General features: G+C 42.7%; 2 protein-coding genes across 2 annotated transcripts; one reads left to right on the forward strand and one right to left on the reverse strand.

The window, feature by feature from the left end:
- The first annotated feature begins 509 nt into the window (after nt 1-509).
- Nucleotides 510-56068, forward strand: FLACC1 (flagellum associated containing coiled-coil domains 1). Its single transcript, XM_075831214.1, has 15 exons — nt 510-604; nt 2008-2085; nt 3412-3469; nt 5595-5728; nt 6095-6154; nt 20669-20762; nt 27869-27930; nt 29313-29410; nt 37448-37500; nt 38834-38933; nt 46344-46447; nt 47024-47086; nt 50111-50200; nt 52932-53041; nt 55637-56068. Exons 1-15 carry the CDS (start codon nt 510-512, stop codon nt 55701-55703), a joined length of 1266 nt encoding a protein of 421 aa, XP_075687329.1. The 3' UTR covers nt 55704-56068.
- Nucleotides 56069-62118: 6050 nt separating this feature from the next.
- LOC142656585 (caspase-8-like) lies at nt 62119-106666 on the reverse strand. Its single transcript, XM_075831516.1, has 8 exons — nt 106595-106666; nt 93239-93565; nt 80394-80499; nt 78879-79017; nt 77971-78041; nt 76018-76156; nt 67939-68431; nt 62119-64148 (listed from the first exon to the last, which is right to left on the reverse strand). Exons 2-8 carry the CDS (start codon nt 93541-93543, stop codon nt 64007-64009), a joined length of 1395 nt encoding a protein of 464 aa, XP_075687631.1. The 5' UTR covers nt 93544-93565; nt 106595-106666; the 3' UTR covers nt 62119-64006.
- Between the last annotated feature and the right edge of the window lie 7806 nt (nt 106667-114472).

Here is a 114472-nt window from a genome sequence, read left to right on the forward strand (position 1 = left end):
AAAACTGTGCTTTTCTTTCAAAAATAAGGAAATTTCTAAGTGACCCTAAACTTTTGAACGGTAGTGTATATTGCTGGGAATCCTGTGAGTCAGACCCCCATGATACATAAGTGATGGTATATGATAGTGATATGCCATCATTTCCTATAGGGGAAAACCCCTAGTAGAGATGGATTTTAATGCTTGGAACACCTCATTACTATTTATGATGCAAATAATGAATAACGGTATTACTTGTTCTCTGTAAAGAGCTTCAGAATACATTGGCACTATATAGTAAGTGGATGATAGTAAAAAATAAAAAAAGATTAAGATAAAAGATAAATACAATAGTACTTTGCTCCTAAATAAACACATACAAAAAATCTGTACTACCAAAAGATAAGGAGATTTGTATCAAAACAAGAATAATACATTAACAATCAGATCTCGTGTTTGCAAGATCTCGTTATGCCCACTTTTACTATATATCTTATTCATTACGCAGGTAGAGATAAAAACATCCCACCATGGCCACCTCTTTTTCTTTCAATTATGTGAGTTCAGGATCTAGAAATGGAAGCCTTCCCAAGGAAACGTACAGTGGAAACAGACACAGACCACGGTAATGACTTTTAAGGTAGATTTAATTGTCGAGGTTTCCACAAATCCAGTGTGTGTACATGGCTTTGAGAAGTCTTGGTTTTCCTAAGATCCATGAGAGCGCTACAGAGGTATTATTGCTAGCACTGAAATGTCTACTAATAACTTTTTATGCTCCACACACCTTTGGCAATGGAGAGCTGCTGCGCATGGAAATCTTCTTCCAAAAAGAGCGGCACACCTGACAATTGGTTGTTTTCTGGTATTGCAGCTCAACTCCTTTGAAGCGAATGAGACTGAGCTGCAATACTACAGACAACTTGTGGACAGGTGTGGAATTATTTTTGGATGAAAGAAGCCATCATTTTCTAAGGGTGTTTTCACATCAGTGATCGGGTTCCATTCATCGGTTCCGTTCAACTTTCCGTCAGAGGAGTGCAGTCGACAGCACTATTGTTTCTGTGGAAAAAAACTGAAACTTTGCGTAATGGAAACAAACCGATACCAACCGAAACGGAAGCATTACCATTGAAAGCAATAGTTTCCGTTCGGCTTTCTCTTCGTCGGTTTCTCTGATGGAAAGTTTGAACGGAACCCGATCACTGATGTGAACAGGCCCTAATTCTGTATATCCCCACTAATTAGGAGATATTGGGGGAGATTTACTAAGTAAAATGCGCCAGAATAACATGCTGAAGCTTTATCTAATACTAGCAGTCTCCTTATAATACAAAAACTAAGTGCAGCACTATAGCTGTCACCTCTCTATATGCACAATATAGTAATCTTTATGCCTTACCCGAGGGTAAATCCTTTATTATTACACACTATCCTCACCTAAAATTCTGGATTAGAGCAATTATTATTTCTTGTGGATAATTTAGGTATACAAGGCAGGCCAAGAATAATTATAGAGTTATCGAATGCCTTGAAACTTATGGCTTGTGTCAGTATTACTATTAAGAGGAAGTATGTATATGCTTTCATTGAGTACCACCTTACGTAATAATAGCTTATATACTAGACTAGAGTTTATTATATTCATATAAAAGCGTTATTTTACCAAAAATGGAATGGAAACAGATCACTACAGTAAGGAGAAGGAAAACTTTCCCCTGGAAAAATATTTTCTTCGTCCCCTTGTTGGGATCAATGCACATGCAATGATAAATGTATTTGTAAAAAACATAGTGGAGGGCCCTACGGATCTATAAATTGCTTGTGTGATCCAGGACTTCTTACATTAGTTATATGACTATTATCCATATGGGACAGACATACACTGTAAGTATATATTTGGAATGCGTCATGACAGCAATACAGACATAGCAACATTTGGTATGAGAATCAAATGAGGTAGAAGAAATTCATATCATGTTTTCAAAAACGTTGGTGGCGTGATTCTATAATGTTCTCTTTCTGAAGGACATCTCCCCCCGTATTTACTACTTTAAGAGACCCTGGAAGAGATCTGTTGTCTGCCAAATCATCATCTCATGCCAAGTAGGTCCATTAGTTTACTTCTTACTGCATTATGTGATTGCAATTGTTTTTTGTATGTCTTTGTTAAAGAGGCTCTGTCACCAGATTTTGCAGCCCCTATCTGCTATTGCAGCAGATAGGCGCTGCAATGTAGATTACAGTAACGTTTTTATTTTTAAAAAACGAGCATTTTTGGCCAAGTTATGACCATTTTCGTATTTATGCAAATGAGGCTTGCAAAAGTACAACTGGGCGTGTTGAAAAGTAAAAGTACAACTGGGCGTGTATTATGTGTGTACATCGGGGCGTTTTTACTACTTTTACTAGCTGGCCGTTCTGATGAGAAGTATCATCCACTTCTCTTCAGAACGCCCAGCTTCTGGCAGTGCAGATCTGTGACGTCACTCACAGGTCCTGCATCGTGTCGGCACCAGAGACTACAGATGATTCTGCAGCAGCATCAGCATTTGCAGGTAAGTCGATGTAGCTACTTACCTGCAAACGTCGATGCTGCTGCAGAATCATCTGTAGCCTCTGGTGCCGACACGATGCAGGACCTGTGAGTGACGTCACAGCGTGATCTCTGGAGAACACGGCTGTGTCTGCACTGTCAGAAGCTGGGCGTTGTGAAGAGAAGTGGATGACACTTCTATACACAACGCCCAGCTAGTAAAAGTAGTAAACACGCCCCGATGTACGCACATAATACACGCCCAGTTGTACTTTTACTTTTCAACACGCCCAGTTGTACTTTTGCAAGCCTCATTTGCATAAATACGAAAATGGTCATAACTTGGCCAAAAATGCTTGTTTTTTAAAAATAAAAACGTTACTGTAATCTACATTGCAGCGCCTATCTGCTGCAATAGCAGATAGGGGTTGCAAAATCTGGTGACAGAGCCTCTTTAAAGTCCCTTGTACTAGTGTTCATACAAACGCTGGTTACAAATAATTTCCCTGTGTAAATAGGGCAAAGATCTGCCAATGAACAAGCAAATGCTTGTTCATCGGCTGATCGCATCTTTTATGCGGGCAAAGAAATGGTCGCTAGTTACATAGTGAGATGTGCTACTGACATGATGCTTAATGCATGGGGATGAATGATCGTAGTAACGATTGTTCGTCCCCATACTATACGGTCATTGATTCGTTTGAAGAGCGCCGATCTGCAAACTGTATTGCCCATCAAAGCTCGTTTTAAAGGTGGCAAACATACGATATCTGCCCTTGTAAAATCAAATTTTATTTATAAAATGTTTCCTTCTTATTCAGCTGCTACTTCTTTTTCCTGTATTTCCGATATGTGTTTCATGTTATAAAGATACCTCTTATTGTTTCTTTTCACAGGAAGTGGACCTGCCCAAGACTTTCTGCCTCCAGAGCCAAAAGTCGAGGATCCGCTGAAGTTAGTTTAATTACTCCAACTCCTCAATACAGTATGATCATGCACCTGTTTCCCTACAGCTAACAAATTGTCTTATAGAAGCTGACAACGTATAGCAGATATAACTAAGGTGAAACTTAAAGGGAACCTGTCACCAGCATTTTAGCTATAAAGCCAGCAATACCTGGTGAAAGTGGGTGAAAAATCATTGTCATCTAAGCTATAAATATGTTCTAAGTAAGCTCTGTAGCTTTAGTATTCCGTTTTTCAGTGGTCCCACACCGTATGCAAATGAGCAGAAAAGAGTCAAATCTTCATCTGAAAAGAGTCAGGTTTTCATTCCTCCAGCATCTCAGAGTGGACTCCACCTCCTTCTTTTTGATTGACAGCTCCTTAGCCAGTCAGGGCCAGACAGGTGGCAATGGTGGGCGGGGTTAAGAAACTGCATCCCAGAGGGAAAAATAATTACCATAAAAGGCGGGAAGAGTTTAAACGACGATATTTACTGACAGAGGAGGACTTCAGGAAAGAAGAGAACAGGAACGCACTCTGGACAGCTACGGCCATTGAGGGGTCAGGCGAGCTTAACAGGTAAGATGTTGATGACAGGATCCCTTTAAGGCCCTTTTACACGGGCCATTGATTTTGTAAACAGGGCAACAATCAGCCGATGAACGAGCAAACGTGTAAACAGGGAGATGTGCTGTCGACATGATGGAAATGCATAAGGACGATCACTCATCCCCATACATTACTTATCATAGCTCCTCATGAAAGGCGCAAGCCAGCGCCGATCAACGAGCTGTCTCGTTGATTGGCACTCATTTTTACGGACCACATTGGCTGGAATAAAAGGACCATTACTGTCCTTTATGTGGTTGAAGGGCTTGACTTCTTTACAAAACCCATTTTCATATACCCTATTAGGAAATTCTAGTTTCTAAGTTAATAGAGAGAGTCCTCTGTTCAGGTTTTTTGGTTTAGAATAAAGAGCATAAAGGTATGCATTAATCTACTTATGGATTGTCCTATATACAGAATTTTCATAGCAGTCCTGATTTCTGAATTTTGGTGTGTCATTGAGATGCAATACCAGCCCATGGACAAGAGTGGTGCTGTTTCTGGAAGAAATGCAAACCTTTTTTTTAATCTCCCTTTAAAGGGAACCTGTCAGCAGTTTTAAGACCTCAAAACTGCTGACAGAGCGATATATGGGAGAGGGTGGGCACTTTAAACATACCTTTTTCCTTGGTCATGCAAGTTGCTTGAGCAATAATCCGACGTTTGAGTCCCCTGGCACGGTGTTCCCTGATCCGAGTGACAGCTCGAACGGGCAATCAAGAGACCGCTACAGCCGACACTGCTTGCATTGTGCAGTGCAGAAGTATTTGCACATCAAGTCCCGCCTTAGTGGCACTTGCGATCACGCGCCAGGAGAATTAAGCATAGTTTTAGACAAAAGCTATGTTTAAAATGTCCTCCCCATCCCCTTTATAGCTCTGTCAGCAAGTTTGAGATCTTAAAACTACTGACAGGTTTCCTTTATGCATGGCAGGTTTAATGGTAATCCTAATCTCTGAAACTGCTTTATTTTTTTTATATTTTCTTAAGAGAAAAGGAAACAAACTGAACTAGTAGTTTTAAGTGGAGTAACCCTTTAAATTATTTTAAGTGGGTACTAATTTGGACTTCTATGGACCAGATCTTTGTCAAAAGCTAATCCTTTTGTATACCTATACCTACAGACACATGATACCGTATATAACCAGGACTATTACTGATCAGGAGCCAAACATTTAATATTCTGCAGCCATGGTATTAATAGGAACGGTGCAGTATTTCACATAATAACTACATTTATGTGTACCCAAACCAGTGCCAACGAACTAAATGATGATGATGTTGCTCTGGTAACACATTATATAGCCAGTTATTCAACAGGCCATTACAATAATATATCCCGTTTGTTAATGTGGTTACTGTATTATACAATCTTGTATAAGTAATTTGCTTATTGTTTGCAAAATTGTCGCCATCGAAGTCCTAATAGTCTTGTGTTACTTATTAATTATACGTTTTTTCCAAACTGCTTACCGATGTTTTAAAGGCTTTTGCTAGAACTAACACAAGTCTCATCCATTTTTAGAATGATAAGTACCACGTCATATCACCTGGTTATAGTATCAAGCGCTCCAAGGACTATATTGAAGTCAGACTTGAAGAGCAGGTCTTTGGAAATGTCAAGGCAGGAGAAAATGCAGAGCTGCCCCCTAAGCCTCGGTAATGTGGAAAAATGGAAACAAAGGTTTAGCTTGAAGAACCAGAGCAAAATGTATATGAGGGCTACCACCTCAACTATAATTACATAATTATGTATAGGGTCTACATACTCTATATAAATACAGAATTATCTTGCATATTCCTAATTCCACCCAATTAATTACATTACCATTTAATTAACATGATATACTAATGTACCACCCGCTAATGCATGTCATTGCCATATAAACTTAACGGGTATTATTGGCAAAACTGTGCGGCCATTGGCCACCACAAGTGAGCAGGGTTTCCGTTTTTTTTAAAATCAGTTACTGAATATCATACGGTTTTTTTGTATGGTTAAAACGCTAATTGTGACTTCCATAGATATATCGAAAAAGCAAGTCTGCAGAAGCCGAATAAGAGAGAAAAATCATTCAAGGAAAGGTAGGACAGTTTATATAAAAGTGAACCTGCGCAATTGCGTTCACTTCCTTAGCTTCTATATGACAACGTATATATTCAAATATAGCGGGATCCTGTCCCATAGACAGGTTTTTTGAAAGAGTGTTTTTGATTTGCATTAAAAAAATCATATTTTCAGAAAAATATTTTTAAACATTTAGAGTATTTTTTTTCTAAGATATGTCATCTGACTGCTAGGGCGCCGTATGACCCTTAGGGAATGTTCACATAGAGTGTTTTCAGACGTTTTTTTAACCCCTCAATGGAAAGGCAAACGGAAACCTAAGCTTCTGTTTCCCTCACCATTGATATCAATGGTGATGGAAACATTGCTAAAGGTTTCCGTTCATCACCGTCGTGACAGGCTTCCGTTGTCTTGACCGAATCAATAGCGCAGTCGACCGCTATTGATTCCGTCAAGAACGACGGAACCCTGTCACAACGGTGACAAACGGAAACCATTAGCTAGGTTTCCGCCACTATTGAGTTTAATGGGGGGCAAAATGGACACCTCTGACGGAACCCCTCAACGAAAAGGAACGGTAATGTGAACACAGCCATAAAAAGCTCTTTATCATTAGACGGTTGACGAGTTAATGACAGCTCTGTTGTACTGCTAAGGCTTAGATAAGGAAAGATAGTGACAGTGTATACACAGATAAGACTCTGTAAGCATTTCCCCTGCCACTCCCTGGTCCCTGGTCTCTGGGCCGATGAACAAGCAAACACTCGTTCATCGCCTGATTGTGTAGTTTATGATGCCACACATCTCCCTGTGTAAATGCTTCCAACATGATGGTAATGCATGGGGACGAGCGATTGTAGTAACGAATGCTTGTCCCCATACTAGCTCTTTGTCAGGGGTGAACCTAGCCCCTCTGCTGCCTGATGCGAACTATAAAAAGATGCCCCCCCCCTAAATCTATCCGAGTTTTCTCATTACTAGCTTTACACAACAAACACGCAGTATATTCATTTTTTTAAATAGGAAAACATTTGTTGTTTATTTGTTAAAGTGGTGTTTGAAGTATAGAAAAGATTAAAAGAATTCTTCTTACTGTATTACTTTAGTATCATAGATGAGCAACGCAGCATTATCACTGAAAATGGTTTAACACATCTTCTATGCCTCCTTTTTATTACCTAGTTGACTTATAATTTTCAACTGAGTTCAGTGGCCCGACGTGTACAAGCAGTGACGTCATCGTGCCGGGCAGTTGACATCATCAGAGTGCTCCCAATCTCTTGTAGGCCTCAGGCCTAAACCAGGCTGTGGCCCTCAAGAGCAAACGGCAGAGCAGGGAGCCAATGGCCATGGGTTGGCTGGCAAATTTTAGTCTGGGGGGCAAGCAGACAGCACTGGCCCAAGAGCAGCGGCCCATTCTGGGGGCACTGGGCAATTGGCGTGTTTGCCCCCCTAACACCGTGCGGAAGAACTCTGCTACCTATCAACGGAAAAATCATCCGCCAGGAGGAAAAATATTTCCTGATGGCGGAGTACAAGAAAGCCCCACCTGGGAATTAGACTTTCTTGTACTCCGCCATGGGGAAGCATTTTCCCCTCTGGCGGATGACTTTTCAGTTGTTAGGTAGCAGAGTTACATGAAGGAGAATTATTTTTCTTTGACCTCTAGTTTCTATTGTGGCAAATTTAAGTTTTTTAAATTTATATACTGCTAACTTTTTTTTGATAGGTTCTGCCGGACCGTTTGGACTACGTCGTAGATTCATTGGACTACTTCGATGATCTTTTTGAAAAAAATAAAATGGTGAAATAGGGTTGCATGGGGAAGTTTTGATTTCAGTATAACATTTTTTTCTTATGTCTGTTTTTTAAATACTTTATTATGGCCTTAGTAATGGCTGCTGTCTGATTGACAGCGTTCAATTACTAAGGCTGGGGCTTAGCATTAGCCAGTAAAAGGGCTATCACTAACCCCTATTATTACCCCGGTTCCCTCTGCTGCCAGGGATCCCGAGAAGAGCCTAGTATGATCCAGTACCCGACCATCTGAAACGACAGTTAGGTAGCGGGGCGGCCACAGGCTGGTATTATCAGTGCTGGGATTGGCCAAAAACCGTGCCCCTTTCCACCCTGGTAATGCTGCAGCTGCTTTATTGTATCTGGCACGTCATTTAAAAAAAAAATAATAATTGAAAAAAAATTACGTGAGATCCCCTCCATTTTTCATAACCAGCTAGATACAATAAAGCAGCAGCAGTAGCCTAGCATTACCAGGGTGGGAAGGGCAATAGTTTTTGACCCTTCCCAGCCTGATAGTACCAGCCCGCGGCCACCCCAGTACCCGCCCTTCACTTCAGATGGTCATGTACTGGATCGTACCCGGCTCTTCACGGTACTCCTGGTGGCGGTGGGTACCGGGGTAATAATATGGGGTTAGTGCTAGCCTTTTTACTGCTTAACACTAAGCCCCTTCTTAGTAATGGCAGTTGTCTGATTGAGAGCGCCCATTACTAAGACGGTAATGAAGTATTAAAAAACAGAGACATAAAATTATTATTTTTTATTGAAACAACAACTCTTCCACACAATCCACTTTAACCATTTTATTGAAAAAAAAAAAGCTTGAATCAGCGAAGTAGTCCAACGAATCTACGACGTAGTCCAAATTGTAGTCCACAGTATGAAAAATAAAAATAAACATGGCTGCCCCCCACAAAAGTACAAACATATGAATAAATAGTTACTTTAGGGAAGATATTAAAATAATTAGAAAAAATAGGCCCACAAAGTAAAACATATCAAATTTTAAAAAATGATAACACCTTTCTTTAACCCCTTAACCCCTTCGCGCTCAGGTCAGTAATAGTACGTCCTGCTAAGTAGAACGTTCGCGCTCAGGTCAGTACTATTACTGACCTGAGTAAACACGGCGCCATTTAATCCCGGCGCGTGCTTGAGCTGTGATAACTGCTGTTTCTGACAGCAGGCTATCACAGCTTAGTGTGCAGGGACCGATCGTGGTGGTCCCCGCCGATTAACCCCTTAGAAGCCGCGTTCAATAGCGATCGCGGCTTCTTAGGGGTTAAGCTGCCATCGCCGGCCTGCTACACGATAGCGGGCCGTGATGGCTACTATGGCAACCAGAATCCTAACAATGGACTCTGGCTACGCCATCGACGGAAGCCTAGTGGGTCCCGACAAAGTCAGGACCCACTATGCTTGCTGTCAGCGAACAGCTGACAGCTCTAATACACTGCACTACGTATGTAGTGCAGTGTATTAGAATAGCGATCAGAGCCTCCTGCTCTCATGTCCCCTAGTGGGACAAAGTAAAAAAAAGTGTGAAAAAGTAAAAAAAAGTTGTGTAAAAATAAGAAAATAAAAGATTTAAAAGTAATAAAAGTAAAAGTCCCCCTTTTTCCCTTATCAGTTCTTTATTATTAATAAAAATATATAAATAAACAAATAAACTATACATAATTGGTATCGCCGCGTCCGTAACAGCCTGAACTACAAAACGATGTCATTATTTATCCCGCGCGGTGAACGCCGTAAGAGAAAATAATAATAAACCGTACCACAATCACAATTGTTTGGTCACTTCACCTCCCAAAAAATGGAATAAAAAGAGATCAAAAAGTCGCATGTACCTAAAAATGGTACTGATCGAAACTACAGTTCGTTACGCTAAAAATAAGTCCTCGCACGGCTTTATTGATGGAAAAATAAAACCGTTCTGGCTCTTAGAATAAGGTAACACAAAAAGTGAATGATTGTTTACAAAACGTATTTTGTTGTGCAAACGCCATAAAACATAAAATAAAACTATAAACATATGGTATCGCCGTAATTGTATCGCCCCGCAGAATAAAGTGAATATGTCATTTATAGCGCACGGTGAACGCTGTAAAAAAAATTGAATAAAAAACAATAGTAAAATTGCTGTTTTTTTAGTCACCACGCCACCTAAAAATAGAATAAAAACTGATCAAAAAGTCGCATGCACCCCAAGAAAACTACAATGGATTCCTCAAGGTCTCTAGTTTCCAAAAAGGGGTCACTTTTGGGGGGTTTCCACTGTTTTAGCACCACAAGACCTCTTCAAACCTGACATGGTGCCTAATAAATTAAATTAAATTAATTAAATGTCACCTCTACTTTGCTCTAAATTCCTGTGAAACACCTAAAGGGTTAATAAACTTTTTAAATGCTGTTGTGAATACTTTCAGGGGTCTAGTTTCTGAAATGGGGTGTTTGATAGGGGTGTCTAATATATGGGCCCCTCAAAGCAACTTCAGATCTGAGCTGGAAACTAAAGAATAAAATAAAAATGAGGCAATACTTAGCTTCTTACATTATACTCATAATGAGCCGTGCCCACCCCGAGATGACCCCAGTTTTGACCGTTTGTATAAACGGAGACCCCTATTAGACCATTTCAGTGCCCGGTTTTCCCAGCATTCACCCCCGAGAAGTGTATTTCTATAGATGAATCCCTGGTACATTTGAAAGCGAGGCTTCAATTCCGCCAGTACCTTCCGGGTAAGAGGGCAAGGTATGGCGTGAAGATGTATTAGCGGTGCGAGAGTGCATCAGGGTATACCTACAAATTTAGGATATATAAAGGGAAGGACACCAGTACTCAGCCCCCAGAATGCCCCCCCTTACTGGGAGTTAATACAAAAATTGTGTGGGATTTGGTGCACCCACTGCTGGACCAGGGTTACCACCTCTACCTGGATAATTTTTATACCAGCGTCCCACTCTTCAACTGCCTCGCTTCCAGAAGTCCTGCGGCATGCGACACTGCTAGAAGAAATCTGAGAGGCCTCCCTAAGACTCTGCAGGGCAAACGCTCAGAAGGGGTGAGAGCAGGGCACAATCTAGCAGCAACATATTGTGTGTCAAGTACAAGACCAGGGAGATGCCACACCAGTACCCATGTACCTGTACGAGGTACCAGTACAGAGACCCCCAAACCAGACTGCATCCTGGACTACAATAGGTACATGGGAGGGGTGGACTTGTCAGATCAAGTCCTGAAGCCTTACAGTACTTCTGGAAGCGGGGCCACAGGCATCGTACCAGGGCAACACTTTTTAGGAGAAGTTCCCCAAACTGGCAAGAAGGGAAAAAGTCAAAAGAGGTGCAGAGTCTGCTATAAGAGGGGGATAAGGAAGGACACAATATATCAATGTGACACGTGTCCCGAAAAACCAGAGCTCTGTATGAAAGAGTGTTTTAAAATTTATCATCCATCCCTTTATTTTTAATTTACCCCAGTTTTACTCGCTCTGATCCACTTTGCACAGCTTACCCCTCCTCATCTTTCCCCTCTGAGCCCTGCTGTGTGCCCAGGCAGCTGATAACAGCCACATGTAGGGTATTGCCGTACCCGGGAGAGCCAACATTACAGTTTATGAGGTGTATATTTCCGGTGGCGCATGCTGGGCACAATATATCGGACACTGAATTGGCATATATGTATAGAAAATTGCAAATTTCACTCTGCACCAACTGCTGCACATTATCTTTTACACAATACCTGTGGGGTCAAAATGCTCACTACACCTCTAGATGAATGCCTTAAGGGGTGTAGATTTTAAAACAGGGTCACTTCTTGGGGGTTTCAACTGTACTGGTACCTTAGGGGCTTCTGCATACAAGACTTAGCACCAGAAAAGCTCCAGTAGGCCAAATGGTGGTCCTTTCCTTCTGAGTCCTGCCGTGTGCCCAGGCAGCTAATAACAGCCACATGTAGGGTATTGCCGTATCCGGGAGAGCCCACATTACAGTTTATGGGGTGTATGTCTCCGGTGGCACATGCTGGGCACAATATATCGGACACTGACATGGCATATATATATAGAAAATTGCAAATCTCACTCTGCACCATCTGCTGCGCATTATCTTTTACACAATACCTGTGGGGTCAAAATGCTCACTACACCTCTAGATGAATTCCTTAAGGGGTGTCGTTTTTAAAACGGGGTCACTTCTCGGGGGTTTCAACTGTACTGATACCTCAGGGGCTTCTGCACACACGACTTAGCACCAGAAAATTCCCAGTAGGCCACATGGTGGTCCTTTCCTTCTGAGCCCTCCCATGGGCCCAAACGGCAGTTTATCACCACAAATAGGGTATTTCCACACTCAGGACAAATTGGGCAACAAAATGCGGTATTTTATTCCTTGTGAAAATAAGAAATTTTGAGCCAAAACTACCTCTTATTGGAAAAAATAATTTTTTTTTTAATTCACAGCCCAATTCAAATAAATTCTGTGAAAAAACTGTGGGGTCTAAATGGTCACAACACCCATAAATAAATTCTTTGAGGGGTGTAGTTTCCAAAATGGGGTGACTTCTTGTGGGTTTCCATTGCTTTGATACCTTTGGGGCTCTGCAAATGCGACATGGCACCCGAAAACCAATCCAGCAAAATCTGGGCTCCAAAGAACACATAGCGCTGCTTTCCTTCTGAGGCCTCCCATGGGCCCAAACGGCAGTTTATCACCACAAATGGGGTATTGCCGCACTCAGGACAAATTGGGCAACAAATTGGGGTATTTTATTCCTTGTGAAAATAAGAAATTTTGAGCCAAAACTACCTCTTATTTGAAAAAATTAAATTTTTTTGAATTCACAGCCCAATTCAAATAAATTCTGTGAAAAAACTGTGGAGTCTAAATTGTCACAACACCCATAAATGAATTCCTTGAGGGGTGTAGTTTCCAAAATGGGGTCACTTCTGGTGGGTTTCCATTGCTTTGATACCTTTGGGGCTCTGCAAATGCGACATGGCACCCGAAAACCAATCCAGCAAAATCTGGGCTCCAAAGAACACATAGCGCTCCTTTCCTTCTAATACCTCCCATGGGCCCAAACGGCAGTTTATGGCCACAAATAGGGTATTGCCGCACTCAGGACAAATTTGGCAACAAAATGGGGTATTTTATTCGTTGTGAAAATAAGACATTTTGAGCCAAAACTACATCTTATTGGAAAAAAGTTTTTTTTTTTAAATTCACAGCCCAATTCAAATAAGTTCTGTGAAAAAACTGTGGGGTCTAAATGGTCACAACACCCATAAATAAATTCCTTGAGGGGTTTTGTTTCCAAAATGGGGCCACTTTTGGTGGGTTTCCATTGCTTTGATACCTCTGGGGCTCTGCAAATGCGACATGGCACCCGAAAACCAATCCAGCAAAATCTGGACTCCTAAGAACACATAGCGCTCCTTTCCTTCTGAGCCCTCCCATGGGCCCAAACAGCAGTTTATCACCACAAATGGGGTATTGCCGCACTCAGGACAAATTGGGCAACAAAATGGGGCATTTTGTTCCCTGTGAAAATAAGAAATTCTGATCAAAAATGACATCTTATTGGAAAAATTGTCATTCTTTTAATTTCATAGCCCAATTCAAATACGCGTTGTGAAAAAACTACGGAGTCAAAATGGTAACAATAACCATAAATTAATTCCTTGAGGGGTGCAGTTTCCAAAATGGGGTCAGTTTTGTGGGATTCCTACTGTTTTGGCACCTCAACACCTCTCCAAACCTGGCATGCTGCCTAAAATATATACTAATAAAAAGCACCACCAAAATGCACTAGGTGCTTCTTTGCTTCTGGGGCTTGTGTTTTAGTCCACGAGCGCAGTAGAGCCACATGTGGGACATTTCTAAAAACTGCAGAATCTGGACAATACATATTTAGTTGTGTTTCTCTGGTAAAACCTTCTTTGTTACAGAAAAAAAATAGAATAAAATTGAAATTCAGAAAGAAAAACGAAATTTGCAAATTTCACCTCCACTTTGCTTTAATTCCTGTGAAATGCCTGAAGGGTTAAAAAACTTTCTAAATGCTGTTTTGAATACTTTGAGGGGTCTAGTTTTTAAAATGGGGTGCTTTATGGCGGTTTCTAATACATAGGCCCCTCAAAGCCACTTCAGAACTGAACAGGTACCTTAAAAAAAAGGCTTTTGAAATTTTCTTAAATATATTAGAAATTGCTGTTTTTGTTCTAAGCCTTGTAACGTCCAAGAAAAATAAAATAATGTTCAAAAAACGATGCCAATCTAAAGTAGACATATGGGAAATGTGAACTAGTAACTATTTTGGGTGTTTTTCAAGCAGATGCATTTAAATTCTGAAAAATGCTATTTTTTCGAAATTTTCTCTCAATTTTGCAATTTTTCTCAAATAAAGACTGAATATATCGACCAAATTTTACCACGAACATGAAGCCCAATGTGTCACGAGAAAACAATCTCAGGATCGCTTGGATAGGTTTAAGCATTCCGACGTTATTACCACATAAAGTGAAATATGTCAGATTTGAAAAATGGGCTCTGAGCCTTAAGGCCCAAACTAGGCTGCGTCCTTAAGGGGTTAAGGACGCAGCCTAGTTTTGGCCTTAAGGCTCAGAGCTCATTTTTCAAATCTGACTTATTTCACTTTATGTGGTAATAACGTCGGAATGCTTAAACCTATCCAAGCGATTCTGAGATTGTTTTCTCGTGACACATTGGGCTTCATGTTCTTGGTAAAATTTGGTCGATATATTCAGTGTTTATTGGTGAAAAATTGCAAAATTTCGAGAAAATTTAAACAAAATAGCATTTTTCAGAATTTAAATGCATCTGCTTGTAAAACAGACATTATACCACCCAAAATAGTTACTAGTTCACATTTCCCATATGTCTACTTTAGATTGGCATCGTTTTTTGAACATTCTTTTATTTTTCTTGGATGTTACAAGGCTTAGAACATAAACAGCAATTTCTCATATTTTTAAGAAAATTTCAAAAGCCTTTTTTTAAGGCACCTCTTCACTTCTGAAGTGGCTTTGAGGGGCCTATGTATTAGAAACCCTGATAAATCACCCCATTTTAAAAACTAGACCCCTCAAAATATTCAAAACATAATTTAGAAAGTTTTTTAACCCTTCAGGCATTTCACAAGAATTAAAGCAAAGTGGAGGTGAAATTTGTAAATGTCATTTTTCTTGCTGAATTTCAATTTTATTCAATTTTTTTTCTGTAACACAGAAGGTTTTACCAGAGAAACACTACTAAATATGTATTGTCCAGATTCTGCAGTTTTTAGAAATGTCCCACATGTGGCTCTACTGCGCTCGTGGAATAAAACACAAGCCCTAGAAGCAAAGAAGCACCTAGTGCATTTTGAGGCCTCTTTTTTATTAGAATATATTTTAGGCAGCATGCCAGGTTTGAAAAGGTTTTGAGGTGCCAAAACAGTAAGAATCCCCAAATAGTGACCCCATTTTGGAAACTACACCCCTCAAGGAATTCATTTATGGTTGTTGTTACCATTTTGACCGAACAGTTTTTTCACAGCACCTATTTGAATTGGGCTGTGAAATAAAAAAAATGTAATTTTTACCAATAAGATGTCATTTTTTATCAAAATTATAAATTTTCACAGGGAGCAAAATACCCCATTTTGTTGCCCAATTTCTCCTGAGTGCAGCAATACCCTATTTGTGGTGATAAACTGCCGTTTGGGCCCATGGGAGGCCTCAGAAGGGAAGGAGCGCTGTGTGTTCTTTGGAGTGCAGATTTTGCTGGTTTGGTTTTCGGGTGCCATGTCGCATTTGCAGAGCCCCAGAGGTATCAAAGCAATGGAAACCCACGAGAAGTGACCCCATTTTGGAAACTACACCCCTCAAGGAATTCATTTATGGGTAATGTGACCATTTAGACCCCATAGTTTCTTCACAGAACTTATTTGAATTGGGCTGGGAATTAAAAAAAAGATATTTTTTCCAATAATATGTCATTTTAGCTCAAAAATTCTTATTTTCACAAGAAATAAAATACTCCATTTTGTTGCCCAATTTGTCCTGAGTGCGGCAATACCCCATTTGTGGTGATAAACTGCCGTTTGGGACCATGGGAGGGCTCAGAAGGAAAGGAGCGCTATTTGTTCTTTGTAGTCCAGATTTTGCTGGATTGGTTTTCGGGTGCCATGTCGCATTTGCAGAGCCCCAGAGGTATCAAAGCAATAGAAACCAACCAGAAATGACCCCATTTTGGAAACTACACCCCTCAAGGAATTGATTTATGGGTGTTGTGGCCATTTTGATCCCATAGTTTTTTCACAGAACTTATTTGAATTGGGCTGGGAATTAAAACAAAATTAATTTTTTCCAATAATATGTCGTTTTGGCTGAAAATTTCTTATTTTCACAAGAAACAAAATACCCCATTCTGTTGCGCAATTTGTTATGAGTGCCGCAATACCTTATTTGTGGTGATAAACTGCGGTTTGGGCCCATGGGAGGGCTCAGAAGGAAAGGACCACCATTTGGCCTACTGGGGATTTTCTGGTGCAAAGTCATGTGCAGAAACACCTGAGGTACCAGTACGGTTGAAACCGCAAGAAGTGACCGCGTTTTAAAAACTACACCCTTAAGGCATTCATCTAGAGGTGTAGTGAGCATTTTGACCGGAGACATACACCCCATAAACTGTAATGTGGGTTCTCCTGGGTATGGTAATACCTTACATGTGGCTGTTATCAGCTGCCTGGGCACACAGCAGGGCCCAGAGGGGAAAGACGAGGGGGGATAAGCTGTACGGAGTACATCAGGGTAAGTAAAATTGGGGTATATTATAAACCAAGGGATGTATGATAAATTTTAAAACACTCTTTCATACAGAGCTCTGTTTTTTTCGGGACACGTGTCACATTGATATATTGTGTCCTCCCTTATCCCCCTCTTATAGCAGACTTTTCACCTCTTTTGACTTTTTCCCTTCTTGCCAGTTTGGGGAACTTCTCCTGGAAAGTGTTGCCCTGGTACGATGCGTGTGGCCTCGCTTCCAGAAGTACTGGGTCCCACCCCCTTCCTGGTCCCTAAAGATTAGGTTCTTGATAATCACCTCTTGAAATTCCAGGAAAGTTCCCCTCTGGCCTGCACATCGATGTAGCACGTACACATTGTACAAAGATATCGGTATGATGTGCACGGCCAACTTCTTATACCACACCGCATGGCGCTGTAGGGCTTCAGGACTTGATCTGACAAGTCCACCCCTCCCATGTACCTATTGTAGTCCAGGATGCAGTCTGGTTTGGGGGTCTCTGTACTGGTACCTCGTACAGGTATATGGGTACTGGTGTGGCATCTCTCTTGTCTTGTACTTGACACACAATATGTTGCTGCTAGATTGTGCCCTGCTCTCACCCCTTCTGAGTGTTTGCCCAAGCAGAGTCTTAGTGAGGCCTCTCAGATTTCTTCTAGCAGTGCCGCATGCCACAGGACTTCTGGAAGTGAGGCAGTTGAAGAGTGGGACGCTGGTATAAAAATTATCCAGGTAGAGGTGGTGACCCTGGTCCAGCAGTGGGTGCACCAAATCCCACACAATTAACTCCCAGTAAGGGGGGGCATTCTGGGGGCTGAATACTGCTGTCCTTTCCTTCATATATCCTAAATCTGTAGGTATACCCTGATGCACAGCTTATAAATCTTCACGCCATACCTTGCCCTCTTACCCGGCAGGTACTCGCGGAATTGAACCCTCCCTTTAAAATGTACCAAGGACTCATCAGTAGAAATACACTTCTCGGGGGTGTATGCTTGGGAAAACCGGGCACTGAAACAGTCTAATAGGGGTCTCTGTTTATACAAACGGTCAAAACTGGGGTCATCTCGGGGTGGGCATGGCTCATTATCAGTATAATGTAAGAAGCGAAGTATTGCCTAATTTATTTATTTTTTTAGGTTACAGTTCAGTTCTGAAGTTGCTTTGAGGGGCGAAACCCCTATCAAACACACCATTTTAGAAACTAGACCCCCTCAAAGTATTCACAACAGCATTTAGAAAGTTTATGAACCCTTTAGGTGTTTCACAGAAATTTAGAGCAAAGTAGAGGTGAAATTTACATTTTTTTTTTTGTCAGAAAATCCTCTTTATACCATTTTTTTTTATAACACAAAAAGTTTTATCAGAGAAACGCAACTTAATACTTATTGCCCAAATTCTGCAGTGTTGAGAAATATCCCACATGTGGCCCTAGTGCGGTAATGGACTGAAGCACCGGCCTCCGAAGCAAAGGCGCACCTAGTGGATTTTGAGGCCTCTTTTTTATTAGGCACCATGTCCGGTTTGAAGAGGTCTTGTGGTGCCAAAACAGTGGAAACCCCCCAAAAGTGACCCCATTTTGGAAACTAGACCCCTTGAGGAATTCATTGTAGTTTTCTTGGGGTGCATGCGGCTTTTTGATCAGTTTTTATTCTATTTTTAGGTGGCGTGGTGACGTAAAAACAGCAATTCTACTATTGTTTTTTTATTCTATTTTTTTTACAGTGTTCACCGTGCGCTATAAATGACATATTCACTTTATTTTGCAGGGCGATACGATTATGGCGATACCAGATGTTTATAGTTTTTTTTTTATGTCTTATGGCGTTTGCACAATAAAATACGTTTGGTAAAAAATCATTCACTTTTTGTGTTACCTTATTCTAAGAGCCAGAACTTTTTTATTTTTCCATCAATAAAGCCGTGCGAGGACTTATTTTTAGCGTAACGAACTGTAGTTTCGATCAGTACCATTTTTAGGTACATGCGACTTTTTGATCTCTTTTTATTCCATTTTTTGGGAGGTGAAGTGACCAAAAAATTGTGATTGTGGTACGGTTTATTATTATTTTTTTTACGGCGTTCACCGTGCGGAATAAATAACAAAATAATTTTGTAAACTTTATTGAAATATACATAACACATGTACCCCTTGAGAAAGCTGCGTCGGGGGCGGTCAGTGTGGAGTGTTCCTGCGTGCTTCCTATCATGCAGTCCATGGGTTTGTGCAATATCCTTTATTTATAAAGCATGGTCTTTGTTTTGGGTGTAACTTGGAGCTTTAGCTGTATACTCTTATATGCATGCACAATTGTGTGCTCTTCTGTCAGGTGCTAAATATATTTATGTGCTTCTGTTGTCCAAATACTTGATCTATATGATTATCTTTTCTATAGATATCTGCATTTGTTACCACATCACAGGATGTTTATAGTATGGTAGAATATATATTGGATTATTCACGCAGCTCCTCCATACTCTCCTTTTTAACTGTGTGCTATATTATTTTTATATTTTGATGGCCAATGTGTTATGTATATTTCAATAAAGTTTATTTTATATTGTCATGGTACATGACTTGTGCTATGTGTGTTTCATTTTCTGGATATACTAGTAGTCTTCACAGTCTGGTATAGGTATTGATATTTGCTTTATGATTTGTGTGGACGCATTATTGTTTGGCGCATGCCAATGGTCTATACTCGTATAGGTATTTAAAATAATTTTGTAGTTCAGGCTGTTACGGACACGGCGATACCAATTATGTATAGTTTATTTGTTTGTTTGTTTATATATTTTTATTAATAATAAAGGACTGATAAGGTAAAAAGGGGGATTTTTACTTTTAATACTTTTAAAACTTCTATTTTCTTATTTTTACACATCTTTTTTTTACTTTTTTTTTTACTTTATTACTTTGTCCCACTAGGGGACTTGAGGACAGGAGGCCCTGATCGCAATTCTAATACACTGCACTACATGCGTAGTGCAGTGTATTAGAACTGTCAGCTACTCACTGACAGCAAGCATAGTGGGTCCTAACTTTGTCAGGACCCACTAGGCTTCCGTCGATGGCATAGACGGACGCCATTGTTTGGTGTCCGGTTGCCATAGTCACCATCGCCGGCCGCTATCATGTAGCAGGCCGGTGATGGCAGCTTAACTCCTAAAAAGCCGCGATCTCTATTGAACGCGGCTTTTAAGGGGTTAATCAGCGGGGACACAGCGATCGGTCCCCGCTGTAGGAGCTGCGGCAGCTGCTGTACGAGACAGCAGCGTCACAGCTCCTGTATGTGTCGGGAGGACAGCCGAAACGACCGTTACTCCCGAGACGTACTATTAGGTCATGGAGCGCAAACGATACAGCTACCATGACCTAATAGTACGTCCAGGAGCGGGAAGGGGTTAAAGAGAACCTTTCACCTGCTCATACATGTGCAGCTGAGTGCAGCATGTAATGGGGAGGGCTGCACAAACTCTGGGGCGCTTTACATTTTTATCCTAGCCTCCTTCGTTATTTAGATATCAGTGCCGTAATATTTGGCGCCCGATATTTAAGTTTTGATTCATAGGTATTGCAGCTTTTTCTCCCATTCAGAAAAGAATGCAATACCTGTGAATCGCCGCTAAATGAGTGTCAAAGATTCACAGTGAGCAAGAAGAAATTAAGGGGAAGCAGCGCTTGTACGAGCACTGCAGCCCCTTCAAAACAGCTGATCGGCAGTGGTCCCGAGAGTCAGACCCCAACCCATTATCTATTGATGGCCTGTCATGAGGATAGGTCATCAATTTTTATTACTTGGAAAACTACTTTAACCTACTTTTGACCATGTAGTGTAGGTTTTAATTAATAAACCACAGATTATATTAACTTCAAATTTGGAGTTTTCATATTTTCAGTTTGATCCTTTGCCTTGCAGAGAACATATTGTAGAAGATTTACAAGAACAAATAGCTAAACTAACTGCACTGCTTGAGCAAGAGATAGCAGAACATGAGAGAACTCAGAAAAGAGTGAGTAAACTGTTCACCTTGTTTTAATGTCAACTACATGGATTATATATATATATATATATATATATATATATATATATATATATATATATATATGTATGTATATATATATATATATATATATATATATATATATATATGATAACCCCTACTGTAAATTATAAATCCCCCAGGAGTATCGGGACTATATGAATGCACAAGATTGAAGGATACGTGCCTTTACATAGGTCAGAAAAAACTCTGGGTTGACTTTTAAAATTTACCTTCTTTATCCTCAAATTGAGGTTCTCCAACACGGATGTGTGTATTTCAGGGTCAGCCACAGAGTTCCTTTCACAGTGCGTCCACAAATACCCCCATATAGTTTCTAAAAAGGTGCCAGCCACAGTGCTTTCCCACCTGTGGCAACTGCAATGTCCCCCAAAACTAAGCAGCTATGGTATACTTACCTCCTTCATATTCCCTGTGAACAGCCAGTCAGCATTTGCTCACGTCTAACTTCCTCTTCCTGTGGCAGAGGTTGGCAGAGGATGAAAAATGTCCAGAAGTCTTCTATAACAGATCGCTTCTTTAGAGAGGGATGAGCAATGCCATTTATTTCTGTATAATTGTTGTGTTCTGATGTCAGATTAAAATGGCAGAGCCGTGATCAGTGACTGACTGACTGACGCTCAACTGTGTTGTCTCATGGAAGTTTTACGTCTGAGGTCCACCTCTCCCTCATGCTTGTTACTGCTGGCTGCAGCTCTTCTTGTTCTGATTGGCTGCTACATGTAAGCACAAGCCCACCAAATACAAATTAGGTGGTTAGTTCATGGACAGTTGATTTCCATTTCAACTTGGATAGATTGATGACTGCCACACATGATAATTTCCACATACATACGGTATACTGTGGCAAATGAGCCTAAATAAGGGGTAACTTGGATTTATATTTAAAGTATGCTAGTATGTACGTGTTTTCATATTTATCTTGGATTGAACAATGTAAATATCTTAGACAAACTGTCAGATTATAAAGGGGTTATCCAGGGTTTTAAAACTGGCAGTCTATACATAGGATAGGCCATCAATGTGGATGGGGGTCCGACTTTCGGCACCCCCGCTGATCAAATGTTCGAAGGGGCCGCAACGCTTATGTGAGCACTGTAGCCTCTTTATTGTTTACAGTTGGTTTCAGTCTGGTTCGTACTTGCAAATGCCATTACTTTTGTAGCTGCTGTGCATGGTATTGCAACGTTGTCCCATTCAATTTTAAAATCCTGCATTACCCCTTTTAAGGGAAATTCCACGTATGTTCTGATAATTTAGAAGCGTCACAGAAATGGATATCAGATTTAGCACTCACGACCATATTCGCTGAATAAACACTGCTGACCAACAATGGACTGGCCGCCTAGAGGCTTTGCACCGCCACTTCACATATAGGGTAAGTTCTTACGTAGCGTAAATACTGCAGATTTTATGCAACAGATTTAGTTGCGGAAAATCCGCAGCATAATACAGTGGCAGAAAAGTGGATGAGATTCTCATCCACACGCTGCGTAAATGATGAGCGGAAAAAACGCTTAGAAATTGACCTGAGGCGAGGTTTTTTCCTCCGCAGCATGTCAATTGTATTTGCGTAATTACTGCTTTTGTGTTGCAGGTTTCCTCCATTGAATTCAATGGGAAGGTAAAATCCGCAACAAATAGCAGATGTTGCGTATTTTTCCGGTGAGTCCGCTACAAAAAAAGCAACTCAGAAAAATAAGCCTCTTATACTTACCCAGATTTCGGAGCTTCTTCATCCAGGCTGGACTCCTGGGATTGGCTGCAGTGGTCACTTGGGATAAAACATCATCCCAGGGGGCAGCGCTGCAGGATTTCAGAGGGTGAGTATGTGTTTTTTTGTTTTTTGTTTTTAAACATGCAGCTTTCCGCAGCAGATATTCTGTCCAAAAAAACTGCACCACAATTTGGTGGGGCTTTTCAGCAGGGATTCCCCGCGGCTACCAGGGTGGATACTCTGTGTCTACCTTTACGCAGCGTATCTGCTCGGTGTGAACGTAGCCATACTCTCCTGCATGGTGCTTCTTTCCTTAGTTTTTTTTTTTAATTCTTTTATTTTCCGTTCTCAAAAGAACATAATATAATGATGCAGACCAATACTGCACCAACATCGGCTCACAGGCCATCAACTGGAAATTACAAAGGTACAAATATCACGGAGAAATATAACACATGTCGCTTAGAGCAATGAGGTTAGAGAAGCTCTGGTATGCACCCTGAACCCGCAGCCATGCATATAAACCCATAAGGAAGAAAAGTAAAGCGTTACAGAGCAACGAAAGAGAAGGGAAGACAGAAAAGAGAGAGAAGGGGGAAAGAACTGACCTGACCCACGGGACCCACTGAGTAAGCTCAAGAGGCCATGACGGTCTTGTATTCCACGGAGGATTGAAATCGAATCCATTCACGCCATGTTTTGAGGAAGGTGGCGTGGGATCCTCTCATTGATGCCGTGAGGTCCTCCATTCTCATGATCTCCTGAATCTTACCAAACCACATGCCCACAGATGGGGGGCAGGATTGTCTCCACAGCGCGGGAACACACGCTCTGGCTGCATTCACTAGGTGGCGCACCACTGACCGTCGATAAGTGGATAAAGGCACCTCACACAGATGGAGCAGGAAGAGGCCCGGTGATCGCCGGAGGGGGAAATACGTAAATTTCGAGGAAATACGCCACACCTCAGACCAGAAGTCCGTCAGCAGGGGGCAATCCCAGAAAATGTGTAAGAGAGTACCCACATGGTCGCCACATCCCCAACACAACGGCGAAACCGCCGGTATCATCACATGCAATCTGGAAGGCATCCTATACCAACGAGACAAAATCTTATACCCTGCCTGCTGAATTCTTTCCTTAGTTGGCTGACATTTTGAGATGATAGTGGTTGGTGATCTGTATGCTGGGACCCCCAACTGTTCCCCAAACGAAGAGACCAAAATGCTCTGAAGATCAACAGAACTCTTTCAGCACAGCAAAGACAACTGTAGCTGGAATTCGCAGACATTAAACCCATGATAGACAAAAAAATAGACTATAAAATGTAATGTAGGCATTGTTAAGCTACACAGAAAAATTCTATACACTTTGTTACAAGAGCACAAAGGAAAACATACATAAGATGTTGTGATACGGTTTAAACAGTTTTTATTGTGTCAATAAAGATATATATTTTTATAAGTATGTTTTTCCTTACCCTGGTATTTTCATACGCTTCTCCCTGTTTGTAAAATGTGTCTGTGACATGCCTTTAAAGTTTATAGAACTATTAAGATCATGTGGCCTTAGTTTATTCATCCTTTGTAACCAAAGGTTAGGATTTTATTCCTTTTCACAAATTTTTTGTAAAGTCCAATTAACCTATAAAAAAACTCTGTGTAAAATAGTTGTGCATAGCAATAACACATACTATGTGTGTGTGTGTGTGTGTGTGTGTGTGTGTGTGTGTGTGTGTGTGTGTGTGTAGAGTCATATTTTTCTGAAGAGATTTTGCAATGAAAGCTTTTATTGGCAGTGGCATACATAGAACAGAGGGGACCCCAAAGATCAAAATGGCCCCCCTCCATGCCCTTTCCATGACTATTGGGCTAATTTACCACAACCTTGTTTGCAAGCAATGCAGTGCTTGTAGAATCCTGCATAGGTTCTTGCTGCCCATTAGCAAGTTGGATAAGGCCAATCAGGGCTGGGCCCCCTCTCTCCAAGGGCCCCATAGCAGCTGCATGGTCAGAATTTATGGTATGAACAACCTTGTTTTTTGGATATGTCTTAATATTACATTTTTAAGACATTGATGGGATCTTAAATTTCTTTCACACATCGATTTTTTTTTTTAGCTGGTTCTGTAAATGTCATTGAATGACTGCCACCACGCTGCAACAATGTCCGGGTTGCAATTGGGACACCACGAGGGAGGAGGGTTCTCTCCGTTACCTGATTGTCAGCCCTGGCAATGGTCGACCACTGTGGCTGGCAAGTTTTTTTCAGAAATCTCTGGGCCTAACTAGGGCCCCCAGGGCTGTATTTAGATATTCCCTGAGGTATGCCCCAACAGCTGCCTGTGCATTTTACATGCACGAGCAGTAATGTTTTGGAATACATAGGTATTCCAATGCATAACTTTAAAATATTGAAATAATTAAAAATAATAAAAAATAAAAATAATAAAACATAAAAAAAGACATACAGTTAGGTCCAGAATTATTTGGACAGTGACACAATCTTCAAGATTTGGGCTCTGCATGCCACCATATTGGATTTGAAATGAAACAACTGAGATGCAATTGAAGTGTAGACTTTCAGGTTTAATTCAAGGGGTTGAACAAAAATATTCAGTGAAACGTTTAGGAATTGCAACCATTTTCTACACAGCTTCTGCATTTCAGGGGCTCAAAAGTAATTGTACAAATTAACATTACCATAAATAAAATGTTTTTTTTTAATACTTTGTAGAGAATCCTTTGCAGGCAATGACTGCCTGAAGTCTGGAACCCATGGACATCACCAACGCTGGGTTTCCTTCTTTGTGATGGTTTGCCAGGACTTTACTGCCGCTGTCTTCAGTTGCTGCTTGTTTGTGGGTCTTTCTGCCTTAAGTTTTGTCTTAAGCAATTGAAATGTATGCTCGATCAGGTTGAGATCTAGTGATTGACTTGGCCATTGCAGAATATTCCACTTCTATGCCTTAAAAAACTCCTGAGTTGCTTTCGCAGTGCGTTTTGGGTCATTGTCCATCTGTACTGTGAAGCGACGTCCAATCGACCTTGCTGCATTTGGTTGAATCTGAGCAGAAAATAAATCCCTGAACACTTCAGAATTCATCCCGCTGCTTCTGTCTCCAGTCACATCATCAATAAACACTAGTGACCCGGTGCCTTTGGCAGCCATGCATGCTCATGCCGTCACACTGCCACCACCATGTTTTACAGAGGATGTGGTGTGCTTTGGATGATGAGCCGTTCCAAGCCTTCTCCATACTTTCTTTCTCCCATCATGCTGGTACAGGTTGATCTTAGTTTCATCTGTCCAAAGAATGCGATTCCAGAACTGGGCTGGCTTCTTTACATGTTGTTTGGCAAAGTCTAATCTGGCCTTTCTATTTTTGAGGCTGATTAATTTTTTTCACCTTGTGGTGAACCCTCTGAATTTGCTCTCATGAAGTCTTCTCTTTATGGTAGACTTAGATACTGATACACCTACTTCCAGGAGAGTGTTCTTCACTTGGGTAGATGTTGTGAAGGGGTTTTTCTTCACCATGGAAAGAATTCTGCAATCATCCACCACTGTTGTCTTTCGTGGACGTCCAGGCCTTTTGGTGTTCACAATATCACCTGTGCACTCTTTTTTTTTTTCAAGAATGTACCAAACTGTTGATTTGGCCACTTCTAACATTTGTACATTTGTGCTATCTCTCTGATGGATTTTTTTCATTTTTTTCAGCCCAACAATGGTCTGTTTCACTTGCATTGAGAGGTCCCTTGACCTCATGTTGTGGGTTCACAGCAACAGCTTCCCAATGCAAATGCCACACCTGGAATCAACTCCATACCTTTTACTTGCTTAATTGATGATGGATTAAAAAGGGAATAGCCTATGCAGCCAATTAAATAGCTTTTGAGATAATTGTCCAATTACTTTTGGTCCCTTGAAAAAGAGGCAGCTACATATTAAAGAGCTGTAATTCCTAAACCCTTCCTCAAATTAGTATGTGATTACCCTCAAATTAAAGCTCAGAGTCTGCACTTTAAGCCCATATTGACTATATAACTGTATATTCAATATGTTTTGGTAAACAGCTAAAATGCCAAAACTTTTGTCACTGTCCAAATTATTCTGAACCTAACTGTATATATCCTCAGATTTGTTACAGCCTATACAATACATTTAAAGGCTATGTAAACCTTTGAATGCCATTTATATTTTTTTTTATGGAAAGGTCAGTTAGTGTGATTAGTGCAACTTTAAATAGTTTGTATTCAAAATTATTTGTACTTTTTGAGATACAGCTGCTCTGTATTATATATATATAGAGCAGCTGTATCTTTCGCTATGACCTGAATTCTTCAGTCCCGCAGACCTGACGGGGGTTCAGTGTCAGCGGGTCCTGCGTGTCTCTGGCACACAGGATCCACCTGTAATCAATCATATCTAAGTTATGAACACAGGACACGCTGTCACTGAACCCATCAGTCCCGCGGACCTGACGGCAAAAGGATTTAGCTAAAGATACAGCTGCTCTGTATAGAGAATACAGAGCAGCTGTATCTCAAAAAGTAAAAATAATTTTTAATATAAACTTTTTATAAAGTTGCACTAATCACACTGGCTGACCTTTTTATTAAAAAAAACAAAAAAGCCATTCAAAGGTTTACATAGCCTTTGAAACATAATTTAAACAGGACTTGTCACCTGCCCAAAAAACTGCAGTAGACATCTCAGTTACATTGCAGGTGCCTCATAGATTCTGGTGTAAGTTCTTGTGTCCGATATGCAAATGAAGTCTTTGACTATCAAGTGGGCAGTTACCCTTATCAAGTAACAGGTGTTACCCACCCACTTGACGGACAAAGACCTTATTTGCTTATCGGACACCAGAACTAACGCAACCGATATCTCGGCAACAGTGGGGGCTATAAGAAAAAAATAAAAAGCGGCAGAATCTGTGAAGCGCCTGCAATCTAACTGAGATGTCAGCTGCAGTTTTTTTTGGGCGGGTGACAGGTTCTCTTTAAGGTGTTTGGAGAAAAACGATGACAGAATTAAATTTTTGTACACTGCTTAACAAATGTAATATAAAATAAACGCTATATTGTACAGTATGTACAAAAAAATATTAAACATTTTCATGCATTTACAGTTTTGGCACACAACTCTTTAAAGGGATGCCACATGGACCAATATAACTAAGTGCAATGACTTAATAAATACCCCAAATTAAGAGCTGATTTGTAATCCACAGTTACCCTCTTTGTTATAAAGGTTTATAAGTGTAGAAGCTGCATGTTGTCACTTGTCTTCTTTCTGTTATCATGCAGTTTTGTATGGTTTCTTTTAGCTGGCCAAGGAATTGGAGAGAAAAGTTATGGAGCTACAAATGGAAAAGGAAGTAGAGATCAGGTAGGATTCTGTCTGCTACATATGTGGTCCCTAATTTGTGTAGATCTATTATCAATAACTACATATGCTGGCATGTTAAATGTTATTTAATAATCTTACAGTAAATGGCTAAGAAGCTAAGAGTTACCAAAAATCCTTGGCGAATGAACATTAATTATTAATGTGATTCACAAAAAATTATATAGTGATATAGCAGAATGGAAGTTCTAGATCTGTTACACAACATTCATGAAAATTCGTGCTCATTAAAATAGTTGGTGAAAGACTAAATATGTGCGACCTGAGAGGACCAAATGCTCAATAACACAAACTATATGTTGACAAAAATGCCAATCAACTTCTTGTAGTAACTATAAATAACTAATGTTTTTTTTGTTTTTTTTCAATCACTGGAGAAAGCTACCGGTAACAGGGTCTGACACTGACAGCAGAGGGCCCCCTGTTTAAGAAAAGTATATGTGCCCCCATGCTTTCCAATAGTTTATCATGGCGCACCACCTTATGTATCCCCAACAATACACCAATAACTGTGAGCCACTGTGTCAGTCCATTATATGCAATGTAATAAACAGTAATAACCTGCTTTTAAGATGGCAGTGGGCACCCTTATGTGCTGGGCCCCTGTGCAGCTACACAGGTTGACCATATGGAAGATGGAAGAATTGGGAGAGGGCATCGGGGGACAGAGACAAGTGTTAAATGATTGTTTGGGGTTGTGGGACAGAGAACTTATGACAGTAGAGTACTGTTTAGTAGAAGTGAGTGCTGATCTGAAGGTGAGAAGTGCATCTTTGTATGTTGCAAAGTCTTCTTTGGAGTGGGGTTTCGTCTAACATCGCTCTGCAACCCTTAAAGTTTTCTTAATTTTTTTTCGTCTGATTGGTGTTCCAAGTAAATGGGGTTTTACAAAATATGTGCAGATTATAGGGTGTACTGCAGGTTTTCAAATTTTCAGCATGCTCTACATGTTGCGGATTTCTTTCTGATTTTTGCAGCAGATGTCACCTTTTATCTGATCATGGCTTAATTGAAAAGTTATGCAATTTTAGTATCTATTGCCTTACAAATATTGAAGTAACCTTGGATAGCACCATGGTGGATTTTACTTCCTTTGCGTTTTCCATAAAATTAACTTTTTTAAAGATAACAACAACTACTAGACTATTTATTAAGAAAAAGACTGTGCCTTCTAGTGTCTTTTATTAATTATCACCTTTATATTTGCCACTGTGCCTAGACATATCCATTCAGAATACAGCAAAACAGACTTTAGTCAGTGCGCAAATACAACAGGTCGCATGATTCACATGGCCTCGTTTTTTATTACGTACGTGTATATGTTTGTTACAGACGTATTACAATTAAACATGTTGCATGTATAGGATTCTGCAGGAGACACACACCGCTGGACTGCTTAGCCTTCAAAAGGAGGACAATGCAAAACTGGTACAGGAGAGAGAAGAAACTGAAAACAAATATGGTAATAAGGCGGAATCTTCAAAAATATAACATACCTGTAAAAGTTTCAGAAAACTTTACATAAAGATGGTAAACAGAAATTCTATTAAATTTGAACTAATGTGAATTTATGTGACTATAAGTTAAGAAGACAGAATATTATTTAAAAAACAGTTCTATTGTTTGCTTTGTGAAAGGGCTTGTCTGCTTGGACTATTCCTTTCTGAAAGAAGATGATTACAGGGTGCCCCACAGCCTGGATCCCCCAATGATCAGCTGTAATCTGCAGGCAAGTTGGCAGTCAGTGTCCAATTACCCTGCAGCGCCACCGTAGGCTTAATGAATCACTAATCCGTACCCATGCAATGCACAAAAGGTGCCAGGTACTCTAGAGAAATAAACACTTTATGTAGACGCTATCCCCTCTGACTAATTCATGGAGGTTCTGAATTAAGTACTTAGACTATTGACTAAGAATTCCCTAATAGGAATTATTGCTTTTCTAAATTGGTTGACAATTCCTGTCAGCATGGGTAAAGCAACATTAAAGTATATAGTAACTGTATACCTCCATTATAGGTTCTCAACCGAGCTCCTATGAAACTCGGTTACTGATCTCATAAATGAAAGATTTGCAAACTGTATTATAACATCTAAAATTATGTAAATGTTTGCTATTCTTTCTAAAAGTACAGTTGGAACATACCACCTGGTATTCCATTAAAGCTTTGTATTAATGCATTTTGCAAGAAAATAATGAACTGCTTGTAAAGGCATCAGTTTAAAAAAAAAAAAAAAAAAGACTTTTAAAAGGAAACCTGTCAAATTGAACATGCTGGTCAATCTACAGGCAGCATGTTATAGAGAAGAAAGAGCTGAGCAAATTGATATATAGTTTTGTAGAAAAAGATATAGTATAACTTGTATATTATTAATTTAAATTCCAGTTCATTATGGGCTGTTAGGGGTCTCAAGCACACGGCCTGCGAGACACAGAGCCGCTAGTATAGGCTCTGCTTCGGGACTCTGTGGAATTCCCTGACATCGCTGTCCACATATGGACAGTGTTGTCAGGGTCTTCCCCAGAGCGGAGCCGTGGGCAGAGCGCTAGTATCAGGTCTGCTCCGGGATACTGTGGAATTCCCTGACATCGCTGTCCATATATGGACACGTGATGTCTTGGGCTTCCCCAGAGCCGGAGTTCCATGCAGAGCGCTAGTACAGGCTCTGCTCCGGGACTCTGTGGAATCCCCTGACATCGCTGTCCACATATGGACAGCAATGTCTAGGGCTTCCCCAGAGCTGGATAGTGATGTCAGGAGCACAGCTGGAGTTCCAGTAGGAGCGCTACTAGTGCTCTGCCCGGGACTCCAGCTCTGGGGTTGCCCCTGACATCTCTGTCCATATATGAACAGTGATGTCAGGAGCAGAGCTTGAATCCCAGGCAAAGTGATAGAAGCGGCTCTGCTCCTGGACTCTGATATCAGGGGCTTCCCCAGAGTTCTGGAGCAGAGACTATACTAGTGCTCCGCTCTGGGACCCCGGGTCGGGGTTTCCCCTGACAGCACATTCCGGTCCAGGTGGATCCCCTGATGTCACTGTGTATGGACAGTGACGTCAGGGGCTCCTCCAGCAGAGGAATCCCTGGTCAAATTGTCTGCAACGCTCTGGCTGGGGATTCCACTCCTAGAGGGAGCCCCAATGGAGCTATCTACAAGGGGTGTGTGTGGCATTATCTACAGAGGGCACTGTGGCAGTATCTACAGAGGTCACTGTAGCAGCATCTACAGAATTCACTGTGGCAGCATCTACAGAGGGCACTGTGGCAGCATTCTACAGAGTGCACTGTGGCAGTATCTACAGAGGGCACTGTGAAATTATCTACAGAGGGCACTGTGTGTGTGTGGCAGTATCTACAGAGGACACTGGCATTATCTAGGGGTGTGTGGCATTATCTACAGAGGGCACTGTGGCAGTATCTACAGAAGGGCACTGTGGCAGTTTCTACAGAGGGCACTGTGGCAGTTTCTACAGAGGGCACTGTGGCAGCTTCTACAGAGCGCACTGTGGCAGTTTCTACAGAGGGCACTGTGGCAGTATCTATAGAGGGCTCTGTGGCACTATCTGAAAAGGGGCTGCCCAATCTTGACATTTGTATGTCTGCCAAACACTGGAAAACTGGATTATTGAAATAAGCACGTGGACAAATTTCCGTTAAGTTTAAACCTAGCGCTATTATTATAGTAGTGTAGTATTGTTATAGTAAAATAGTATTGTTATAGTAGTTCAAATAACGAATTGATTAACAATAACTTTGTATTGCATAAAATTTGAAAGTAATGCGGCCCGTCAACTTCACATTTTTTCTATATGTGGCCCACTTACCCGGCCGAGTTTGAGACCCCTGGGCTAAGGAGTCCAGTGGGTGGTTCTACTCAGTGATTGCCAGCCTTCCCTGTATGAGTGTGCATAAAGACATAGCTGTCAATCCTCAAGTAGGATTGCCCACTGGGCTCCTAATCCCAGAATGAGCAGGGATTTTTATGGACACAAAATTTTGAAACAATTATGCTAATCTAATAGTATACCTGATATAAACTAGCCTTGTAATTTACTTACTGTTAAAATATAGTTGTTTTATCCACGCAAATTCTGTGTGAAGTTACTGCCACTAGGTGCCTCCCTTCCTGTAATCTGCTGTCCACCCCCTGTTGTCAAGTAAAATTAGTCTATAGTTAGAGGGCAAAGGAAACAGACAGCAGGAAGTGGGGCTGTGTTTCTTCAAAGGGTGCCGATAGAAGTATATGGAGAGGGGAGAAGAATGAGGGAGGAGAGGGAGAGAGTAGACACACACAGACGGGCTGCAGCTTCTGGTAAGAGTTATATCTGACTTCAGTGCTGGAGCTGGAGTCTTCCATGCTGCTGGTGCTGGAGTCCTCCATGCTGCTGCAGCTTCTATATACAGTGAAACTTCCCCAGAAGATCACCCCTTTGAGAAGACCCCCCCCCCCCCACCCAGACCAAATTTTTCTTTGATAGATTTTTTCCATAAATATAGAATGTGGAAGACCACCCCTAATCTGACCAACGACTACTTTTTTTAGCACATTTTTGAGAGGGAACCCATTTGAAAAGACCACAAATTAGACTTACATGTGCTGTAAATCATCTGAATGCAGGTGCACGCTGTGCTGCATCATCAGACTGGATAGAGCAAGAGGAGGAAACTTGCTTGGCACGTCAGAAGAGAGAAGCTGCCAGCATCGCGCCTCATCATTGGGACAGGCGGAAGATAATTTCTAGCACCACAGAGCATCATAAGGGAGGGTGGAAAAAGAGGGAGGCTGTTAGAGAAGGGGAGTGTGATGCACAAGTCATGTTGCACAGAAAAAACTGTGGGATTGCTAAGCAAGGGAGCCTGCAGACTGCCACTTGGGTGTCAAGGTTAGCAGAGAGATGGGGAGTGGAGCCTGAATGGGTCCTCAGAATGAGGGGAGCAATGCTGGTGTACTGTACTGTACTGCATAAGAATGATAATGGGGAGCAATTATAAATGAGAGGGGGAGGCCTAATGGGGATCATGAATGGGAGGGGAGGCATGCTGGTGAAACATGTTGGGGAAAATGATTCTGAGAGGGAAGACCAGAAATAAGAGGGAGGTCATGCTGGGGACTAGGAATGAGAGGGGTGTCATGCTGGGTACTAGGAATGTGAGGGAAGCCATGCTGGGGCCTAAGAATGAGACAGCTGTTTTCTTGTGCGCTTAACATGTTTGCTGACTGTACACAATTTAACCTGCATTCTGTGTACTTTTTTTTTTTTTTTTTTTTTTTTAAGAAGACCCGACACATGAAAGAAAATTTTTCTGTGCCATTTTGGGTACTTGGCTCAAAGATGTTTCACTGTATATGTGTGCAATGTATGGCAGGCATGATAGCTCTAGCCACTAGCTCAGAGAAAACTGAGAATAAGAGATAGAGCCTGTAGAGGGGAAAACTGCTAAAAAAAAAAATGCCATATAAAGTCACATAATGGCCTTAACTCTTTCAAGACCGAGCTCATTTTGACCTTCATGACCAGCCCCATTTTCTCAAATCTGACATGTGTCAATTTATGTGTTAATAACTCTGGAATGCTTTTGCCTATCCAAGCGATTCTGAGATTGTTTTCTCGTGACATATTGTACTTTATGTTAGTGGAAAAATTTGGTCAATAAATTCATTGCTTATTTGTGAAAAACACCAAAATTTAGAGAAAATTTGCAAAAATTATGATTTTTCTCATTTTAAATGTATCTGCTTGTAAAACAGATAGTAATACCACACAAAATAGTTACTATTTTACATATTCCATATGTCTACTTTAGATTTGCATTGTTTTTTGAACATTATGTTATTTTTCTAGGACGTTACAACGTTTAGAACTTTAGCAGCAATTTCTCACATTTTCAAGAAAATTTCAAAAGGCTATTTTTACAGGGACCAGTTCAGTTCTGAAGTGGCTTTGAGGGCCTTATGTACTAGATAGACCCCATAAATCACCCCATATTAAAATCTGCACCCCTAAAAGTATTCAAAACAGCATTCAGAAAGTTTCTTAACCCTTTAGGCGCTTCACAGGAATTAAAGCAAAGTAGAGGTGAAATTTACAAATTTTATTTTTTTTGCTGAAATTAATTTGTAATACATATTTTTCTGTAACACAGAAGGTTTTACCCGAGAAATGCAACTCAATATTTATTACCCAGATTCTGCAGTTTTTAGAAATATCCCACATGTGGCTCTAGTGTGATAATGGACTGAAACACAGGCCTCAGAAGCAAAGGAGCACCTAGTGGATTTTGAGGCCTCCTTTTTTTAGAATATATTTTAGGCACCATGTCAGGTTTGAAGAGGTCTTGTGGTGCCAAAACAGTGGAAATCCCCCAAAAGTGAGACGGTTTTGGAAACTACACACCTCAAGGAATTTATCTAGTGGTATAGTTAGCATCTTGACCCCACAGGTCTTTTGCTATATTTATTGGAGTTTGTCTGTGAAAGTAAAAATCTACTTTTTTTCTGAAAATATATTTAAAAAAAATAATATTTGCAAGGAATAAAGATTAAGAAGCACCCCAAAACTTGTAAAGCTACTTCTCCCGATTACGCCAATACCCTATATGTGGTACTAAAGCTCAGAAGGGAAGGAGCGCCATTTGGATTTTGAAGCGCAGATTTTGCTGGATTGTTTTTCAGTGCCATGTCACGTTTGCAACGCCCTGGAGTAAGCAAAACAGTGGAATCCCCCCAAAACTGACCCCATTTTGAAGACTACACCCCTCAAGGAATTGTTCTAGGGGTATAGTTAGCATTTTGACCCCACAGTTTTTTTGCTGAATTTAGTGGAATTAGGCCGTGAAAATGAAAATCTACTTTTTTCTGAAAAAACATAGAAATGTTTAATTTTTACAATGAATAAAGTAGAAAAATCACCCCAAAATTTGTAAAGCATTTTGTCCTGATTACAGCAATACGCCATATGTGGTAATAAACTGCTGTTTGGACCCATGGCAGGACTCAGGAGGGAAGGAACAATATTTGGCTTTTGGAGCTCAAATTTAGCTGGAATGGTTTTCGGGTGTCATGTCGCATATGCAAAGCCCCCGAGGTACCAAAACAGTGGAAACCTCCCAAAAGTCCCTTTAGGGGACTGGAACGAGCGATCATTAGGTCGCTGGTACAATACACTGCAGTACTAATGTATTGCAGTATAATGTAATTTTACAGGCTTCTGTAACAGCGCGATCGCTGTTCCTGTCTGTTAGTCCTGGGTGTCAGCTGTAATACACAGCGGACACCTGCAGAATATGGAGTGGGCGCAGCGCCTGAGCCCGCTCCATATATAACCCCTCGCAGCACAACATGCTATTAAGTCGTGGTGCGCCAAGGTGTTAATGCGCAGCGTATGGTGCAAAGTGAAAATTAAAATTTTCCACTGATATGCCATTTTAATGAACAATATATTGTGCCCAGTTTGTGCCACTGAAGACAAATACCTCATACAATGTTGAGCGGGTTCTCCCGGATATAAAATATCATATATGTGGACGTAAGCTGGTGCTTGGACACGCTCTGGAGCTCAGAAGGGAGGAACGCCATTTGGCTTTTGGAGCGCAGATTTTGCTTGGTAACTGTTCTGTTTGGGGTTTTGCTGGTATTTCAGTTTGATGTGGGGGTATGTGTAAACTGGGCAGAGTACATCAGGGCATAATAAGAGGGTATAATAATGGGGTACATAAATAATAATTCGCAGATATGTGGCTGGTGTCGCACTGATAAATGGCGTCCGATCTTATCCGCTTTTGGAACACTCTGCACATTTTGCATCGCCATATTCTGAGAGCCAGAACTTTTTTATTTTTTCTCCGACAGAGCTGTGTGAGGCCTTATTTGTTGCGGGACAATCTGTACTTTTCATTAGTACCATTTTAGGGTACATGTGGTTTTTTTTTATCACTCTTTATTCGATTTTTTTTGAAGCAAAGTGACAAATAAACATAAATTCTGACAATGTCTTTTGTATTATTTTTTTACAGTGTTCACCGTGCGGTATAAATGACATTTTACTTTATTCTGCGGGTCGGTACGATTACGGCGATACCATATGTATATAGGTTTTTTATGTTTTGTGGCGATTGCGCAATAAAATCACTTTTCGATAAAATTATTTCTTTTTTGTGTCACCATATTCTGAGAGTCATAATTTTTTATTTTTCCGTCAAAAAAGCGGTGTAAGGGCTTGTTTTTTGCGGGACGGGTTGTAGTTTTTATTGGTACTATTTTGGCGTACATGCGGCTTTTTGATCACTTTTTATCGTATATTTTGGGAGGGTTGATGACCAAAAAATAGTGATTCTGACATTTTTTTTAATTATTTTTTTTAAGGGAAAAATAATATTTTAGTTTTATAGTTTGGGTCGTTATGAACGCGGTGATACCAAATATGTGTACTTTTTAACATTTTCATTTTTTTCCTATAATAAAAGACTTATTATAGGAAAAAAAGCATTTTTTGTTTTTGTAACTTTTATAACTTGTTTTTACACTTTTATAAAACTTTTTTATTACTTTATTTTTTACTTTATACTTGTTTTACTTGAAGCCTGGCAGCACTGATCGCTGCTATAATACATTACACTACCTACTAGGTAGTGTAACGTATTATAAACTGTCAGTGTGACGCTGAGAGTCACACTGACAGGAAGCTTATGAGGACCTGCCTCCGGCTGGTTCTCATAGGCTGCTGTGCATGGCAGACCCGGGGGCTGTTATATGGCCCCCGGTTCTGCCTTATAACCGACTGCAGCACTAGCAATCGGTCCCCGGGAAAGTTTGTTGTAGCAACAAACTTTCCAGTTTGTTATAGCAACAAACTTTCCAGTTCGTTGCTACAACACACTTTCCCTGCGATCACATGACCGGGACCTGAACTAATCAGGTCCCGATCATATCTCCGGGACCAGAGGCAGGTGATAACAGCGCGATCCGGGCGTCAGCGCTACTCTGAGACACCCGGATCGCGCTTTTAACACCCACCGTGAATTCACGTCGGCACTGCACAGAGCCCAGCAAGTGCCGACGTGAATATACAGTGGGCGGTCGGGAAGCGGTTAAATAGTGTTACTTCTCATGTACACATATGACAGCTTGTTCTGAAAAGTCACCTGATAAGTTAGATATGCGTGAAAGAAATAAAACACAAGTTATACTGAATATTTTCCCGCAAAACTATATATCAATCTACTCAGCTCCTCCTACAATATAACATGGTGCCTGTAGATTGGAAAGCATGTTCAAAGTGACAGCTTCCCTTTAAACTTGACTTATACAGTATTTATTGTGGTTGCCTTGCACTTGGTTTAAATCAGCTCTGGCCAAGATTAAAGTCATGATGGAATTATTCTGTTTTCTACATATTTACAGTATATACTTATGTATACAATGCAATTACCTATAATAAACAGTAAATACTGTACATGATGATTCTACAACTAGACTGTTTTTTGTTTCTCTGTGTATAGATGAGCTACACAGGGAACTCAGTCTGGTCAAAAGCTCTTTCAAGACCTACCAGGTAAGTCACAAATAGACGAACCCAATAGACGTTGTAAAGAAAAGTGTATGACGCTGACCAATCAGCGTCATACACTTCTCTTCATTCATGCCCAACTTGTTTCACTGCACAGCGTTATCTTGCGAGATCACGCTGTGACGGGACTTCCTCCCACAGGTTCTTCACCGGAGCCGTGGAAGACTGAACAGACATCGCTTCCAGCCGCTGCAGATTCGGATAAACGTCCTGGCACGGCTGGAAGCGATGTCTGGTGACTCTCCCGTCGCTCTGGTGAAGGACCTGCAGGAGGAAATCCCGTCGACTTGCGAGATCACGCTGTGCAGTGAAACAAGTTGGGCATGAATGAAGAGAAGTGTATGACACTGATTGGTCAGCGTCATACACATTTCATTACAAGGCCCACTTGGTGAAAAGTGAAAAGTAAAAATAATGCCCAGTTGGGCATTTAGAACAAATTAGCATAAAACTAAAAATGATCCTAACTTGGTCAAAAATAAAACTTTCTTTTTAAAAAAAAAACAACTTATCTACATTAAAGCGCCTATTAGATTAGGTAGGAGATAGGGCAGTTATAAACTGGTGACAGAGCCTCTTTAACCTATTTGTGAACTTACCCGAATAGTGGCATTCAATATGTAAAATTTTGTCATTGGATTTTAAGTGACCATAGAGTTGGGGAAAAACAACATGACTTCTTCATTTATATGTCAGAAGAGATTATAATATTGAGAACTGGTTTATTTATCAGCAATTATTTAAAAAAAAACATCTCCAAAAGTGAAAAATTCCATTCAGTCATTTCTTAGTTCTATCTGCTCATGAAAAAACAGAGTGACAAACAATAGTGGTGGTCTCCTAGCTTTCCAAAACTCTTGAACTGGCAATCCTGCCTATCTATGCAATGGTATGAGAGTTGGGTATATATTTTTGCATAACTGGGCATAAATTAAATAAAATAAAATTTGTAACCATGTGAGAGATTGCTGAAATGTTCTTCAAATGACTTTGATAGAGAAATGTACAGGTTTCTAAAATATCCTTGTTTCTAGGGGCAATACTTTCATGAAATCTATAGATGATTAGATAATTGATGTAATATATTTTCTTTGTCCATTTTCTTGACATAAAAACGTAAAGGGAAACACTAATAAAAAGTGGAGGGAGTGTTTAATAAATAATGTCTCAACCATACTGATGACTACGTAGCAGCACCAATACAAGGGCATCCACTAAATAACACTGGATCTGCTTTAAAACTAGGAGAATGGGCTAATGGGTAGACTTGATGTTCCTTTTTCAGATCTTTCCTTTAACATTGTGTGATTTGCTGCAGGAGAGCCTGTCAGAAGAAATGAATGAAGCATGGCTGCAGAAGGAGACCAGGTTGAAGGACTCATTTGAGGAGCAGAAGCTGATAGACATGTCAAAGCAAAGTAATCACTATTTTACGCACAGGAGCGCCGGAACAACTTCATTCCAGTGATGGTTGAAGTTCACAGTGGTTATGTCAGGGATCATGACCATGGGATTACAGAGCTCGCTCCATTTCGAACCCTTATTGCTTAACCTTACCCTCCATACTGTCCACCCCCCTTTCCTGCTTCCAGGCCTTTTTCCCCTCCACCCATGTCACTCTCCACTCCCCCAGTGAGACACACGAGACAGTGGGTTGGAAATTTTCGGCCACAGCAGCCATTTTATTAACAAATTTACATGAACATAAAACATTCCTTTATAAATAACATTACTAGGAAAGGGGAAGTCCTTGGAGCTCCAAAACTTTGGCGCCAAACTGCCCCCTGTATAGCTACTTACCCCCAGCCGTCCCCTACAGGCTTAGAGGCACCTTTCTGCTCCGCAGTTGGCTTGCCAAGTATGTAAAACCACTCCCCGGGACACCACCCAGCAGGAGTCCAAAATACGCCCATCTCCATGAGCAATTATGTATTTGTTAGGGACCATACCTCTGATGAATCCCCTACTTCAAATTACCACCAACTCCAAGGACCCCCCAATCCGCCAACAAAGCCACCGTGACTCCGCTCCTACCAGTCACCACCAGCCGACTCCTGTAAAAGAAAAAACACCAGCAGCAACAAAGAATCCACATTGCTAAACAAAACATAACCCTATCTTAAGGGAGGGTGGGCGGGACAAGTCTAACTGCTTTCCTGGGGCGTGAAGGGCGCGAAACTGTCTCTCACCCTTCCTATATTCCCTCTGTCCACCACGCCCCCTCCCCTCCACCTTCCTCCCCCTCCTTCTCTTGAACTTTTCACCTCATTCCTTCTCCCCTGCAACCCTGGTCATGTTTGCCTCCCCCAATCATTGCATGATGTGTCCGGCTATTTCTTGACCATGGGATTACAGAGCGCGCTCCATTTCGAACCCTTATTGCTTAACCTTACCCTCCATACTGTCCACCCCCCTTTCCTGCTTCCAGGCCTTTTTCCCCTCCACCCATGTCACTCTCCACTCCCCCAGTGAGACACACGAGACAGTGGGTTGGAAATTTTCGGCCACAGCAGCCATTTTATTAACAAATTTACATGAACATAAAACATTCCTTTATAAATAACATTACTAGGAAAGGGGAAGTCCTTGGAGCTCCAAACCTTTGGCGCCAAACTGCCCCCTGTATAGTTACTTACCCCCAGCCGTCCCCTACAGGCTCAGAGGCACCTTTCTGCTCCGCAGTTGGCTTGCCAAGTATGTAAAACCACTCCCCGGGACACCACCCAGCAGGAGTCCAAAATATGCCCATCTCCATGAGCAATTATGTATTTGTTAGGGACCATACCTCTGATGAATCCCCTACTTCAAATTACCACCAACTCCAAGGACCCCCCAATCCGCCACACGAGCATACTTAGACCACCTTTAAGTATGCGAGCCCCCACCATCCATCATCGCCCGCTCGATTCCTTCCTGAATCCGCAAGGCCCATAGGTCAATGCCCACCGCATTGAGATGCACCCCATCACCTAGCCAAAACTTCCCTTGGCCATCCTCGAAATCGTAGTGCCGCACAAAAAATCCCCCGTTTTTTACCACAAAGCTGGAAACCGCCCGATTGACTTTTACCCGGGCCTTGTTCACACGCTCTACCGAACGCGCATTTCTCCATACACTACGCGGTACTATTTCCGACCAAATCGCCTTTACCTTCGGAAAACAGGACCAAAGCCGGAGAAGGTCATACTTCACATCCCGAATTAATTCTCTAAACGGGCGAGTACCTAAGTCGTTTCGCCCTACATGAAGGACCAACAAATCAGGAACCCAATCCAACTGCGCATACCGATGGAAATCCGGCAAAACTCGACTCCACACCATACCGCGCGTGCCCAGCCACCGTATCACCACCGCCGACCTTTGGAACCCCAGTTGCCGCCCATCTGGCCGCACATCTGCCCTTAACGCCCCCCAGTGCACATATGAGTGCCCAAGAATCCACACCAGTGCCGGTGTACCATCTGAAATAAAAGAATAACAACGATAACACCAACCAAAAAACAGCACGTTGATACGAGAAAACAAATCACATAAAGTGGAGACGCACGTAGGACTTATACCTCCCCGACTCCCAACGACCTATGCGCTTCACCACATCAGGCCCCAACCCCCATGACGCAGCCTCCGTGGCTGCTCCTATACGAAAGGAGTGCGGTGAATAAATACCTTTATCCAAACCCAACACCTGCAAACATCTACGGAAGACAGCTGTAAACTGGCATCTTGACAAGAAAGCCCCATCCGTATGACATAACAGCGGCCCCCCCCCTACACCCTCGCACCGCGACGTACCGCTCATAGCATTTCACCGGGCACAACCCCGCCCTTGCCACCGCCCCCAGAACCACTCGTTTACCTTTTCCACTTTGATCCGACTTCGACCGCCTTACCCAGAATTCCACTCTCCCCCTTCCTCCTGTTACATCTTCCGCTTGCAAACCCCCCGCTCTCTTCTTACTAGGTGAAATTAACTCGCCCACTCTTAAAGCCCCAAAAAACGCCCATGAAAAAGCCAACTGAAACAATGCTACCTCATAGCCTGAGAAACACACCTTCCCCAACGCTTCACCTAACTGCTCCAAAAGCGCGAAAGAAACCGGGCGACGGCCGTCCGGCCGCCCCGCCCCCTTTTTCCGAAACCCCTTCAACGCCTGGACAATCAAGAAATCTTTCGTCACGTCCCCCAACCCCCTTAGTTTAAAACCAAAGGCCAAAGCTGACACGAACCGACTCACTTTAGACACCGACCAGCCTTCCACTGAGACCAATCCCCAAAACCCCAACAAAGCTACCACTTGTTCCTCCATTGACCCGCCTCCGGTTGAACCTGTTAACCACGACACCCAGTCCCTCCACGCCGCGTCGTACGCCAACCATGTACCAGGCGCTAGAGAAGACTTAATCAAACCTCGTGCTGCTCTTAAACCACGTCCCAAAGCCATCCCGGGAACGCGACCCCTTCCAGATCCGCCTCCGGTGCCAACAGACTAAACCGCTCCCACTGTAGGCGAGAGAGAGAATCCGCGATGTCATTCTGCACCCCCGGAACATGAACCGCAACAGTCCACGCATTGAGTTCCAAGCAACGCAACACCAGCCGCCTTAACAACCTCACCACCGGGGGGGAAGAAGCCGTTACATTATTGATTGCCAACACCACCCCCATATTATCACAGTGGAACCGCACCTTGCTATTACGGAAACGCTCCCCCCAAATCTCCACCGCCACCACAATTGGGAATAGTTCCAGAAGTACAAGATTACGAACCAGTCCCAACGACACCCATTCCTCCGGCCACTGGCCCACGCACCACTGTCCTCCACGATAAACTCCGAAAGCCACACTACCTGCAGCATCGGTAAACAATTCCCATTGCACATTATCCACCACCGGCGAGATCAACAACGATTTTTCATTATACAAATTCAAAAACTCTCTCCATACTGCCAAGTCATCCCGATGCTCCCGCGTCAACCGCACAAAATGATGTGGGGCTCTAACCCCCGCCGTTGCTGAAGCCAACCTCCTGCAAAAAACTCTGCCCATGGGCATTATCCGACAAGCAAAATTAAGTTTTCCTAACAACGACTGCAACTCCCGCAGCTGAATCTTATGCAGCCGAGCCGCCCTACTCACTTCCAATCTCAACGCTTCCAGCTTGTCCTTAGGAAGTCGACACTCCAATGCCACCGAATCCAGGGTAATGCCAAGAAAAACTATACAAGTACTGGGACCCACGGTCTTCTCTGGAGATAACGGAACCCCAAAATCGCTGAGCGACCCACTGTATTGCCCCCAGCAAATTGGCGCACACCTCCGAACCCGCTGGGCCCACACACAGGAAGTCATCTAGATAATGTATGACCGACCCTGCCACTTCCCGGATTACCCACTCTAGGAACGAACTAAACGCCTCGAAGTACGCGCAAGACACTGAACAACCCATCGGGAGACACCGATCCATATAATAAGCCCCCTCCCAGTAACACCCTAACAGACTCTGGCTGTCCGGATGAACCGGGAGAAGCCGGAAAGCCGATTCCACGTCAGTCTTTGCCATAAGGGCCCCCGCCCCGTACTGCCGCACCCACTCAACTGCCGCGTCAAACGACGTATATACCACCGAGCACAGCTCGGGCGCAATGCCATCATTTACAGACAACCCCCGCGGATGCGACAAATGATGGATAAGCCGGAATTTATCTGGCTCCTTTTTTGGAACAACCCCTAACGGAGACACAACCATGTCCTGAACGGGCCGCACCGGGAACGGCCCCGCCATGCGCCCTAACCCCACTTCTTTACGCAACTTGTCTGACACTACCACTGGATACTCTATTGCCGACTTTAAATTCCGTAGGGAAAGGGGGACCGCATGAACCGGGGAAGGGATCACAAAACCAAACTGAAAACCACGCAACAACAACTCGCCTTTCTCCCTGTCCGGGAACCTATTTAGCTACGGCGCCATCTCTTCCCACCTCACCGGCGTCAGCCCCATGACCACCACCACTTCCCCCTTTTCCCTTCCCTTTTTTGAAACACTTGACAGACCCGTGCGAAGTCCCGCCGCAAGAGGAGCAAGAGTGTTTAAACTTACAACCCGCCCCAAACTTGCATTGACCGTCGTTAAACTGCCAGCACAAGCCCGCCCTTCCTCCTGTCCCTCCCCCCGATTGCCCCGATTGTCCTGAGGGGCAGCAACCCCAGCCCCCCCCCCCTTGAAAGGACTGCCCGAACCATTACTTTTAACCAAAGCCCAATGTCTTTATTATCCCATCTAATGTTGGGACGAACCGCTTTCCTCTGACGAAACTGTTCGTCATACCGCAACCAAGTCTGACCCCCATACGAGCGATGCGCCTCCCCGATCGCATCCATGTACCCGAAAAGGGCGGAGCAATTCTCCGGGGCCTTTTCCCCTATAACACTGGCCAATATGGCAAACGCCTGCAACCAATTCACAAACGTCTGCGGGATTAAACGATATCGACACTTCTCTTCCTCCTCCTTTTTACTTTCCCACCTTTTACCCTTATCTAAATTAAACTTTTCCAGAGGAAGAAGCAAAAAGATTTCTACGTACTCATCCCTCCAAATTTTTTCCTTCACTTCAGTCTTCAAATGCGACCCCAACAACCCCTCAAAACAAACGTACACCTCGCCTTTAGCTTTATCATCTAACCTCACCCTATCCACATCCTTATCCTTATCAGTCTGAACCGCAACCGTCACTCCCCCGACCTCCACCCCGGATACCGTCATCGGGGGTTGCACCGATTCACCACCCCCCCCGCTGCCGAAACCCACGCCTCAACCGGGGATGCAGCAGGCAACCTACCCTCCTCACAACGCGCTAGCAACGCCTTTACACAGCCAAGCAATTCCTGCACATCTCCCCCCCTCTCTCAACAGACAACAACCCACTATTATCAACATTCCTAACTGCCTCCCCTTGGGAACCCTCCCCAAACCCCGGGGATCTAAATAACGCTGGAAATGTATGTAATGGTGACATCGACTCACCAGACTGCATGGGCGCTGAGTTCCCACCAGCCGGGGCGACGGGATCTCCTTGACGATCATCCTCCATTGGCACACCTCCGTTTTCGCCCACCTCCGGACATCCGGGGCCTGAAGCCGCACCGCAGGCTCTGCAGCCGTGCACACCATCCTGAACCGCATAAGTGTCGCCAGACGTCAAGAGCCGTTCCGGCCTCCGCTCTCTCTCCACCGCTGCCCCCTCCCTTCGTCTCCGCAGCACCACCGATTGTGGCCTGCGTGACCGTCCGGGGACATCTTCATGCTGACAGGCGGGCCGCCCGACTGGAGCATCGCCAGAACGGCCCCCTGCAAATCCTCGTGGTGCTGACCTGGAGACGGGAGGCTGTCCCACTGGCCTGGGACCCTGCCCTCCACTCTCCGGAGGGCCTGACCGGCGACCGGGATTCCTCCCGGACCGGGACCTCTGCCCCCTAGTGGTGGAAGCGGAAACCCGGCCGGAGCGTCCCTCGAGGGGCTCCCAAGCCTGCGTCGAGCCCTAGGCAATTCGTCCGGGCTAAGGCGTTCTGGCGGCCGCACCCGCCGCGACCGCCGGAGGGGGGATGTCATCACATCAGGCGCTGCCTGCGTTCCGGCCGCACTCGAACCCGCTGCCTCCTCCAGCCCTGCCGACAACTCCGTCCCTGATGCCACCGGACCCGTCCTCCCGAGCTCCTCCTCAAGCCAGGCCATGCCCCGTTCCGCCACAGCCTGCCGCACTTGCTCCATCAGGGCCTGCATCGTTCACAAGGTCAGTACAAGTCTAACTGCTTTCCTGGGGCGTGAATGGCGCGAAACTGTCTCTCACCCTTCCTATATTCCCTCTGTCCACCATGCCCCCTCCCCTCCACCTTCCTCCCCCTCCTTCTCTTGAACTTTTCACCTCATTCCTTCTCCCCTGCAACCCTGGTCATGTTTGCCTCCCCCAATCATTGCATGATGTGTCCGGCTATTTCTTTACCATGTATATTGTTTGAAAAATATTATCCTCACACATATGTATATACATTTCAGTTCTTTGTGTAATATACTGATATATATATAACAAGTTCTTTGTTCATGTCTGACACACCTATGGAAGACACCGCCCCCTGGAATGCAAGAAGAGTGAGTCTGAGAAGTTACAGCTGAAAAACATGGGGCACTCACACATCTCTGGGGAGGAGGCATGTGTCTCTTTCTGTGTTTCATTGTTCTGAATAAAAAGTTTTCAGGCTTCCTCCTGGCTGAGAGAGGGAAGCTGTACCAAACATCTCTGTGTGGTGTACTTCTCTCCAGGCATGCCTTCAGCAGACAATTTACAGAGGTGGTTATTCGGTGTGAAATACGGACCTGACAGTTATACCCCTAGTGATCTATGTCATCAATGCCTGTCCTTAGGCATCCCTTTTAATCATGGATTCCTAGAATAAAGCATAAACATATAGCCGTATAGCATTTTGACGTAATATGCTGTATGTCTGTAGCAGAAAGGTGAGTGTGGCTGAGCAATATGCTATATGCCATTTAAACACAATGATAAAGACTGCCTCACCGAGCAAGTGGTGCACCAGTGTCACTCCCCCATGCAGTGATCATCACATTTATCAACAGGGCACATGCCCTGTTGATGAATGCGGCACAGGGTAAAAACAACGCCAGGTTAATATGAGTCATACTTTTTGTGACTCTGAAGCCCCAACCATGTTTTCCTTCTGTCCCACTTGTCCGGTAAGCTGCCCCAATATGTGCATATCATTCTAATACAATATGGGAAAGCAAACATTGACCATACTTTACTCCAAAGGGCAGTCACTATTGGATGTTTTTGAATCAGAGAAAAAAGAAATCCATAAGAGAGCTTTGGAAGAACAGGCCATGATTCAGCAGAGCCATGAGGCACACATTGAAGTGAGTACAATTTCATTAAGTATTAAGTAACAAAAGAAACCCCAAAACAAGCCTTAAAGAATCAAAAATCAATAGTTACAGCGTCAATATACAACTAGGAAAAATATGTTTTAGGATACCACTCAAGAAAAACATTGCAACAAGCACTTAATATTCTCAAAGCTAAATGATCTATCTTGGTGTGTATTACTTAGCAGTAATAATGAATAATGAGTTCTATGTTCATTACATATTCATTCGAGAGAGCCTATTATGCTGTTATTATGCCATTTAGGGTGCACTCTCTTACGCTGTAGCAGCCACATGCGGACGAAACCACACCCACATGCGGTAGCCATTGGCCGCTTGATTTTTCCGCTAATACCAGTACACACCAATGGGAACGCTTGTAAGTTCTTTGTTTACTTTTGTCTATCCCAGCAATCTTAGTTAAAGTTAGTTAAAATAGTTAAGGTCTTATAATTGGTCTAAAAAATTCTGGAAAACCCCCACAACTTAAATACATTGTTTTCTGCTCCACTTTTCCCTTGCACCAGTTTTGACAAGTATCCCCTATTATGTTTATCTTTCTTTTAGGATTCCTGGAAGAAATACAAGGAAGCCACACAGGAAACAAAGATGCTGAATGTATTGAAAAAGGTAAATAAATGTGCACTGCTCAAAGGGTTATTGCACATATAAGGCTCTGTTCACATCTGCGTTGGATTCCCGTTCGGACGTTCCGTCGGAGCTTTCCATCAGAACGGGACCCTGAACAAACACATACTGCCGTTTCCGTTTCCATCACCATTGATTTCAATGGTGACGGATCCGTTGCCCATGGTTTCCGTTTGTCTCTGTGCACCGGACACGTCGTTTTGCCAGAAGCAATAGCGTACGTCAGAACGGGACCCCAACACAGATGTGAAGAGTCTAACAGGGCACTTGAATATATAGTATGTTGAAATATAATCCTCAAACCCTGACTTTGAGGCACCATGAGTGCAGATGTGAGCATTGTTTATTTAATTTCATCTATATAACAGCCTCTTTATAACAGCATATATTATCAACATACTTATCAATGAGATGAATGTGCGTTTTTGACTAGTGGGGTCCCTTTAAAGGGAACCTGTCACCAGCATTTCACCTATTGAACTCTACACACCCCTCGCTGGCCGCTGCTGTCAAAAGTTCATTGCCGTTATCCCCTCTTCTAAACTTCTCCTCCGACCGTAAATAACAGTCTGCAAACATTTTGTGCCTTTTATGGTAATAATCGTCAGTCTCGTTCATTCCTCCTCTTATGGCTGCCCACCGCCGAAAACTGGCTTGCCCTGAATGCCAAAATCTCATTTGAGATAGCACGCATGCGCCCGTTATGTATGGTCCAACACATCCGGGCCTCAAATCTAGTTACGGCGCATGTGCCGCTATGGTGTCCCATTGTGCGCATGCGCCAGAACAGGAGATCGATGCACCAGTGCGAGATTTCGTGTGTGCTGGGGGGAGGCGAAGAGCTGTCAATCAAAAGTAAGGTCGCAGAGTTAAATCGGAAAGGCTTGAGGAATGGAGATATGACTCTTTTCAAACTAAGATATGGCTCTTTTATGCTCATTAGCATACGGCACGGGAACATTAAAAAAAAATTGAATACTAAACGTAGAGAGCCTACTTAGATAATTATAGGTTACATAAAAATTATTTTTCACCCACTTCCACCAGGTATTGCTGGTTTAATAGGTGAAATTCTGGTGACAGGTTCCCTTTAAGACCTATGGGTCAGCATAATCTTCGCTGATACCTCCTGTTCATGTTGGTTGGACAGGGGTCACATGATAAGGATATATAACTATAGTGACCATAACTCTCCTTCCTCATTGGACCCCAGCAGCATGGAGTCATTACTTCCCCTGCCCTTTCCAAAGGTTTTTAACTAGGCCTTACTATGACTGTTCTGGCTTTCTAATGGTGCTTCTGAGGGATAAACTGCAGAAGGAGATATTCCCTTGGCTGTTTCCTCTCTTGAAAGGTACTCCTGGGCTGTCAGCTAACTCTACTCCTGAACCGGTCTCTGGCAGCATCCCTCCCGCCCCCTCTCCTATTCACGCAGGAGAAGTAGAGCCCCCTCAGGGCTCCACTCCTCTCCGCCCCATCCTCTCCATCTACAGCTCCACAGCCATCCGAGTTGGCTGGATCACCGCATGGCCGCTCTACTGCTGGGCTAATACTTACACGTAGTATGGATAAATTGTGTGTACATTTGGGGTGTAAATTGTGCCACTAGCTCAGGGCACTCAGATTGAGGACTTAGAGTTATCTTAACCCATAGGAGACACAGCCAATTTTTGTTCTTTAAATTTTGTTTTTTCATTATCGCATTTCAAGAGCCATAACTTTTTTATTTTTCCATTGACATAGCCATATGAGGACTTGTTTTTCGTGGGATGAGTTGTGCTTTTAATGGAACTACTTAATATACCTCATAATGTACTGGGAGACAAACAAAATTCTTTGTGAGGTGGAATAGGAAAAAAACGCAATTTCTCCATTGTTATTTGGTTTTAATTTTACGGCGTTCCCCAGGCGGTAAAAATTACATGTTAACTTTACTCTGCAGGTCAATACGATTATAGCGATACCAAACAGTTTCTTTTTTATATCTACCTACTTTTACAATGAAAAAAATATTTTTTAAATAAAATGTTTTGAGTCACCATATTCTGAGAGCAATAACTTTTTTCTATTTTTCCATCAAGTGAGCGATGTGAGGGCTTATATTTTCGCTGAGCAAGCAGTAGTTCTTATTGGACCAATTTTGATCGCTTTTTATATATATATATATATATATATATTTATTTTCTTTTTTTTTGGGAAGCAAGGTGACCAAAAAACAGTAATGCTTCCATTGTGAATTTCTTTTTTCTTACAGCGTTCACATAGCGGGCTAAATTAGGATATTTTAATCATTTGGACTTTTAGGGATGCAGCGATACCAATTATGCTTACTTTTTTTATTGCTTCCAATATTTTTTGGAAAAATGGTAAAAGTTTTTTTTTTTACTTTTTGTTTTTTTAATGATTGAGGCTCTGGTATAGACAGTTAGCTGTAAAAAAAAATGTGGCTTGCAAAAGGCAATTAGCTGGCCACCCCTGCTATCTACGCATGTGAATGTAAACAAATTGTTCCCGCTGCTGTAGCCGTGGTTGCAAAGATCATAGAGTGTTACGGTCTGTAACAAAGTTAAAGGGATTATCCAGGATTAGAAAAACATGGCTCCTTTCTTCCAAAAACATTGCCGCACCTCTCCACAGGTTGTGTACGATACTACAGCTAGATACTATTTGCTTCAATGGGACTGAGCTGAAATACCAAACGCAACCCATGGACAGGTGTGATGCTGTTTCTGGAAGAAAGTAGCCATGTTTTTCTATTTGTGTACAACCCCTTTACGGCAGACTTAGCGCGATTATAAAAACAAAACCATTTTGTAACGCTCCATCAACACATTAAATGTATAGTCATTTATAATATATTATGATTTCTAAGGTATTCACATGGTACTTCATGTCATACTGTATCTATAGCAGATGGTAATACAAGCACTTAATAATGACCAGTGTAAAAGATACATCTCTATTGAGAAAGCTGCTCAAAATAATCTCTGGGTTGTTTTCATGTAGCATTTGCAGACTGAGATTTTTGAGAAAAAGGAAGCTATCTTTTCACTTAATGCAGAGCTACAACGTGCCCATTCGGAAATTGGGAATTTGGTAAGTGACAAGCAATGATGATATTTTCTGTAGTTACATGCATGGTGAAGTGCAGCAGGTAAGAGAGAAAATACAAACTCTGCACCAATTATCCAAGAATGTCTGATATTTTATTATGTTATGCCATCCTCTGCCCTACTGCCATCTCAAAAAATCCTGAATAAGCTCTAATAGTAGGACACAGCAAGAAAACCAGGAGGCCTTCACTAGGCCTCCGGATGCCATGGCTACTGCCTGGGATCCTGCGATTTTGTCTCGCTGGGTGGTGCTGGGCGATCAGGGGAAAGAGGGAGCTCTCTCCCTTTGTCTAGCTACTGAGATGCCACAGTCGCTGTTGACCACGGCATCTGAGGGGCTAAACGGCCAAGATCAAAGTTATCTCCAATCAGCTGTATTAAACTTCCAAAACCCGCCGTGTATGGTACGGGCTCAGCCCCTTGCCAAATTGTTGTAACGGACATACTGTATGTCGTACATGTGCGAAAGATTGTGTTAAAGGGAAAATATGTATTTTGTAAAGGTCTTTCCAGTAATTACATATACGTACACTACCGTTCAAAAGTTTAGGTTCACTTAGAAATTTCCTTATTTTTGAAAGAAAAGCACAGTTTTTTTCAATGAAGATAACATTAAATTAATCAGAAATACATTCTATACATTGATAATGTGGTAAATGACTATTCTAGCTGCAAACGTCTGGTTTTTAATGCAATATCTACATAGGTGTATAGAGGCCCATTTCCAGCAACCATCACTCCAGTGTTCTAATGGTACATTGTGTTTGCTAACTGTGTTAGAAGGCTAATGGATGATTAGAAAACATTTGAAAACCCTTGTGCAATTATGTTAGCACCGCTGTAAACAGTTTTGCTGTTTAGAGGAGCTATAAAACTGACCTTCCTTTGAGCTAGTTGAGAATCTGGAGCATTACATTTGTGGGTTCGATTAAACTCTCAAAATGGCTAGAAAAAGAGAGCTTTCATGTGAAACTCGACAGTCTATTCTTGTTCTTAGAAATGAAGGCTATTCAATGCGAGAAATTGCCAAGAAACTGAAGATTTCCTACAACGGTGTGTACTACTCCCTTCAGAGGACAGCACACACAGGCTCTAACCAGAGTAGAAAGGGAAGTGGGAGGCCCTGCTGCACAACTGAGCAACAAGACAAGTACATTAGAGTCTCTAGTTTGAGAAATAGACGCCTCACAGGTCCTCAACTGGCAGCTTCATTAAATAGTACCTGCAAAACGCCCATGTCAACGTCTACAGTGAAGAGGCGACTCCGGGATGCTGGCCTTCAGGGCAGAGTGGCAAAGAAAAAGCCATATCTGAGACTGGCTAATAAAAGGAAAAGATTAATATGGGAAAAAGCACACAGACATTGGACAGAGGAAGATTGGAAAAAAGTGTTATGGACAGACGAATCGAAGTTTGAGGTTATTTGGATCACACAGAAGAACATTTGGAGACACAGAACAACTGAAAAGATGCTGGAAGAGTGCCTGACGCCATCTGTCAAGCATGGTGGAGGTAATGTGATGGTCTGGGGTTGCTTTGGTGCTGGTAAAGTGGGAGATTTGTACAAGGTAAAAGGGATTTTGAATAAGGAAGGCTATCACTCCATTTTGCAACGCCATGCCATACCCTGTGGACAGCGCTTGATTGGAGCCAATTTCATCCTACAACAGGACAATGACCCAAAGCACACCTCCAAATTATGCAAGAACTATTTAGGGAAGAAGCAGGCAGCTGGTATTCTATCTGTAATGGAGTGGCCAGCGCAGTCACCAGATCTCAACCCCATAGAGCTGTTATGGGAGCAGCTTGACCGTATGGTACGCAAGAAGTGCCCATCAAGCCAATCCAACTTGTGGGAGGGTCTTCTGGAAGCATGGGGTGAAATTTCTCCCGATTACCTCAGCAAATTAACAGCTAGAATGCCAAAGGTCTGCAATGCTGTAATTGCTGCAAATGGAGCATTCTTTGACGAAAGCAAAGTTTGAAGGAGAAAATTATTATTTCAAATAAAAATCATTATTTCTAACCTTGTCAATGTCTTGACTATATTTTCTAGTCATTTTGCAACTCATTTGATAAATATAAGTGTGAGTTTTCACGGAAAACACAAAATTGTCTGGGTGACACCAAACTTTTGAACGGTAGTGTATAATATAAAGCATAGGTTCAAACTGAAAAATGTGTCAGAGCAGTAAAAAAGTTAATGACGATATATGATAAAGATCCTAAATTTACTGACTGTATAGCCATTGTTGGTCAAAGATCAAGCTTCACGCATCATATACATGGTGGGATCCGTGTTGTAAGGATCAGTTGTATGACACCAATAGAAACCTTTTGGCCCATACAGTATATTTTTATGTGCAAGCACGCAGGGTTTCTTTCCTCGTGTATTCTTATGGATTAATTGTGGCATGTTCCATCTCATGCCGTATTAGATATATTCTCCCTAGAAGTATTGCAATCCCTCTGACAATAGCGATAATTGATGTTTATATGCTCAGATGAGGGGACAAGAAACAACAGTCCCAAATTTTCCCTTTGTTCACTCCATCTGTGAATTATTCTTGTTTTTGGTGAAAAGATCTGAAGAGTGAACAGATCTCTCTAATGCAGGAACCATAGAGTTCTAGAGATCGATCGACCAATAAATCCATTTTCATGTTCTCGAACAGTTAAAATGTGTTATTTATGTCTGATGTTCTATTTTTAAGAAAAGTCAACTTGACAAAATGGAGAAAAGTTTTGACCAAAGTGTTAGCAAAGTGGAGTCAAAATACAAGCACAGAATTCAGTCTATGATGAACGAGAATGCTGATTTGAGGTAATATATTTTCATCGCCAGCCACTTTAGAAATGTTTCTTACCCGCCATTAGCAGGATGCAGGCACTATCCTCAAAGTTTGAAGAAGACCATTTTGATGACATATACCCTTTGTTGATCATTAAAGGAGTTCTCCGGGGTTAGAAAAAAAACATGGCTGCTTTGTTCCAGAAACAGTGCCACATCTGTCCACGCGTGGTATTGCAGCTCAGCCCCATTCACTTGGAGCTGAGCTGCAATACCAGGCAAAACCAATGGCCAGGTGTGGATTTGTAGACTTTTTTTCTCTAAGAAACCAGCCATGTATTTGGATTCTGGACAACCCTTTTAGTATTTATTAAGGGCTTTGCATCGTCTAATTTAGCAGCTTCTTACATGTTGACAGCTGAATGATCGGTTATGTGACCTCAGACATACTTCACAGAAACTACTCAGTGAACATGATTGATCAGAGCCCTCACAGAACAGGTCTGCCAGCTCCAGCCTTTAGACTTATTCCAAGACAGGCAAACCGCTTAGACTCATTAAAACACCCCACTATTAGTCGATCTCGAGAAAAGCGTTGATTTTGATGCAATGTAATGCCTTATTGAATGTGAGCATCAAACTTGTTGTTCTACTGTAACAGCATATTGTAAAACGTTTATCTTTTATATATGGAATAATGTACCCCTACTGTGTTAATATTCTTAGAATATAGTCACGAGAAGTATCATGACCATCAGGGCTTGATTAACCAATCGGAACAGTAGTCCTGTGAATAGCACACCACAATTTACTGCTTTATTTTGTAAGAGGCCAAGCATTTTAAAGCCATACATGATTCAAGGTGTGGCCCATTTGATGGGCGAAGTCTCAGGCGCCAGATAATCGGTGCCTACAGGCTCCATAAAAAATCCATGAAAATTCGGTACTTATGACTATATAAAAATACAAGGTGGCAGGCGCTACCTGTCCAGCATTCATTGATTTTTATGAAATGCTCTCATCCTTTACAAAAAGCCGGTCTACAGCACCTGAGGCGTGTATTGTGATGTTGTGCAGCAACTGGGACACAGCACTGCATAATACACATTGCAACTGTTTAAGTAGCTCTTTTTAACCCTGTAACAATTAACGATGTACCGGTCACGAGCGGGTGCTAAATTTCACATCACCACGGATGTATCAGTCACTCGGATCTCGTGGGTACTGCAACTGTACCCACTAGGTCGTTGACAGGACCGCACAGCCGGGCTACTGCCACAACTGCCGGTATAGGAATTAACTTCAATCCTGGCAGTTTAATCCCAGTCAATAGGGAGTACAATATCTAAGGTGAATGACGAGTGTTTTAAACATTTATAAAAATGAGTCAACAAATTATACGTACGCAAATATTATATTAATAAAAACTACAACTCATCCCGCAAAAAACAAGCTGTCACACAGCTACATTGGTGGAAAATCTAAAAGTTATGGCTCTCGGAATAAGGCGACACAAAAATGACTTTTTTCAATAAAACATATTTTATCGTGCCAAAGTACTAAAACATAGAAAAAAGCTTCACATATTTGGTATCACCGCATTTGTACTGACCTGTAGAATAAAGTTCACTGACCTGTAGAATAAAGTTCACATTATTTTTACCGCACAGTAAAAAGCAAACAAAACTTGAAAGAAACAGTGGCAGAATTGCTAATCTTTATTTATTTTTTTGCATTCCCTTCCCAAAAAATGAATGAAAGCTAAACAATATATTAATTACGTACCCCCAAATGGTTCCATTGCAAAAAACAAGCCCTCATAAAGCTACATTGAAAAAAATGTGAATGTGAGGATGGAAAAACGTAAAAATGTTTTGATCATTAAGGCACAAACACACATGGTTGCTAGGGGGTTAAATAGAGAGGAATCAATTCATCTGAGTTAGGCCTCACGCACACGACCGTAGTGGTGTGCACAAGCTGTGGCTCGGACGGCCGTGGAGTGTAACACACAACCACCCACAAATCACGGTGCGTGCACACTGCTGCGTTCATTCGTTTCAACGAGCCTGGACTACAAAATACTGCTGTAATAAGACATGTTCTATCTTTTTGTGGTCCAGGCTCCCGGGCATTGCTTGGACCGTGGAAACCACGGTCTTGTGCATGGGCCCATTGAAATTAATGAGGCCGCAATTCAACCGCAGATTTGCGGGTGAATTGCGGCCGCAAAATTACGTTTGTGTGCATGGGGCCTTAGTCAGTGGTTCCCAAAGGAGTAGGAACTAAGGGTAAGGCCACACGGAGTGGCACTGACCCTGCTGTAATGCATCCAACAAATGTGCCAGCACCATCCTCGGCGTGGCTGTCGAATAGCCTGTTAATGGCCGCGTTTGTTGTGTGTAAAACTGTCCTTTATCTTCAAAATCATGCGGCCCATCATTTATACATCCTTTATGGCCGCACGATTTTGCAGAGAAAGGGCCGTTTTACCCGCAACAACACGCGCCCATTAAAAGGCTATTTGACAGCAGAGACTAGGAAGCACAACTAATTTCAATATAATCATCAAATTCAGACATCATATTGCAGTATTGCTTTTACTCACTCCTGTTTCAATTTGTTTAGGCGAAAACTAATTACTAAAAGTGAACAACTTTTCAGTCAAAGAAACAAAAACACTGCTGGAATCTAGAGTGGAAGCCCATGGACCTTCTTATGGAACTATCACAACCTGTCCTTAACAGAAACTGATCTAGAGCTACTAGTCCCTAGAGTGTATTTACACTACGCCACAACTTTGTGAGAATCGTGGAAAGAACCCTGATATGACCACATTGTGTAAATAGGCCCCAAATGGGTTTGATATTTTGTGTATAAATCTTTTGTCATTAGTTCCTTTTTCAAATTATAGGCTGTGTGCAGTGATACTCTCCATAAACGAAAAATATACTACTAAAATGTTTGGTTTGACTCTTAGGGCTGATTCAGACGAACGTGACGTTTTTGCCTGCGCAAAAAACGCTGCGTTTTGCATGCGCAAAGCGCACTTGACAGCTCCGTGTGCCCTGTTCATATGGATGCGCAGCTGCGTGCTTTTCGCGCAGCCGCCATCATTATGACACTCCGTTTGGATGTTTGTAAACAGAAATGCACGTGGGGCTTTTCTGTTTACATTCATTCTTTTACTGCTGTTGCGCGAATAACGCTTGTCCCACGGAAGTGCTTCCGTGGGGCATGCGTGATTTTCGCGCACCCATTGACTTCAATGGGTGCGTGATGCGCGAAAGACGCAGAAATATAGATCATGTCGCGAGTTTTTCGCAGCGGACTCACGCTGCACAAAACTCACGGACAGTCTGCACTGCCCCATAGACTTGCATAGGTCCGTGCGACCCGCGTGAAAACCATGTGGGCTGCACGGACGCAAATCACGTTCGTGTGAATCTGCCCTTAAGATCACAGAATAGGACTATTTTTGAAACAAACAACAATTCCACAAATTCATATCTTTTATATTTAGTTTGCTACCCCCAAATTTGTTGGGTTGACAATGGAATGGAATCGTTTGGCAATGAATAAATATGGGTAGAAATGGAAAAGAAGAAATGATTGAAACATTGCATTAATTGTAATTATAAATGTCATAAAACAACATATGATCGATATTCCTCCCAGAAAAAAACTTGCAATAAAAATGACGTTTTAAAAATTGTTTCGTTTTGTCCACCTCTACTCACATAAAATGCACTTCTCTTTTACAAACTTGAATCACATATATGCATATAGGTTTCCATATGCTCTTTAAATAATGCATTAAAGGGCAATTCTTAACAATTTATAAGGATTAGAGCCTATAAGGCCTTAGAGAACAAAGTTTAAATTTGGTCACTGAGACCAGATCTCAAGAACCACTCCTGAGCAGGGGCGTAGCTAAAGGCTCATGGGCCCCGATGCAAGAATTCTTACTGGGCCCCCCCCCCCCCCGCAAACTTCTCATGGCCTTCGGTCCGCAGCTTTCAGCTGCATCGCTGGGTCTCCTAAGTAACCCAACAATGCAGAACTAGCAGCCGGGGCATCACTAAGGCTAGGTTCACACACCCTATTTACGGACATAATTCGGGCGTTCTAGCATTGAATTACGTCCGAAAATGCGGCTCAAAAGCGTTGGCAAACATCTGCCCATTCATTTGAACGGGTCTTACGATGTTCTGTGCCGACGGTCATTTTTTTTACGCGTCGCTGTCAAAAGGCGGCATGTAAAAAAGACGCCCGCGTGAAAGAAGTGCCTGTCACTTCTTCAGACGTAAATGGAGCTGTTTTCCATGGAAAAACAGCTCCAATTACGTCCGTAATGGACGCAGCGAAAGACGCCTGCACATGCCATTACGGCTGAAATTACGGTGCTGTGTTCTCCTGAAAACAGCACCGTAATTTCAGCCGTAACGGACGCTGCCGTGTGAACATACCCTCAGGGCTTAAAATGTCAGGGAAATAGCCCCAATACATATGTGTCCGCCCAAAAAAAAGTGTGTATAGGAGACAGCATAGCATATCTATAGCACTACGACCCTATAAACTATGGATAGGATTAGATACATTGGCCCAGCAGACAGTATCACACATGATAGGATTAGATACAGTGGCTCAGCAGACAGTATCACACATTATAGGATTAGATACAGTGGCCCAGCAGACAGTATCACACATGAGGATTAGATACAGTGGCTCAGCAGACAGTACCACACATGATAGGATTAGATACAGTGGCTCAGAAGGCAGTATCACACATGATAGGATTAGATACAGTGGCTCAGCAGACAGTATCACACATGATAGGATTAGATACAGTGGCTCAGAAGGCAGTATCACACATGATAGGATTAGATACAGTGGCCCAGCAGACAGTATCACACATGATAGGATTAGATACAGTGGCTCAGAAGGCAGTATTACACATGATAGGATTAGATACAGTGGCCCAGCAGACTGTAACACACGATAGGATTAGATACAGTGGCTGAGCAGACAGTATCACACATGATAGGATTAGATACACAGCTCAGCAGACAGTATCACACATGATAGGATTAGATACAGTGGCTCAGAAGACAGTACCACACATGATAGGATTAGATACACAGCTCAGCAGAAAGTATCACACAAGATATGTTTAGATACAGGGCCCAGCAGACAGTATCACACATGATTGGATTAGATACACAGCTCAGCAGACAGTATCACACATGATTGGATTAGATACACAGCTCAGCAGACAGTATCACACATGATTGGATTAGATACAGGGCCCAGCTCGCTGACATTGCGTCTCCAGCGCTGGACCCAGGATAGGTAAGAATAATAATTTAGCTTCTTTGTGTTACTGATTATTTTTGTGTTTGTGTTTTTTTACAGGTTCGGTTGTTGGACTTCGGATACGAGGACTTCAATGACGGCGTTTTTTTTATTCTCAATAAAATGGTTAATGAGGGTTGTTTTTTTATTTCAATAAAATATTTTTTCTATGTGCTTGTATCTTTTTAAACTTTATTATCACCGCCTTAGTAATGGCCGCTGGCTGATTGACAAACTCCATTACTAAGGCGGGGCTTAATGTTAGCCGGTGCAGAGGCTAACACTAACCCCCATTATTAGCCCGGTACCCACCGCCACCAGGAGTACTGGGAAGAGCCGGGTACGAACCAGTACCCGACCATCTGTAGTGACGGGCAGGCACTGGGGTGGCCGCAGGCTTGTAGTATTAGGCTGGGGGAGGCCAAAAACAGTGGCCCCTACCACCCTGGTAATGCTGCCTGCTGCTGCTGTGTTGCATCTGGCTGGTTATGAAAATTGGGGGCGACCCCACATCGTTCTTTCCAAATTTTTTTTTTATTTTTTTTTTAAATGACGTGGGGTCCCCCCCATTTTTCATAACCAGCCAGATACAATAAAGCAGCAGCAGCCTAGCATCACCAGGGTAGGAAGGGTCACTGTATCTGGCCTTTCCCCTCCTGATAATACCAGCCTGCGGCCACCCCAGTGGCCGACCATCACTACAGATGGTCGGGTACTGGATCGTACCCGGCTCTTCCCAGCACCTCTGGTGGCGGTGGGTACCGGGGTAATAAAGGGGGTTAGTGTTAGCCTCTGCACCGGCTAACACTAAGCCCCGCCTTAGCAATGGATGCTGTCAATCAGCCGGCGGCCATTACTAAGGCGGTAGTAATATAGTTAAAAAAAAAACACAAGACATAGAAAAAATATTTTATTGAAATAAAAAAAAAACCCACACAGCCCTCATTAACCATTTTATTGATAATAAAAAAAAAGCTGTCATCGAAGTAGTCCTGGAATCCGACGTAGTCCAACGACCGAACCTGTAAGAAAACACACAAAAAATGATTAGTAACACGTGTGTTAGGCTTAGATACAGGGCCCATGTGTGATACTGTCTGTGGGACCCTGTATCTAAGCCTACCACAACGTAGGCTTAGATACAGGGTCCAGCAGACAGTAATCTTATACAGTATAAGAATACTGTGTGCTGGGGCCCTGTATCTAAACCTACAGTGTGGTAGGCTTAGATACAGGGCCCAGCAGACAGGATCACACATGGGCCATGTATCTAAGCCTACCATGTGATTGGCTTAGATACAGGGCCCAGCAGACAGGATCACGCATGGGCCATGTATCTAAGCCTACAGTGTGGTAGGCTTATATACAGGGCCCACCAGACAAGATCACACATGGGCCATGTATCTAAGCCTACCATGTGATTGGCTTAGATACAGGGCCCAGCAGACAGGATCACACAATCTGTGATCCTGTCTCATGGGCCCCCTAAGCCTGCTACATCGTAGGCTTAGGGGTTGTACAGTCCCTATACATTGATGGCCTATCCACAGGATAGGCCATCAATAGCTGATGTGTCGCCCGGGACCCGCAAATCAGCTGTTTTGAAGGGGCCGCAGCACTCGTACGAGAGCTGCTTCCCCTTCATTTCACTACTCTCTCACACTGTGAATCGCCGACACGGATTCACAGTGTGACCGGAATGAAGGGGAGCAGCTCTCGTACGAGTGCTGCGGCCCCTTCAAAACAGCTGATTGGCGGGTCCCGGGAGTCGGTCCCCGCCAGTCAGGGCAAACCTTACCTTCCTCTTCGGCCGCGGCGGGAGTTCTGTCGTCTTGATGCTGTGCGCGGCGCATAGCGTGGTGACGTCATGCGCTGCGCACAGCGCCTGACCTCAGGACCTCCGCTGCGATCCGGAACCAGGAAGGTAAGTAAAGTATGTTACTATAGTAACAGGGGCCCGCGGCCCGAGTTACTATAGTAACTTTTTATTGATGTGGTGCGGGGGGCCGTGGGCCCCCCTGGCTTCGGGGCCCGGTCGCAATTGCGACCGCTGCGACCCCTATAGCTACGCCAGTGCTCCTGAGTATGATGCAGTAAGAGGAGTAGCTACAGTGAATGGAGACGTTGCAGTTGCAACTGGGGCTTGGTGCCTGAATGGGCCTAAAAGCAGCACTGTAGATGGGATTTGAAAGTTAGGAGTGAGGGAGGCCTTGTATATATATTGCATTGGAGACCAGGAGCTTCAATCTATGCCTCTGTTTAAACTGCCTCTAAAGATGAGCTGCATACATTGTCCTCATTTAGGGTTGTCTACATGATGTTTATAGAATATTAGACTAAGCACCAGAAGAGATATCCAAATCTGAGGAGGCAGAAGTGCTGTGTATTCTGCAGTGTCTGTGTAAGGCCCCATGCATACGACCGTGCCCGTAATTACGGTCCGTGATTACGGGCCGGCTGGCCACGGACAGCTGCCCGCATTTGCGCGCCGTGCTCCCATATAAAGTAATGGAGAAGGATCCGTAAAAAGCTAAATATAGGACATGTCCTATCTTTTGCGGAGGCTTTCCATGGTCCAGACACCATCACGTAAATATATGGGAAGGTGTCCGTGGGCAATAGAAGTGAATGGTTCCATAATTACGGTCCGTAATTACAGACGAGTTCTACAGTCATGTGAATGGGGCCTAAGGCTTGGTTCACATCATGTCTGAGCCTTCTATCAGACAAATAGGTTGGGAGCCTATGGACGACATATGCCACTATATGGGCATATGTGTCCCATAGACTCCCATGTTAAAAGAAAGTATACCACATAGTATAAGTTTTGTTGCGGGATGTCTCTGCATAAAAAAACTGAAGTAGACTACGCTTTTCTATATAGCAGAAAAAAAAGTTTACTAGCTGGGTATAATCATTTCATCTGCATAGGAAACTAGCACAGGCACAGTGTGTGTTAATGAAGGGGGCTTATGGACGTGTTTCGTCTCATGCCCCTCAATCTGCAGCCATTTTCTGAATGGAAGCAGCATGCAGTCGAGAGGCATGGCTTTGCTAACAAAGGGTGTAGCAGTAGCTTCCCAGAAAATGGCACAGAACTATTAATAAGTATATATTAGTACGTAGCCTATATTCATGTTTCCCACACATTTGTTACAATTTTTAAAAAGCGGTCAACCCTTTTATCAAGCTTTTCATCCTTGTCTGTTAGATGTAAATTAGAATTTCTCCGTTCACTGCAGCCAGCAAATATCTTGAAAACTGTCAGGAACTGAATTATGAAGTATATTAGAAAGTGATTAAGGCTTTTGATACTTTTTTTTAACCAAACACGAGAGTGGATACAAAAGGGAGGAGACATATAATATTTTCCTTTATACTTTCCATCTTTTTTGGATTCACTTCCGTTTTTGGCTCAATGAAATTGATGCAAAACTGAGTCATGTGTCATGTGTCTTTGAGTGCTTAGTCTTATAAGCCATGAGATCATTATAACTAAAATTCCCCTTTAACACGAGTCTCCGATAGCACAAGAGTGAAAGTACTATTTGTCAACAATTATTATTTGCATGTTTTATAAATTCATATTGATCCAAGAACTCCCACCTCAGAAATGACACAAATGGCTCAAACCAATTATTTTGTGTAACATACTCAATCTCCATCTCTTTATAAAGTTTATTTATTAAACAGAATTATTTCACATTGTATTTAATTTTTTTCAAGTCAAATACGTAACAATATATACAACAGCAGTAATAAGTAGAGGGATTTGCGACAATATTTCACAATTTAAATCCGACACTCATAATGGAAAATCCAGATTTTACTCCAATTATCTCTTCCAAGTCTAACTCACTGGCATCCAGGAGGCTATGAGGGTTGGATTAGTGGGACCTCAAACTGGCTAGCCTAGATCGGGGTGAATGTTTGGAAAATACTCTGGGAAAATCTCCTGACATAAATGTCTAATGTGCGCATAGCTTTTAATTAGCCCAAGTGTCCTTTTGGCAATGTTTGGCCAGTATACTTTGGTGTACATTTGTAGTATGCTAGGCTTGTCAATACAACTATACGCAAAAATAAACATATACTACATGTTTTTTTAATCATAGTCAATCATTCAGTTCCATACATCTAGGGCGGCATACATTTGGCAGGACACTACGGTTCTGCCAAATGTAATCCGCAACTGTTATATGAAACTTGTTTTAGACCTACTTGGGCAGATGTACTAATAAATCTGCGAATGTGTCAAAAAATGTGCAACATGTTAGCACATTTCATTTTAGAACAAAAGGAAAAAGATTTAAAGGGACATGGTTTAAAAGGAGCTTGGCTTGGAATTATAAACCAGATATTTGGCACATTTTGTCACAAATTAAGCCAAGTCTAGCTAGATGCACCAAATTTATTATGCACTACTGTGATAAATTTGGTGCATATTCTCACTGCCTGGTCTAAGTTTACACTGTCTAAAACTTGTCTGTCTGGCTGCGTTTATTTGACCAAGGTCGCATGTAAACACTGCACAGATCTGTACAGCGGCCACGTGATTGCATCATGTGGCTGCTTCACCCTATTGATCTGACACTACTTTTATTTCTAGTAACATGATCACTTATGGCCAATGCAAAAATTATACTTAAAGGGGTTGTCTCATGATGACAACTTCTGTCCATAGGCCTTTTTTGGGCATACGGACATCATAGAGAATGGTCCCCCATTGGGAACCCCTACTATGGGCCCAAATGGAGAGCCACTCTGAGCTGGGGGAAGCTACAGCCAGTCAGGCATTTCACCTGCAGCGGCCGCTGTAGGTGAAATGTTGGATAACATGGTGGCCATTCAGATGAATGACCACTATGTAATACTACATATCACCTAGGAGCCAGACTTGTGGCTTGATCTTAAAGGGCTCATATATGAAAAGGGATGTCTAATGAGACAACGCTTTTAATCCAAGACAGCCCCTTCAATGAGTTCAGCTCACGCATTTATGCACTTATATTCTTGGGCCTCAATTTTGACTCTGTTTGTTTACATCTATAAATAAATTGATGTAAACTACAGTAATTTTGTTGGGCCCCTTCCACTAGGCAATACCCACTTTTTGTCAAAAAATGGTGTAAGGACGGAAAATGACAAAATGTCGCAAACTGTGACATGTGCCATAACTTTCAACTTTATAATGCCGGAAAACTGGCGTAACGACCATTATAAATTTTTCCCAATGTTCTTAGTACCTGGATTGAGACAAAATAGAGAAACTGCTAGTACTGCAGCTTTGAAGGCCCCTCTTTCTGCTAACCCCTAATTTCACAGTATCAATCTGTGGGCCAATTATAATAGTGCTTGTGCAATATTGGTCCCATATGTGATGCCACATATTTATCTGACCTGACTGAATCCAGATGAGCTCTGACAACAAAGTGTTTATTCCCTGGTCAACATAGATGAACAAAATGGTGCCACTCTCATTAATACTCCTAACTCTTAATAACTAGCGGAAACGAGCAGGTAATCTACCAAGGTCCACAATGTCACCTGTATAAATAGTGAAGACTTGAGTAGTGGTAGGATCATCCATCCTGCAGTTGCGAGAACACTATTCCAAAACTATTCCGCTCTTTTAGAAATTAATCAATTATTATGATTAAGAAAGACCAGTTTCTTGGTTAGTGTTGTCCATGGCTGCGGCATCTGTGTTCCATTGAACATGTAAGCCTGTTTTTGGCTCAATTCATGGTTTACTTTAGTTAGGGTTGAAATGATGTCTTCTTGGCTAGAAAACAGTAACAATTTTACTTTAACTGATAATTTAATATTGATTACAAATTAGTATTCTGTGTTCTTTACTATATTAAAAACTCAAGTCAATATACACAAACATACACACACACACACACACACACACACACACACACACAAACATATATATATATATATACATATATATATATATACACACATAAAATACATATAAAAATAGAAAATCATGTGACATTTCTTGAAAAAGGTTAATAGGATTTGGAAGAAAAAACAAAAGACTAATCATCTTTCCCGAAAAAGTGCCACTCTTGTCCATGGGCTGGGTCTGGTATTGCAGATAAGCTCAATTAATTTAAAACATGCATAAGGGTGGCACTGTTTTTCTAATATCATAAAATTCCCTTTACCCCTTGTTTACATGAGAATGCTGAAATGATTAACATAAGAGGCAAAAAGGAATAGGTTTCATCTGCACTTTCTTTGCTGCTTTTTCATTATTTGTCCAATAGTCTGTGAGCAATATGTTACTGTTTCACCTACAGTTAGGCCTTATTTACACGAGCATATTTTACGTCCGTGATACGCGCGTGAAAATCATGCGCGTCGCACGGACCTATGTAAGTGAATGGGACCGTTCAGACATTTAGTGTTTTTTACGCAGAGTGTGTCCACTGCGTAATATTCACGACATGTCCTATATTTGAGAGTTTTTCGCGCATCACGCACCCATTGAAGTCAATGGGTGCGTGAAAATCGCGCACGGCACACGGACACACTTCCATGTCCCACGCGCGATTCGCGCTACAGTTGTGGACAAAATTAAGGGGATACTAAAACTACGTCCTCCATTTATGTTTCTAAACATTTAAACCACGTGTCATAATGAGGCCATACGCGCAAAAAACACGCAGCCACGCACCAAACACTGATGCCACACGGAACTGCCACATGCGCAAAATGCAGCAGTTTTTTGCGCGCGCAAAACGCACACGTTCGTGTGAATTTCGCCTTAAAGGGATTGACTCATGTATTAAATTTTAGTCTTTATCCCTGGGGTGACCATTTTGGAGACATCTTTCCTGCATTGTCTGTACAGACCATGGGAAAGGGTGTTTGTGCTTTATGGCAGATGAAGAGAATAAGAGTCAATTGATAGGGAAATGTCATGGATTCAGTATCCAGCAAGTGATGAAGTATAGCCAGCTCAGCCGGAGACCTGGGGGTGGCAGGGGAGATGCATGCAGCACCGTATCTATTTGTATGGTGTATAATGTTGCTATCCTACTTTAGGCCCCATACACACCACTGTAGTTTTCATCCGTAATTACGGACCCGTAATTACGGATCAAATTGTGGATCCATTCATTTCTATTGGCCACGGACACCTTTCATTATATTTACAGATGTTTGTCCGTGCCATAGAAATGATCCGCAAAATATAGAACATGTCCAATTTTTGTCCGCAATTGCGGCACAGACTCCCCATAGAAATCTATGGGCGCTTCCGCAATTGGAGGTGGATCCATAGCCGTCCGTAATTGTGGAAGCGTTGCTATGCAACGCCAGGGGATTCCCCAAGATTCCTGCCTGTGTTTTTTGCGGATCCGTAAATACTGATGCACTATGGACCATAATTACGGGTACCGTCCCGTATTTCCGGATGATTTGCTGATGATTACGGATCCAAATTTGCTGACAAAAAAACCCTTACGGTCGTGTGCATGAGGCCTTATTTAAGTTTCCTGCAGTACAGCTCTCTAATGATAATGAGATGACTCTGCTCATACCGTCCCAATGTGTACAGCACAGCTGACAAGTCTGCTACAAAAACAGGAAGCGTCATCATATTTTTTATGGTGATAGTAACATAAAAAGAAAAAATAATTTTTTTTATAGGTGTATAATAAAAGCCTGATTTAAATAATATGTAATTTTCTGATAATACATTCCCTTTAGAAGCAACTATATGGCAGGTCATTTGCCCAGCTGGTCAAAACGGGCATCCACACAAATAAAGGTAACCTGAATTTTTTTTAGTTTCCGTAACCTTCAATGTGACAGGTGATCAAGGTCCCACCACTGCCCAAAGTAAGACATTTAACACATTTTAAATACAGGCACAAGAATTATGGGGTGTGTATTGCACATTCAATAAGATGGCTGTCGTTTTCAGGTGCTTGTAATGCAGACGATACATTTTGTGAAAGCTGTGGCCACAGCTTAAATGAAGGCTCTGGTAAAAAAAAAAGTTTCCCATATGAATTCTTACCTGTCATCACAATGTCTGAGGCCACTGTTTTTTCTGATAAGCTTCTAAATAAAAAAAATATTGGGCAGGATGTGCCTGGGCCATTTCATAGCAACAATACAAGGATGCCCTGGGTGACAACTGCTAATCTGCACAGGACTTTGTATTCTACGGTTGTCACTGAATCTCCTCTCTACCTTTTGTAAATGATAAAAAGCTATAGCCAACAAATCATTTTTGCTCCTCCCTTCAATGGGCTGGAGTTTGGAGGGTACAATCTGCAGCCTCTCCTGTGCATTGGACCTGCATCTATGGCTCTCCAAAATATCTCAAAATTGACAATTATGGATTCCGACCTATGTCCCGGGAGGCCGGCAGCATGTCCTGGTTTCAACTGCATCTGCGTCCTTAGGAACCAGATAGAGATGAATACAATGGTGGAGCAAGGAGCCGTCAGCTCCCTGCTCTACCATTCACTGTGTGACCCCTGCCGTGAGCGACTTGGCACAGGCGGGCGCAATGCAGGGATGACCTTCTGAGGGATCTCCTACATTTACCATGGGAACGGAGCTAGGTGAATATTTATTTTATTTTTAGGAGGCAGTATGGGGGTATTCTAGTGTGTGTACGCGGCACAATGGGGCTATTATACTGTATGGGAGCATTATACTGTGGGACAGCATTATACTGTGTAAGGGTCACTATGGGGGCATTATACATTGTTTAGTAGGGCACTATGGGGAATTCTACTGTGTAGGGGCACTGTGGGGCAGAAAACTATGTGGGGGCACTATGAGGGCAGGATACTGTGTGGTGGCATTATGGCGATCATGGTATTTTGTGGGGACACTACTAGGGCACAATACTATGTGGGAGCACTCTGGTGGGATAATATTGTGTTGGGCAGAAAGGGAACTGAGTGCGTATGAACAGTGATTGGGCGAAGTGAGCGTTGTGGTTTAATGTTAATTTTTTTTTCCTGCGGGGCACTTTACGGCACATGAGTTGTCCCTTTTTCAGATCGTTGGGTGAGATGATTATGTATAGAACTATTGTTTCTGCTAAATGTGATCTTGATACACCTCCCTATGTGATGCGTGGGCAAGACAACATCAGACATGCAGTTATAAGGGCTATTGGCATCAGATAAGGATTTCTAAGATCACGACAGAGAAGAGAAACTGGATTATTTTCCTACACCAGCCATACACATAATAGATGGGTATTATACTGAACACAGGCATGCCTTATGCCAGTCACATACATTAAATAGACTTTGGGTGACAGCTTTGCCCGAGCATACATGTTTATTTCAATGTGGGGAGGGAAACAAGCTGCTGCTACACACCTCTGGCTACGGATTATCTCCTGGGTGAAAAAGGGATTGAGTTATGATGTCATGCTGCTGCTTCTTTACACATTCATTGGCTGATCCCACCAAAATTAGCGGTTTCGTACAAATTCAATCTCGTGTATGGCCAGCTTTTACTCTTATGACAGTTTAGTTTACAGTAGTATACATCTATTTTTTTTTTAAAACACAGTAAAAGGTTACCTTTGATAGCTTTCATGTAGCTGTTTACACAAGGACTGTATGTACCAGGAGCCATGATTTGTATCTCTATAGGATACATAATGCAAAGTGGTAGCCATTCCCAGCAGAAAATCTGGCTCATCTGGAATAAGGTTTGAATTGGAAAAATTGTTGGAAGCTGAAGCACTGCAGGCATCTGTTTGTAGAGGGACTGGTTGCTGATGTTCTTTACCTTGACATGCCTGGATAAAGAACAGTTTGGGCTTTCCGATCAATGTAGAACATTGGGAGCTGCTGAAAGAAAACGTAATATCGCTGATGGGCACGCTTTGCCCATCTGTACCATAGATTATTCCATTGTCGCCATGTGACAAAACACAACATATAAAGCAGTCGTTCTCCTCATGGTTTCTCTCTCTGTATGAATTAATGGTCTGAAGCATCTCATTTCTCTCAAGGTCGTTTTTTATATGCACTTGAAAACCGAGCTTGGAAAGCACACCACAGAGTGATTCTACAAAGAAGAAGACGGTGTAAATTAAGTGAAACTCATTATCTAAAAAACAACTGTTCAGGGTACACGTCACAAAGTGTAAAACAATATGACTACATTTGGTTTTGAGACTGCCAGCTATATTGATTTCTATTGAATCTCAAGTCGTAGAAGCGAGTATCTTTGTCCCTTTCTTTAAAATGGACACTAACTTTTCAAACTACTTACGCTAATCTAATAGCATACTTGATATAGATCAGTTTTGCAATTTACTAACTGTTAGAATTTGCATGGACAAAACATCCAAATTTTGTGTGAAATGACTGCCACTAGGTGTCTCCCTTCCTGAAATCTGCTGTTGACTCCATGTTGTCAAGCAAAATCCATCTCTAGTTACAGAGCGGAAGAGACAGACTGCAGAAAGTGGGGGGGGGGCTCTCCACAGCTTGCCCATAGAAGTCTATGGAGAGGGAGGGGGCAGGATGAGGGATCAGAGGGAGAGCCATGCATGGATGTGCAGTAGCTTCTGGTAAGTGTTATATGCCTCCTAAGTGCTGGATTCTTAGCTACACTGATTATTACTGATGTAGGATGTCCTTCAAATTGCTGCTGCTTATATATAGATAATGCTTGAGAAAGGCTCCATTGAGTGAGCTGAAACGTTGCAGACCACCTTCTTCACCAATATCTACTGGAGTGCTGCCATTCTTGTGTGTATATATATATATATATATATATATATATATATATATATATATATATATATACATATATATACACACACTACCGTTCAAAAGTTTAGGGTCACTTAGAAATTTCCTTATATTTTAAAGAAAAGCACAGTTTTTTTCAATGAAGATAACATTAAATTAATCAGAAATGCACTCTATACACTGTTAATGTGCTAAATGACTATTCTAGCTGCAAATGTCTGGTTTTTAATGCAATATCTACATAGGTGTATAGAGGCCCATTTCCAGCAAGTGCAACCTTCACTCCAGTGTTCTAATGGTACATTGTGTTTGATAACTGTGTTAGAAGGCTAATGGATGATTAGAAAACACTTGAAAACCCTTGTGCAATGATGTTAGCACCGCTGTAAACAGTTTTGCTGTTTAGAGGAGCTATAAAACTGACCTTCCTTTGAGCTAGTTGAGAATCTGGATCATTACATTTGTGGGTTCGATTAAACTTTCCAAATGGCTAGAAAAAGAGAACTTTCATGTGAAACTCGACAGTCTATTCTTGTTCTTAGAAATTAAGGCTATTCCATGCAAGACATTGCCAAGAAACTGAAGATTTCCTACAACGGTGTTTACTACTCCCTTCAGAGCACAGCACAAACAGGCTCTAACCAGAGTAGAAAGAGAAGTGGGAGGCCCCGCTGCACAACTGAGCAACAAGACAAGTACATTAGAGTCTCTAGTTTTAGAAATAGACGCCTCGCAGGTCCTCAACTGGCAGCTTCATTAAATAGTACCCGCAAAACGCCAGTGTCAACGTCTACAGTGAAGAGGCGACTCCAGGATGCTGGCCTTCAGGGCAGAGTGGCAAAGAAAAAGCCATATCTGAGACTGGCTAATAAAAGGAAAAGATTAATATGGGCAAAAGCACACAGACATTGGACAGAGGAAGATTGGAAAAAAGTGTTATGGACAGCCGAATCGAAGTTTGAGGTGTTTGTGAGACGCAGAACAACTGAAAAGATGCTGGAAGAGTGTCTGACGCCATCTGTGTGGTCTGATGTTGCTTTGGTGCTGGTAAAGTGGGAGATTTGTACAAGGTAAAAGGGATTTTGTATAAGGAAGGCTATCACTCCATTTTGCAATGCCATGCCATACCCTGTGGACAGCGCTTGATTGGAGCCAATTTCATCCTACAACAGGACAATGACCCAAAGCACACCTCCAAATTATGCAAGAACTATTTAGGGAAGAAGCAGGCAGCTGGTATTCTATCTGTAATGGAGTGGCCAGCGCAGTCACCAGATCTCAACCCCATAGAGCTTTTGTGGGAGCAGCTTGACCGTATGGTACGCAAGAAGTGCCCATCAAGCCAATCTAACTTGTGGGAGGGCCTTCTGGAAGCATGGGGTGAAATTTCTCCCGATTACCTCAGCAAATTAACAGCTAGAATGCCAAAGGTCTGCAATGCTGTAATTGCTGCAAATGGAGCATTCTTTGACAAAAGCAAAGTTTGAAGGAGAAAATTATTATTTCAAATAAAAATCATTATTTCTAAACTTGTCAATGTATTGACTATATTTTCTAGTCATTTTGCAACTCATTTGATAAATATAAGTGTGAGTTTTCATGGAAAACACAAAATTGTCTGGGTGACCCCAAACTTTTGAACGGTAGTAGATAGATAGATAGATAGATAGATAGATAGATAGATAGATAGATAGATAGATAGATAGATAGATAGATAGATAGAGAGAGAAAAGCTAAAACAAAACATATACAAGTCATATAGTGGCCAGAGAAAGTGTCAATCCCACCTTGGGCCCCCTTTGTTGCGACCAAGACCCAGACCCCCCTGCCACATCAGACTCTTCAGGGCCTGGCACACAAGGTTTTGATGCTGACCAACATCAGAATGTTGTGTGGCGTTGCCTACAAGCTCCTAACACTGGCCAGTGCCATGATGTTGTGTGCTGCAGCGCATACAATGTTCTAACGCTGGCTGGAATCAGAATAGGTTTGCCGGCCCACAATTCAAGATGAAGCAGAAGCAAGGAGAGGAAACTAAATTCCTGTTTATTTTTTTTTAGTCTGATATGGGGTCTGATTAATTAAGGGGAACAGAGTCAAGTTTAGCCGTCTGATTAATATAGGGGGTCTAGGGTCTAAATTAATTTAGGAGTCTGGGGAATAAATTATTGTTGCGGTCTGGTCTGGGGTCTGAATTAATTTCTGAATCTGTGGTCTGATTAAGAGATTGAGGACTGATTTAAGGGTGTGAACTGTGGTCTGATTAGGGGTCTGATTAAGAGATTGAGGACTTATTTATGGGTGTGACCTGTGGTCTGATTAATTTTTGGGTCTGATCTGTGGTCTGATCTATGTGTCTGATTAATTTAGTGGTCTAATCTAGGGTCTGATTTAGGGGTCTTGGGTCGGATTTAGAGGTCTGATCTGGGGTCTGATTAATTTAGGGGTCTAAGTTCATTTAGAAGTCTGGTCTGGGATCAGAATTTATTTTTCCTTTGGTCTGGGGTTTGTTGTGTCCTATGACACATCCTGCATTTTCTACTTTGTAACATTGTCCCAACATGATATGATAATTTATCAGGTAATGCTGGGAGTTTTTGCACTTATGTTTTTTGATCCCTAGAACGAAGGGGCCACAGTAGCTTAGCGCTGTCGCTCCATCACTGTGCTTCCCTTTACAGTGATGCTCTCAGCCGTCCGTTGTGCAGGGATCTGCAACACAGCTTATCAATGTTATTCAACCTACCGTGGCCACTTTCCCTTCCTACTATCGCCCTCCATTCTTATAAGAAACAGAAGAAATGATCCAGCGCTGAGTTCAGTTGTTAATTAAAAAGGAAGCGATGTTCCCATCTTTATTGGGGTAATACAGATAAAAATCGTAGGGAGACGCAGTCCCAGGAAAAATGTGAGTAGGCGGTATGCCCTGGCCTACGCGTTTCGAGCAGCTCCTGTGCTCTTAGTCATGGCAAAGAAATAGCTCACATTTCTTTGTCATAGGAAGAGGTTTTTTTTTGTTTTTTTAATTAGCCTCCCTCTCCCCTTGTATATACTGTCACACAGCCCCCCTCTCCCCTTGTATATTAGGGTGGCCCTTATTTTTCAACTTTATAAAAGTTTAGCTCCTACCCCCCTATCTTGTTCGAATCAACAAAAAAACAATATGTGCAAAATTTTAGCTCAATCGGACAACTGCGAGGCGACCCTCATTGACCATGAAGTTTAGTAATTTTTTCAGATAAAACATTTTTTTAGTTATTTTATTTGTAATCACTTGTAGGCACTAGTAATGGAAATTAATGTGAGTTTTCATTAATTTTATTAGCATGCGATTTTTTTTTTTACCGATAGCATGTGATTTTCTATTGCTAAGTTAATATAAAAAATCACCAAATGTTTGCAGTGAGTGTGAATTATGTTATGCGATTTTTCATTATTAATATTAGATAAACTTATACTATTATTTATACTATTATTATTATTAGATAAACTTATTTTATAACCTCTCCGTTTTTATAATGTGCTTCATTTACTTATTTTGTAACCAAATATGATGATGTCTTTGATGAATGATTTTTCAATTATTGTTTCAGAAGTGTTTGTGCTGCTGGTGTAAAGTGGCTTTTGTGACGTGTTCTTCCTAAACTTGTAAAATGGCATCAACTTCTTCAGGTAGTTCATCACAGAAGTTAAGAAAATATTTTTATGTCTCTCTTGTTGGCTACATTTACAATCAAATCGTCTGAGCCAAACTACCGTTGAGCCGGCAAGTTTTAGGCGTTTTCTTCTACAATGTAAGGCCTCATTTACACGAGCGTATTATACGCGCGTGCGACGGGCGTGCTTTTCACGCGTGTCGTACGCACCTATAATAGTCTATGGGGCTGTTTAGACGATGCGTGAATTTTGCGCAGCGTGAGTGCGTTGCGTAAAACTCACGACATGTTCTATAATCGTGCGTTTTTCACGCATCACGCACCCATTGAAGTCAATGGGTGCGTGAAAACCACGCATGCCGCACGGAAGCACTTCCGTGCGAACTGCGTGATTCGCGCAAGAGCTGTCAAAAGGATGAATGTAAACAGAAAAGCACCACGTGCTTTTCTGTTTACAAACATCCAAACGGAGTGTCAAATTAGAGATGAGCGCACCGAACTTCACCGGGTTCGGCCGAACTCGTTTTGACCGAACCCGGCAAAAAATGTTCGGGTACGCGACGTCAGGAGACAGTCACTGCCCACGGTGCTGAAAGACTTAAACTGTTTCAGCACCATGGACAGTGACTTTCGATCCCAATATACATATACGTGTAAAAAAAAACAGAAGTTCGGACTTACCGATAAGTCCCGGCTTCTTCCTCCAGTCCGACCTCCCGGGATGACAATTAAGTCCAAGTGACAGCTGCAGCCAATCACAGGCCAAGCACAGGCCGCAGCCAATCACAGGCTGCAGCGGTCTCATGGACTGCCGCGTCATCCTGGGAGGTGGGGCCGGATGACAAGAGAGGGACGCGTCACCAAGGCAACGGCCGGGAGACCGGACTGGAGGAAGCAGGCAGTTCATGGTAAGTTTGAAAGTCTTTTTTGATTCACAGGTTGGTGTATATTGTGATCGGCATTCACTGTCGAGGGTGCTGAAAGAGTTACTGCCGATCAGTTAGCTCTTTCAGCACCTTGGACAGTGACGGGCGTCGACTAGCCTCATCTCTATGATGGCGGCTGCGCGAAAATCACGCAGCCGCGCATCATACACGGATGACACACGGAGCTGTCAATTGCCTTTTGCGCACGCAAAACGCAGCGTTTTTTGCGCGCGCAAAACGCACACACTCGTGTAAATCAGGCCTAAGAGTTGTAATTCTTACAACGAAGGAAAGTGCAGCATTGGTGATTCAAGAAGTTTAAATTTTTGGGCAAATAGCACAAATTCCTACTAGAAGAACTGACCACTGCGTTGATAAGTTACTCAAACTCTATGATGAATGGAAAGGTTTACAGAAAAATTTGACTAGAACTGCAGGCAATGAAAAATAAAAAATATATTTTTGTGGAAATGATGGACGATCTCTTTGACATAGCTCATTTAGATGCTTTGGGACAGATGAAAAATGAAGAGGATAAGAATTTCTTAATGCTTCAGTGCCAAAAAGCACGACCGGGCTCCATGGTTGGTGTATATCAAAAACTAAAACACAAGGAAGAAAGATCACTGAGGCGAACTACAATGGAAACTGCCAGGAAAAAAAGGACTTATGAAGAAATGGAACAACATTTTGCTACTCATCATTTGCTACATCAAAAACTGACTATTCAACATCAAGCAACCAAAGCAGTGATGGTGGTGACGGCAGTGAAAATTCCTCTGTCATCATTCGGGAAATATCAGCGGCAGCAACAACCACAGCAGCAGCAACAGTTGATTCAGAATGGCTGGGGCTGCCTGGATGTGTCCACATAAATTTCTCTTAGAAGAAAAAAAGAAAATGGTTGAGATAGGGAAGAGTATACCGCTTTTGAACGGAATTAATTGTTGCATATACTATATTCTAACTTCAAGGCGTTTGAGGGTCACCAGTTGTCCGATTGAGCTGAAGTTTTGCACAGCCCGTTTTTTTGTTGATTGGAACAGAATTAGGGGATGGGAGCAACAAAATATTAACTTTCGGAAAATTACCTATAGCTAAGGGCCACCCTATTGTATATACTGTCACACAGCCCCCCTCTCCCCTTGTATATACTATCACACAGCAATCCCCCCCCCCTGTATATTACCACACAGACCCCTCAAAAAAAAGTGCTCCTACATAGAGGTCTGCACCATTGCTTTTAAGATTACCGGCTTGGACCTGTACGGAGATGCAAACATTTGTTCTTATGCTATTTTCTCAGTGCAGCAAAGGCCTGTATGCCACCCCTCTGGAAAATCTGGACTCCTCAACCATCCCTCAATGGTTTGAACATTAAGAAGATCATGCGCATGGAACAGGTGGAAGAACAGCTTTGTAGTTGAAAAGACAGGGTTACACAGGCTATGTCATTTATTTTTTGTATTTTGACATTTGACCCCAGCCACTCTTAAAGCCTATATAAATGTGGTATTTTAATCTATAAAATAATAGAGTACTGTATAGGGTCTCTATAGTGTTGGGACATGATTTGGTTAGCTAGTTTCATGTATTTAGAGTCAGTGACAGTTCTGAATATCAGTCCTGTTGTTGTCCTAGGATCAGAGTGAGATAGGGACAGATTTGTTACTCTATATTCAGATCTGCTGTGGTTTAAAGATCTGGAGTAATCCTGTGACCAACTCTGACAGGTGACAGATACTGAATCCTTGCAAGAAGTCTGGTAAGATCCATTTTTTTCTGTTGTGTTTTTTATTTATCGTATTGACGTCAACAGGATGATTTAGTGGCCGTATTGTGGCAGGCACTTTTTCTCAGCTTTATGATATATAGGGTGGGATACGTTTTCTAAAAAGGTCCTGATATGATATACACCCTAAAAGTCATGTATGTGTGTTTTGTCTTGTACGTCCATATCTTTTAATGGTAATGATTAATGTTATTTTTGAAGTAACTACCTCCGCTGTGTTGAGGATATCATTTTTTTGTGGTGACTGGCCGTTCACTGTAACATCTAGGTGTGGCAGATGACTAACTTGATATCATGTCATATTTTACAAGAGCAATATTTTTTTGAAAATTAGAAGACAGGATCATTATGGACCTGTTCTTGTTCCAAATAGGTGCTTTGTCATTTTGAATATTTACCACCTGCTTGCACAGTTTAAATACACATAAGAAAGCGGGGTTACAAGGAAAGAGACGCCACAAACATTATAAAGAAATATGCATTTATACTGGTGCTAATACTATGTTTATGCTGTTTTTACCTTCATCTTTTTTGGTCCCTGTCCTGTCTTTAAAGCCTTGTTGGCCAGGATTACTTCTTGCTTTACTGAAGTTAAAATTACTTATCATAACGCAAATCCCACGAGTCTTACTATTCATTTTGTAAAAAAGACTTGAAATCTAAAGAAAAACAAAACATTCATGTAAAAAACGTGGGGCAGTTGCTTTGCATATGATGCCCGTGATGAATGGCTATATTCAGTCTTAAAACCTTTAACTCACTAAGATGTTACTGTGACTTCAGACTACCCGTTTCCCCCGCAGTGGCAATATGGGAAGCAGTAGTCGGAGACGCTCCATACACTGTGGAAACGCCAGTAATTATACCTGTCACCAATCTGAATACACACGGACTGATCCTACTGAAATGATCAGCTTCTTGTCACAAACAGTGCTAAACATGGCGCTGAAAGTAAGTACAGTTTTCAGCATTGCGACCCGACTCCAGGAACGAAACTCCTACATTTGGGCTGTTGTCAAGCAAACCTGTGATGTCATGATGTCCTTCCAACATACCTCTGTAAGCAGATTACCATGCAGATTGTTCTTTATGTTAACCTCTTCTCCAACACACCCGCACCACCGGGACCTTGCTCCATAACATGGATATGGACATTTTAAAGCGGTCATGTGCGCACATGTACACATCACATAGAAAATGTTACCCCAAAGTCATATAAATGATCATACATTTCGCTTATAGAGACCTGCCCCTATTTTCTTGCTTACAATAAAAAGTTCTGTACTTGAGTGCTTTGCACAGATTCCACATACCTGCTGAGGTACAGGAGACACCCTAGAATTTTTTTCTTCCCATTTTATAATCGAATATTAAAAAGATACTGGTTCTGTTTTAATACCATATTGACATAAGGAGGGGAATAACGTCATATTGATCCAGGGTACTTATTTGACTATCGAAGAACAAGAGAAAACTGTGATCCAGCGCCAAATAATTTCAAAAGTTTTCTCTTGTACTTCGATATTTGCTACCGTGTGCGCAGTCTGGATTAAAGACATTCTCTTGGTGAGCTGGAGGATTCCTCCTACCCTGTTTCCTATTAGGAAGGAATTATTTTTTTTGTGATGCAAAATTGGCTGCAGTGTTCAAAGGGGTTTGTTTTGACTTTCTCTGGCTCAAAAAGATGGATGTGTAGTTTTTCAACCGAAGTAGCCATGATCAATCATTATATTTATCTGATCATTTACTTTCATTATTTCCTATTACAAATTGATTTAGTTATGTTCAACTTAGTAACTAATACTTAAGGCTGGTTACATGGGCATATCTGCCCATAGCGAGCGCCAATTGATGATATAACGCATTGGTCGTCATACAGTTTGCATATTATTGGCAGCACATCCCCTGTTTACACGGGGAGATGTACTGCAGACAATAAATATTTTATAGGCTTCATAAACTATGTCATCAGCCGAAAAATTTGTGTTAACATAGGGCAATGATCGAGAACGAGCATTTGTGCGAACAAATGAATGATTGTCTGCCCGATTATTGGCCCATGTAGGGAATTGGTAGGGAATTTCCCAGTGGCCCCTCCCTTGATAAATCTATTTTGTTGCTCTGTTGAGCAATTTTTACAGGTGACCTTTGATCTTCTGTATCAATTGTTTATCAGCACCTTTACTTTGGAACCCAACCTTTTCACATGTATAACATTGTACTGGTCTGAAGGTTCTACTTTTTTTTCTTACCCTTTATGTTGTCTATGTGCTATAATAAAGATTAATCATAGCTGCCCACCCACATCAAAATAGTAAAGATTTTTGCGTTTTTCAAAGGGTAATTCTATAATAATTAATAAGATTTGGTATTAGATAACGTTTTTTAGCTAGACAATTTCTTCAAAATTAGGTAAGTACTTGTATTATTACCTCAAATATACTAGTATTCTCACAAGCTATATATGTTTTACCTCTGCCTCTTCTGTTCTGCAAGTTAGGTTTCCGTGGGAATCCTCAATGTTCATGGATCCTGAAACAGCAGCTAAGATGACAAAAAATATGTATACATTAAACGTAGGCTGTGACAGATACCTTACAGTGGCATCATTCACCATAGATTATAATAGTATCCATTTAACGGATAGGTCATGGAGTCTCATGATGCTATTCATGGCATATCTGTCAAACGGATACCATTATAGCCTATGGGTGATGGATGCCACTGTTAGACATCCGTTTAACTCATCTGTCATCCATATGCGTTTTACAAATACGTCATAAAAAGCTATTGAAAAGTCCATTACATATATGTTACAAGTATATTCTTGTGATGTATACCATAGGCTACCATCTTTAAAAACACATACAGTATGGTATATGCTGTTTTGTGGGATCCCTTTGGATGGATTAGCGTAGTCTACTAAGCTATTCCATCCTTTAAAAAAAATAAAAAAAATGGTATGCTGACGCATACCAGCCTGATGGAGGCCAATAGGACTCTCTCTCTCTTTTGGCCTCCATCGGGCTAATAGAGCCGTACGGGCAAGTAGCTAAACTAAGGTCAAAAAGGCCACCTGAAGGGGGCCTTAATTATGTTTTCCCCATAGTGACTTTAAACAAAACCAAGAGAAACAAAAACAGAAATACTAGTTAATATACAGTGCATTCAGAAAATATACAGACCGCTTCAGTTTTTCCACATTCTAGAATGGATACAGCCATATTCTAATATAATAGATATTAATTTGTAAAAATGTGTGAGACTAGTCAGGATTGTGGGAAATATAAACAGAGCAAAGTGTAGAGAGATGCTTTATGAAAACCTGCCCCTATATGCACAACTATCACAAGGATGCTTTGCAGATAGAGGATTGTATACCTGATTTTCTTTTATATTCTAAAATAAGTCTCTGAAACTCTTCATTATCAAAAAAGGGAGCAATTTTCTCCAGATTGTTCAGATTATCATTCTTGATTAGATGTTTTTTTTCCAATTCAATGAAAAGATCCCATAAACTCTGGAATACAAAGAGAATAACATGTGTTTTGTGATGATAGATAGATAGATGATAGATAGATAGATAGATAGATAGATAGATAGATAGATAGATAGATAGATAGATAGATAGATAGATAGATAGATAGATAGATAGATAGATAGATAGATAGATAGATAGATAGATAGATAGATTTTAAGAAAACCCACTATATGTACATCAATTGCAAGCAGAATAATGCAGGTTATGTAAAAGATAAAATCAAGCCAAATACGTAGGACTTACCTATGTACCGCACCAGTGAAATTAGAGATCACTATTTCTGCTGCTTAAACCCATTCAAAGACCTATTTACAATATGGGGGAAATTTATTAAGACTGGTGTTTCATACGCCAGTCTTAGGCTGGGTTCCCACATAGCATCACCGCTGCAGAATTTCCGCAAAGTAATTGTCTGCAGAAAATCGGTAGCATTTACAGTGATATTTCAACAAATCTCATCCACATGCTGCAGAAAAAATCAGCTGAGAAAACGTTCATAAATTCACCTGCGGTGTGGGTTTTTAATCTGCAGCATAAATTGACATGCGAATCGTAGCACTTTTGTTGCATTTTTTTTTTCCCTATTTAATTCAATGGGTAGATCAAAGCTGCCACAAATAGCATATGTTGCAATTTTTACGGTGGAAGAGCAGCGATTCCGCAGCAAAAATAGCAAATCTGAAAAAAATAAAACTTTTTGTTTCAATTTAATAAAAAAAAAAATTCGACAGAGAGAGAGCGAGAGAGAGAGCGAGAGAAAGAGAGTGCGACCATTAACAATAACATTAGTTTAGATTTGAGCAACAAGACTAATATGAAACAGTTGGCACGCATAACTGACAAGGACAATGATAGAGCCAAATATCATCATCAATAATTAGCCCTTGGACAACGAGGAAACATAAAAGTAACAAGAGACTGTGCAGCAGCTGACGAACTAGTACACAATTCTAGCAATTTTCCAGCTCTCTAATATAAAGGTGTTTTATACAGAGTTAAAGGTTATGGACTTTGGTTTTTGGAAAATTTTTATAGCTCGTCTTCAGCCGCTCTCTCTCTTCTACTGAACGCAAATCCAAGCATTTTGATAGATCAGAATTGAGCTTAAATAAGCATTAAGGAGAGGAGAGGGAGCGGCTGGAGACGCGCCAACAGGAAGCTTGTCTGACAGAATTGATCGTGAACGGCATTGAGAAGCTTGCAATGTATTGGAAAACATACAAGCTGCAGATGCCAAACTTTGCAAAATGTTTAATTAAAACCAATTACATAAATGTCTCTCCCCCTTAATACATGCATTGCAATAAAACAAAATTGATCCAAGGGTGTTCATATAGCCTTTAAGTATTCCTTACTGTTAATTTCTCCACTGTTGCTTTGGGAAGAATATCTGTAAAATTCAACTTAATTTTCTCAAGTTCACTTTTTGGTACAAGGTTTCCAAGCTCATAGAGTAGGTGTCTAAAACAATGAAGTAAAGCCATTTGTAAGTAGGAAGAGAACAATGTTAACTTCTATTTATTTCAACAATAATTCTATTTATGACAACATGTTTTTCTCCTGGTCTTCTATAGAGGAGCCTCTGGTCGGGCAACTTAGTAATTACTCAATGTGGGGAAAAGAAGTGTTTTGCACTATATGGGCGAAGCAGGTCATAAGCTCAATGCAACCAAACATTTGAAATTAATGTATGCATGGCCTTATGAATAAATAATAAAATAACAACAAACATTTAATTTCATAAAAAAACAAAAAACACTGTAGTAACAATGTAAAAACCAATGCCAGGCAATAAAGAACATGTTTCATATGTATTTGTTCAGTATTACATTTGATGTAAATCCTATATATGTGCTGTAATACAACGGCAGTGTCTTTCTTTTTTACTATGTATGTAGTGTCCCTCCATTCGGGACTGGAGAGGGGGAAGATTGTCTACGATCACAATTTTTTGGAGAGGTAATATTGTAGGCCAGAGCAGTGGGAGAGCGCACCATATGCAGGGGTGCAAAATGAATAATGCTCATGCCACACAGGGTTCACTGCATGGGCTTCAGCCCTGAAACACTGTAGTGTGTGGCATAGGCCCAAGATGGGAGGAAGCCACGAAGTGAGCCAAGTGTGGCAAGGAGCCTCGTGAAAGGACAGGCTTTGGAGAGTTAAGTGGACTCCCTGCATGGTAAGGAGATAGGCCAGAGCCTCTCCGCAATGGATTGATTAACCCAGGCTGAGGTAGAGAGAGACGGCCTGAGTAGAGGCCTGTAAGAGTGTAGGGGGGATCCCTATAACATAAGCGGGTCAATGTATATTATGCCAGAAAGAGTATAATCTGTTTATTTAATTAACCAGTTTTAGCCTTCCTAACAGAGCAACATTTATAAAATCTGACTTTATAAAGTAGAAACTTTTTAATGCTTTTATGTATATAATCGATTCTGAGATTGTTTTTTGTGACACATTGTACTTTATGTTAGTGGTAACTTTCGGTCGATACATTCTGTGTTTATTTGTGAAAACACCCAAATGCAGTGAAAATTTGGAAATATTTTATTTATCTGCTTGTAAGACCACACATAAGTTATTAATTCTTATTTATCATATTTCTTCTTTATGTTGCCATAATTTTTTGAACATCCTTTAATTTTTGTAGGACGCTAGTTCAGCAATTTTTTGTATATTTTCAGCAACATTTCCCAAAACTTTTTTTTTTAGGGACCAATTCATTTCTGAAGGCGCTTTGAGGGGCCTATTTATTTAAAAAAAAACCTCTATAAATCACACCATTATAAAAACTGCACCCCTCAAAGTATTCAAAACATTTCCCCAATAAAGTCTCCTCCAATCAGAGATTTACCCCTCCCATGTACCTATTATAGCAAGGAAGCAATCTGGCTTGGGCGTCACTGTAGTGCTACATCATACAGAGACGGGAGAGGGTCTGCCTATGCTGGGAATTGTAGTTGTAATATAAGGACATCCCTCTTTTCCTTATACTTGACCAACAACATGTTCTCACTGCATAGTGTCCTGCTCTCACCCATTCTGCTCTCTGGTTTTTGAGTACGGTGCCCCATGCTGCAGTACTTCTGATAGAGATTCAACTTAAACAGTAAGATGCTGGTATAAAAGTTTTCCACGTAGAAACGGTATGCCTGGTTCATCAGTGGGTACCCCAAATCCCACTAAATCCCAGGAAGGGGGCAGTCAGCAGGTTAAATCTTGGTATCCTTCCCTTCCTAAACGCTAAACCTGTGGGTGTACACTAACGTACTCTAGCACAGCTTGTACATTTTATTGCCGTACCTTGCCCTCTTACTAGGCAACTATTTGTAAAATTTAAGCCACCTGTTTAAAAGTACAAGTGACTTGTCTACGCAAACATACTTTTCGGAGATTCATGCTTGGGCAAATATGGTGTTAAAATGATCAATGACTGGACTGACTTTGAATAGACAGTCAACTAGTGGGAGTGGCTATCACTATTTAATGCACCCTATTTATTTATTATTTATTTATTTCAGTTACTTATATAGCGCCAACATATTTACGCAGCGCTGTACAGATGTCCACTTTTTTACTGTCCCCATTGGGGCTCACAATCTAAATTCCCTATGGGTATGTTTTTGGGGCATTTTTGCAGCATTTTTTGACCTGTCTGTGTCCTGCTGGGAACGGGTTTTCGCCCACCCACTTAGTAAGTATGGCCTTTTTTGTGGTTTTGATGTTATCTTTGTCCCTTTTTTTTCTGCTGGTATCTCCTTCCGTACCCTGGCAGCCGAGCTGGCATGGAACAATGAGCCACTGATGGCGACCTTCTGGCAGGGACTGTCCTTTCACATCAAGGACGAACTGGCAGCCCGCGATCTTCCTTCTACCTTGGACGCCCTCATCCTGTTAGCCACCCGGGTTGATATGAGAATCCAGGAGCGCACTCAAGAGGTTCGACAGGAGAGCCGAGTCCACAGACCAGCACCCTCGGTCCAGAGACCACTATTGCCTTCCCCTAGTGCGCTACCTGAAGAACCCATGCAGGTAGACAGAGTCCGGTTATCTGAACAGGAGAAGCAGTGCAGACGCTCCTCTGGACTATGTATGTATTGTGGCCTTAAGGGTCATTTTGTGCGCCAATGCCCACAGAAACCAGGAAACTCCAGTACCTAGGTTTGGTTGGAGAGGCAACTCTAGGTGGAACATCTCCAAACGTTAAAACCTCTCCCAAATTATCGATTCCTGTGGCCATCGTCTCCGGAGAGAAGTCACATCCTTCCTCTGCCTATCTTGACTTTGGAGCGGCTGCTAATTTTATCCAGCAGGATCTAGTGGATCGTTTACGTCTACCCACAGTCCATATGGAGAGACCCCTGGCTGTTGCCTCTGTGAATGGTCTACCATTGCCCGATCCAATTATGCTCATCACGAAGCTGTTGATACTACGGGTCGGAGCTCTTCACTCGGAGCATATCACCTTCCTGGTGCTACCTAAGGCTATCAATCCTAAACTGCTGGGTCTGCCATGGCTCCGCCTACATTCCCCGGTTCTTGACTGGAGTTCCGGAGAGTTTCTTCAATGGGGTTCCAGATGCCATAGCCATTGCCTGTCACAAGTCCGTCCTGTTATGCCCCCTCTGCCTCAATCACTCTCCGGTCTACCATCTCAGTATGCTAGTTTTGCGGATGTCTTCTGCAAACGAGAAGCTGAGAGGTTGACTCCACATCAGAATCATGACTGTCCCATTGAACTGGTTCCTAATGCTTCTCTTCCCCGTGGATGGTTATATCCTCTCTCCTTGCCAGAGACTTTATCTATGTCAGCCTATATCAAGGAGAATTTGGATAGGGGTTTTATACGAAAATCTTCCTCCCCGGCAGGGGCCGGCTTCTTCTTCGTTAAGAAGAGAGATGGATCTCTTCGACCCTGCATTGACTACCGTGGTCTCAACCAGATCACGGTCAAGAACAAATACCCGTTGCCACTTATATCCGAGCTGTTTGATCGCATACGAGGAGCCAAAAATTTTTCTAAGCTAGATCTGCGGGGGGCTTATAACCTAATCCGGATTCGCCGGGGTGACGAATGGAAGACGGAATTTAACACCCGTGATGGGCACTATGAATACCTAGTGATGCCCTTCGGACTGTGTAACGCTCCCGCAGTATTTCTGGAATTCGTCAATTATATTTTCCGAGATCTCCTCTATATGTGTGTTGTAGTTTATCTTGATGATATTTAGATTTTTTTTCTCCAGATCTGATTACCCATCGGAGGCATGTCCGTCAAGTTCTTCTGCAACTAAGAGAGAATCGCTTATACGCCAAGTTGGAGAAGTGAGTCTTTGAAAAGAAGTCTTTGCCCTTCCTGGGCTACATCATCTCGGATCAAGGTCTTAAGATGGATCCTGAGAAACGAAAGTCTGTCCTGGAATGTTCACGTCCACAAGGCCTAAGGGCCATTCAACGGTTCCTGGGATTCGCCAATTTCTACCGGCAGTTTATTCCAAACTTTTCATCTTTGACAGCTCTCATCTCTACCCTTACCAAGAAGGGTGTGAATGCCAAGGTATGGAGTCCGCATTCATTAGCCTCAAGAAAGCCTTTACTTCAACTTCGATCTTCCATCATCCTGACGTATCTCGGCAGTTCTCATTGGAGATGGACGCTTCCTCTGTTGGTGCTGGTGCACTTCTGTTTCAGAGGAGCTCCAAAGGAAAGGCAGTAGTATGTGGCTACTACTCAAGACTTTTTTCTTCTGCTGAGCGCAATTACTCTATTGGAGATCGGGAGCTACTGGCCATCAAATTGGCTCTGGAGGAGTGGAGACATCTTCTAGAGGGCGCAGCTCACCCCATCTTGATCTACACCGACCACAAGAACCTTACCTACCTTCAGTCCGCTCAACGACTAAATCCTCGTCAAGCCGGGTGGTCGCTGTTCTTCACCCGTTTCCAATTTCTGGTCCACTACCATCCCGCTGACCGGCCTACCTTCTGCCCCCGACTGGCGAGTCTCTTCATTCAACACATCTTTTGCTTGCATGGCTTGCCTCTTCACATTGTGTCTGACCGGGGGGGTTCAGTTTACCTCAAAGTTCTGGAGAGCCCTCTGTAAACTCCTGGATGTGAGATTGGACTTTTTCTCAGCCTATCACCCCCAGTCCAATGGGAAAGTTGAGAGGATCAACCAGATCATGGAGAATTATCTCCCTCACTTCATCTCTTCACAGCACGATAACTGGGTAAAACTTCTTCCATCGGCTAAGTTCTCGTACAACAACCACACAAGTGAATCTACCACTTCCACTCCATTTCATATTGTGTACAGTCAACATCCTAGAGTCCCTCTTCCAGTGTTGACTTCATCTCAGGTACCCGCTGCTGACTCTGCATATGGGGACTTTCTGCAAATCTGGTGACAGACCCGGTCCTCTATTTTGCTGGCAGTCGATCGCATGAAGCGAAAGGCAGATATAGAGAGAAGAGAGCTGCCTCGGTATCTTCCGGGTACTAAAGTCTGGCTGTCCTCTCTGAACATTCGTTTGAAGTTGCCCTCATACAAGCTGCGGCTGCCTCCTACCCGCAGAATCCTCAACTCCTTTCATGTGTCCCTCCTGAAACCCGTGGTCCTGAACTGCTACAGCAAGACTTCTAGTTCCACATTTGCTCCCAGCGGTTCTTCTGATATATTCAAGGTGAGGGAGATCCTGGACTGCAAAAGGGTAGGAGGAAGGACTTTCTATTTGGTGGACTGGAGAGGGTTTGGTCCTGAGGAGAGGTCCTGGGAGCCAGAAGAGAACCTCAGTGCTCCTGCTCTTATTAAAAAATTCCTCTCTCGCTCTGGCCCCAAGAAGAGGGGGCATAAGAGGGGGGATACTGTAGCGTCCATCGCCACGGGCCATCGGGTTTACTCACCTCCCGATGCCCGCAGCCATGGATCCGTGAGCGCTGGTCCCCATCTCCTTCCTAGGAGACGCCAGCGCTCACTTCCGCTCCGTTCTGCTGTATCACGCAAAATGGTACTGCATATTTTACACATCTTCTCTTGATCATAGAGCATAGAAAATTTTTTTGAACGACCTTTTATTTTTCTAGGACATTCCAAGGCTTAGAACTTTAGCAGCAATTTCTCATATTTTAAAGAAAATTTCAAAAGGCTATTTTTTCAAGGACCAGTTAAATTCTGAAGTGGCTTTGAGGGCCTTATATATTAGAAAGTCCCCATTAATTGCCCCATTTTGAAAACTGCACCCCTTAAAGTATTCAAAACAGCATTGAGAAAGTGTTTTAACCCTTTAGGCGTTTCACACGAATTAAAGCAAAGTAGAGGGGAGATTTACAAATTCCATTTTTTGTGCTGAAATTAATTTGTAATAAAAAAAATTGTACCACAGAAGTTTTACCCGAGAAATTCAACTCAATATTTATTGCCCAGATTCTGCAGTTTGTAGAAATATCCTACATGTGGCCCTAGTGTGGTAATGGACTTAAGCACCGGCCTCAGAAGCAAAGGAGCACCTAGAGGATTTTGGGGCCTCCTTTTTTTTTAGAATATATTTTAGGCACCATGTCAGGTTTACCCGAGAAATGCAACTCAATATTTATTGCCCAGATTCTGCAGTTTGTAGAAATATCCTACATGTGGCCCTAGTGTGGTAATGGACTTAAGCACCGGCCTCAGAAGCAAAGGAGCACCTAGAGGATTTTGGGGCGTCCTTTTTTTTTAGAATATATTTTAGGCACCATGTCAGGTTTGAAAAGGTCTTGTGGTGCCAAAACAGTGGAAACACACCAAAAGTTACCCCATTTTTGAAACTACACCTCTCAAGGAATGTATCTAGGGGTATAGTTAGCATTTTGACCATACAGATTTTTTGCTAAATATATTGGAATTAGTCTTTAGTGAAAGAAAATCTACATTTTTTCTTAAAACCCTGAATTTTTTAATATTTACAAGGAATAAAGCCAAAAATGGACCCCAACATTTGTAAAGCAATTTCTCCCGATTACAGCAATACCCCATATGTGGTAATAAACTGCTGATTGGACCCATGGCAGCGCTCAGAAGAGAAGGAGCGCCATTTGGATTTTGGAGCACAGATTTTGCAACAGCCTGGAGGGACCAAAACAGTGGAAACCCCCCCCCCCCAAAAGTGACCCCATTTTGGAAACTACACCCCTCAAGGAATTTTTCTAGGGGTATAGTTAGCATTTTGACCCCACAGTTTTTTTTTGCAGAATTTCGTGGAATTAGGCAGTGAAAATGAAAATCCACTTTTTTTCCACTAAAATGTTGAATTTTTTCATTTTCACAAGGGATAAAGGAGAAAAAGCACCCCAACATTTGTAAAAAATTTCTCGCAAGTACGGCTATAACCCACGTGCGGTCATAAATGTTTTTCATTAGAAATGAATGAACCCTTTCAGGACTGATCCATTTTTTTGCTTTCTTATTTTAGTTTTTCACTCCCTGCATTCCAAGAGCCATAACATTTTTCTTTTTCCATCAATAGAGCGGTGTGAGGGCTTATATTTTGCGGAAGGAGTTGTAGTTTCTATTGACACCATTTAAAGTACCATAAAACGTACTGGGAAACTGAAAAAAAATTCTTTGCAGGCTGGAATTGGAAAAAACCTGCGATTTATCTATTTTGTTTTGGGTTTAGTTTTTACGGCTTTCAACCGTGCGGTAAAAATGAGAACTTAACTTTATTCTGCGGCTCAATACAATTACGGTGATACCAAATTTATATAGTTTTTTATGTTTTACTGCTTTTACAAAGAAAAATCTATTAAAAAATTGTTTTGTTTCACCACATTCTGAGAGCCGTAAGTTTTTTATTTTTCGGTCGATTAAGCGGGATGAGGGTTTTTTTCTGTGGGACGAACTTTCGTTTTTATTGGTACCATTTTTTTATCACGTTTTATTAAATTTTTTCTTGTGAGCTAAGGTGACAAAAAACCTGCGATTTTGGCGTTAATTATTTATTTTATTTTCTACGGTGTTCACCGTGCAAGTTAAATAATGGTATATTGTAATAGCTTGGACTTTTACAGACATAGCGACACCAATTTTCTTTATATATTTTTTTTTTACATTGCTTTAGAAGAAAAATGGGAAAAGTTTTTTTTTTACTTTTTTTTTCACTACTAATAACTTTATTTAATTTTTTTTACAGATTTTATTAGTACCCTTAGGGGACTTGAACCAGCGATCATTGGATCACTGGTGCAATACACTGCAATACATTAGTATATTGTTCTTTTTACTTGTTTCTGTAACAGAGCGATCGCTGTTCCTGTCCGTTAGTCCTTGTAATACACAGCTGACAACCGCAGCGTATGGAGCGGGCTCAGCACATGAGCCAGCTCCATACATCAAACCCCGCACGATGACATCCTATCAAGCCATAATGCGCAAAGGGGTTAATGTGCAGCAGGTGGTGCAAAGTGAAAATTTGAATTTTCCACTGATATGCCATTTTAGTGCATAATATGTTGTGCCAAGTTTGTGCCACTGAAGACAAATACATCATAAAACGTTAAGTGGGTTCTCCCGAGAATGGCGAGGCCATTTCTGTGGACGTAAACTGCTGTTTGGACACGCTCAGGAGAAAACAGCACTGTAATTTCAGCCGTAATGGCATGTGCAGGCGCTTTTCGCTGCGTCCATTACGGACGTAATTGGAGCTGTTTTTCAATGGAGTCCATGGAAAACGGCTCCATTTACGTCTGAAGAAGTGACAGGCACTTCTTTGACACGGGTGTCTTTTTTACGCGCCACCTTTTGACAGCGGTGAGTAAAAAAAATTACCGTCGGCACAGAACATCGTAAGACCCATTCTAATGAATGGGTAGATGTTTGCCGACGCTTATGAGCCGCATTTTCGGACGTAATTCGGGGCTAAAACGCCCGAATTACGTCCGTAAATAGTGTGTGTGAACCCAGCCTTATAGAGAAAAAAAGTATTTCTTTTATTTTTACACTTTGATTAACTTTTTTTTTACTTTTTTTTTCTGTGCCACTAGGGGACTCGAAGACTTGCAGCTCTGATCGCTGCTATAATACATTACACTACCTATGTAGTGTAATTGTTAAGGATCTGCCAGGCACAGCTTCTGTATCTACGCCCATAGGTAATCAGTCTGCACCTGCTTCTATGTCTGTGAGACTGACTCCATCTTCCACCACTCAGGGTGGCAGGCTTAGGAGTGGGAGAGCCTATCACAGCCTGGCCAGACGGAGCTAGCTCCCGCCCTCTGTCTATTTATACCTGCCTTTCCTGTTCCTCCTTGCTTGTGATTCTTCTCGTTTGGTTTCCTTGCCCTGCTGCAGCTTCTGAACTATTTGACCCTGCTTCTTATTGACCCTGGCTTACTGACTACTCTCCTGCTTTGCGTTTGGTACCTCGTACACTCCTGGTTTGACTCGGCTTGTTCACTACTCTCCTGCTCTGCGTTTGGTAACTCGTACACTCCTGGTTTGACTCGGCTCGTTCTCCACTCTGTTGCTCACGGTGTTGCCGTGGGCAACTGCCCCTTTCCCTGCTTCTGTGTACCCTTGTCTGTTGGTCTGTCGTGCACTTATTGAGCGTAGGGACCGTCGCCCAGTTGTATCCCGTCGCCTAGGGCGGGTCGTTGCAAGTAGGCAGGGACTGAGTGGCGGGTAGATTAGGGCTCACTTGTCTGTTTCCTTACCCCTAGGACAGGTGTTCACTTGATGCTTGTCATCCCCACAATAGAAGCAGAGACCATTCTTCCTGCGGAACTCTCTACGTTGTTGGGGGGACACGGAGGCCCCGAGTTGCATAGGTACCTCCGAGTCTTCCGTGGAAGAACGAAGGGGCATTTGAAGAGTGGCGCCACTTCCTGGAGGGGGCTAGGCACCAGGTAATGGTCCTTACCGACCACAAGAATCTGGTTTTCCTAGAATCTGCCCGGAGGCTAAACCCGAGACAAGCTCGATGGGCGTTATTTTTTACCAGATTCAACTTTTTGGTTACCTATAGGGCTGGGTCTAAAAATATTAAGGCTGATGCACTGTCGCGTAGCTTCATGGCCAGCCCTCCTTCGGAGGAAAATCCTGCTTGTATTTTGCCTCCAGGTATAATCATTTCCTCTATTGATTCTGATTTAGTCTCTAAAATTGCTGCTGATCAAGGTTCAGCTCCCGGGAACCTTCCTGAGAACAAGCTGTTTGTTCCCCTGCAATTCCGGCTAAGGGTACTTAGGGAAAATCATGACTCCGCACTATTTGGTCATCCAGGCATCCTGGGTACCAAGCACCTCATTACCAGAAACTATTGGTGGCCTGGGTTGCCTAAAGTTGTTAAGGCCTACGTCGCCGCTTGTGAGGTTTGTGCTAGGTCCAAGACTCCCAGGTCCCGACCAGTGGGCTTACTACGTTCTTTGCCCATTCCCCAGAGACCTTGGACCCATATCTCCATGGATTTTATCACTGATTTGCCTCCCTCTCAAGGCAAGTCGGTGGTGTGGGTTGTAGTAGACCGCTTCAGCAAGATGTGCCACTTTGTGCCCCTCAAAAAACTACCCATTGCTAAGACGTTAGCTACCTTGTTTGTCAAACACATCCTGCGTCTCCATGGGGTCCCTGTCAATATTGTTTCTGACAGAGGGGTACAATTTGTTTCTTTGTTTTGGAGAGCCTTATGTAAAAAGTTGGAGATTGATCTGTCCTTCTCCTCTGCCTTCCATCCGGAAACTAATGGCCAAAATGAGAGGACTAATCAGTCTCTAGAACAATATTTAAGGTGTTTTATCTCTGACTGTCAATATGATTGGGTCTCATTCATTCCCCTCGCCGAATTTTCCCTTAATAACCGGGTCAGTAACTCATCAGGGGTCTCCCCCTTTTTCTGTAATTTTGGGTTTAATCCACGGTTCTCCTCCGTTTCACCTGGGAGTTCCAACAATCCCGAGGTAGAGGTCGTTTATCGGGAACTGTGCACAGTCTGGACCCAGGTTCAGAAGAACCTAGAGGCGTCCCAGAGCATACAAAAAACTGCAGATAGAAGACGTTCTGCTAACCCCTTGTTTATGGTCGGGGATCTGGTGTGGCTATCGTCTAAGAACTTGCGCCTTAAAGTCCCGTCCAAGAAGTTTGCTCCCCGGTTTATAGGGCCGTACAAGGTCATTGAAGTCCTCAATCCTGTCTCCTTCCGACTGGAGTTGCCCCCATCTTTTCGAGTACACGACGTGTTTCATGCCTCCCTCCTTAAACGCTGCTCCCCGTCCTTGGCTCCCTCGAGGAAACCTCCTGTCCCCGTTCTCACCACTGAGGGGGTAGAATTCGAGGTGGCAAAGATTGTGGACAGCAAGATGGTCCAAGGCTCCCTCCAGTCCAGTACCTGGTCCATTGGAGAGGATACGGGCCTGAGGAGAGGACTTGGGTACCCGCCCGGGATGTTCACGCTGGGGTATTGCTCAGGAGGTTCCACCTTCGTTTCCCCAATAAACCAGGTCCATCTAGAAAGGGTCCGGTGGCCCCTCATAAAAGGGGGGGTACTGTTAAGCGTCTGCCAGGCACAGCTTCTGTATTTACGCCCATAGGTAATCAGTCTGCACCTGCTTCTATGTCTGTGAGACTGACTCCATCTTCCACCACTCAGGGTGGCAGGCTTAGGAGTGGGAGAGCCTATCACAGCCTGGCCAGACGGAGCTAGCTCCCGCCCTCTGTCTATTTATACCTGCCTTTCCTGTTCCTCCTTGCTTGTAATTCTTCTCGTTTGGTTTCCTTGCCCTGCTGCAGCTTCTGAACTATTTGACCCTGCTTCTTATTGACCCTGGCTTACTGACTACTCTCCTGCTTTGCGTTTGGTACCTCGTACACTCCTGGTTTGACTCGGCTTGTTCACTACTCTCCTGCTCTGCGTTTGGTAACTCGTACACTCCTGGTTTGACTCGGCTCGTTCTCCACTCTGTTGCTCACGGTGTTGCCGTGGGCAACTGCTCCTTTTCCCTGCTTCTGTGTACCCTTGTCTGTTGGTCTGTCGTGCACTTATTGAGCGTAGGGACCGTCGCCCAGTTGTACCCCGTCGCCTAGGGCGGGTCGTTGCAAGTAGGCAGGGACTGAGTGGCGGGTAGATTAGGGCTCACTTGTCTGTTTCCTTACCCCCATCATTACAGTAATATATTATAACTGTCATTGTGACGTGACAGTCACTCTGACAGGAAGTCTAGGAGGACCAGCCAGAGGCTGATCCTCCTAGGCATCCGTACATGGCAACCCGGAGTAGGTTGTTTTGCCTCCGGTTGCCATGACAACCATTATCAGCCCCCACAATCACTTAGTGGGGGCTGCCAATCTGCTTCAAACCCCCTAAATGCGGCGATCGCAATCGGTCGCCGCATTTAAGGGTTTAATTGCCGAAATCAGCGATGGACCTCTGGCCGGCAAGACTGGAGCAGCACGGTAAGAGGTTAAAAAGACTGCTGTGGGATTGGAACTATTGTATGAGCAATGTCATGTAGCTAGTATTACTTTTTGGACATCTATGTAAATATTTTTCGTCTTATGGCAATACTATTAGGTAACTAACACAACTAAGTAGGCATAATGCAGCTCCAGTGTGTGGTAGTCTGTTGTATGGGGATAGAGTAATTTATGGGACCTTACCTAGATCAAGTCATAGGTTTATTGGTTATGATATTGGATATTTATTGGTTGTGATATGAGGACTATGTTAGAATAACATCTTTAGCATCTTATGGGAATTATGCCCTTCTCCCGGAGAATGGACTGGCTTGGACTCTTGTTTCTGTTTTATATTTATTCTACAGTATTTTATTCCTTCATTTGCATTCAATTTCTGTTCCTATTTTCTAATTTTGCTTAATGCTCTTTTTATCCGCAGAATAACATCATATACCACAACGTCGTCGCTAGGTTTTCCTGGACTCCTGAGGACAGAGATACAATTTAATATGGCAGATGCTGGGAAACGTTCGGGACAGTAATTTGCCGGGACTGTCTAGGCACCCCACTTCCTTCCCTCCTAGTTGCGCCCGGGGCACATGCCCCGCCTGCCCCCCTAACTATGCCCCTGATAAACCAATTAGATTATACTACATTTTTCTATTTCTGTTAGCTATTGTTGTAGATATTAGATTATTGGTGAATGTAGTAGGTGTCTGTCTCCATTCTGTCGTAGAGGAGCATTCCGACTTAAGATGATCTTTGCATGCCTCACCTGTAAGGGGAGATTCGTGCCATCACTGGGTTCTTCAGCCTCTCAACCATTGCATTCTTTGTTAAGTTAAAATATTTTAAAAGTAGGTCATTTCGCCCTAAATAGAATAGCAGCTCCTCAATAAGCCATGTATTGTTCTCATCCATATAGCCCCTTTCCTGTAAAATGATGAAGAGATCAGTGTCTTGTTTTCCTTTGCAAGATTGTTGTGTGGTAAGGTCCTTGCACAAGAACGTCAGCTCGCTAATATTGCTCGATTCCAGCTCATTACGGATGTTAAACAACTGATGAATAAAGTTGGTCATGCTGATCTCATTGATTTTCTGTCTGTAAATAAAGAAGGCATGGAGTTAGGTTACCATATTTCCTGGACCAGTTATGGCTAAAATAAAAAAGACGATATTTCCTGGACCAGTTATGGCTAAAATGAAAAGGACGACTAAATTATAACATTACAGTCGAAATTTCCATACATCAAGGATTTTTCCACAATATACTAAGTCATTTCTAGTCAACTTCCATATCACATGGTACTGTTACTAGCCATCTACCATATCACAAAGGCACTAAAACTCGTTTATAGGTCTCTTTCAGCGCACTTTTGGGTGTTGTTATGATTAGGAACGGCGTAGGTTTAAAACACTTATTTCTATATGTAAGGGGTAGTTTCCTCTGTGCCTTTTGCTGCTGCTTTTGACGCGGAAACTGCATTGGAATCAGCGCCAAGAAACGCCTTCAATCGCCCCCATTGTTTTTTTCCCGGGCAGCTTTTTTTGGCCGCACACGTAAGAAAAGGCGGCATGCTCTTTCTTTGAGCAGTTTCTGCCTCTGGCTTCCCATTGAAATCAATGGGAGGCAGAATAAACCTGCAGTAATTGCATGGAGAGTTTTTGCCACCGTTCTTGACCGCATTTTTGCATTAGCTTCGAAACTAAATTTACCTGTGCACACAATACACTTATTGGGTTCAAATTAGCAGAAAAATTGTGGTCCTACCTTTCTCCTGATGAGACATTTGGTTTAGATATTGAGGAGATATTGGGGAGATATTGAGGGTTTCTAGCAACCAGAAGTGATTGATATTGCATAAGGAGGTTTTTAGCATGTTGGAGAATATTCATTTTACTGATAGTACCCTTTTCTCATAAGTACTTGGGAATAATAAAATATCTCACCGACTTGGCGGTGAGAGAAATATAACCATGTATGGTCGGCCTAAGAATTAATCTCATTCTGTTCAGTTTGAGACCTCATAGATGTTGGATTGTTGGTATAGCAAACTATATTTCACAGTATACTCTTTTTTTGTAGATGCAGCTAAAAGAGATTTGTGGTTGTGTCCATAAATGTGGATTACTGTCATGTTTCCATAGTTGGAAACCCCCATTATTTGCTACATTTTTAAACGGCCGCGTAAAAAAATGCACTGTCGGAACAGAATGCAGTTTTTTCCATTGAAATCAATGGGCAAATGTTTGGAGGCGTTCTGCTTCCGATTTTTCAGCCGTTTGCTGCCCAAAAAACATCTGAAAATAAGCTGTGTGACCATACCCTCACACTCACCACAAATAACTTTCCTTAGGATAATTTGTATATTATTGTAAATTGTGTGAGTTCTAATATCGCTCTTTCGAAGTAGCTACTTGGTTACCACTACATTTTCTGTAAATATAGGCTCTGCATCCAGCAACTGACTGCCTGGGGTCAAGGATTAGAACTGGCTCGTGGCCCGGTAGGGCTGGCTGTATATTTACAATAACATGATATGCCAGAAAGGAATGAAGACCTAACTGCCTGCCAAGTCATGCCTGCCTGCCGGATTGTCATGCCCATTATATTCATGGCTATGACAATATTCTTATCATGCATTGCAGGACTTTTATATCTAGAATGAGGCGACCACTTTAGATATAGTCAAAATTGTGATTGCAAATCTTCCAAAGTGCTAAAAAGTTCCACTGCAAGATCAATAAATTGCTGTGTCTAAATGCAAATGCTTGATGTTCTTGCAATTAAAGAGAATGTTGCCATGTAAAATCCTCTAGTAACACGCACAAAGATGATTGAGACTACGACTTCAACTTCATCACAATATCAAATAATTGCCAAATGTAAAAACACGACTTACGGTCCTTTCGCGATCAGGAGCTATATTAGAACAAACAGTTGGGGGGTGGGGGGGAGCATGTAGGAGCACGTCTGGTGTTCCACCATGTGCTCGTGATTGCTGTGGCTGCTCTCTGTGGAGCTGTGAACACTGATTTCTACATACCTGCCTGTCTGCTCTGCTGTTACTGGTCACTGGGAGCGTGATTGTGGAGGACCAGCTCTGAACGCTGATGCCGAACACTGGGTACACTGATTGTGCATGGATTGGTGTGGTCTGACTGTGTGCAGTCCGTTCTGGAGGCTGGATAGTGTGCTCAAGATCCTCGTGGTGTATCAGATGGTCTGCACTAAATGCTGTGTGCTTACTCCTTGCTGGAAGCTGAACACTGCATGAAACCTGAGGAGAAGTTGGAGGAAGGATTTCAGCAGCAGATATCAAGGGCTTGCTGTGCTGTAGCACACGACCGTAAAAACTCCCGTTATTACGGGTCGTAATTACGACCCGAAATAACGGGCCCATAGACTACTATTGGCCACGGGTACCTTCCCGTTTTCTTACGGGAAGGTGCCCGTGCCGTTGAAAATGATAGAACATGTTCTATTTTTTTATTTTACGGGCCGTGCTACTGTACTTTATAATGGGAGCTCGGCCCGGAAAAACGTCCGGCTGCCCGTGGCCGACCATGCCCGGCCATGCCCGTAATTACGAGTCGTAATTACGGGCACGGTCGTGTGCATGGGGCCTATTTACTCTGGGAAAACTACAAAGCACAAACTGCAAGTATAAACTTTAGTACAGCCTCAAGTATGACTCTTATTTTGCTATTTACTTGATATTAAAGAGTGATAATATAAGAGCTATATGGTCTATTTCTCTGAAAAGAATTGGTATGATTAAGAAGCTCAGATATTCTTAAGGAATTCCTGGAATCTTTGGAAGGGGGCACAATGAACCTCATCTAGTCAACTGCATATTGCCTGTTACTCACGTGTATAAAGAACCTTGGGGTTTTTTTCTGGACACTCAAACCTGTAAGAGACTGAAATCGGAATATGCCAATGGGAAGATTACATTGGAACTCTCTCTCATTTACAGGCTGCTTGAATTGCGGTGTTTGAAATCGGTGGTCTCTGATTAGACTTTATTTAATAACTTTATATTCATATTTTTGAACACAATAACGATTGTGTTCTTGATTGGAACATAATATTTAAAAATATTTGTAAAGTATCAATAAGCATGGACCATCAGCTTATTCGGTTCAATTTGATACATAGGCTTTACTATACGCCAGCCATTTTGAGTAAGTTCTCTATTAATAAAGCTTCTAACTGCCCCAGATGTGGTACAGCGGAAGCAAACTATTTGCACATGCTATGGAATTGTATTAAGATTGCTGATTACTGGGATATAATTTTTTAATTTTTAAAAAAAAAAATAGATCAAGATATAGTGTTTCAACCTCAACTGGTATTGCTGGGTGATGATTCCGAATTAAATATTTCTAAGGAAAAAAAATGTGGATTAATAAAACTATTATTTATTGCAAAATTACTAATAGTTAGAAAGTGGATATCTAGCTCCCCACCGGAGGTTAAAGAGGCTCTGTCACCACATTATAAGTGGTCTATCTCCTACGTAAGGAGATGGGCGCTATAATGTAGGTGACAGTAATGCTTTTTATTTCGAAAAACAATCTATTTTTACCACGTTATGAGCGATTTTAGCTTTATGCTAATTCGTTTCTTAATGCCCAAGTGGGCGTGTTTTCACTTTAGACCAAGTAGGCGTTGTACAGAGGAGTGTATGACACTGACCAATCAGTGACCAGTCAGCGTCATACACTTCTCTCCATTCATTTACACTGCACTAGCAATATAGCTATATCGCTATGTGCAGCCACATAAACACACTATAACGTTACTGCAGTGTCCTGATAATGAATATACATTACCTCCAACCAGGACGTGATGTGTATTCAGAATCCTGACACGTCAGAATCTTTTCTGTGAGATTTCCAGCAAGGCAAACGTAATCTCATTTAAATGACAGTTTATATCGTAATCTCGCGAGATTACGTTTGCCTTGCAGGAAATCAAGAACAGGGGGTTCGGGAAATCCATGCTAAAGGTCGGTGGGATCCCAGTGGGCGTCCCCCCAGTAATCAGAAAATGTTTACCTATCATGTGGATAGGTGATCATTTTTAATTCTGGTACAACCCCTTTGAGGCCCATTTACACAAGCAAACAATCAATCAGATTTCAATGCTAACCTGCGATCATGCACGATAATTGTTGTAATGTAAATAGGTCTAGAGGATGAACGAGTAGCAATAAAACACTTGTTGATCGTACAAATAATAGTTTAGGTAAACATAAAATAATTGTTTGTTGTTCTGACATTGTGGTATGTCAACATGAATTGTTTGATTTATAGCAGATATGTGACATTGTTAAAGAGGCTCTGTCACCAGATTTTCAAACCCCTATCTCCTATTGCAGCAGATCGGCACTGCAATGTAGATAAGAGTAACGTTTTGTTTTTTTCAAAAATGAGCATTTTTGGCCAAGTATGACCATTTTTATATTTATGCAAATGAGGGTTTCTTAAGTACAACTGGGCGTGTTTAAAGTTAAGTACAAGTGGGCGTGTATTGTGTATTTACATCTGGCCGTTTTTACTTCTTTTACTAGCTGGGCGTTGTGAATGGAAGTGTATGATGCTGACGAATCAGCATCATCCACTTCTCTTCGTTAACACCCAGCTTCTGGCAGTGCACAGACACACAGCGTGTTCTCGAGAGATCACACTGTGATGTCACTACCTGCCCCAGGTCCTGCATCGTGTCGGACGAGCGAGGACACGTCGGCACCAGGCAACAGAGTCTACATCGACTTACCTGCAAACGCCGATGCTGCTGCAGAATCAACTGTAGCCTCTGTCGTCTGGTGCCGATGTGTCCTCGCTCATCCGATACGATGCAGGACCTGGGGCAGGAAGTGACGTCACAGCGTGATCTCTCGAGAACACGCTGTGTGTCTGTGAACTGCCAGAAGCTGGGTGTTAACGAAGAGAAGTGGATGATGCTGATTCGTCAGCATCATACACTTCTATTCACAACGCCCAGCTAGTAAAAGAAGTAAAAACGCCCAGATGTACACACACAATACACGCCCACTTGTACTTAACTTTAAACATGCCCAGTTGTACTTAAGAAAGCCTCATTTGCATAAATATAAAAATGGTCATAACTTGGCCAAAAATGCTCGTTTTTGAAAAAAAAAAACGTTACTGTTATCTACATTGCAGCGCCGATCTGCTGCAATAGGAGATAGGGGTTGGAAAATCTGGTGACAGAGCCTCTTTAAATTGGTGACCAAATGATACATTTTTAACAATTATTGAGATGAAAACCCCCCCCCCCCCAAAAAAAAACAAGCAGTCGGATTGCGGAATCAAAGGTATTAGTGAAAGGTGTAGAACCTTAGTAAGAACAGAGTGTACGGCAAACAAAAACATTCCACCAACGCTAAGCTCACATACGGTATTATCTCTTACTAAATAAACGACCTTCTTTATCCATACCTCACATATACATGAGTCACATGAGGTATGGAGTCTGTTATGTAGCCCAACCAGTCTGAACAGCTACCACCAAGTTTTTTTTTATCACATTGTATTATTATTATAATAATAATTTCTAATTTTATATAAGAATCAAGCAAGTTTTAAAACTGTAATCAACAGGATTTGCAGCTAGTATTAATGTTATTTTTTTAAAAACATTACAACTGCATCCTTAGGCCTCATGCACACGGCTGTGCCCATAATCACTGTCCGCAATTACAGGCACGGTCGACCACTGGTGGCCTCGGACAGCCACCCGCATTTTCGGTCCGTGCTCCCATACAAAGTACGGGAGCACGGTTCATAAAAAAACAAAAGATAGGACATGTCCTATCTTTTGCGGAGGCTTTCTACGGCCCGGATACCTTCCAGCAAATATACGGGAAGGTGTCCGTGGTCAATTGAAGTGAATTGGTCCATAACTGCGAGCCGTAATTACAGACAAATTCTACGGTCGTGTGCATGGGTCCTCAGATAAACATTTTGAATTTTAGTCTATGTCAAAGAACTTTGTTATTCTAAAACAGAGGTCCCAACCTTTTTTAACTCGAGAGCCACGTTCAAGATATTAGATGGTGTTCAAACACATTTGGTATTACAAAAAATAAAATAAAGTGTCTTTATATACATTAGGCCTGAATTCTGATAGGTGTTACATTTAAATAACAATTTACAACGAGTTACTAATAGGTACGAATTAAACATTGAAACACAAAACTTCAGTGTGTAAAAGTCCAAATGGTAGTGATGACAAGTCAATGATTGACACTTATGGCAGAAGTATCAAGTTAACATAATTATAATAAGCAGATGACTCAACTATATATATTTCATGGGGCTTACTATTTTATCCCATGATCTGATGACCCAGACAGACATTTGCCTACATGCCAGGATACATCTGCCACTTTAATTATTCAGTTATGGTCCAGTTTAGGATTAGTTTTCTAAGTTAAAGTAATACAATTCCTTACAGGGTTATCCTATGAATAATTGTTACATAAAACATTTGAAATTCTGTTAATAGCTGTTTTAACCACTTAACGACATACCTGTACATGTACATGGTAGCCATTAAGGGGAAGTATGGAGCGGGCTCACGGGCTGAGCACGTGTAATGACGCGGTAGGGAGACAGACAGGTGAGCCCTAATCTACCCGCCACTCAGTCCCTGCCTACTTGCAACGGCCCGACCTAGGCGACGGCGTACAACTGGGCGACGGTCCCTACGCTCAATAAGTGCACGACAGACAAACAGACAAGGGTACACAGAAGCTAAGGAAAATGGGGCAGCTGCCCACGGCAACACAGTGAGCAACAAGAGTAGTGAATGAGCCGAGTCAAACCAGGAGTGCACGAGGTACAAATCGCAGAGCAGGAGCGTATTCAGTAAAGCCAGGGTCAAAAATGAAGCAAGGTCAATAATCATAGCAGGAGCAGCAGAACCAGGAAACAGAAAAGAATCACAGGCAAAGGAGGAGCAGGAAATGCAGGTATAAATAGACAGAGGGCGGGAGCTAGCTCTGTCTGGCCAGGCTGTGATAGGCTCTCCCACTCCTCAGCCTCCCAGCCTGACTGGTAGAAGATCGTGTCATTCTCTCAGACTTAGGAGCAGGTGCAGACTGATTACCCACGGGCATCGACACAGAAGCTGTGTCTGGCAGATCCTTTACAGTACCCCCCTGTTAAGAGGGGCCACTGGACCCTTTCTAGGTGGACCTGGCTTATTGGGAATGCGAAGATGGAACCTCCGGAGCAATACCCCAGCGTGAACATCCCGGGCGGGTACCCAAGGACACTCCTCAGGTCCGTATCCTCTCCAATGGACCAGGTACTGGAGGGAGCCTTGGACCATCCTGATGTCCACAATCTTGGCCACCTCGAATTCTACCCCTTCAGGGGTGAAAACAGGGACCGGAGGTTTCCTCGAGGGAGCCAAGGACGGGGAGCAGCGTTTAAGAAGGGAGGCATGAAACACGTCGTGTGCTCAAAAAGACGGGGGTAACTCCAGTCGGAAGGAGACAGGGTTAAGGACTTCAATGACCTTGTACGGCCCTATATATCGGGGAGCACATTTTTTGGACGGGACTTTAAGGCGCAAATTTTTAGAAGATAGCCACACCAGATCCCCGACCACAAACAAGGGGTTAGCAAAACGTCTTCTATCTGCCTGAGTCTTTTGTATGCTCTGGAACGCCTCTAGGTTCTTCTGAACCTGGGCCCAGACTGTGCACAGTTCCTGATGAACGACATCTACCTCGGGATTGTTGGAACTCCCAGGTGAAACGGAGGAGAACCGTGGATTAAACCCAAAATTACAGAAAAAGGGGGAGACCCCTGACGAGTTACTGACCCGGTTATTAAGGGAAAATTCGGCGAGGAGAATGAAGGAGACCCAATCATATTGACAGTCAGAGATAAAACACCTTAAATATTGTTCTAGAGACTGATTAGTCCTCTCAGTTTGGCCATTAGTTTCAGGATGGAAGGCCAAGGAGAAGGACAGATCAATCTCCAACTTTTTACAGAAGGCTCTCCAAAACAATGAAACAAATTGTACCCCTCTGTCAGACACAATATTGACAGGAACCCCACGGAGACGCAGGATGTGTTTGACAAACAAGGTAGCTAACATCTTAGCATTGGGTAGTTTCTTGAGGGGCACAAAGTGGCACATCTTACTGAAACGGTCTACTACAACCCACACCACCGACTTGCCTTGAGATGGAGGCAAATCGGTGATAAAATCCATGGAGATATGGGTCCAAGGTCTTTGGGGAATGGGCAAAGAACATAGTAAGCCCGCTGGTCGGGACCTGGGAGTCTTGGACCTAGCACAAGTTTCACAAGTGGCGACTTAGGCCTTAACGTCTTTAAGCAACCCAGGCCACCAATAGTTTCTGGCAATGAGATGCTTGGTACCCAGGATGCCTGGATGGCCAGATAGTGCAGAGTCATGATTTTCCCTGAGTACCCTAAGCCGGAATTGCAGGGGAACAAACAGATTGTTCTCAGGAAGGTTCCCGGGAGCTGAACCTTGATCAGCCGCAATTTCGGAGAAGTCAGAATCAACAAAGGCTATGAATATACCTGGGGGCAAAACACAAGCAGGATCTTCGTCCGAAGGAGGGCTGGCCATGAAGCTACGCGACAGTGCATCAGCTTTAATATTTTTAGACCCAGCCCTATAGGTGACCAAAAAGTTGAATCTCGTAAAAAAACAACGCCCATCGAGCTTGTCTCGGGTTTAGCCCCCGGGCAGATTCTAGGAAAACCAGATTCTTGTGGTCGGTAAGGTCCGTTACCTGGTGCCTAGCCCCCTCCAGGAAGTGGCGCCACTCTTCAAATGCCCATTTAATGGCTAAGAGTTTGCGGTTGCCAATGTCATAGTTACTGTCAGTGGGCGAGAACTTCCTGGAGAAGTAGGCACAGGGACGGAGATGGGTGAGGGACCTGGTACCCTGGGACAAGACAGCACCCACTCCCACCTCGGAGGCATCAACCTCCACGATGAATGGCTCCATTTGGTTAAGCTGAATCAGCACTGGGGCCGAGATAAAGCACTTCTTAAGGACCTCAAAAGCCTGGACCGCCTCTGGAGGCCAGTGGAGGAGATAAGCACCTTTGCGAGTAAGATCCGTAAGAGACTTAGTGATGACCGAGAAGTTAGCAATAAATCTCCTGTAATAATTAGCAAACCCAAGGAAGCACTGTAACGCCTTCAGGGAGGCAGGTTGGACCCATTCAGCCACAGCCTGAACCTTGGCAGGGTCCATGCGGAATTCATGAGGAGTGAGGATTTGACCCAAAAATGGTATCTCCTGCACGCCAAACACACATTTTTCGGTTTTAGCAAACAGTTTGTTTTCCCGAAGGGCCTGGAGCACCTTCCAGACATGCTCAATGTGGGAGGACCAGTCCTTGGAAAACACAAGTATGTCATCAAGGTACACTAAGAGAAATACCCCCAGGTAGTCTCTTAATATCTCATTTATGAAATTCTGGAAGACCGCGGGAGCATTACACAACCCAAAGGGCATGACGAGGTATTCAAAATGACCTTCGGGCGTGTTAAACGCAGTCTTCTACTCATCCCCCTCTCTGATGCGGATAAGGTTATAAGTCCCCCGTAGATCAAACTTAGAGAACCATTGGGCCGCCTGAACCTGATGGAAGAGATCAGGAATCAAAGGAATGGGATACTGGTTCCTTACAGTGACCTTATTCAAGTTTCGGTAATCAATGCACGGCCTAAGACCACCATCCTTCTTCCCTACGAAGAAGAAGCCAGGAGCTACCGGAGAAGTAGAGGGGCGAATGTAACCCTTGGCCAGGCATTCCTGGATATACTCGCTCATGGCTTCACGTTCGGGACAAGAGAAATTAAATATCCTAACCTTAGGGAGCTTAGCTCCTGGTACCAAATCGATTGCAGAATTGTATTCTCTATGAGGAGGTAACACTTCGGAGGCCTTTTTAGAAAAAACATCAGCGAAGTCCTAAATAAACTCAGGTAGAGTGTTCACCTCCTCAGGGAGAGAAATAAAATTAACAGAAAAACAGGACGTCATGCATTCATTACCCCATTTGGTAAGATCCCCAGTATTCCAGTTAAACGTGGGATTATGCATCTGCAAGCAGGGAAGGCCTAAAACCAAATCGGACGATAATCCCTGCATCACCAGTACAGAGCACTGCTCCAAATGCATGGAGCCAACAAGGAGTTCAAAAACAGGGGTATGCTGCGTAATATAACCATTAGCAAGTGGAGTGGAGTCGATACCCACTACCGGGACAGGTTTAGGCAAATCAATCAATGGCATAGCTAGAGACATAGCAAATTCCACAGACATAATATTAGCAGAAGACCCTGAATCCACGAAGGCACTGCCGGTAGCAGACCTACCCTCAAAAGAGACCTGAAAGGGAAGCAAGATCTTATTAGGTTTCATATTTTACGGAAAATACCTGTGCGCCCAAGTGACCTCCCCGATAGCCACTTAGGCGTGGAAGTTCTTCCGGCTGCTTATTCTTACGCCTAGGACAGTTGATCACTTGATGCTTGTCATCCCCACAGTAGAAGCAGAGACCATTCTTCCTGCGGAGCTCTCTACGTTGTTGGGGAGACACGGAGGCCCCGAGTTGCATTGGTTCATCCGAGTTTTCTGTGGAAGAACGAAGCAACGGAACCTCGGGGGCCATCATGGGGGAGCCAGAGGAGAAAGCACAAAAACGTTCAAGTCGTCGTTCCCTGAGACGTCGGTCAAGACGTACCGCTAAAGCCATAACCTGATCTAGAGAGTCAGAAGAGGGATAGCTAACTAACAGGTCTTTCAGGGCGTTCGACAGACCCAATCTAAACTGGCACCTCAAGGCAGGATCATTCCACCGAGAAGCTACACACCACTTCCTAAAGTCAGAACAATACTCCTCAACGGGTCTCTTACCCTGACGTAAGGTCACCAGCTGACCCTCGGCAAAGGCAGTCTTGTCAGTCTTGTCATATATGAGCTCGAGAGCAGAAAAAAAAGATAAACAAAGGAAAGTTCAGGGGCGTCAGGAGCCAAGGAGAAGACCCATTCTTGGGGCCCGTCCTGGAGCCGGGACATAATTATACCCACTCGCTGGCTCTCAGAACCTGAGGAGTGGGGCCTTAGACAGATATAGAGCCTACAACTCTCCCAAAAGGAGAAAAAAGTCTTCCGGTACCCTGAGAACCGGTCAGGCAACTTGAGGTGGGGTTCAAGAGTTGAGGTGGGGGGCACTACCAGGGTAGCATCATGCTGGTTGTCCCTCTGAGCCAGGGCTTGGACCAGTAGGGAGAGGTATATGGGCCTGTGATTATGTAATGATGGGGTAGGGAGACAGGCAGGTGAGCCCTAATCTAACTACCACTCAGTCCCTGCCTACTTGCACGGCCCGTCCTAGGCGACGGCGTACAACTGGGCGACGGTCCCTACTCTCAATATGTGCATGACAGACAAACAGACAAGGGTACACAGAAGCTAAGGGAAATGGGGCAGTTGCCCACGGAAACACCGTGAGCAACAAGAGTAGTGAACGAGCCGACTCAAACCAGGAGTGTACGAGGTACCAAACGCAGAGCAGGAGAGTAGTCAGTAAAGCCAGGGTCAATATGAAGCAGAGGACAATAGTACAAGCAGCAGCAGCAGAGCCAGGAAACAGGCAGAATCACAGGCAAAGGAGGAGCAGGAAATGAAGGTATAAATAGACAGAAGGCGGGAGCTAGCTCCGTCTGGCCAGGCTGTGATAGGCTCTCCCACTCCTCAGCCTCCCAGCCTGAGTGGTAGCAGATCGAGTCTCTCTATCAGACTTACGAGCAGGTGCAGACTGATTAACCATGGGCGTCAACACAGAAGCTGTGTCTGGCAGATCCTTTACACCGGAATTACACGAGCGTGTGCGTTTTGCGCGTGCAAAACGCAGCGATTTTTGCGCGCGCAAAACGCACAAGCTCGTTGAAAAGGTACTTAACAGCTCCGTGTGTCATCACCGTATGATGCGTGGCTGCGTGATTTTCGCACGGCCACCATCATTATGACACTTTGTATGTTTGTAAACAGAAAAGCACGTGGTGCTTCTCTGTTTTCATTCATAGTTTTACTGCTGTTGCGCGAATCACGCGCGTCACACGAAAGTGCTTCCGTGTGCTGCGAGTGATTTTCATGCACCCATTGACTTCAATGGGTGCGTGATGCGAGAACAACGCACAAATATAGGACATGTCGTGAGTTTTACGCAGCGGTCACACGCTGCGTGAAACTCATGGACAGTCTGCATGGCCCCATAGACTAACATAGGTTTGTGCGAGGCGCGTGAAAATCACACGCGTTGCACGGACGTATTAAACGTTCGTCCAAATAAATCCTAAAACTGTGTCAATGTCATAAAGGAATCATTATCATGGTATAAAAAAATTGTTACAACTAAACAATCTTTGTATAATTTTACACAATGCACATAGTAATTGAATCGAAAGTCACGTATATAGTGGCATACAAACAAACCCTAAGGGCGAATTTACACGAACGTGCAATACGTCCGTGCAATGCGTGTGCTTTTCACGCGCATCGCACAGACCTATTCTAGTCTTTGGGGCAGTGAAGACTGTCAGTGATTTTTGCGCAGCATGAGTCCGCTGCGTAAAACTAACGTCAGGTTCTCAGTTTCGGCGTTTTTCGCACATCACGCACCCACTGAAGCACCTCTGTGGGACGCGCGTGATTCGCGCAACAGCAATCAAACTATGAATCTAAACAGAAAAGCATCACGTGCTTTTCTGTTTACAAACATCCAAACAGAGTGTCATAATGATGGCGGCTGTGCAAAAAGCACACAGCCGCGCACCATATGATCATGACTCACGGAGCTTTTAAGTGCCTTTTGCGCGCGCAAAACGCCGCGTTTTTTGCGTGCGCAAAATACACATGCTCGTGTAAATCCGCCCTTAGTCAGTGTGTAAACAAGTTTTACGTATTCTATGATCCTGCTATGAGCTAGTAGAGATCATGCGTTCCTCAGTCAGTATAATCATGTGCTCTTAGATAAAAAGGGCAAAGTCTAGGATGCAAACCCTATATGCTATGTATATACTTACAGAAATGCAGGGTATTTCAGCTGTGTATCATCAGGCCCACACCCAGTATAGATATGCGCTCCCGCTAGTAACACTGGTAGCTTCTGCTGCAGGAGGATGATAAAACGAATATTAGACGCCTACAGGAAACAGGAGGGCCAAATATGCTTGCTTTGTTCATCAAGGAAATAGTTTGACATTTGCTTAAAGAAAGTAAAGATCACAAATAAATATGTAATTTCGCCCTCTTATTTAAGTAGTTAGAACTAAGAAAACTGGGTAGCAATAAATATGGCCACTTTTACAAACCGCACAAGGACTGTCACCCAGCTTTCTCAGCCTCCTGAATGTAAATAAACCTTATTGTGTAAAGGGGGTTTTACACAGGACGATTGTCGGGCAGACGAGCGTTAATATAACGCCAGTTTTAAAAAAGTTTAAAGATTATAGTTGTCGGCAGCTCATCTCCCTGTGTAAACAGGGAGACGCGTTGTCGACAAGATAATAATGGATGGGGACGAGCGATCGGAGTTACGACGGCTCGGCACGGCTGCTTATCGGCCGTTGTAAAAGGGCCTTTAGTTGACAGATTTGCCAGTCTAGCAGTGTAGTGTAATGTGGTAATGTAGATCACATTATACTCTATCTACTATTGATACATGTGTGCAAATAAGGGTATTTTATGTGAATGCACAAAGGTGACAGCTAATGGTTAAATACATATTAAGGCCTTATTTACACGAACGTGTGAGTTTTGAGCGCGTAAAAAATGCAGCGTTTTGCGCGCGTTGCAGTTCCGTGTGTCATCAGTGTTTGGTACGTGTCTGCGTTATTTTTGCGCGTAAGGCATCCTTATGTCACGTGGTTTTGACGTATGCAAAATTAAATGAAGGAGGTGGTTTTCTTTTTCTCTTCATTCCTTGTGCAACTGTTGCGTGAATCACAGACAGCACACGGATGTACGTCCGTGTGATGTCCATGATTTTCACGCACCCATTGGCTTCAATGGGTGCGTGATGCGCAAAAAACACTCAAGTATAGGACATGCAGTGAGTTTCACGCAGCTGACACACACTGCGTGAAAAACACGGGATGTCGGAATGGCCCCATTGACTTACATAGGTCCGTGCGATGTGCGTGATTTTCACGCGCGTATCACGGACGTGAAATACGCTCGTGTAAATAAGGCCTAAGAGTACAATGACTCATCAGTCTAACATAATTTTGCCAAATGTCATCCACTTTGCTGCTTCTTTAAATCCTGTGTAATTTCCGAACACAATTCTATTGCGCAAATTCTAGTGTTTACGCTGTGTAGGAACCCAGCCTTTGGCCGGATTCACATAAGCGTATGCATTTTGCGCACGCAAAAAATGCAGCGTTTTGCGTGCGCAAAAGGCACTTAACAGCTCCGTGTGTCAGCCCCGTATGATGCGCGGCTGCGTGATTTTCGCGCAGCCGCCATCATTATGACACTCCGTTTGGATGTTTGGAAACAGAAAAGCACGTGGTGCATTTCTGTTTTCATTCATAGTTTTACAGCTGTTGCACGAATCACGCGTGTTCCACGGAAGTGCTTCCGTGTGGTGCGCATGATTTTCACGCACCCATTGACTGCAATGGGTGCGTGATGCGCGAAATACGCACAAAGAACGGACATATCGTGAGTTTTTTTTCGCAGCGGACTCTTCCTGCGTAAAAATCACGCAACTGTCTGCACGGCCCCATAGACTAATATAGGTCCGTGAGACGCGCGTGAAAATCATGTCCCTTTGCCCCGGGCGGCCGGTGGTATGTACCGGACTCCCAGTGTCAACTGTATCTGCGTCCTCAAGACCCAATGCTGAAATCAATGGTAATGCAAACGGAAAGCTATGGTTTCCGTTTGGTTTCCGTTCATGGGTTCCCCTGACAGAAAAGTCTGACAGAACCCATGAAAAGAACCTCAACGCAGATGTAAACAAAGCCTAAGTTTGAATCACTTAAAACCTTTTCAACTAGAAAACAGTAGAGTACAGTCACTGCCAGAAGAAGGGGTGGATGGTTATTGTAAATAAAAACGAAGTTTAGAGATAAAATTACAGATTGCATGTTTTGTCTAGCCAAGACCTGAGTTTTGGCCGCAAAGTCCTACAGGCCATAGTGCCCCCTACCGAGAAAACACTATGTTAATCCTCCTGTTGGTGCTGTCATGGAGGTGTAGGGGAATAATAGGGGAATTATTAAGTATAAATAATTCTAAATTCTTAGTTGGCATAGATATGCTAATGTGCCGACGGTATTAGCTGGGAATGGTAAGGTGGAGGGGGAATTAAACTGCTTCCCTATTGTTGTTTCCAGTCCCTTAGGGCTTATTCAGACGAACGGGAAATACGTCCGTGCAACGCGCGTGATTGTCTATGGGGCAGTACAGACAGTTGCGTGATTTTGACGCAGCGTGAGTCTGCTGCGAAAAAGTCACGACATGTCTGTTCATTGAGCGTATTTCGCGCATCACGCACGCATTGAAGTCAGAATTTCCATAATGGAATTCTGTGCCGAAAATTCTTCAGCATTTACAGTAACTGCAAAGTGAATGATATTTAGGGAAATCTCCTGCCCACGCTGCGTAAAAAAACACAGCGAAAACATTCATAAATGCATTTTCTCTGCTTTTCTGTTGCAGGTTTCTCCCTTTTAACTGTGGTGACTTTTGCTTCGGAATCGCTGCAAAAATCGCAACTCAGATGAAAAAAAGAAAAAAGCTTATACTTACCACTCGGATATTGTCATAACGACGCTATTTTCTGTTCTTCTTCCAGGCCGACCTCATGACGTTTCATCCCATGTGACTGCTGCAGCCAATCACGGAATGCAGTGGTCACATGGGCTGGAGAGCCATTCCGGGAGGCCGGACTGCACGACAACGGGGGGACGCGTCACCATGACTACGACCGGGTAACTATGAACTGGTTTCTTTTCTAGTGCTGCTTTCAGCCAAGAAAATTCAGCCCGAAAAACTGCATCACAATGTGGCGAGGTTTTTCAGACAGAATGTGCTGCGAGTTCTAGATCGGATACGCTGCATAGTTTTATGCAGCGCATCCAACCCATGGGAACCTGGCTTAGGCCTCAAGCACACGAGCGTATGCATTTTTGCTTGTGATATGGTGTGCAAAAGAGAAAAGTATTGCTCACTGTATTGCAGTCACTGAGTGAGGTTCTGTTTCATTACAAGGACTGAAATTTGTGTTTCTAGAGAAGAACTCTAAAATTATTTTAGTTTCAAAGGTATTCATTTGATTATTGCTCAACACAGCCAACATTGCTGTAGATCTAATCACCTGATCTCATGTTGGCGGTATTGAGTATGGCATATTCACACATTCAGGATTTGCCATACGGAAATCCGACGTGTATTTTTAAAAGAATCTGAGGCTGACGCTCGGTTTTCTGCTGTGGATGTGTCAGCGCATCCGCACACAGATTAGCCCCATTGTCTTTTAATTTGCATTGAAATTTGTGCGCAAAAATTGCACATGCTGTCGATTTAAAATTTAGCCTGCATGGTCATTATTCTGCGCTGCATGTGAATAGGGTATAAAATACCCTATGCACGTGCATTGAATGCGGAATCCACACCTAAATCCTCATAAAATCCTAAACATGACCTGAGGAGGTGGGGAAACACAGATATTCTACAAGACAATATGAATTGTGCATCAAACCTCCCTCCTCGTGGAGTCTCTGTAAAAGAACCATAACCTACGGAAAAGCATCCATTTGGATACCTTATGGGCTCTGACACTTTGGGTGATATCAAAATATAAATTCTTTGTATTCATTTGACATGATACTAATCTTTTGATAAAGAGAAACAAAACATTTTTGAGTCGCAAATTCGTCCAAAAGTCACCGATTTTTTTATTTCAAAATAATAATAAGGTTCATACTTAACCCCGGCCATCGTCATAGCGACACGATCCTCTGTTCTGAGTTTCATCCCGTATATCTACCATGTGTGAACATGGCCTTACACTCCAAAATAGAGTAGAAATACGGCTGCAAATAACTTTCCATTGATTTCAATGGGAAATATGCTGTGTAGTTCATACGAGGCGTATTTCTACGCAGCTGAATTTAAAACGCCTCAAAAAATACACTTTGCAAAAAAGCGTTTTACAAGCTGATTTTTCTCATTTCCCATTGACACGTCAAAACACACTTTGAAAATACATCTCAAATACACTTGCAAAAATAAAAATGCTTTGAAAATCAGCTCCAAGAAAACCTGGATTCAGAGGCTGTTTTCTCTTGAAATCAGCCTTGTATTTTATTTTTCAGCCTGAACATATAGTTTGTCATGTGAACATAGCCTAAATAAAGCTCCCTCTGTAATAATCTTCTCCACTTCTTCTGTGTGGGTGATTCATCAGCCCTAATATAAGTATAATAAAATGCCTTGTTCTTTGTCAGCTCCATGATAAACATGACCTGACATGTACATACTGTATACACTTTACTTATCACCTATTCATGCAACTGCCAAGGAAACCTATATCTTATGTTACATACGCGTTTCATACGCGAGTCTTAATAAACAATTCATTAGAATAAGATGCGACACATGCACCTCTTAATAAATGTGTTGCATGTTTGGACATGCGCCACAATTGTGGCCTAACGACTCCGGCTGTGCACCATCCTCACGCGACTCTTTGCTTCTCCTCACCGTGTCCCCTCCGGCTCCCTCAGCATGCCGCAGTTGATACAAGGTCCTGACACCGAGCAGCATCAGTGCCATATATGAAGGGCAACACGCATCGTCCTGAGTGCTGGGTGACGTTCAATTTCTTGATGCTGCCCAGTGTCAGTACCTGAGGGCACCCAGAGGGGAGTCTACATTTTAATTTTTTTTTAATGTCCGATGGGGATGGGGAAGATGAGGTGGTCTGATCGGGGGGAGGGGTGGATTTATGGCATGGGCCTTTACCTTGATATACTTCACAGAGTGAAATCTAGATTTACACTATTATTTACACTAATTTTCTGGTGTAAATTCTAATAAATTTGTCATGCTCAGTCACCAAGCCCCTTTTGTTAAGCCACACACCCTTTTCTAAAAGTGGCGAGGGTGGCATAAAATGCCATAAAGTCTCTACGTTCAGTGCAAATTGCAACCTTTGGGCCTTTTTGTGACTTTTCTACGCCAGAAAACTGGTGTAGAAAGGTTGATAAATTCCCCCCATTATGTGTGAATCAATCTAAACCTTTACAAATAGAAAACAGTGGAATTCAGTCACTGCCACAAGAGGGGGAGGATGGTTACTGGAAAAAAAACAACAACTAAGTTCAGACGTAACATGACAGCCATAAAAAACATATGTGAAGGGAAGGGGAATAGAGAAGAATAGAGTGTGGTCTCTCTATAATAGAAATAATAATATATAACTTTTATTGATTAATCTAAAATAGCAAAAATATATTAAAAATTCCAATGGTGCAGGTTGGGGTGTGAGTGACCCCTATACTCACACCCCCAGTGTGGACAGTACAGTCAGCAGTATATACTGATATATAAGGGCATGCACAGTGTTGTATGTTGCCAACCGTGTAGGATGGCTGTGACACCAAGATAGCGGACGTAGATGTCTCCAGAGGTGCCCCACTTTGCCAGAAGGAGTCACAGCGGAGAAGCAGTGCAGACAATCAGCATCCCGTACAGGGCGCCGTAAGCTAATTGTGAGTGATAGCCTCCTCAGCTGACTGGAGCAGGGCGCTATATCGTAGCATGAGCGATGTATTCACTATTTGCTAAGCCCGGCACGGATACAGTATGTGACCGCGAGAGGCTAAGCACTGAGATGCTTACATCCGGGATGCTGTGTAGCGTGTCTGGAAGTAGTACTGCCAAGACCTGTCCGTGTTCAATATGAGTCACTGGACCGGGCTGAGATGATGAAAATTGACTCCTCATTTCAGCCCGGTTCAACTCCTGCACCATTGAAATTGTTTTAAGACAAAGCACCCGATGCTCCTGCATTTCGGCTTCTTCTAGGGGTATCCTTAGAATATAGGATCCCTACGATATAGCTACAAATAGAGCTTACATGCTATGGATAGAGCTTTGTAAGATAAATTCCTGTGTATCAGGCTAGGTTCTCATGAGGAAGCACTGCGGCCGCACTGTGGCAGAAACAGCGCCGACATTTGCATTGGGCTGGTTTTAAAATTGACAAAAGGGAAAAGCACTTTCATTGTTAATGGCCTTGCGGTTATGCAGTTTATCACACGGCCACAATGAAAGTGATTTTCCCTGTAGTCCGCGCTGTGAAAACCCAGTCTCATGCAGCAGAAGGAGACTAGAAAAAGCATCAGAGGAAAATCCTGTCACAACTTTCTCCTCAGTGTGTGACTGTTGTTGGCTCTGTGTGTATGTAGTGACTTAGATTAACTCTTTACTAGCAGCTGTCTCCTACTCTAGCAGATTAACCCTTTACATGTAGCTGTTGCCTCCTCCTATAGTAGATTAACCCTTTACCAGAAGCTGTATCCTCCTCCTTTGGCAGATTAACCCTTTCCAAGCAGTTGTCTCCTCCTCCTTTAGCACAGTGATCCCCAACCATTTCGGACAAAAAACCGCACCAAACTGGTGCAGATTTTCGAGCAGAATGTCCGCTGCAGAAAACTTCAGAGCAGGCCTCCTGGGATGATGTTTTATCCCAAGAGACCGCTTCAGCCAATCACAGGCTGCAGCGGTCTCCTGGGATGAAATGTCATCCCAGGAGGCCGGCCCTCTAACGTCATCCAGGTCGGCCTCCTGGGATGATGTTTCATCCCATGTGACCGCCGCTGGTCCCAGTTCCAACTGCATCTGCATCCTTAGGATGCAGATACAGTTGAATTGCATGCTGGAGTAAGAGTGACGGCTCCTTGCTTCAGGATTCACTCAACCGTGAGCAGCTTGGCGCAGGCAGGCGCGATGTTGTGACATCATCACGCCTGTCTGCACCGAGTCACTCATAGCATAGACCGGAGGAGAAGGATCGTCCACCCGTCATGGGAACGGGAAAAGGTAAGTAATTATGTTATTATTTTTTATTAGGCACATATGGGGGCAATATAATGTGTGGGAGCGTTATACTGTGGGGTCATTATACTGTATGGGAGCATTATACTGTTTTGTGCAGCTATGGGTAGCATTATACTGTGGGGGCAGCTATGGGGAGCATTATAGTGGGTGAACAGCAGTTATGGGGGGCATTATGCTGTGGGGGAAAGCTATGGAGAGCATTTTACTGTGGGGGGTAGCTATGGGAGGCATTAAACTGTGTGGGGACAAGTAATGCCCCCCTTACTATGTGGGGGAATTATACTGTGGGTCTGTTATGGTGGGCATTATACTGTGTGGGGGCAGCTTTGGGGGACATTATACCGTGTGGGGACAGCTATGGAGCCAGTATACTGTGGGGGAAGCTATGGGCGCATTATACTGTGTGGAGGCAAGTATGGGGGGCATTATACTGTGGGGGCAGCTATGGGGAGCATTATACTGTATGGGGGGCATTATACTGTATGGGGGCATTATACTGTAGGGGCAGCTATGGGGAGCATTATACTATGGGGGCAGCTATGGGGGGCATTATACTGTCAGGGGAGCAGCTATGGAGGGCATTATACTGTGAGGGGGCAGCTATGGGGAGCATAATACTGTGTGGGGGCAGCTATGAGGAGCATTATACTATGGGGGCATTATACTGTGTGGGGGAAGCTATGGGGAGCATAATACTGTGTGGGGGCAGCTATGATGAGCATTATACTATGGGGCATTATACTGTGTGGGGTAAGCTATGGGGAGCATAATACTGTGTGGGGGAAGCTATGGGGAGAATTATACTATGGGGCATTATACTGTGAGGG

This window comes from Rhinoderma darwinii, chromosome 6 (genome assembly GCF_050947455.1).
Source record: "Rhinoderma darwinii isolate aRhiDar2 chromosome 6, aRhiDar2.hap1, whole genome shotgun sequence".
Taxonomy (NCBI): domain Eukaryota; kingdom Metazoa; phylum Chordata; class Amphibia; order Anura; family Rhinodermatidae; genus Rhinoderma; species Rhinoderma darwinii.

Bases quoted from the DNA above. Each gene is read 5' to 3' on its own strand.
- FLACC1 (XM_075831214.1), top strand. From the start codon at position 510: ATGGCCACCTCTTTTTCTTTCAATTATGTGAGTTCAGGATCTAGAAAT. The intron at 29,411-37,447 runs GTAATAAGGCGG...CTCTGTGTATAG, and splicing joins AGAAACTGAAAACAAATATG to ATGAGCTACACAGGGAACTC. The intron at 37,501-38,833 runs GTAAGTCACAAA...GATTTGCTGCAG, and splicing joins GCTCTTTCAAGACCTACCAG to GAGAGCCTGTCAGAAGAAAT.
- LOC142656585 (XM_075831516.1), bottom strand. From the start codon at position 93,543: ATGACCAACTTTATTCATCAGTTGTTTAACATCCGTAATGAGCTGGAA. The intron at 79,018-80,393 runs GTAAGGAATACT...TTTGTATTCCAG, and splicing joins CAACAGTGGAGAAATTAACA to AGTTTATGGGATCTTTTCAT. The intron at 78,042-78,878 runs GTATACAATCCT...TTGTCATCTTAG, and splicing joins AGAATATAAAAGAAAATCAG to CTGCTGTTTCAGGATCCATG.